Below are 138,383 nucleotides of genomic sequence, written 5' to 3'. Positions count from 1 at the left end.
TGCCCCCAATCCCTCCCAGCATCACAGTCTTCTCCAATGAGTCAACTCTTCACATGAAGTGGCCAAAGTACTGGAGTTTCAGCTTTAGCATCATTCCTTCCAAAGAAATCCCAGGGCTGATCTCCTTCAGAATGGACTGGTTGGATCTCCTTGCAGTCCAAGGGACTCTCAAGAGTCTTCTCCAACACCACAGTTCAAAAGCATCAATTCTTCGGTGCTCAGCCTTCTTCACAGTCCAACTCTCACATCCATACATGACCACAGGAAAAACCATAGCCTTGACTAGATGAACCTTTGTTGACAAAGTAATGTCTCTGCTTTTCAATATGCTATCTAGGTTGGTCATAACTTTCCTTCCAAGGAGTAAGCGTCTTCTAATTTCATGGCTGCAGTCACCATCTGCAGTGATTATGGAACCCAGAAAAATAAAGTCTGACACTGTTTCCACTGTTTCCCCATCTATTTCCCATGAAGTGATGGGACCGGATGCCATGATCTTCATTTTCTGAATGTTGAGCTTTAAGCCAACTTTTTCACTCTCCACTTTCACTTTCATCAAGAAGCTTTTTAGTTCCTCTTCACTTTCTGCCATAAGGGTGGTGTCATCTGCATATCTGAGGTTATTGATATTTCTCCTGGCAATCTTGATTCCAGCTTGTGTTTCTTCCAGTCCATTGTTTCTCATGATATACTCTGCATATAAGTCAAATAAACAGGGTGACAATATACAGCCTTGGCGAACTCCTTTTCCTATTTGGAACCAGTCTGTTTTTCCATGTCCAGTTCTAACTGTTGCTTCCTGACCTGCATACAGATTTCTCAAGAGGCAGATCAGATGGTCTGGTATTCCCATCTCTTTCAGAATTTTCCACAGTTTATTGTGATCCACACAGTCAAATGCTTTGGCATAGTCAATAAAGCAGAAATAGATGCTTTTCTGGAACTCTCTTGCTTTTTCCATGATCCAGTGGATGTTGGCAATTTGATCTCTGGTTCCTCTGTCTTTTCTAAAACCAGCTTGAACATCAGGAAGTTCACAGTTCACATATTGCTGAAGCCTGGCTTGGAGAATTTTGAGCATTACTTAACTAGCATGTGAGATGAGTGCAATTGTGGGGTAGTTGGAGCATTCTTTGGCATTGCCTTTCTTTGGGATTGGAATGAAAACTGCCCTTTTCCAGTCCTGTGGCCACTGCTGAGTTTTCCAAATTTGCTGGCATATTGAGTGCAGCACTTTCACAGCATCATCTTTCAGGATTTGGAATAGCTCAACTGGAATTCCATCACCTCCACTAGCTTTGTTTGTAGTGATGCTTTCTAAGGCCCACTTGGCTCCACATTCCAGAATGTCTGGCTCTAGGTCAGTGATCACACCATCATGATTATATGGGTCGTGAAGATCTTTTTTGTACAGTTCTTCTGTGTATTCTTGCCATCTCTTCTTAATATCTTCTGCTTCTGTTACGTCCATACCATTTCTGTCCTTTATCGAGCCCATCTTTGCATGAAATGTTCCTTTGGTATCTCTGATTTTCTTGAAGAGATCCCTAGTCTTTCCCATTCTGTTGTTTTCCTCTATTTCTTTGCATTGATCGCTGAGGAAGGCTTTCTTATCTCTTCTTGGTATTCTTTGGAACTCTGCATTCAGATGTTTATATCTTTCCTTTTCTCCTTTGCTTTTCACTTCTCTTCTTTTCACAGCTATTTGTAAGGCCTCCCCAGACAGCCATTTTGCTTTTTTGCATTTCTTTTCCATGGGGATGGTCTTGATCCCTGTCTCCTGTATAATGTCATGAACCTCATTCCATAGTTCATCAGGCACTCTATCTATCAGGTCTAGTCCCTTAAATCTATTTCTCACTTCCACTGTATAATCATAAGGGATTTGATTTAGGTCATATCTGAATGGTCTAGTGGTTTCCCTACTTTCTTCAATTTCAGTCTGAATTTGGCAATAAGGAGTTCATGGTCTGAGCCACAGTCAGCTCCTGGTCTTGTTTTTGCTGACTGTCTAGAGCTTCTCCATCTTTGGCTGCAAAGAATATAATCAATCTGATTTTGGTGTTGACCATCTGGTGATGTCCATGTATAGAGTCTTCTCTTGTGTTGTTGGAAGAGGGTGTTTGTTATGACCAGTGCATTTTCTTGGCAAAACTCTATTAGTCTTTGCCCTGCTTCATTCCGTATTCCAAATTTGCCTGTTACTCCAGGTGTTTCTTGACTTCCTACTTTTGCATTCCAGTCCCCTGTAATGAAAAGGACATCTTTTTTGCGTGTTAGTTCTAAAAGGTCTTGTATGTCTTCATAGAACCATTCAACTTCAGCTTCCTCAGCATTACTGGTTGGGGCATAGACTTGGATTACTGTGATATTGAATGGTTTGCCTTGGAAACGAACAGAGATCATTCTGTTGTTTTTGAGATTGCATCCAAGTACTGCATTTTGGACTCTTTTGTTGGCCATGAGGGCTACTCCATTTCTTCTGAGGGATTCCTGCCCACAGTAGTAGATATAGTGGTCATCTGAGTTATAAAGGATTAGTCAGAAGATTTTCAAGAAGAAGAAACTGTCCTCAAGCAGAATACATTGTTGTTATATAATCCTTACTAAGGAATGTAGAAAAAAAAAGTTTGTCCTTCCCTCCTCCTTGAGAATTCCAGAACCCTGTCTCCTCCTTGACAGCCCCAGACCCTTTTCTCCTCCTCGGGGACCCCAGACTTCTTACCAACCTACCTAGAAATTGACTCTCTCAGTAATATGTGTTTAAAGTTTCTCCATGTCTTTTCATAGCTTGATAGCACATTTCTTTTCATTGGTGAATAACATTCCATTGACTGGATGTACCACAGCCTATTTACCCATTCATCAACAGTGGAAACAGTGGCTGACTTTATTTTTCTGGGCTCCAAAATCACTGCAGATGGTGATTGCAGCCATGAAATTAAAAGATGCTTACTCCTTGGAAGGAAAGTTATGACCAACCTAGATAGCATATTGAAAAGCAGAGACATTACTTTGTCAACAAAAGTCTGTCTAGTCAAGGCTATGGTTTTTCCAGTGGTATTGTATGGATGTGAGAGTTGGACTATAAAGAAAGCTGAGAGCCGAAGAATTGATGCTTTTGAACTGTGGTGTTGGAGAAGACTCTTGAGAGTCCCTTGGACTGCAAGGAGATCCAACCAGTCCATCTTAAAGGAAATCAGTCCTGAATATTCATTGGAAGGACTGATGTTGAAGCTGAAACTCTGATACTTTGGCCACCTGATATGAAGAGCTGACTCATTTGAAAAGACCCTTGTGCTGGGAACGATTGAGGGCAGGAGGAGAAGGGGATGACAGAGGATGAGATGGTTGGATGGCATCACTAACTCAATGGACATGGGTTTGGGTGGACTCCTGGAGTTGGTGATGCACAGGGAGGCCTGGAGTGCTGTGGTTCGTGGGGTTTCAAAGAGTCGGACACTACTGAGCAACTGAACTGAACTGAAGTGAACTAAAGGTCATCTTGGCTGCTATCAAATTTTGCTGATCATGAATAAAGCTATTTTAAATATTCATGAGCAGATTTTTGTGTGGATCTAAATAATATATTTTTAAATAAATGGATGAGAAAGGAAGGCTTTCTAGGAATGATAGAAGCCATAAAGAAAACAATTGTTAAAATTTCCAAACACAGCAAAAAAGTTAACATAGTGAGTTTAAGAGTAAACAGCAGGGGGTAGTATTGCAAGACATTTGACACCACTTGACAGTTCTATTTTACTGAGCATGTTGTGAATTTAAATATGAGACACAAACCTCAAACTTCTCTATTTTGTTTTATTGCCTGCATGCCTATGGCAGAGGAAAGGACTGTCAGTGATCTCCTGTGGATCTGTCCAAGAAACCTTTTGAGTATTAAGACCTGTTAGGAATGACTAGATTTCAGTTTACATCTCACAGTAGGGAAACATTTTATTAAATAAGACAACCATAATTCCACAGACTTAGAGAGATGAACAGTTATTTTCACAGGGCAGAACTACAGTTTTCAAGGACTGAATATGTCACAAACTTTTTTGTAGGAATAATACTTGTTGCTTTACCCTGCACCTGTAGAGGCAGGAAGGAGCAACTCCCTTCCTCCTTCATAGGTGATATTTCTTTCACCAGCAATTAGAAGCACCTGTGGTTTAAAGAGCTTCCCTGGTGGTGCAGTGGGTAAAGAATCTGCCTGCAGTGCAGGAGACCCAGGTTCAATCCCTGGGTTGGGAAGATCCCCTAGAGAAAAGAATGGCAACCCACTCCAGAATTCTTGCCTGGAGAATTCCATGGACAGAGGAGCGTGGTGGGTTACAGTCCATGGGGTCACAAAGAGCTGGACATGACGATGGAAGGACTAATACATGGTTTGAAGAGCCATCACTAGAATTCCAAGTGCTAATGCAGGAGGAAAAAGAGGAGTCCTGAATAGCCATAAAACTCTAAAGAAAGAAAAGAAAGGGGCAGAGGAGGAGTGTTAATGGTTGTTATATAGGATAGATAATCTTTTGCTTTCTTGAGTCATAAATAAAGGCTTTTCTTGAATCAATGAGAAAAACACATACAATTTAATAGAAAATATCAGCTAAGAGTATAAAGAGAGTGTCTAGAGGAAAAAGTGTACAATTGTCCCCAACAGAAGGCCATCCCATCTCACCCTTTGATGTAGTTGAGAAAATGCCTGAAGACAGAACCAAGATGATTTTTTTTCAATGATTAATTTGCATTTTCTCTAATGCACAGAAAGTAGCTAGTCAGGACCCATAGTCTCTATGGTATGGGGGCACCAGTAGCCTAAGACAGGTGAAAAGACTGGGCTACCTTAACCATTAAAACTCACAAGGCAGATGTAGATTTGATTCCTTTGAGCAATGTCCCAAGTATTTGCAAAATATGTGCTGAGACAACTGAACAAGTTGACTTCAGACATAAAAATATTCATGATAAACCAGTTAAGAGTTAGATGTGTAGCAAAAGAATTTTGTTTTAGAAGAGTTGATCTTTAACCCTCTTCTCCTCATGCCACCCCCACCCTGGGCAAAAATGAGATATCAGAGGCTTTTCTAGCTAGCAAAGAGAAAATAATGTCTTCTGTATGTTAAAAGCAAGCTTTTCTGTCCTCTACAGTAGGAGGGCATGTATCCACAATATTCAGTGTAATAGTATTATTTGGAAAGTTAAAATTACAGTATTAATATGGATGAATAGTTTGTAAGTTAAGTGTGGCTTTCACTGTAAATGTGAAATGTGGGTGTTAATCTGCATTATGGCTGAGCAAATAAAGAATCTGCCTGCAGTGCAGGAGACACAGGAGATGCAGGTTTGATCCCTGGGTCAGAAAGATCTCCTAGAGGAGAAAATGGCAACACACTCCAGTATTCTTGCTTGGAAAATTCCATGACTGGAGGAGCCTGACTGGCTACAGTCCATGGGGTCACAAAGAGTGGGACACGACTGAAATGACTTAGCACATTTCTCCAAGCTAAGCAAAAGAACCAAGAGTTACCTGTATTTCTATGTCCCATTTAGTGTTGCTTTCCCAGAGTTAATTTGAACCCAAATGGGCTAGTAATGCCCCTTCACCCTAAGAATGTCTCCAGAGAGGTGCTTCAGCCCAGCAGGGCCTTTGCCTGGAAGCAGAGGAAGCGGGAGGCTGCCAGGGCATTCTCTTAAGTACTTGTCACTTTGCCTAAATCATACTGTGAGTGGGGACAGATGTGTCCCTGGCTTCCATGGAAATGCAAGTCCACCCAGATGAAGAAATCTACCAAACTTTGTTTCCCCCTGAATCCTCCCACCAATTCAGGAGTTTCAGGAAACATGGGTTCGATCTCAGATAGTTTTCATATGCGAGTAGTAAAAAAACCTACACAGAAGATTATCGAACTCCAACTCTCATGGTAATTGGCATGAACACGTGCCTGCTTTCCAGGTGGTGCTAGTGGGAAAGAGACTGCCTGAAAATGCAGGAGACATAAAAGACATGGGTTCAGTCCCTGGGTGGGGAAGATCCCCTGGAGGAGGGCATGGCAACCCAGATCAGTAGTCTTGCCTGGAGAATCCCATGGACAGAGGAGCCTGATGGGCTACAGTCCATAGAGTCGCAAAGACTAGGATATGACTGAGACACGGAGCACACATGCAAGTCAAAACATGACTAACTTGAGGGCAGGGCATTTGACGAGAGACAAGAGGACCAGATCCACAGAAGATCTCAAGTAAGATGCCTGTTTGAGTTCAGCCTTCGCTGCCATCTGGAGTTACATATAAGAAGCTATCTATGCAGAAGAGGTAAATGGTGGATGTGAGGAGATGCCTGTTGGTCCACTTTATGCCAGTGAAAGGTGGCAAATGCTTGGTTTGGGGTGTAGCTGTGCCCCAGATGTTCATTGGCTCCCCTGGGTCTCCAGACTAACTCAGGTAGAGACCTTGTTCTGCACAAAAGCCTTATAGAGATGTGGTAGGGAGAAGGAAATGGCATGTTATTAAAAAGAAAACAAAACCAAAGCAAAAAAAAACCCTCTTCCTCTGGTGTCTCTGCCTCTGAGGTCATTTGAGTCATTCTCCAAGGATGGCTTGGTGAGGAAACCCACACGTTGTTCTTTGCCTACCCTGGGGTACTGGTCCTTCTCTGTCTCTGGCAGATAGGATTGGTGGCCAGGTTTTTTCATCATCCACTGATCTTGTGTTTTTGTGACGAGACTAGAAGCCAAAGAAAGAGGCTGCCTGGAAAGGAAGGAAGAGTGCAGCAAGATTGTCTGAGAACTTGCAAAACTTTGCAGCATCTAGCAGGTAACAGGGTTTGTTCGTCTCTCTCTCTCTCTTTTCCCCCCTCCCTCCCTCTCTACGTGATTCCCCTAGTAACAGTCTGGGTCAGCCTGCACACTTGATCTTTCAAAGCCTCAGTTTCATTATTTAAAATTATTAGGGTCAGGAATTATGTAGCCTAAATCCCCAAATTTACTGCAAGAGAAAATATTACTTTTCAGAAATGATTGTATCAATCCATCAGACTAGTGTAATAGTGGCAAGAATGCTGGAGTGGGTTGCCATTTCCTCCTCTAGGGGACCTTCCCAACCCAGGGATCAAACTTGCGTCTCCTGTATTTCTTATGTTGCAGGCAGATTCTTTACCCACTGAGCCATAGGGAAGTCCATACTTTTCAGAACCTAAAATATGGAACATAATGAGCTCAGACAGTAGCCCTCTGGTGATACTAGCTTGCTTATTTCTTGTGTTTGTGCAAAAGAATTTTCACATATGCACCTAGTGGCTGCTTCATGCACATCTGTGTTAGTTGCTCAGTCATGTCTGGCTTTTTGTGACCCCATGGACTGTAGCCCACCAGGCTCCTCTGTCCATGGGATTCTCCAGGCAAGGATACTGGAGTGGGTGGTGATTCCCTTCTCCAATCAAGACCAAGGATCGAACCTTGGTCTTCTGCACTGGAGTCAGACTCTTTACTGTCTGAGCCACCAGGACCTATAGAATTTTCTGCACATTGCTGGGAGGAGGGTCTGACCTGCTCCCTGAAGTCATAGGATGTCCTTTGAAAAATGGGCTGAAAAATTGCCTTGTAATTTTAATCTGACTTGATGGATGTCTGTTGCTTCTCTCTCTTTTTTTGGATGTAAAAATTTTTTTTATTGGAGTATAGTTGATTTACAATATTGTGCTAGTTTCTGCTGTACAGCAAAATGAATCAGTTATACATATACATATATCCACTTTTTAAGATTCTTTTCCCATATAGTTTATTACAGAGTATTGAGTTGAGTTCCCTGTGCTATATACATTAGGTCCTCATTTGCTATCTATTATATATATATATATATATATATATATATATATATATGTATGTATATGTATTAATGTATATATTTCAACCAATCTCCCAATTTGTTCCTCCCCCCACACCACCATCCATCTCCAGAGTTTTCCCACTGGTAACCACATAAATTCAGATTTTTAAAGGTGAAATCCCTTATCTTTAAAATGTTGGTGGCTAACTTTTATATATTTACTTTTTTAACTTTTTTACTTTGTATTGGGGTATAGCCAATTAACAAACAATGTGACAGTTTCAGGTGAACAGTGTAGGGACCCAGTCATACAATCACATGTATCCATTCTCCCCCAAACTCCCCTCCCATCCAGGCTACCACACAACATTGAACAGAGTTCCATGGACTCTACTGTAGATCCTTGTCAGCTATCCATTTAAAACCTAGCAGTGGGTACCTGTCCATTACAAACTCCCCAACTATCTGTTGCTTCTTTCTGTTGCATGCACTGCTTAACTGGAAGGAAAATTTCTATTTTCAAGAGGTGAGGAATTTTTAGAGACAGGATTCAAGATGATCTGCTCAGGTAAAGCATGTGGTTTGTTTCTGAGAAAGAAATACAATTTTCTGTTTAAAAAATGATTTATCTTCCTCATTAACCAGAATGGGGTCATGAGGGCGTTATTCTGGAGGATTATCGTGCTTGGCTCCCTGTGACAAGTAACAGTGTCTCACCATGCTACCTTGTCTGTGATTCCAAATCAGCGTGTCACCCTCTCCAACACTCTCCTATGGGGCCACTAGCGGGAGATTCTGAATGCTTTTGGCAAAGAGTGAAATAATCTGCCCAGGTTTTGGTCCATTTCCGGCCAGTTTCAGTATTTTCCTGAAACTGAATCAGTTTCACAGTTTTCACAAGGGTGCCTCTATCTTTGCCCCACGTGCTCCTTTCAGCTCTGCCCAGGGGAGACGTGGTGGCAAGTAGGGCTCTCCAAGTGTGGTAGAAGGAATCCCCTTCTTTCCCAGTCTCTGGAAGGAGCTGTTCTCTAAACTGGTCCAACTGTCTTCCAAGTGTAGGAAGAAAAGTGTTTGCTGCTGCTACTGCTGCTAGGTCACTTCAGTCGTGTCCGACTCTGGGCAACCCCATAGATGGCAGCCCACCAGGCTCCCCTGTCCCTGGGATTCTCCAGGCAAGAACACTGGAGTGGGTTGCCATTTCCTTCACCAATGTATGAAAGTGAAAAGTGAAAGTGAAGTCGCTCAGTTGTGTAGCACTTAAATGAATGAATGAAGGGATGATGGCTTTAAAACGAGGGAGCTGGGTTGTTGGCAGGAGGAAGCATGGTGATGGTTATGTTGGGAGGGGACTGATGGGCACAGGGGTCTTCAGGGAACAGAGCAGAGGAGAGGTGCAGCTGGGACGTGGTGGCAGCCTTCTCACCAGAGGTATGGCCATTTGCACTAAACTAGAGAGAAGAAATAAATCTTCAAAAAATAGTTGAGAAAGATGGTTTTTGTGAAGGCCCCCCCCCACACTTTTTTTTTTTAACTTCTCTTTCTGCTCAGGCTAGGCTCAAAGAGAGCAGCAATTTAAGCCTCTCATTCTTGGAAGACATGTCTGGCTACCAGTTGCTTGGTCACATATATCATGTGAGTAGCTCTGCTTGACCTGTTCCCAAGGGACTTAGGGGCAGCCCAAGGGGACCAGTCTCTTCCAGCACGCAGGGCAAGCGGCATGCTCTGGTCCTGCCTGCATTCTAAATTGGCCAGGAGACACAGTGAAGGAGTTGCCATCTCTCTCTGATATCCCTTCAACACCAGTCCTGGGTGAAGGCAGCTTCATGTCATTGCTGTATTACCTACCCCCTGAAGCCTCAGTTTCCTCATATTTAAAAGATGTGGACAGTGTCATTTGATTTCTCTATGAGTCCAGGCATATCATCTCCAGCCTCCCCCCTCCAGTTCCCCTTTCTGCAGCTCTTTCAGCATCACCTTCTCTGCCGCTCATCACTCTAGTCACTTACTTGGTACCTGCGTGGTACCCTCAGATGCTCGGGAGCCCCTCCTCAGTGGTCCTCTCTGGAGACCACCATTCAATATGACCCAAGGGCAATATGTGAGAAAATAGAACATCTTGGTTTCAAGATCATCAGCACAGAAAACAAGCTGATACCTAAAAAAAAAAAAACAAAACATAGTTTTCCCATTTGTCACCCCTATGCAATATGTTTAAAAATCCTGCTTGAAAAGATCCAGCCAAAGATTAGAATTATTTTCAGATTTGTTCCTTTTCCAAGTTTCAACAGAGAGAATTAGCTGAATTGATGTATCAGTTTTCTCTAGAAAAAAAGAACCAACAGAATATATGTATGGAGAAATTTATTTGAAGGAATTGGCTCACACGATTATGGGGGATGGTAGGTCTGAAATTTGTAGGGCAGACTGGCAAGCTGGAAACTCAGGCAGGAGGTGACAATGAAGTCTTGAAGCAGAATTGTCTTTTGGCTTGAAAAATACAATACCATTAGAATGAATTACAAAATATTATTAGGAAACTGACAGAAGCTGAATGTTGACTTTCAAATGAAAATTTATTTATTAAATTATTTTTCCTTCAAAGGTAATCATTGCAGCCAATTTCACAGATGGTTAGATAATATTCTATATGGTGTGATCCCACAGACGGTGGAGGAAATTCACTTATTCCAAAACATTTTTTTGGTTCATCTGTCCTAGATGCTGAAATTCCACAATTAGAGATTCATTCTTTAGCATTAACTTCTTGAGCTTTAGAAAATACTCTAAAAGTTTGCACACAGCAAGGTCCTGATGTAGTTTTGGAAAGGGTTGTGAAGAACTTTCCTAGTAATGAAGCTTGAGTAGTCATCCTTAGGTGGGGCCTCAGTGGACCCCCTCACTGAGCAGAAGAAGTAGGAGGTGGGAAGAAAGAGAAAGATCAAGAAAAAGGCATATGGGGGAAGGCGAAAGAAGGAGAGTGGGCAGGAGAGAGATGGCCCTGAGGTAGTTACTGGTCTAGGACTGTTTGAGCTGAGAACATAGATGTGTAGATCTTTGGAAACATAACAGCGGGCCTGAACCTAACAGATCAGGTGTTTCCTCTGTTTACCGGATGTATGGTCCACCCTCCTGCCCACCTGGACTCATGACCATCTTCTATTTCTGCCATGACCAACTCGTCCCAGTTTGCCTGGGACTCTCTCAGTTTCAACACTGAAGCTCCTTTGATCAGGGGATCCTCTCTGTCCAGGGCAAACTGGGATGATTGGTGACCCTCTACACCACCCTCACCATGGAAGAACTTAGGGAAGAGCTTCTTTTGTGAATTTACCAAAGGGAGAAACTTTGCCAGGCAATCTTGAGTTTGGAACTCAGGACAGGACTGAGACCCTCAAGGCAGAGAGCCAGGATGCCAGGAAATGACCAGCTTCCATGTTTGGTCTTCTGGGTGGGCAGCATGTTTTTCAGTGCATCTTGTCAGTAACTAAATACCGGTGGTGGGAAACCACATGTCAGTGCCCTCGTGTTGGGACTGTCTGTATACTCTTCACTAGGAGCCTCAGTCTAGTGTCAAGAGTGGTTGAGGGTCAGCAGACTTTGGTTTTAGTCTCAGCTCATCCATTAGATTATGTTGACCTTCAGTAGTTGTTTTTTTCCCCTCTTCAGTCTCCTTGTCTATAAAATGTGGTGTTCTGTGCTGGATGTCACATCCAACTTGTCTGAACAATCCTTGCCTGTTCTTTCCCTAGAACAAAATGGAAGGGCTTCGGCAGGGTGGAGGAGACAGTTGCACCACAGGTAAGGTCTGGAGGAGCCCTTCACGACACTGGGGGGCCATGAGCTCAGCACTGGGGCAGGCAACTTCCCACCTGCAGTGCAAGGTACAAGACTAGAGTCACCTGAAGACAAAGGAAACACATTTCCCCAGGAAATAGAACTTACTAGGCTATTTGCTGTCATACCCTTCTTACTGAGTATACGTTTTTTTCATAGAAAACCCAGCCATGTGATAAAATGGAGACCAGGCAGGGATGGGAGGAGTTGAAAGTATGGGACAAATATTTAATTCAGTGGCTGTAGGAAGCTCGGATCATCAAAAAGACTTCTGGGTGGGAACTGAATAGGGAGAAGGTTTTGGAAAGGTTGGAAAAGTCCAGCATCCTGGAAGGATAAATCCTAAAGACTTTGGCCATCCTGGGTGATTTATTCTACCAGCCTGTGTGAGCTCCCTTTTTCTCTATATAAGAAAATTTACTCTGAGCCCAGGCCCGTGGTGAGAATTGAGGGTGTGACAGCCAAACTGATCCAGATGTGCTAGTCCTTTGAGATCTTTTCCTTTTTTCTTTTGTTCTCTTCCTCCTCAAGAGGCATGTATTACTCTTTTTGTCAGTTAAAACTGCTAAAACAAATAGGAGAGATTGGGTGGTAATCAAGAAATATTTATTTCTGACTGTTCTGGAGCCTGGGAGGTTCAAGATCAAGGTGTGGGGGATTTGGTGTCTGGGGAGAAGCCACTTCCTGGTTGCTGTGTCCACATCTGATGGAGAGAGAGTCGTCTCTTTTTTTCTTTTTTGTTGTTGTTCAGTCGCTAAGTGGTGTCCGATTCTTTGGGACCCCAAGGACTGAAGCATGCCTGACCTGGACAGGTGTCCCTGTTCTTCACCATCTCCAGAGTTTGCTCAAACTCACATCCATTGAGTCAGTGATGCCATTCAACCATCTCATCCTCTGTCACCCTCTTCTCCTCCTGCCCTCAGTGTTTCCCAGCATCAGGGCCTTTTCCAATGAGTTGGGTCTTTTCCAAAGAGCTGGCTCTTTGCATCAAGTGGCCAAAATATTGGAGCCTCAGTGTCAGCATCAGTCCTTCTAATGAATGTAGTCCTTTTTTTCTTAGAAGGACACTAATTCCATCATGGAGTTTCATCCTCATGCCCTCATCTAGACCTCATCATCTCCCAAAGACCTGACCACCAGTGACCATCACGTTGAGGATCAGTGTTTCACATATGAATTTTTTTTTTGAGGGGGACACATTCAGTCCATAGGGATTGCACATTAACTTTTTATGTGCTCTGACAGGTGGAGGAGGAGAGAGCTTAAATCCAGAATCATCTTCATTGAGGATCATCCTGGTAGGGAAAACAGGCAGTGGGAGAAGTGCCACCGGGAACAGCATCCTCTGCCAGCCCATGTTTGAATCCAAGCTGGGGGCCCAGGCGGTGACCAGGAAGTGTCAGAGGGCAACAGGCATGTGGAATGGGAGGAGCATCGTGGTGGTGGACACGCCCCCCATCTTCGAGGCTGAGGCCCAGGATCAAGAGGTGTATGAGAATATCGGAGCCTGTTACCTGCTGTCGGTGCCAGGGCCCCACGTGCTGCTGCTGGTGACCCAGCTGGGGCGCTTCACCGAGCAGGACGTGGTGGCCGTGACCAGGGTAAAGGAGGTCTTTGGGGCAGGAGCTGAGAGATACATGGTCATCCTCTTCACCCACAAGGAAGACTTAGGGGGCGGATCCTTGGATGAGTACGTGGCAAACACAGACAACCTCAGGCTGAGGCGCCTGGTCCGGGAGTGCGGGCGGAGGTACTGTGCCTTCAACAACCGGGCCTTGGGGGATGAGCAGAGAGAGCAGCTGGCCCAGCTGATGGCTGTGATCGAGGGGCTGGAGCAGGAGCACCAGGGCGTCTTCCTTACCAACGAGCTCTTCTCTGATGCACAGATGCTCCTGCAGATGGGGGGTGATGCCCATGGAGAAGGTCAGAGGCGCTACCTGAACAAGGTACGGCTGCAGGTTGCAAAGCAAAGGCAAGGCCTGAAAGAGGCTGAGAGCAACTGTGCCTTCAAGACAGTCTTCCGACTCAGAGCCTGGATTGTTGTGAATTATGAGCTTTGTGTTTGTCTTGTTTGGTGCAGTTTACTTTTCCTTCTTATTCTACTGATCATCCTGTACCATCTTTAATTCTGTGTGACATCTGTGTGGCAGAGCCATTTCTCAAATATCACCTCATGGATTCATTGTTTAATTCAGAAATAAAGTCTCCTGGTCTGCAGAGGACATGGTTTGTCATTTCTGCAGCTCCCATGACCCTCCTTCCTTGTAGATTTCTGGCTTGGTTCATGCCTCCACTGCTTCCTTGGTGAAGTCACGTGCTTCAGAGTAAGACAACAACTGAGTTTCAGGGATGCCTGGCTGGTGTGTGCACCATCCCATTTTCTTTGCAGTGACCAACTCAGTCATGGGCCTGAGACCAAAGTCAGGCCAATGGGAACTGAGTAAAAGTCTGCAGAGGTGGGGCCAGGAGGTATCTCCTTGCCCAGGAGAGACCCCCATAGAGAGACAGTCTCTTCTTCCTCAGGACACTATAGCCTCTGAGTGCAAGGCATGGAAAGACAGCAGTCATGTGAGGTTGAAGGCAAAATGTTAGGGTTCACAAGGGGCTCATAGCATATAGTTAAAATATGGCCCATTGTGGTAACCTGACAAACAAGAGATGAAGTCACAGTGGCCACATTGCCCTGGGGGCATCCTGTTTTTCCTGAAGGCAATATCCTGTTTCTCCCTGCTGGTGCCAGTTTCTCAAGACTATGTGACCACTCAATGAGACCCCTTCAACTGTGTGACCACAAGACCCCAGCTGCGGGCTAAAGATAAACTAAGGCCCCCTCCCTTTGGGGTGTGATTACCCATTGATAAGTATAAGAAGGGTTGGCTGTAAAGGGAGGGCACTGGTTTTTCTCTAAAGCCAGTTTCTTTCTTTCTTTCTTCCTATAATGAATCTTTCTCTGCCTGAATGCCTTGCTCTATCTCTTTTTCTTTGCATTTGCCTTGCATTCCTGATGACGAAACCCGGGAGGGAAGACCCACCGTGGCTAGGTGGGCTCCTCTTCTGAGCCCACCTTCAGTGGTTCCCTCCCTTGCACCTCACCAAGAAACTGGGATGAGCCCCGGGGACGGGATTCTCCTCTTGCCTTGTTGGACTGACATCCACACCCTGGTTCAAATTCATTGGCTGCAGGGGTGGGTGAATTTGGCTCTCTTGGATCCTCTTTCTCTGGTCTGGTTTTTGAAGCCCTAGCACTAGGTGGAGGATCCCCATGGCCCTTGGACTCTGGTCTCAGTTTGAAATAGGGGACGTCCATTTCCAGGTAGACCCTGTCGCTGTCTGAGAAGGCTGTGAGAATGGGGATGGCTTTCCTCTCTGAACTTTCTTCTTGTTTTACCTCACCCTGGTTTGCCCTCCTTCCCTTTTGATTGTAACAGGAAATTCTCAGTCCCAAACTACAAAGCTATGGCTTTTCCAGTAGTCATGTATGGATGTGAGAGTTGGACTATAAAGAAAGCTGAGCGCCAAAGAATTGATGCTTTTGAACTGTGGTGTTGGAGAAGACTCCTGAGAATCCCTTGGACTGCAAGGAGATCCAACCAGTCCATCCTAAAGGAAATCAGTCCTGAATATTCATTGGAAGGACTGATGTTGAAGCTGAAACCCCAATACTTTGGCCGCCTGATTCGAAGAACTGATTCATTGGAAAAGACCCTGATGCTGGGAAAGATTGAAGGCAGGAGGAGAAGGGGACGACAGAAGATGAGATGGTTGGATGGCATCACCGACTCAGTGGACATGAGTTTGAGTAAACTCCAGGAGTTGGTGATGGACAGGGAGGCCTGGTGTGCTGCAGTCCATGGGGTCACAAAGAGTCAGACACGACTGAGCAACTGAACTGAGCTGAACTGAACCGAATCTACAAAATCTACCCCTTTAGGCTGCCTTCTCCAAAATCTAAAAACCTTGGGTTTTCAAGGAGAAACAAAGCCAAAGTGACTCACTTATTACTCTCACACTGTATGGCCACAATGTTGACTGGAAAATAGGTCCCAGTGGTCAGAAAAAGGAACTCTCAATTACAGTACTTTATGGGACCTCGGTAACTTCTGCTGCCACAATGCAAGTGGTCAGAGATCCCTTCTGTTCAGGCTTTCTTCACTTTCTGCCCTTGGCCCTCTCTCTGTACTTCCTGTTCTACTTCTCAGATACTTTTAGCCCATTCTGGGCCACATCCCCCTAATACTATATTTCCTGATCCCTGTTGGGAGTTTTCCTCCTCTTCTTTTGACCCTTCTGACCACAGTGCATCTCCTATCCCCTCTAATCCTATCGTGGCAGACCCAGTTCCATGTTGCCCTTCTCTTGCCTTCTGAACCTCCCCCATTCCTATTTCTGAAAAGTGCTCCGGGACTTCAGCTCCACCTCCACCTCCTATGACCAGAGTCTCAAGTCCCCATCCCGACCTCCCTAAATCCTCTCCTCAATCCTGGCTGCTCGGCCTTAAAGAAACAGGACTCTGAATTCCTTCCTGCTCCCTTTCTTCCCTTGCAAGAGGTGGCTGGTACAGAAGGCATTGTTTGGGTACACATCCCATTCTCCCTCTCCGATTTATCTCAAATCAAAAAACATCTTGGCTCTTTTTCCTCTGACCCTGACACTTATTTAAAACAATTTAAATACCTCACCCACTCTTATGACTTGACCTGGCATGATATTTACATTTTACTCTCCTCTATCCTCCTCCCAGAAGAAAAAGAATGAGTCTGGCAACCTTCTTGAGCTCATGCCCATGAAGTGCATCAAACTGATGATACTAATCCTGTAGGCTCAGCTGCCATTCCCAGGGATGACCCTAACTGGGACTACCAGGCAGGGCGTCTGGGGTGAACAGCCCATAATCGTATGGTGACTTGCCTTATTGCAGGCCTCCAAAAAGCAGGACATAAAGCTGTTAACTTTGATAAATTCAGAGAAATAACTCAAAGACCAGGTGAAAATCCAGCATAATTTCTAGCTAGATTAACAGAAGCCCTGCAAAAATATACAAAATTAGATCCAACTTCAACAGAAGGTACTGTTGTCCTTAATAGCCATTGATGGCATCACTAACTCGATGGATATGAATCTGAGTAAACTCCAGAATTTGGTGATGGACAGTGAGGCCTGGCGTGCTGCAGTCCATGGGGTGGCAGAGTCGGACATGACTGAGCGACTGAACTGACTGACTGAACTGACCCATTTTACTTCCTAATCATACCCAGACATTCAAAGAGAGCTAAAAAAGGCAGAGGAAGGCCCTTGAACCTCTCAATGAGATCTTTTAAATTTGGCTTTTAAAATTTTCAATAACAGAACAGGCTCAAAGAGATCAAGCTAAATATCATCTCTCAGCCACTGCCCTACATGGCTCCATACCTCAATCCTCTGACAGAGAAAAGAAATCATCTAGGCCCTGTTACAAGTGTGGTAAAGAAGGGCACTGGGCCCGCTCATGCCCCTAGCCCAGGGCCCCTCTGGGTCCAAGTCCTAATTATGGCATAAAGGGACATTGGAAGGTAGACTGCCCTAATCCCCCTCTAGGGATCCAGACATGGCCTCCCAGTCCCAAGGAGGAGTTTGGACCCAGCTCTGCCCAGACTCCTCGGACTCACCACTGAAGACCAAAGGTGCCCAGGGCCCCAGGCCCCAACTCTCATCACCTCTACGGAGCCCAGGGTGACTTTCACAGTGGCAGGTAAGCCGATCTCTTTTCTTATCAACACTGCTGCTGCTAAGTCGCTTCAGTCACGTCTGACTCTGTGCGACCCCATGGACCGCAGCCCATGAGGCTCCCCCGTCCCTGGGATTCTCCAGGCAAGAACACTGGAGTGGGTTGCCATTTCCTTCTCCAATGCATGAAAGCTCCCAGTGACCCCATGGACTGCAGCCTACCAGGCTCCTCCGTCCATGGGATTTTCCAGGCAAGAATACTTACCAACACAGGGGCCACCTATTCTGCCATGCCTGCTTATTCCAGAAAAACTGAAGTCTCTCAGATCTCTATTGTGGGGGTTGATAGTTTAGTGTCTACACCACAGATTACCAAACCTCTGCCTTGCACACTTCAAAATACCCCATTCTCTCATTTTGTCCTCATTATCCCAAAATGCCCCACTCCAATCCTTGGAAGGGATCTACTCTCCAAATTCAAGGCTTTCCTCACTATTCCAAATCTTTCTCCCAGACCTGGCCTGGCTACTGCTTCTCAAACCTACTATTTCCTCACCTCCCCCATTACCCTCCTTCTCCATAAACCCTATAGACTGGGATACTGATAACCCCTCCATTGCCTCCCACCATACTCCCATTTATATTCATCTAAAAGATTCAACAAAATTTCCCAATCAACCTCAATACCCTATTTCCCAAATACATCAACAGGGATTAAGTCCATCATCTCTAAGCTGCTGTGTCAGTCTCTTGCGCCCTACTCACTCTCCTTATAACATGCCTATCCTTCTGTTAAAAAGACAAATGGCTCCTACCACCTGGTTCAAGACTTGAGACTTATTAGTGCTGCTGTTGTCTCCATTGACCCAGTAGTCCCAAATCCCTATACTCTTCTTTCCCTTATTTCTCCTTCTACCAACTATTTCACCATCCTGGACCTTAAGGATGGATTTTTCACCATCCTTTTACACCCAGACCCTCAAGATCTTTTCGCTTTTACCTGGACTGATCCAGACAGTCATCGCTCCCAACAATTAATGTGGACTGTCCTTCCCCAAGCATTTCATGATAGTCTTCATTTCTTTGGCCAAGCTTGGCCTCACACTTAACCTCTCTCAATCTTGCCCCAAGTTCTATCCTCCAATATGTAAATGATCTTCTCCTTTGTAGCCCCTCACTCATACATTCTCAGCGACATACAACTCCTCAACTTCCTAGCTGATTGGGGCTATCGAGTATCCCCTCCACTTCCCCTCCCTGAGGTCACCTATCTTGGAGTTCTCCTGTCACCAACAAAGAGACATATAACTACTGATAGCAAGCCCCTTATATCTGCCCTACATCAAAAATGGATCACTCCCTACATCAAAAATGGAAATTCTCTCCTTTTGGGGCTTGGCTGGGTATCTACACCTCTGGATCTCCAATTTTGCCCTCTTAGCACAACCCTTATATCAAGCTACCCAGGGGGATCTTTTGGAGCCTCTTGAGCCTAAGTCAAATGCCTGTTCAGGCTTTAATGCTCTAAAACAAGCTATTCTGTCAGCCCCAGCTTTAACACTGCCTGATCTTTCTCGCCCTTTTATACTCTACACTACTGAGAGACATAAAATTGCCCTAGGAGTCTTAGGACAGATGCAGGGCCCTTCCTTTCCCCCCACTGCTCACCTGTCAAAACAACTGGATACCACCATACAGGGATGGCCAGCCTGCCTGTGTGCTCTGGCCATAGCTACACTTCTCACTCAAGAAAGCAAAAAACTTACTTTTGGGACACCCATGGTCATTTGCTCACAACATGACCTTAAGGACTTAACTCTCACACAAGACCATGGCTCTTCTATCACCTTCTCGTATCCAACTAATTCATGTCACCCTCCTAGAATCTCCCGAGTTCTCTTTTGAATGCTGCCCTACTCTCAACCCTGCCATCCTCATCCCTAATTTTTCTGAGCCTCCAATTCACACTTGCAATGAGACATTAGAAGACTTGATACCTCATTCCTCTCATATCTCTTCAGCCCCTTTCAATAACCCTGATCTTACTTGATACATCTCTATTCCTCCTAACAACCAAACCTTCTCTATCACACTAATCCACAACCAACCCAAACAAGCAATTCAATTCATTCTCTTATTGATAAGCTTAGGAAGAGCAGCGGGGATTGGAACAGGGACAGCAGGGCTCACGACCTCTGTAAACTACTATCACAGTCTCTCTAAGGATCTTACTGAGAGCCAGAAGTAGCTGCTGGCCTTATCACTCTCCAGGGCCAACTAGACTCCCTGACAGCTGTGGTCCTTCAAACCAGAAGAGGATTAGACCTTCTCACAGCAGAAAAAGGAGGCCTTTGTCTTTTCATAGATGAAACCTGTTGCTTCTACGCCAATAAGTCAGTTCAGTTGCTCAGTCATGTCTGACTCTTTGTGATCCCATGAATCGCAGCATGCCAGGCTTCCCTGTCCATCACCAACTCCTGGAGTTTTCCCAAACTCATGTCCATGGAGTCAGTGATGCCATCCAGCCATCTCATCCTCTGTTGTCTCCTTCTCCTCCTGCCCCCAATCCCTTCCAGCATCAGGGTCTTTTCCAATGAGTCAACTCTTCGAATGAGGTGGCTAAAGTATTGGAGTTTCAGCTTCAGTATCAGTCCTTCCAATGAACACCCAGGAATGATCTCCTTTATTGGATCTCCTTGCTGTCCAAGAGACTCTCAAGAGTCTTCTCCAATACCACAGTTCAATAAGTAGGGTGTTGCAAAGCAGGCAGCAAAGAATCTGACAAATAGGGCCTCAAGAATACATCAACATCTTAGTAAATCATGGGAAAACTGGTTAAGCAATTGGGATTGGATGCCATGGCTCCTACCTTTACTGGGTCCCCTTCTCATATTAACCCTTATTCTGACTTTCGGTCCCTGTCTAATGTGTCTTTTTTCAAAATGTGTCTTTTTTCTCCAGGACTGCCTATGAGTCTTCACCAGCCAGACTGTTCATGAGCTACTTCTAACTTGCTCCAATTATCACACACTTTGAGCTCACTCAGACTTCCCTTAACCCACATTCCAGCCTATTCTTATCTTACCCCATGACAACACCCCCAAACTGTTGCAGGAAGGGGGACCCCTTCCAGGGCCTGAAACTGGGCTCTTGTCTAACACTTGAAAATGAGTTGTCCGAGGAGACACATGTGCTGACAAAGCAAGAGATTTTATTGGGAAAGGGCGCCTGGGCAGAGAGCAGTAGGGTAAGGGAACCCAGGAGAACAGCTCTGCCATATGGCTTGCAGTCTCGGGTTTTATGGTGATGGGATTAGTTTCCTGGTTGTCTTTAGCCAATCATTCGGACTCAGAGTTCTTCCTGGTGGTGCACGCCTTGTTCAGCCAAGATGGATGCCAGGGAGAAGGATTCTGGGAGGAGGTCGGAAATGTGGTGTCTCCTTTTGACCTTTCCTGAACTCTTCCAGTTGGTGGAGGCTTATTAGTTCTGTGTTCCTTACCAGGACCTCCTATTGTAAAACAACTCATGAAAATGGTGCTTGGCCAGGGTGGGCAGTTTCAATCAGTGCGCTTCCCCTAACAAAACCAGTGCAAAGCAGATACAGAAGCCTGACCTTCAGCCCTTACCCTATATCAAAAAGGCTGCAACGTTAGGGTTCACAAGGGGCTCATAGCATATAGTTAAAATATGGCCCATTGTGGTGCCCTGACAAACAAGAGATGAAGTTACAGTGGCCACATTGCCCTGGGGGAATCCTGTTTTTCCTGAAGGCAATATCCTGTTTCTCCCTGCTGGTGCCAGTTTCTCAAGACTATGTGACCACCCAACTGTGAGACCCCTTCAACTACACGACCACAAGACTCCAGCTGCGGGCTAAAGATAAACTAAGGCCCCTTCCCTTTGGGGCACAATTACCCATCAATAAGGTATAAGAAGGGTTGTCTGTAAAGGGAGGGCATTGGTTTTTCTCTAAAGCCAGTTACTTACTTACTTTCTTTCTTCCTATAATGAATCTTTTTCTGCCTGAATGCCTGGCTTACTCTCTTTTTCTCCATGGTCACCTTACCCAACACTGCAAAGCTGAGCAGAGTAATTGAATCAACCCTAGCCCCTGAATCAACCAGCCCTGAAGCCCACCCCATCTCTGATTTCTGATTATGTCAGCCAATAAATTCCTTTATTACTTAAGCCATTGGAGTTTGGGGTCTCCTTTACTTGCATTTGAAAACATTTGAACTAATAAAGAATTCTTCATATCTCTTTAAAAGAAATCCTGAAATTTATCAGAACACCCGTGTTTTCATGCTTCCTGCCAAAAAAGTCAATCGAGAATAAATAAATGAATTTCTCTTTTATCAGGTGACAGGGAGGACCTCTGCCTATATCTAACGGTCCCACTTCAAGAAATGGAAGTTCACTGCATCCCAAGAATGTGAAAAACCCCTGGAATGAATTATTCTGAAAATGACAAAAGGAGGGGCAGAGGAAATGGGATGGCCCCCAGGCGGGTTTTTCTGTGCTTCCTTCATCTTTTGAGGGAGAATCAGCACTCATATTTGAACAGTTTCCAAGAGATCACTTTGGGGAACATCCATGTGTGAGTCAAGGTGGAGCACGACCCTGTCTCCTCCTCTACTGCAAAATATTCCTGGGTTCACCCTCCAGCTTTACTCCCCTAGAAAGTCAACAAAGGTGGAATGCCATCTGGCTGACTGAGAAACGCTGCTCCTGGGGTGAGAAATGCTTTCTCAGGTGGGGAGGCCTGGGAACCAACCATCTGCATTCCTGGAGGGAGGCCATCCTCCTGCAGCCCTGCTCCCGAATACTTTCTTTAGTGAGTTTCCCTGGTCCAGTGACTTCCCAGGAGGGAGGAGGAGACTGCCCAGCCCAGAGGGCTTCAAGGTCGACTCCACCGGATCTGAAGTCTCCGCCATCCTCTGCTCAGCCCAGTGTCCTCTGAGGGCCCGGGCAGTGGGGGGAGTCAGAGTCCCCAGGAGGCCGACAGAAAGCTGGCTCCCTCCTGACCTTGCTGTCAGTGCCACTCTGTGTCAATTCACCCCCTCATTGTCTGCATTCCTGTCATGTCCTCTCCATCCCCACACCTCCCATTATGGCTCAGGCCCGGATGGATGGCTGAGACAGAATTCTTTTATTCTGAGTGTGATGCCATGTTTCTAGGCTCACACTTATTTAGTCCAACCGCCACATTGCTGCAGCATGATCTTTCTGAAATTCCTAAGCTGCTTAAAAACCTTGGGGAGAAAGCCCTTGAACCCGCCCAGGGCCCCGCCCAGCCTGGTCCCTCCCTGCCTCCTCCAGTGATTCTCAATCTCCTGCCTGACCCAGCATTACCGGTTGGGGCACAGACTTGGATTACTGTGATTCTGAATGGCTTGCCTGCTCCCTCTGCCTGAAGTCAGTCCTGGAGGGAGGGGCCGGCACATTTCTAGAAGCCCCGGCCTCACCGTGGCCACGGCACCTCTGCCCCTGAGTCCACACTCTCCTTCTGGTTGACATCCCACCGCGGACAAATTTCTCTCACACCCATTTTTAGTTTAATTTATTCATTGGCCCACTGGGTTTTCGTTCCTGCCTGGGCTTTCTTTAGTCATGACCAGTGAGGGCTACTCTTGCTTCCCTGTGTAGACTCTCACTTCCGGCTCACCCTCATTTTTATATGCCTTCCTCCCTCTACCACACAGGTGCCTTTGGCCTTACTTCTCTCAGATCCCTGGCGCCCAGCAGAGACCCCGACATTGGGCAAATCAGCTATGTGTGGGTGGAGCAGAACTGGATGAAGTCAAGGAAGGGAGAGGCCAGCTTGGGTCAGACAGTGTGGGAAGACCGCACGGAGGAGGAGGTCCTTGGTCTGAGAACTCTGAGATGCTTGGTGTTTCAAGGGTTTGAGGAGCTCACACATAACACTCCTTGCACAGGTTGGAATCGGTTATGGAATAGCACTGTTGAGATAAACCACACCTTTATCACCAGCAGGGACATGGACAATGAGTTGGGCGTCACAGAGAGTTCATCATTTACCCACCCAGTCACAGGCTGCCTGTGCAACTGTGGGTCTTCCCTACAGGGTATGAAGGCATGGGCAGCTATCCCATAGAAGAAGTTGGCAAGGGGTCACCCAGACCCTTCCTCATCTGATTTCCTCTTTCCACTGATTTGGTGACCTCCGCTCAGACTTCACCCCAGTGTATGCCTGCTTCTCTTTCCTACCACTGAAATGTGCAATGCCACCTTTCCCCCAAATTTCTACAGATATCACACACGATTGTGCTGACCTTGGGATTCAAGATGTTCCACTACATCCCAGCTCAACCCATGATGGAAAATCTCCTCTAAAATGGGAGTGGGCAAACCACAGCCTGCAGAGCAAATCAAGGCTGAGGCCAGTTCTGTATATAACCTGTGAGCTGAGGAGGGCTTTTATATTTTTTAAAGGGTGAATAAATCAAAAGAAGCAGAATGTTTCATTGCCACATATGAAAAGTTCATGCAATTCAAATTTCTAAACTTGTAGGGAATGCAGCCTTGCAGATCACTTCCTTCTTGTCCAGGGTGGCTTTCATGCTCAAGAGGATGGTTGAGTGTTGAAGGAGACCAGATGGCCGGCTAAGCCTGAATTCCTACACTTATCATCTGGCTGTCATCCAGCCCTGCTCTAAGGATTTCTGGTTCTTTAATTTCCCAGTGGCTGAGTATCAGAGATCTTCCTCCTCACCCCATCTTCAGGGCCTTCTTCCTTTCTCCCCTAGCCTCTTCATACCCCAGAGATGTCCCAGAACATCCTAGTCTTTCTCTCTTGTGGAGTGTACAATTTTTTTTTTACACCCTACAAGGAAGTCAGAGTATCTTTCATATAAGATAAGCAATTTCAACTGTAAAAAGTAGGTCCCCGGTAAGATGCTTGCTCACACAGCATGTCAGTCCACTCACTTTCCTTTATGCAAACTCCTCAATATTTCTTGATGATGTGCATTTAGTTTATTATTTGCCTTCACCATTTTTAACACAACAGAAAGGGAATTTTTTCCCCCTTTGGATTTTATTTACCTAAAAAGCAACTGAAGAAAAGGGATGGCATGTCTGATGCAAGGAAGCGAAATTGTAAGTGAAATTATGTAAAAAGAAAATAAAGTTCCTGATCAACATAGATATCAGTTCAGTTCAGTCGCTCAGTCGTGTCTAACTCTTTGTTACCCCATGAACCACAGCACACCAGGCCTCCCTGTCCATCACCAACTCCCAGAGTCTACCCAAACCCATGTCCATTGAGTTAGTGATATACTGACTCTGAAAAAAATGGAAGCTGACGGCAGATGTCATCTGAAAATGCTCAGCCTTGATGGGTACACAAAATAATTACAATGGCAAGAAAAATCAAAAGGCACAGGACAAGAAGAACAAATATTTTGACATGAGAAACAATCCAGGCTTTGAGTCGGAGGAGCGCCTTGAAGGCAGAGTTTCTCTCCGCCTCTTTCAGGTCTTGCTTTTGCTTTGCAACCTGCAGCCGTACCTTGTCCAGGTAGCGCCTCTGACCTTCTCCATGGGCGCCACCCCCCATCTGCAGGAGCATCTGTGCATCAAAGAAGAGCTCGTTGGTGAGGAAGGCACTCTGGTGCTCCCGCTCCAGCCCCTCGATCACAGCCATCAGCTGGGCCAGCTGCTCTCTCTGCTCATCCCCCAAGGCCCGGTTGTTGAAGGCACAGTACCTTCGCCCGCACTCCCGGACCAGGCGCCTCAGCCTGAGGTTGTCTGTGTTTGCCACGTACTCATCCAAGGATCCGCCCTCTAAGTCTTCCTTGTGGGTGAAGAGGATGACCATGTATCTCTCAGCTCCTGCCCCAAAGACCTCCTTCACCCTGGTCACGGCCACCACGTCCTGCTCGGTGAAGCGCCCCAGCTGGGTCACCAGCAGCAGCACGTGGGGCCCTGGCACCGACAGCAGGTAACAGGCTCCGATATTCTCATACACCTCTTGATCCTGGGCCTCAGCCTCGAAGATGGGAGGCGTGTCCACCACCACGATGCTCCTCCCATTCCACATGCCTGTTGCCCTCTGACACTTCCTGGTCACCGCCTGGGCCCCCAGCTTGGATTCAAACACGGGCTGGCAGAGGATGCTGTTCCCAGTGGCACTTCTCCCGCTGCCTGTTTTCCCTACCAGGATGATCCTCAACGAGGAGGAAGGTTCAAAGCCCTGATGTTCTATTCCGCCTGTTAAAAAAAGAATTTTCTTGTTTTACCATAGTAGTGATTCTTTTTTTTTTTCTTTAATTTAAAATTTTTATTTACTCTTGAAGTAGATAACGAGCTGGCTTAAAACTCAACATTCAGAAAACTAACATCATGGCACTGGTCCCACCACTTCATGGCAAATCGATGGGGAAACAATGGAAACAGTCAGAAATTTTATTTTCTTGGGCTCCAAAATCACTGCAGATGGTGACTTCAGCCATGAAATTAAAAGATGTTTGCTCCTTGGAAGAAAAGCTATGACAAACCTAGACAGTGTGTTAAAAAGCAGAGACATCACTATGCCAACAAAGGTCTGTTTAGTCAAAACTATGATTTTCCCAGTAGTCCTGTATAGATGTGAGAGTTGGACCATAAAGAAGATTGAGCACCGAAGATTTGATGCTTTCGAACTGTGGAGAAGACTCTTGAGAGTTGCTTGGACTGCAAGGAGATCAAACCAGTCAATCCTAAAGGAGATCAACTCTGCATATTCATTGGAGGGACTGATACTGAAGCTGAAACTCCAATACTTTGGCCACCCGCTGCAAAGAAGAGCTGACTCAGTAGAAAAGACCCTGATGTTGGGAAAGACTGAAGGCAGGAGGAGAAGAGGACAACAAAGGATGAGATGGTTGGATGGCATCATGGACTCAGTGGACTTGAGTTTGAGTAAACTCCGGGAGATGGTGAAGGACAGGGAAGCTTGGTGTTCTGCAGTCCATGGGGTTTCAGAGGAGGACATGACTGAGTGACTGAGCAACAACAAGATGATGAGCATTGTTGTTTCAGTTTCAGGTGTACAGCAAAGTGATTCAGTCATTCCTATGTGTGTATCTATTTTTTTTTCAAATTCTTTTCCTATTTAGATTATTTAGAATACTGAGCAGAGTTCTCTGTGCCATACAGTAGGTCTTTGTTGGTAGATTTGTCTTTGTTAGTGATTCTTAAGATTTTTCTATCACTGACTTTTTGTGGTATCTCATGAAAGCTATGGACCTCTCTCTGCCAAACAGTGATATGAAAATCATACAGATGTTTGCATACAAATTTAGGTTGCTCTTGACTGGTAGGAAGCCCACATTGGGAGCCCAAGCTTGGACCCATACCCAAAAGCCAGAACTGCTACACTATGAAGGATGCTCCAAGGACTTCTTCAGGACCAATGAAACACAGATTTTTGGAAAGAAAAATGATCCTTTGCTTTTCCCATGATGTTACTTAGGCCAGTTTCATGCTAATCTCAGGTGAAATTACAAGGAGGTGAGGATAAATCATAAACAAGAAAATATTATCATCTGCTTTTCACCCACTAGTTCCCAGGCACACAGACTGCTCATCACAGTCATCTGAACCCTGGGAGTAAAGGAAGTCTCAGATGTTAGAGTCTCAGTGACCTCCCACTGAGGACCAGCTGAATGTCCCTGGGTTTCTGCTCTTAGAGTAGGGATTTGAATATTGGAAAGTGAGCTTGTGGTTAATGTCAGGGACAGAGTCTGACAGATGATCTTGGATGGGTGGCTGAAGAAGAGATGATAAGAACATTCAGTTCAGTTCAGTTCAGTCACTCAGTAGTGTCTGACTCTTTGCAACCCCATGAATTGCAGCACGCCAGGCCTCCCTGTCCATCACCAACTCCTGGAGTTCATCCAAACTCACGTTCATCGAGTCGGTGATGCCATCCAGCCATCTCATCCTCTGTTGTCTCCTTCTCCTCCTGTCCCCAATCCCTCCCATCATCAGAGTTTTCTCCAATTAGTCAACCCTTCACATGAGGTGGCCAAAGTACTGGAGTTTCAGCTTTAGCATCATTCCTTCCAAAGAAATCCCAGGGCTGATCTCCTTCAGAATGCACTGGTTGGATCTCCTTGAAGTCCATGGGACTCTCAAGAGTCTTCTCCAACACCACACTTCAAAAGCATCAATTCTTCGGTGCTCAGCTTTCTTCACAGTCCAACTCTCACATCCATACATGACCACAGGAAAAACCATAGCCTTGACTAGACGAACCTTTGTTGGCAAAGTAATGTCTCTGCTTTTCAATATGCTATCTAGGTTGGTCATAACTTTCTTTCCAAGGAGTAAGTGTCTTTTAATTTCATGGCTGCAATCACCATCTGCAGTGATTTTGGAGCCCCCCAAAATAAAGTCTGACAGTGTTTCCACTGTTTCCCCATCTATTTCCCATGAAGTGATGGGACTTGATCATGATCTTCGTTTTCTGAATGTTGAGCTTTAAGCCAACTTTATCACTCTCCACTTTCACTTTCATCAAGAGGCTTTTAATTCCTCTTCACTTTCTGCCATAAGGGTGGTGTCATCTGCATATCTGAGGTTATTGATATTTCTCCCGGCAATCTTGATTCCAGCTTGTGCTTTTTCTAGCCCAGCATTTCTCATGATGTACTCTGCATATAAGTTAAATAAGCAGGGTGACAATATACAGCCTTCACGTACTCCTTTTCCTATTTGGAACCAGTCTGTTGTTCCATGTCCAGTTCTAACTGTTTCTTCCCGACCTGCATACAGGTTTCTCAAGAGGCAGGTCAGGTGGTCTGGTATTCCCATCTCTTTCAGAATTTTCCACAGTTTATTGTGATCCACATAGTCAAAGGCTTTGGCATAGTCAATAAAGCAGAAATGGATGTTTTTCTGGAACTCTCTTGCTTTAACCATACATATTTTGGAAAGATCATTCATGTGGCTGATAGAATTACAGGAAATTATAACAAAAGTGGTGTTGGTGAGGGTCAGTCTGTACCAAGAGCTAAGTCTTCTAGGGATGAAGAGAGTGAGAATGCAAGGATTTCTGGAGTTCTTATAAGCCCAAATGAATTAAATTCATTTTAGGCTCCTAAAATCTGTTATTTTACTCCTTTTACTCTATGTTGGTCTTGCCTTTGCTTAAGGATTCTGGATTTTTTTCAAACATGATTACTAAATCTCTGTGGGGGAAATTTGGGCTTCCCAGGTGGCACTAGTGGTAAAGAAGCAGCCTGCCAATACAGAAGATGCAAGAGACCCAGGTTTGATTCCTGGGCCAGGAAGACCCCCTGGAGGAGGGCATAGGAACTCATTCCAGTATTGTTGCCTGGAAAATCCCATGGACAGAGGAGCCTGGTGAGCTACAGTCCCAAGGGTCACCAAGAGTCAGACACAATTGAAATGACTTAGCATGCAAACATGGGGAACCTGCCCTCTTTTCAGCTGAGCACAGGTAGGGAAAGACATTTTGGTTCCAAATCTCCTGACTTCTGACTTGAAATTTTGTTTTCACATTTCCCATACATCACCACGCAAGGCAGAGCTTCACACTTGGGTGTGTGGGCTATGCTGATGGCAGGGAAGATAAACAACAAGATGAAAGTGAAAGTCACTCGGTTGTGTCCTACTCTTTGCAACCCCATGGACTATACTGGGGCTGCCCTTGTGGCTCAGCTGGTAAAGAATCCGCCTGCAATACAGGAGACCTAGTTTGATCCCTGGGTTGGGAAGATCCCCTGGAGAAGGGAAAGGACTATACAGTCCATGGAATTCTCCAGGCCGGAATAATGGACTGGCTAGTTATTCCGTTCTCCAGTGGATCATCCCAACCCAGGGATTGAACCAAGCTCTTCCTCATTGCAGGTGGATTCTTTACCAGCTGAGCCACCAGGGAAGCCCAAAGAACATGATAGCTAACTTTTTCTTCTGCAGTTTAAAATAATTGGTTTCTCTTCTGTCTCAATATTTGAGGTCAGGGAGTGGAGGAGGGAAGACAGTGATTTTTCCCCTGGTGTCCAGAGAGCATGAGAATTTGGAGGGTTTCTTACCTTCAGCCATGGTTCCGTATCTGCTCCTCTGAAGCCCTTCCATTAGTTTCTGGAATAAAAAGAAGAAAGGAATAAAAGCAAGTGTCCTTATAGGAGTTGGTCCAACCAGTCCATTCTGAAGGAGATCAGCCCTGGGTGTTCTTTGGAAGGAATGATGCTGAAGCCAGTACTTTGGCCACCTCATGCGAAGAGTTGACTCATTGGAAGAGACTCTGATGCTGGGAGGGATTGAGGGCAGGAGAAGGGGATGACAGAGGATGAGATGGCTGGATGGCATCACTGACTCGATGGACATGAGTTTGAGTGAACTCTGGGAGATGGTGATGGACATGGAGGCCTGGCGTGCTGCGATTCATGGGGTTGCAAAAAGTCAGACAGGACTGATGGACTGAACTGAACTGAACTGAACTGAAGGCCTGAGAACACCTGCAATTTAGACAGCCAAAAATAATTATCTTTACATGAGTCATTTCCATTGCTAACTTTCTAACTTATATTTTGCTTTCAAATACCCATATATAACTTTAAGCAAGACAGGTGATGCTAGGTTATGTTAACATAGTGAGCTCTTGCTATTCTTCCTCCTTCTGCAGGAAAGCAAGAAATGTTTGAATATGCATTAGTTGATTATCTCCCTTCAAGCTGAAAAGGCATGAAATAAAGAAAGCCTTCTTCTAGGAATGAGAAGTCGGACTTTTTATTAGTTTATTATTAGAATCAAGGTAGGCAAACTTGTTAGACTAGACAATAAAATTTGCCTTACTGTAAATGAATAGTGGTTTGTTTGAAGTACTGGGCATTTCCAGTCCCAGAAACTCTTTGTATCAGACGGACATCCCAGTGGCAAAGAGGAAAGTACAATGCACCTTCCAGTGGGAGTGTGGAATTGGGGTCCAGGGCTCCTTTGAGGATGGACATGAGAGGGAGAAGGGGAAGAGGCCCGAACATAGTCACCATCCTCCCTTCCTCTGAGCAGCTGGGGGAAGAGAAACTGGTGCCCTGACTGAGGGACAGAAGCAACATTAGGGACAAATTCAGGATAAAGTCATTGCCTGCTCAGTTTTAAATCAAATGTCTTTAAATCAATAGCCACTGTAAAAAATCCTAGTCGATGTCACCAGAAATTAGCAAAACCATGGAGATAAAGGTTTCATTCAGCTGAGGCATGCTATTATGCCATTCTTCTTGGTGCTAGAAAAGATAATTGTGCATTAGAAAAGGCAAGCCTGCAATATGCAAGTATAATTAAAATGAACTCTGAGCCTGTATTTTATTTCGTCAATGTTAAAGATTATGCAGTCATGAAACAAACATTTTAAGGAGAGAAATACACAGAGGAATGAAATGAATGCCCACCATTTGCAATGAACAAATCTCAGCATTTTGGCATTGTTATTGCTGCTATTCTGTTGGACTTAAAACATTAAAAGAACATCACACATATAGCTCCATTTCTTTATTTTCTGGCTACTCCACTTCCCAGTCTCATTCTCACTCTTCCTTTCAGAGGTAATCAGTATTCTGAGATGTTTATGTCTCTTTCTCAATTGTGTATTTACACTTGTACATACACATCGGTCTATAGTTAAGATATAGTACTATTTGGTATTTTCATCTTTTATGGAAGTGACATTATTTATGTAATATTTTATCTAATTCTTTCTTAACAAACATTTGGTGTTCCAAATACATCCTTGCTACTACCAAGAGTGCTGCAGAAGAGTCCTGCACACATCTTGTACACGTGACAATCTCTGGGATGGACTGCTTCCACCTGACTAGATGTTGCCAAGTCCGACTCCAGTAGACTTGTGCTATCAGGCTGGCAGCAGCCACATGTAAGCATCCCTCAAGTCTTCACTTACACTTGGTAATACTAGATTTTTAATTTTTTGGTTACCCTTTTGGGCATACATTAGAATGTCTAATGTCTTAATTGGTTTAAACTTGCATTTTATTGATTAACATTGAATTCAGAATGGTTTTCATAACTGATTTGCTTATTTAGGTTGATTCTGGTATTACTACCTTTTTTACATTTTTATATTCACACAGTCGGGATGCATAGAAATGGTCCCCATTAGGGAAACCATCCCTTGTCACACTGTCAGAATATATTAAGATAACTTCCTTCCTTTCCTTTTTCTCCCATACCCGTCTCCCTTCCTTCAGCCCCAGAAGAGCATTTTCCTCACCACTTTTTCCCACATGCTGTCCTTGTCTCTGATAAATTATACTCAGTTCAGTTCAGTTCAGTCGCTCAGTCATGTCTGACTCTTTGCGACCCCATGAATCGCAGCATGCCAGGCCTCCCTGTCCATCACCAACTCCCGGAGTTCACTCAAACTTCAGTCCATCAAGTCGGTGATGCCATCCAGCCATCTTATCCTCTGTCGTCCCCTTCTCCTCCTGCCCCCAATCCCTCCCAGCATCAGAGTCTTTTCCAATGAGTCAACTCTTCGCATGAGGTGGCCAAAGTACTGGAGTTTCAGCTTCAGCATCATTCCTTCCAAAGAACACCCAGGGCTGATCTCCTTCAGAATGGACTGGTTGGATCTCCTTGCAGTCCAAGAGACTCTCAAGAGTCTTCTCCAACACCACAGTTCAAAAGCATCAATTCTTCGGTGCTCAGCTTTCTTCACAGTCCAACTCTCACATCCATACATGACCACAGGAAAAACCATAGCCTTAACTAGATGGACCTTTGTTGGCAAAGTAATGTCTCTGCTTTTGAATATGCTATCTAGATTGGTCATAACTTTCTGTCCAAGGAGCGAGCATCTTTTAATTTCATGGCTGCAGTCACCATCTGCAGTGATTTTGGAACCCCCAAAAATAAAGTCTGACACTGTTTCCACTGTTTCCCTGTCTATTTGCCATGAAGTGATGGGTCCAGATGCCATGATCTTCGTTTTCTGAATGTTGAGCTTTAAGCCAACTTTTTCACTCTCCACTTTCACTTTCATCAAGAGGCTTTTTAGTTCCTCTTCACTTTCTGCCATAAGGGTGGTGTCATCTGCATATCTGAGGTTATTGGTATTTCTCCCGGCAATCTGATTCCAGAATGTGCTTCTTCCAGCCCAGCATTTCTCATGATGTATTCTGCATATAAGTTAAATAAGCAGGGTGACAATATACAGGCTTGACGTACTCCTTTTCCTATTTGGAACCAGTCTGTTGTTCCATGTCCAGTTCTAACTGTTTCTTCCTGACCTGCATACAGGTTACTCAAGAGGCAGGTCAGGTGGCTTTTGCTAAAACTGAACAAATTCTCTGACATCGTTTCTACCTCAGATGAGATTTTCTATATAATGGAATGAGTATATCAATGTGGTAAAAATGATGAAGATAGTGGTGACAATGTTGATGAACTTTACCATCATAATAAATCTCTGTGCATTTATTTTAATTTTAAAGTTTCTTTTATGTCCATTATTTTAATTGTTCTTCAAAATTCCCTATGATGTGACCAAGATAGGTATTAACTTTTTATTAAAATATTGGGAAACTGAACCTTAACTGCTCTGCCCATGATCACACAACTGCCATGGGGCTAAGAGCAAAAAATGACACATTTTGCCTGCATATTCTCTTAGATTTATCAGGGCAGAAAAGTGATTATAAAGTCAACCAGCCTCTTGAAACATCACATACCATGTTGCCATCCCTGGTCAGGACAAAACTGAAGCCAACAGGCTGGAAGCTTGCCCTAAAGCCAACAAAGAGAAGTGTATTGCAAAATTTGGGGTGCATTTTTTAAAAAATTCAAACATAAAATTGCAGGGGACAGAAGTTGCTCAGAAAGGAAGGATTTCAGTTTTAAATGATCTTGTGTTTTTCTGTGGCTTGATGATCAGTGTGACCCAGATGGAGCTCTGTGGCTGCCACAAAATGCCATCAAATTTCCGGTTGGTGAGCAGAGGTGCAACACCGTCCTCCTGAACCATCTTCTTAGTGGGTCAGGCTGCCGAGGAGACACATCCCACTGAAGAATGGATTTTTTTTTTTTTTTGGGTGGATATTAATAAATACCAAAGTGTCCAGAGACTGGTCAGAAAGGATATTAATGGAGATGCTGAAATGACAGGATATTAAAAGGACTGAATCAAGCCTAGGAAGACATCTGGAAGTAGTGTAAACCTGAAGCAATGTGACACGTGTCAATTGCAGAGTAGACAAAAGCGGAAAAATGAAGAATGGAGGCAGATTTCTTCTCCACAAAGAAAATCTTAATCCTCCCCAAACGGGATCAGGAATCATGATAGAGACGATGTGCAAGCAGAGATTATAAGGGTATCTGACAGGAACAGCAGGAGGAGCTAACTTAGGGAGGAGGCTGAAGCAAATGAACATCATATACCTTCTGATCTTTAAATTGGACTAAACTGATATAATCTTGACAATACATTATTCTATCAAACCATAGGAAAGCGGGCTGTCTCATGTATGCTGTTTCTGGAAAGGTAAAAATATTTTTCATTTTTCCTCATTCATGAGTCTCTCCTTCCCGGTGTGCCCCAGTCCCTCTGTTTCCTGGCATCGCTGGTTTCACAGTTTAGCATCATAATTTCATAACACAGCTCTCACAGGGGGTTGACAGCAGACCAAGGATGGTTCCTGTACACTCTGGAGTCTCTCTGCCATAGAATCGAGTTCTACATCGTGTCGCAGGAAACGTGTGGTGTCTCTGGGGGAGAATGGGGTGGCTTTCAGAAGATCAAGGTCTTGGAACAATGTCCACTGAGAGGTTTCATTGGGAACACGTGACTCAGCGAGAGTACTCTTCCTGTGGAGCCCTAGGAATGGATTCCTGCACCCTGCCATCTCTGGGAGGTGGTGCTTGTTACGGATGGGCCGGGGGTGGTATTGGAGAAGTTAAGAAGGTAAAACTTCAGATGTTCGCTCTACCTACTTAGGGCACCTTGTGAATTTGAGTTTTTCTCATCTGTCAAATGAAAGAGACTATTAGTGAAGCTCTGTGAAACCCTGTGAAGCTTGTGAAAATCAAAGGAGCTAAGAAGTAGGCCACGACACAGAAAAGATCGCAGCCCTGTGGAAAGCGATAGGCTATGAACGCGGAGTGAGCCGTTCCCAAACCCGCTTCAGTCGCTCTGGGAACCCGCTGTTGTACATAACGCTCTCTATGGGCGCCGGGTTTCACTGACAGGGGAGCCCAGAGGCATGGATCCGGTGTGAGGTCGCACCAGAAGTCAGTAGCCCTGATTGAACTGCTGGCTCCAGACGCCCTCCCCAGCCCCAGCTCCCCTCCTGCTTTGCTCCTCGCCGCTCACCCCCCGGTCTCCCCAGAACCCCGGGACCCCCGCCAGTGTCCCCTTACCAGGCGCGGTGCAGCGGGCTGGGTGCGGGCGGGTCGGCGAGAGCGCGCGGCAGAAGGTTGCAGGGCACGACTGTAGGATAAGAAAGAAAGTGGGGCTAACGGAGGGCGCCCCCTGTCCCCTCTGGGCGGGGAGAAACTGCTGCCCGCCGAAACTCGAGAGCACTGGGTTCAGAGCGTGCGCCACCCCCCGCCCCTCAGCCTCTACTCCCCAACCCCGACTGCACTCAGGGATGCTTCCTGTCAGAGACCGCGAGCGCCTCGCCCCCTCTCATTTCCTCTTTAAGACGTGAGAGAAGGAAAGAACTGATGTTTGGATTGTGAGAGAACAAAATATGGACCCCCGCCAACTCCCCGTCCCTCACCCCCTCGTTGCTAAAGCCCACTGGTTGCCTCCGTAGGAGTGTTTGGTTATGCGGAGAACTTCTTTACCCTCAGTGCAAAGCTGGAGCAAGGTGCAGAACAGGATAGAATGGAACCCTCTTCCTTTCCAGAAACTCCGCAGAACTGGGGGTCAGAGAGCCACTGTCCTTGTCTTTTGTTTTTGGGGTAGAAGTTTCTGTTCTTAGGGAGTGTGTGTGTGTGTGTGTGTGTGATTTTTGAGGAGTGGTAGGCAGTTCTTTTTGACTGTGTGGGTCACAACAAACTCTGAAAAATTCTTCAAGAGATGAGAATACCAGACCATCTATTTGTCTCCTGAAAACTGATGTTTTTGAATTGTGGTGCTGGTATGTGGGTCAAGAAGCAACAGTTAAAACTGGACATGAAACAACTGACTGGTTCAAAATTGGGAAAGGAATATGTCAAGGCTGTATATTGTCACCCTGCTTATTTAACTTATGTGCAGAATGTGCTGTGCTTTGCTTAGTTGCTCTGTCCTGTCTGACTTTTTGCAACCCCATGAACTGAAGCCCACCAGGCTCCTCTGTCCATGGGGATTTCCAGGCAGGAATACTGGAGTGCGTTGCCATGCCCTCCTCCAGGAGATCTTCCCAATCCAGGGACTGAGCCCAGCTCTCCCTCATTGTAGGTGGATTCTTTACCATCTGAGTCACCAGGGAAGCCCAAGGATACTGGCGTAGGTAACCTATCCCTTCTCCAGGGGAACTTCCTCAGCCAGGAATTGAACTGGTGTCTCCTATGTTGCCACGGTAGAGTCTGCCTGCAATGTGGGAGACCCGTGTGTGATCCTTGGGTTGGGAAGATCCCCTGGAGAAGGGAATAGCAACACACTCCAGTATTCTTGCCTGGAAAATCTCATGGATAGAGGAGCCTGGCGGACTACAGTCCACAGCATCGCAAAAAGTCAGACATGACTGAACAACTTCACTTTCACTTTCTCCTGCATTGCTGGCAGATTCTTTACTAGCTGAGATACCTGGGAAGCCCTATAAGCAGAATACATCATGTGAAATGCTGGGTTGGATGAATCACAAGCTGGAATCCAGATTGCCAAGAGGAATATCAACAGCCTTAGATATGCAGATGATACCACTCTAATGGCACAAAGCCAAGAGGAACTAAAGAGCCTCTTGATGAGGGTGAAAGAGGAGAGTGAAAAAGTTGGCTTAAAACTCAGCATTCAAAAAACTAAGATCATGGCATCCAGTCCCATCACTTCATGGCAAATAGAAGGGAAAAAAGTAGAAGCAGTGACAGATATTATTTTCTTGGGCTCCAAAATCACTGCAGCCACAAAATTAAAGGATGTTTGCTCCTTGGAAGGAGAGCTATGACAAACCCAGACAGCATATTAAAAAACAGAGACATCACTTTGTCATTAAAGGTTCATATAGTCAAAGCAATGGTTTTTCCAGTAGTCATATACAGATGTGAGAGTTGGACCATAAAGAAGGCTGAGCACTGAAGAACTGATGCTTTTAAATTGTGGTGCTGCAGAAGACTCTTGAGAGTCTCCTGGACACCAAGGAGATCAAACCAGTTAACCCTAAAGGAAATCAGCCCTGAATATTCATTGGAAGGACTGATGCTAAAGCTGAAGCTCCTATATTTTGGCCATTTGATGTTAAGAGCTGCTGCTGCTAAGTCGCTTCAGTCGTGTCCGACTCTGTGTGACCCCATAGACAGCAGCCCACCAGGCTTCCATGTCCCTGGGATTCTCCAGGCAAGAACACTGGAGTGGGTTGACATTTCCTTCTCCGATGCATGAAAGTGAAAAGTTAAAGTGAAGTCGCTCAGTTGTGTCCAACTCTTTGTGACCCCATGGACTGCAGCCTACCAGGCTCCTCTGCCCATGGGATTTTCCAGGTAAGAGTACTGGAGTGGGGTGCCATTGCCTTCTCCAGTTAAGAGCTGGGTCATTGGAAAAGACCCTGATGCTGGGAAAGATTGAAGGTGGGAGGAGAAGGGGACAACAGAGGATGAGATGGTTGGATGGGCATCACCGACTCAATGGACATGAGTCTAAGCAAGCTCGGGGAGTTGGTGATGGACAGGGAGGCCTGGCATGCTGCAGTCCATGGGGTCACAAAGAATCGGACACGACTGAGTGACTGAACTGAATTGAACTGAAACTTAATGGGAGTAAAGAGTGAAAGGAAATACAAAATAAGAATTGGGCCAAGATGAGGTTGAATATAAGATATTCCCTCATAGCTCAGTTGGTAAAGAATCCGCCTGCAATGCAGGAGACCCCTGGTTTGATTCTTGGGTTGGGAAGATCTGCTGGAGAAGGGATAAGTTACCCACTTGAATGGGTACCACATGGACTATATTGGGGTTTCTCTTGTGGCTCAGCTGGTAAAGAATCCGCCTGCAATGTGGGAGACCTAGGTTTGATCTGTTAGGTAGTTGGAATAGGAAAAAGGAGTCCAGAATCAGATCAGATCAGATCAGTTGCTCAGTCATGTCCGACTCTTTGTGACCCCATGAATCACAGCACGCCAGGCCTCCCTGTCCATCACCAACTCCCGGAGTTCACTCAGACACACGTCCATTGAGTCAGTGATGCCATCCTGCCATCTCATCCTCTGTCGTCCCCTTCTCCTCCTGCCCCCAATCCTTCCCAGCATCAGAGTCTTTTCCAATGAGTCAACTCTTCGCATGAAGTGGCCAAAGTACTGGAGTTTCAGCTTTAGCATCATTCCTTCCAAAGAACACCCAGGGCTGATCTCCTTCAGAATGGACTGGTTGGATCTCCTTGCAGTCCAAGGGACTCTCAAGAGTCTTCTCCAACACCATAGTTCAAAACCATCAATTCTTCGGTGCTCAGCTTTCTTCACAGTCCAACTCTTGCATCCATACATGACCACAGGAAAAACCATAGCCTTGACTAGATGAACCTTTGTTGGCAAAGTAATGTCTCTGCTTTTGAATATGCTGTCTAGGTTGGTCATAACTTTCCTTCCAAGGAGTAAGCATCTTTTAATTTCATGGCTGCAGTCACCATCTGCAGTGATTTTGGAGCCCAGAAAAATAAAGTCTGACACTGTTTCCACTGTTTCCCCATCTATTTCCCATGAAGTGGTGGGACCGGATGCCATGATCTTCGTTTTCTGAATGTTGAGCTTTAAGCCAACTTTTTCACTCTCCACTTTCACTTTCATCAAGAGGCTTTTGCGTTCCTCTTCACTTTCTGCCATAAGGGTGGTGTCATCTGCATATTTGAGGTTATTGATATTTCTCCTGGCAATCTTGATTCCAGCTTGTGTTTCTTCCAGTCCAGCGTTTCTCATGATGTACTCTGCATAGAAGTTAAATAAGCAGGGTGACAATATACAGCCTTGACGGACTCCTTTTCCTATTTGGAACCAGTCTGTTGTTCCATGTCCAGTTCTAACTGTTGCTTCCTGACCTGCATACAAATTTCTCAAGAGGCAGATCAGGTGGTCTGGTATTCCCATCTCTTTCAGAATTTCCCACAGTTTATTGTGATCCACACAGTCAAAGGCTTTGGCATAGTCAATAAAGCAGAAATAGATGCTTTTCTGGAACTCTCTTGCTTTTTCCATGATCCAGCGGATGTTGGCAATTTGATCTCTGGTTCCTCTGCCTTTTCTAAAACCAGCTTGAACATCTGGAAGTTCATGGTTCACATATTGCTGAAGCCTGGCTTGGAGAATTTTGAGCATTACTTTACTGGCATGTGAGATGAGTGCAATTGTGCAGTAGTTTGAGCATTCTTTGGCATTGCCTTTCTTTGGGATTGAAATGAAAACTGACCTTTTCCAGTCCTGTGGCCACTGCTGAGTTTTCCAAATTTGCTGGCATATTGAGTGCAGCACTTTCACAGCATCATCTTTTAGGATTTAGAATAGCTCAACTGGAATTCCATCACCTCCACTAGCTTTGTTTGTAATGATGCTTTCTAAGGCCCACTTGACTTCACATTCCAGGATGTCTGGCTCTATGTCAGTGATCACACCATCGTGATTATCTGGGTCGTGAAGATCTTTTTTGTACAGTTCTTCTGTGTATTCTTGCCATCTCTTCTTAATATCTTCTGCTTCTGTTAGGTCCATACCATTTCTGTCCTTTATCGAGCCCATCTTTGCATGAAATGTTCCCTTGGTATCTCTGATTTTCTTGAAGAGATCCCTAGTCTTTCCCATTCTGTTGTTTTCCTCTGTTTCTTTGCATTGATCGCTGAAGAAGGCTTTCTTATGTCTTCTTGGTATTCTTTGGAACTCTGCATTCAGATGTTTATATCTTTCCTTTTCTCCTTTGCTTTTTTCTTCTCTTCTTTTCACAGCTATTTGTAAGGCCTCCCCAGACAGCCATTTTGCTTTTTTGCATTTCTTTTCTATGGGGATGGTCTTGATCCCTGTCTCCTGTACAATGTCAGGAACTTCATTCCATAGTTCATCTGGCACTCTATCTATCAGATCTAGGCCCTTAAATCTATTTTTCACTTCCACTGTATAATCATAAGGGATTTGATTTAGGTCATACCTGAATGGTCTCTTGGTTTTCCCTACTTTCTTCAATTTAAGTCTGAATTTGGCAATAAGGAGTTCATGGTCTGAGCCACAGTCAGCTCCTGGTCTTGTTTTTGCTGACTGTCTAGAGCTTCTCCATCTTTGGCTGCAAAGAATATAATCAGTCTGATTTTGGTGTTGACCATCTGGGTGATGTCCATGTGTAGAGTCTTCTCTTGTGTTGTTGGAAGAGGGTGTTTGTTATGACCAGTGCATTTTCTTGGCAAAACTCTATTAGTCTTTGCCCTGCTTCATTCCATATTCCAAGGCCAAATTTGCCTGTTACTCCAGGTGTTTCTTGACTTCCTACTTTTGCATTCCAGTCACCTATAATGAAAAGACATCTTTTTGAGGTGTTTCAGTGCAATCTCAAAATCGACAGAATGATCTCTGTTTGTTTCCAAGGCAAACCATTCAATATCATAGTAATCCAAGTCTATGCCCCAACCAGTAACGCTGAAGAAGCTGAGGTTGAACAGTTCTATGAAGACCTACAAGACCTTTTAGAACTAACACCCAAAAAAGATGTCCTTTTCATTATAGGGGACTGGAATGCAAAAATATAGGGGACTGGAGCCCAGAATGGTGGTGGCTAAAAGACTAGGAAGGGAAAAGCCTGATAAAAAAGAACAAAGGAAGGTCTGAGGACTGGAGTGAGGACCTCAGGTAGAACAAACAGCACTCCTGGCTAGCCCAATTTACATAGGTCAGGCCCAGGGGAGGGAAAAAACATAAAAAGAGGAGCCAAAGGGCGGGGTGGCGGGGGGAGGTCTCTCCCTTCCTCTCTCTCTCTTTCTCTCCCTCCCTCTTTCTCTCTCTCCCCTTTCTCTCTATCTCTGTCTCACACTTTCTCCCTCCTTCCATCCCTCCCTTGCTCTCTCTCTCTCCCCTCTTTGAAGTCTTTTGGGTGAACATGCCCTCACGCCTGGAGGATGTATTTTCCTTTATTTTCTAAATAAAACTGAGCTGTAACACAGAGCTGTGACACTGATCTGTCCGAGAGCTGTAACACAGTCTCTCTGAGAGCTGAGACATGGTCTGTCAAAGGGCTTTAATGTCTGTTGCCTTAAATTTTTGTTGCGACGAGACAGAACGGAGGAAATTATACACTCCCTTGACAGATCCCTGGGTTGGGAAGATCCCCTGGAAAGAGGAAAAGCTACCCACTCTAGTATTCTGGCCTGGAGGATTCCATGGACTGTATAGTCCATGGGATCACAAAGAGTAGGACACGACCGAGCGACTTTCACTTTCATAAGATATAAAATAAAACAAAATACTACATTATTTTGGAAGATAACTACTTTAAAAGAAAAAGTAAAAGACAAATTTAGAAAAAAAAACCTTAAAATATTTATTGCTGAAATAAGCAAGCACAAATCCAGTTCTATAAGAAAAGGCATATATTACCACTATTAGATGAAGGCTCCAGGGCAGGAAAAAAAAAGTCCTGGGTCATAGTCTAGCTCTGGCTTCCTCAAGGACTTATAGGAATTCCTCTTCTAGGGCATTCAGTCCACATGGTATTCTTTGGAAGGAGTAGTGGCATCTGTCCAGCCAGGCTGATGAATACTGAATATTGTGCATAATTATTGAATCTTGTACAACACTGAAAATGGTACAAGACTAGGTAAGAGGGTATGCAGTGTTTGAAATCTGCTTGAAAACCTCATCATGGCCAAAAACAACTCTCAGAAGTAAGCCAAAGATGAACCTCTCTGTGTAAAATGAAGCTGATTCAGGCAGTAGGGCATGGAAATATGAAAGAAGCTTACCAACACATTAACAAGGAATAAAAGGTGAGAGGAGACCTATGTAAATGATATGAATATATATTCACTTAGAGCATTTTTGAGAAGTTATAGTGTTTTGATCCTGTGTCTGGTTAAGGAAGCTCTTTTTATATGACAGGAAAAATAGTTTCAGGTTCTGATTTGCCACTTTTTGCCTTTAGAAAATCACTTGATTCTCAGTAGATTACTTTCCTCTGCAAATAAAAGGTTCTTAATGATAATTATCCTTCATACTTCATGAGGTAGTTTTTATCATAAAATATTAATCAATAAATTATTATAGTATTCTCTCTAAAATTATGTTTTCTATTTTATGATCAATCTTGCATTATTTTCCTTTATTATCTATTTTGTATTCAATTCAGTTCAGTTCAGTTGCTCAGTCATGTCTGACTCTTTGTGACTTCATGAATCACAGCACGCCAGGCTTCCCTGTCCATCACCAACTCCCGGAGTTCACTCAGACTCACGTCCATCGAGTCAGTGATGCCATCCAGCCATCTCATCCTCTGTCGTCCCCTTCTCCTCCTGCCCCCAATCCCTCTCAGCATCAGAGTCTTTTCCAGTGAGTCAACTCTTCGCATGAGGTGGCCAAAGTACTGGAGTTTCAGCTTCAGCATCATTCCTTCCAAAGAACACCCAGGGCTGATCTCCTTCAGAATGGACTGGTTGGATCTCCTTGCAGTCCAAGGGACTCTCAAGAGTCTTCTCAAACACCACAGTTCAAAAGCATCAATTCTTCAGTGCTCAGCTTTCTTCACAGTCCAACTCTTGCATCCATACATGACCACTGTATTACATGTGTATTATTAAATTATATATATTTAAACTTTTTTTGGCTGTGCTGTGTAGCATGTGGGATCTTAGTTCCCAGACAAGGGATTGAACCCATGCCCCCTGCAGTGGAAACATGCAGGTTCCAGGGAAGTTCTGACATCATTACACTTAAAAAACTAAAAATTGTGTCTTCCGTTTACTTATGAGTCTGTGCTATGCTGTGCTTAGTCACTCAGTCGTGTCTGACTCTGCAACCCCATGGAATATAGCCTGTCAGGCTCCTCTGTCCATGAGGATTCTCCAGGCAAGAATACTGGAGTGGGTTGCCAAGCCCTGCTCCAGGGGATCTTCCCAACCCAAGGATCGAACCCAGGTCTCCTGCATTGCAGGTGGATTTTTTACTGTCTGAGCCACCAGGGAAGTCCTACTTATGAGTCTATATAGCTCTAAATCTAAGAATTAGAAACTAGCAATATTTTAGAGAATAAGTACAACTTTGATTGTACTTTGTAAATATATTTGATGACTAATCATACGGACTTTTTATTACCACTAGCACCCGACTCTGTGGAATAGAATAATATGGAATAGTTATTATTATAAATACTAAGTGTGGAGTATTCACGAGTATGAAATTTATGTATTTCTGAGTATGAGTATGAAATTTATTTATGAAGATTATTATTATGATGTTTCCTCTACACTTTTCATTTCTGTGTCATATTCTTATGGAATTTAACCTACAAAGTGCTTTCTTTTGCATTAGTTCATCATACATATTAAGATTAATTTTAATATACACATCTCAAGAAAAGATGAAGCCCCATGGCCACAAAGTCTCTGAGCAAGTTCATAGGGGTGGGTTTTAGAACACAAGCCCTCTGCACATCTTCTGCTCTTTCTACTGTACCCCACAGCGGTCCCACTGATACCCAAACAGGGCATTTTACCCACAATGTCAAGCCTTCTTCTGATCCTATACATTTCTAGATGCTACAGTTTGCACGAGAATTTGACAATCCTAACACTCATATTTGGGGCTTCCCTGGTAGCTTAGATGGTAAAATATCTGCCTGCAATGCAGGATACTTGGGTTCAATCCCTGGGTCAGGAAGATCCCCTAGAGAAGGGAATACAACCTACTCCAGTATTCTCGCCAGGAGAATTCCGTGGACAGAGGAGGCTGGCAGGTTGTAGTCCGTCAGGTCACAAAGAATCGCACACAACTGAGCAACTAACACTCATATTTGTCTTAAAAATCGTATTTACATTTACAAACAAGACAATAAGTAATGATAGAAATTGGAGGGTATAGATGTACATTTGGATGTGAGAAAATGAAAAAATGAAAGAACAGCAGGTTAAATTCAGTCCTGTGGTAAGCAGTCTTGGCCCACAGCGCGTGCTCGTGCACACGTGGTCCTGGAAGGGCAAGCTGCAGACCTGGCGGTCCCCGCCACAACGGCCCTTTCCTGGGCGCCTCAGTTTGTAGAAAGATTTTCTCTCTGGCTGAGAGTCCCTGCATGGGCCCAGCAGGCAGCTAAAGAAGGAATTGATAATAAATTTTTTTCCAGCTAAACTTCACTGAGTCTAAATCACTGCCCTCAGGCCCCCCTCCAACTGCAGGCAGCCTTAAGGCCAGAGTCCATCCCAAGTCTCCCTAGAACTTTACTCTGAGGTGGCATTGAAGCGCATGCGCATAGATTCCTGCTCCACGGAAACTGGGATGGCCTTAGGGTGCCTGCGCACAACCTCACTCCCCCCGCCCTCCATTATCCCTCTGGCCTGCTCCATGCCCCCCGCACATCACCCTCCCCCTTAGCACACTTGAGCCCTGATAGTCTTGGGGTATCTGCATCCTTCTGCATCCACACCACCTAACTAGGGTGTGGCTGATAGAAAGGCTTCCCTTTAAAGTGTTGTTTCAGAAATAAGGAAACGATAACGATAACGACTGTTTACACAACGTAAGGATGTGGTTCAAGGACTTAGGTGGGTTGACCCACCCTCTGTAAAAACCCATAACGGTGCAGCCACACCTAACCTCGAGTTCTCTGTGGCTCTCTGCTGATGCACCTGCGGCTTCCTGTCTTCTCTGAAACAGGAACTTTATTATTATTTGCATAAAAATCCAGATAGATAACTACATTGAAGACATTGCATGTTATTTTCCCCAAATCTTACTTCATTTGGGACAGACATGAACCATAACACATGCTAGAAAATTTGAAATTGTGTTATTTTCAGTACAGTCACATTTAACTTCTTGGTTCTAAGTCATTGTACTGGTAAATAAACTGATGTATGTGTGTGTGCGCTCAGTCGTGTCCAACTCTTTGCAACCCCATGGACTGTAGCCCACCAGGCTCCTCTGTCCATGGGATTTTCCAGGCAACAATACTGGAGTGGGTTGCCATTCCCTGCTCCAGGGTATCTTCCTGACCCAGGGATCAAATACGCAGCTCATGGGTCTCCTGCATTGCTAGGTGGATTATTTTGGTGGCTCAGCTGGTAAAGAAAGAGACCTGGGTTTGATCTTTGGGTTGGGAAGATCCCCTAGAGAAGGGAAAGGCTGCCCACTCCAATAATCTGGCCTGGAGAATTCCATGGACTGTCTAGTCTCTGGGGTTGCAAAGAATTGGACAGGACTTGCAATGTCACCTGGAATTAAACATTAACATGTTTGACTGTGATTTCTCTTTCCTTGATGATAATAAAAATCTGCAAGGTCACTGAAGGGAGATCACTACCTATAAGAACTACAAAATAGCAAGAAGAGTCTGTATAGGCTATGGTCTGAATGCTTGTGTCCGCCCCCTCCCCCCTCAACATTCACAGGTTGAAAACCTAGTCTGGAGAGGAGGGTATTAGGAGGTGGTGTCATTGGGAAGGTCTTAGGTCAGGAGGGTAGATTCCTCATGATTGGAATTAGTGCCTTGTTCTAATTGAGTGTGAGGGCACAGTCAGAAGTTGGCATTCGCAATCTCAGGACTCTCCCCCAAACCCGATCATGATCATGGACTTCCAGCCTCCAGAACTGTGAGGAATAAATGTCTGTAGTTTTTAAGCCACCCAGACTGTGTGTGTGTGTGTGTGTGTGTGTGTGTGTGTGTGTGTGTGTGTTTAAAATAGCGGTCCAAAGAGAGGAAGGCAATGTCTAAACAAACAAACCAGCAAACAGACACACACAACCTCAAAATAAAGAGTGGGATTCCTTTGCTAGGAATCCATTTTCTACCAAAAACTGCCATTTTACAATTTCTCACAGATGATCAATACCTCAAAATAACTAAACACATTTTTAAGGATGTTTTAAAGTGGTAAACTTTATTTTAAAACTATGTGCTGGAGTAAGCATGAAATTTCTGAAAACTGATTCCTTTGAAATCCCCCTTCAGATCCAAGTGTCCAGGTCCTTTCTTGCCAGGTGACCTGCAAGACTGAGGTCACACCGTCACCGCCTCGGGCCGACGCCTGCAGAGCAGGTACAGCAGGAACAGGGCGCCCAGCAGGGCGGCTAGGCCCAGCTTACACCGGGTCCCCAGCCCCGCCTTGGGCCACCGCCACAGCCCGGCCAGCGGCCACGTCCGCGCGCGGGCGGCCAGTCGCTCCGCCACCCTGCGCAGCCTCTCCTCGGGACTCAGCCCGCCCAGGGTCTGCGCCAGGCGGTACACGTCGTTGGTGTAGGGGGCGCCGCCGTGGTCCCTCACCAGCTCCTCCACCAGCCCCATCAGCTCCCCGACCTGCGCCTCCCGCTCCCCGTCAGCCGCTCGGTTGTCGAAGGCGCAGCAGCGGCCCCCGCACTCGGCCACCAGCTCCCGGAGCGCGCGGTTGTCGGTGTCGCGCACGTACTGCTGCAGCGAGCCCCCGTCCAGGTCCTCCCTGCGGGTGAAGACCACGACGGCGTGCGCCGCGATGCCCGCCCCGAAGAGCGCCTTCACCCCGCGCCAGGCCTGCAGGTCCTGGGCGGTGAAGCGGCCGAGCTGGGTCACCAGGAGCACGGCGTGGGGCCCCGGGGCCGACAGCAGGTAGCAGCGGCCTCTCTCCTTGAAACCCGGGTCTGCCTGGGCGACCTCGGGGCTGAAGAGGTCCGGGGTGTCGAGGACTTCCACGTCCCACGAGGCCCAGCAGCAGCTCCCCGTGGCGCAGGCCCTGGTCACCGCTGTGGTCGCGAGCCTGGAGAGGAAGTGCTTCCGCTGGAGGATGCTGTTGCCCGTGGCGCTCTTCCCGGTCCCCGACCTCCCGGCCAGGAGGAGGCGCAGCCGGCGCTCCTGCAGGGCGGACCTGAACTCCTGGAAACCTGTGGGCAACGGTGGTCTGTAAGTTTCGGAACCTGAGAGCAACATGTCCCGGTTCCCGGGTCACCTGGACGCCTTGCGAGCAAAGGAGAACAGAACGCTTCCACGGTTGTGTTTGGGGCCAGACCTTTACTGAGTGACCTGGTGTGAGATTTGGGCACTCCAAGGGGGTCTCTACCCGTCTATTTCTCCCGTCTTTGGCGTCACACGTGCAGCTGTAGGTGCTCCAGCAGCTGCTGAATGTCTCTCTAGAGGATGCGCCTTTGTAATACAGGCCATTACTTCGTCTGATATGATCTGTCATCCAGGCTGTGCAGAGCTGGTCCCCAGTGACAATTTCTGTCTTATTTTCCCTGATACTGTCCCACTGGAGAAAGGGGTGGGGCAGTGGGCCCAGCCGGGAGGGCTATCTGGAGTCCCAAAGCCGGAGATTGAATCATAGACCTGTCCTCTACCAGCCTGGTAACCCTGGAGAGCTGCTTAATCTAAGTGTTAAACCTCTTCTGCACAAACGGAATCAATATTGTAGCGCTGTACTCAAAGGCTGTTGGGAGGATAAGACCAGGCCATCTCTCTTCCCTCCCTCCTCCTCCTCTCTTCTTCTCTCTCTTTAAACTGCTGTCTAATAACCTCCATCCATGTTCACTAACACCTTCTACCTGGTGAATCATGTTCTCTCTAATACACGATCTGATGCCCTCTATGTCCCCTTCTGTTCATTCATTTTACTTTGGGAACAGAGCTGCAGGTTAGTCAAAGAACTTAGTATCTCACAGCAGGGTGGGGGTACAGATCCAGGTGAAGTGCCAGCTCCAGGCCTCTTGCTGCTTCACCCCAGCATTGAGATGCCTCTCGGCTTCTCTCTGTTCAGTCTTGAATTAGCCCATTCCCCTACTACCTAGAGCTCACTCCTGGGGACAAACACTCATTGTGAGACGTGTTCTTACCATAGGCATTTTCTTCATCTCTTGGCATCTTCCGTCCTCCCATGATTACCTGAAAGAATCCCAGACACAATTTGTTCATTCACTCATTCATCAAATAGGTGTAACTGCCTACAATGTCAGGTCAAGTCCAAAATGCTGGTGACCCCACTGTGAGAAGGTCATAGTTCCTGCCCTCCTCTGAGCATCGGAGTTTAGGGAAGGAGGAGCCTGGTCTGGGTTGGGATGATGCTCTGAGAACACCTGGTGAGCTTGGCTTTGTCTTCTCAGGGCCCCCAAATGCAAAGAGCAAAGGGGAGATAACACTTAATCCCATCCATGCCAATGAGTAAACTTAAGATGTTAATTTCTCCAGGTGATTCCATGTCAGGTGGTGCTAATGGTAAAGAATCCGCCTGCCAATGCAGGAGATGCAAGAGATGCGGGTTCGATTCCTAGGTCAAGAAGATCCCCTGGAGAAGGAAATGGCAACCCACTACAGTATTCTTGCCTGTAAAATTCCTGGACAGAGGAGGCTGTTAGTTTGCAGTCCAAAGGGTCAGCAAAAGTTGGACACGACTAAGAGACTGAGCACCTATGTCAGTGACGTAAGCTGTTGGAAACAAGATTTCCCAGGAGTTTCAGCAGCGAGGGTGGTGATGGAGGGTGGGCTTGAGAAAACCCCGAGAACAAGAGTTTGCTCACTGACTGAGGATCTACCTTAGGGTCGCTGGCCTGTGAAACAAGCAAGAAGAAAATTGGAAAACAGACGTATTTCCCAAACTCATCTGGAGAGTTTCTACTCTTAGATAACAACATAGTTTGACTTCTCCTTATGTATCTAAATATGGGGAGACTGGGATGCTCTCCTCCAGCTCTTTATGTTCTGGCCCTTGAGTCTGAGGCTTCTCAAAGTACAATGATTACACCCACTCAAACATCATTTAATACAATTAAACATTTTGTGGTCGTTTGCCTGATCATGCAAGCTTCTGAACATGAGCCCACAGTCTCTGCTCAGTCTACTTCTCTAGCCTCATTTCCAATGAATCCCACCTCGCCTGCCCCCTCTTCACCCCTGCCCTCAGTCTGCCACTCCAGACACAGATTTCAGCACCCTTTCCCAACCCACCTCGGGCTTTCCCTCCCAGGACTCTTCATCCCACCCTACATTTCTGCCTGAGTCCTGTCTGTACTTCAACATCCATTTCAAATTCTACCTCCTCATGTCACCCACCTGTTTCCTGCAGGTAACTGTATTCAATCCCATTTGGCACCAACAGGGAAGGAAAAGCAAAGGGAGAGGCTGGGTGAATAACCTCTCTCTGGCCAGAGGACTCAGAGGGCAAATTTGTCCAGAACTCAAGCCGAAGCTGTTTGTGTTTCTGCAGTCACTCTCCTGCTGCCCCATGCAAAGCTTTCAGTAAAGTTTACCCCGGGGCAAATCACATGATATGATTAGTTATTTTGTGTCTAGGCATCAACAAAGTCCCATAATTGACATCAGAGCAGAAATGAAGAAAGAGCCATAAGATTCAAACCCTAGAAGAAGAGTAGCTAAAGCAAGAGGTCCTCACCAAAGGTGGAAATGAGGAAGTGTGCTACAGGGAATCCACAAAACTCTCGAGTAGGTCATTGGGATTTCCAGATAGTTTGAAATGTGGGTTAAAATCATTTAAAATAAATTTTAAGAAGGTGATAAGCTCTTCCTGAAATTTGGGGTGATAAATAGCTCTTTTTTATTGTAAAGCATTTGAATTCCTGTATTTTGAATACTCTGAAAATTCAAAGTTCATGTATCTCAGTGCCTCTCAAATATGTTGTTTTTCAGAACTACTTGAATGTTCTTTAAAAATGTCAATTCTGGGGGGACCATGCTCAGAAATTCTGATTTATGAATCCAGTGTATCTGATATCATCAGTCCACACATCAGAATTAAGAAATGAGCCGTTTATTCAGACCCCTTCATTGTACAGATGAGGAAACTGAGGTGTTCCTACAGCAGGGGTGGGAGAGACTTGAATTAGGGAGCCAACGTGTCAGGGCTCATGAGGACGAGGGGTTGAAGACCTGGTTCCTAACCTCTTTAGTCTCTTGAGGGTCCCTTTCTGTGGACAGAGGGGAGAGGGGGCATCTGGGGCGGGGTTGAATTCTGATGGTTTCCTGACTCAACACACTGTAACTTGCTCTAAGTTAGATTGCTTTGGGGCCACAGGAAAGATCTTTTGCCTGTGCTGAACGTGCAGTTTGAGCAACGTTGAATGCCTTTTAAAATGCATTTTACTCCTGGACATGGTTCCAGTACAGACTTTTTTTACTGTATGGGGGAGGTGTGGAAGGAGACAGACATGTGTGCCCTCCAGACTGGGGACCATGCTCATAAACCTTTTTTGAACTTCCTGTATTGGAAACTTTGAACATCTTTACAAATCCAGATGCCCCATCTTAATGAGTCCAGCTGTTACTCACCCGAAAGGTGCCTGGTGGAGCCTGGGTGCTCAGACAGTAAATGCTCTCAGAACCATGTTCCTTCTGGTTAGTTGTAGCTCTTGCTCCCTGCGGGGCTCACCTTTCCTGGTGACAGGCTCTCACCAGTGATCCAAGAAGGCCCTGATCTCTGCTTTCCCTTCAGTTTTGAGTGTGGCAGGCTGTTTCCTTCCACTCTGCATAAAGGAAGTCTTTGAGACTCACAGCTCCTGTAAGCCTCGAGGGAGGGTTAGGTGGTGATGATTTAAAGAGACAGGAACATTGATTGTAGGCTTAAAGCATTTATCTTACAAAACCTCTCTCCTGTTGCGACTAATCTTCTGTGTTCTCTAGCAGGGCCCTCCCCTCCCCCCATACCAAATATCTTGTTGTAGGACCCCCAAGGCCTGAGTCTCCTTCTAGAACTGCTTAGTGATCTAATCTTCAATTACTTTTTACTGTGTAAGCGTTTCCCCCATATGAAAAAAGTCCAGAGCGCTTCCTGCTCCAGAACAAAGAACATGATAGCTTTTCTCAACAGCCGTCCATTGACTGGACAGCCCTATGGCCAGTGCCCCTCTAGGGTCCAGCCTGTCAGAAAAGTCCAGAAGCAGAGTTTTATCTGAGAAAGGATGTCTTCTCAGCTGTGGGAGGACTTGAAGCTAGCTGATGTACTGAGGATGAGGGTGAATTGCTGTTGCTGTTTAGTCACTCAGTCATGTCAGACTCTTTGTGACCCCATGGACTTAGCCCGCCTGGCTCTTCTGTCCATGGGATTCTCTAGGAAAGAATATTGGAGTGGGATGCCATTTCCTCCTCCAGGGGATCTTCCCAACCCAGGGATGGAGCCTGTGTCTTCTGCATTGGCAGGGAGAGTCTTTACTGCTGAGCCACCATGCGTTTACACCATTCCTAAGTTAGCATTATGTAGAGGCTTACTCTGGTCATCTGTGTTATCACTGATTCTAGTTATTCTGCCTCCTCTCATGAGGGTCATGAGAGTGAGGTCAGTAAAAGACCCAGTGGTGTGGTGAACAGGTACCAAAGGACTGGCTCTAGAACTGGTCAGGTCACCAATCCAACTCAAGCTTTTTAGAGTTGACTATTGCTGGATGTGGGAAGGATGACTGTCCTGAGCCCTAATCTACTGGCTGGGACCTGCTATTTCATCTTTCTTTCCAGCCCATTTTTTCAGGTAGGAAAGAGACCCAAGGTCAACTGTTTTCCGTTCTTTTTTTTCCAGGTACAATGTCTCTTGAATGACTGACACCCCCATTTTTTTCCCATTCAGCATTATTATTATTATTTTTTTTCCAGCATTATTGAAGACTGGAGTCTCTCATTCTCCCACTAGAGTAGTGGGGCCAGGACAAGTGTGAGGAAAGTTTGGTGTCCAGGGCACAGAGTTGAAGGAGACACACTGCCAAGGTTTCTCAAGTGCCAGTCCTACAGGTGAATGACCCCGGGAGTGAGTATTTCCTTAAGACTGAGGTGAATATGGCTCCTCACTGGCTTTACCCAAGTCCGAACCACATAGACCAGTCTTGACTAAGTCTTTGCTACCCAACGTATACCTTTCATGAAGATGCTTCCAGTGTTTCTTTGATAACTCCTTGCCTTTCAGTGTTCTCATGCACGCATGTGGAATCTTCCTTCACCACCTGTGACTTTGCCTGAGGGTTTACCCGCTTACAACAGGGTGCTTTTAGCTCTAATCCTTCTTACATTTTCCCACCTCTTTTATGTGTATTGTTTGCTGCATCCTTGGAGTTTTCCTAATTATCTAGTGAGCTCATCAGTCATAAAGACTGTGTTTATTTTAATAAATTCTAGTTTGCATTTAACAGGAAGATGTTAAATGTAAAATATTGCAAGTGCAAAATGCAAAATACTAGGTCCACTCTTGTCTGAAACATAAGCCTCTAGTATGTTTCAATCCTGACTGGGATTGGACACAAGGGGTAAAATCTAGCTGAGCCCCTTTTGATGCACATAAAACAGACTATTGATGTGTGTGTCTGTGTATGATTGTTGAGCGTGAGTTGGTTGCATCAGAGAAATAAGCCGTATGTCCATTTACCATCTTCAGAAGATAAAACCATAGCATGGAGTTAAAGACATGTGATCTCAGGAACTTTACAGCTCACTTGTTAATTTACTATACCTTGTAGAAATTTTATTGCCATTTTTGTTATATTCAGAAGAAATAGTGATAGTATAAAGAAGAAAAGGCGTTTTCAGGAGCATAAAACTGACTTTAGATAGAGACTTGCAAATGAGAAGAATTTTATGTTTATAACTTTCAGAAGGTTTTGGTATTATATTTCAAAACAAACAGGAAATTTTAAAATCATTTGATTCATTAACAAATAGGATGAGGTTGAGATCTAAACAGTTCACAGAATCTCAAACATTTAGCGGACACTGACTGTCCGGGGCAGGCTGCTGCTGCTAAGTCACTTCAGTCGTGTCCGACTCTGTGTGACCCCATAGATGGCAGCCCACCAGGCTCCCCCGTCCCTGGGATTCTCCAAGCAAGAACACTGGAGTGGGTTGCCATTTCCTTCTCCAATGCATGAAAGTGAAAAGTGAAAGTGAAGTCACTCAGTCATGTCCAACTCGTAGAGACCCCATGGACTGCAGCCTACCAAGCTCCTCCGTCCATGGGATTTTCCAGGCAAGAGTACTGGAGTGGGGTGCCATTGCCTTGTAACTTACTCAGGATATGACAATGAATGAAGAGGCAGTGGTCAGTAACTATGACACAGGAGTCTTGCATTCCAGTCTACCGGTCTTTCTAAAAATCATCAATAGTTTTTTGGGTATGACTAATAGTAAACTACAGAATAAACGGCACATACTAAAGGGTAAGCAGCAAAAGAAATCGCATGTCTTGTGGAATACACAAAATAACTGACTGAGCAATGCGGCAGACACCTGAGCACACAGTGCTGTTTGGATTAGGGCTTTCTCAGGCAATTCGCTTTGGCCACGATTGTACCACGTCTCTGAATTTCCATGTATTTTATAAAGGTCCCTTTGAAATCCTGCAATCTTTCCTCTGACTGTACAGGCCCACATTCTGACTGTTAGAAGGCTGTACAACCTGTTAGTGTAGCGGTCACCCCTTTCCACTGTCCCCAGGCCCTCAATCAAGTCCATGAGCTCCTTCACGTGGTCATCCCAGGTGCTCCCTGTAGCATAGTTGTCAAAGGCACACACTCGCCCCCCACACGCTGCCACCAGCTCGCTTAGGGCTCTGTTGCCTGCGCCTTGGATAAAATCCCTCAGGAAGCCTCCCTTGAGGTCTTCCTTGCGGGTGAAGACGACAACTGTGTGCTTCGTGGCACCCTCTCCAAAGATCTCCTTCACCCCCTGAACAGCCTGCTGGTCCTCCGTGGTGAATTGGCCCAGTTGCATCACCAGGAGCAGCACGTGGGGTCCTGGGGCAGAGAGCAGGGAGCACCTCTGCATCTCTTGGAACAGGGAGTCAGAGGGGTCCTTCCTGCAAAACATATCTGGTGTGTCAATAACCACCACCTCTCTGTCTCCCCAGCTGCCCCGACTCTTACTGCAAGTCTGCGTCAAGGACCAGGCACTCAGTCTGGACTCAAATGCTGGCTTCTAGAGGATGCTGTTCTCTGTCGCACTTTTGCCAGTTCTCGTTTTGCCTACCAGAATGATTCTCAGCTCTGATCCTCTGGCACAGTGAGCTGGGTGACTCTTTGTAGAAGGTCCTGCTAAGAGCAAGTTTACTTAGAAGAGAAAGACAAATACCACATGATATCTCTTATATGTGGAATCCAAAAAAAAAAAAAAGGATACAGATGAACTCACTTACAAAACAGATATAGGGGCTTCCCTGATGACCCAATGTAGAGGACACAGGTTCAGTCCCTGGTCGGGGAACTAAGATCCCACATGCTGCAGGGCAACTAAGCCCACGTGCTGCAAGAAGAGAAGACTGTGTGCTGTACCCAGCGAAGCCCGCACAATGCATCCAAGAGCCCCGTGTGCTGCAACGAACCCAATGCAGCACGAATGAATCATGAAAACCAGACATGGAGTCACAGACGTGGAAACAAGCTTCTGGCTACTGAAAGGGAAAGGGGCATGGGAAGGGGTAAATTATGAGTTTGGGATTAAAATATGCACAATACTGTATATAAAATAACAAACAAAGACTACTGTAGAGCACAGGGAGCTGTACTCAATATCTTGTAATAACCTGTAATGTAAAAGAATCTAAAGAGAATATATTTGTGTTTGTATGTATACCTAAATCACTTCGTTGCATACCTGAAACTGACAAAGGATTGTAAATCAACTGTATTTCAATTAAAAAAAAAAAGGTGAAAAAAGAGCAAGCTTACTTTGTTATCACCATACTGTCATGCCAATGGAATATTTTTAATGATAAGGAAATATCTGGGAGAAGATACTCTCATAATATATTGTATTTATAAAGTAGAAGCTGACTCTATTATCAAATAAGATAATGATTTTAAAGCATCTAGCTTCTCTAGGTCTGCAGGGCATTGTCATATTGGATCCAAGAAAATTGGGGGATGAGATAGAATTAGAAATGTATCTTGTCATTCAAAGTTTGTCTATATCACTCTGTTCTGGCCCCCTAAAAGGCAAATTTTCTGAAGATCAGAAATGTGTAGCCAAGATGGTGGTTCCATCTCCAGGTGGGTAAGTAACCTGCCTGTTCCAGAGCCAGAGATGGTTCCTCTGACCTTGGCTGGGCAGAGGTGTAGTCATGATCACCAGTGAAATGATTGGACCAGGGAAATTGAAATGAACAGTGCAAAGTTATTCTCTCTGATGAAGAAACAGTTGCTGGCTCATATTGTGATTCTAGAGGATAGCATGATTTTTATACAAACTAGGCACAGAATAGGGCTTCCTTGAGACCTCAGTTGATAAAGAATCCGCCTGCAATGCAGGAGACCTGGGTTCTATCCCTGGGTTGGGAAGATCCCCTGGAGAAGGGAAAGGCTACCCACTCCAGTGTTCTGGCCTGGAGAATTCTATGGACTGTGCAGTCCATGAGTGACTTCCCCTTTCACTTCAGGCACAGAGTAGGACAGAAATGGCACACGCAGGAGGTCACTTACCAGAGGGACTGCCTTCATTTTGGCCCATGGCTACTCCTGAGGGATGGAGAGACCAGAGGTCAATTAAAAAAACGATCATTTTTGAGTTACAACGCATGAAAGAACCTTACATTTCTTGAGCATGTTCACAACCATGCCTCAGTTGTCTGCACAAAGCTGAGGAGGTGGGTGGGAAGAATTACGATCGCTGGTTTACAGAGAAATATAGTCACTTGCTCAGAGTTCACTCAGTGAGTCAGAAGATTGGGTTTGTTTGTGGCCCCACTTGCTGCTTCTCACCCCCACGCCCACCTCTCCCCTAGGGTCCCTTCTCCGTGGGGGACCACCCACCCCACCCCCTCTCTTGCTTTCCGTGGCCTTCCTTTGTTTCCTTTCTAGGTCTGCCGTGGTTGTCCGAGGCTGAGTCCTCTTTCCTTCCCTCCTCCCCATCTGCTCCCTTCCTTAGTTCTCCACCTTGCTGCCAAACGCCTGCCCTCACACGAGTCCTTGCTGAGAGACTCGGTGAATTAAAAACCCAACTCGGCAAAGTGCACTCTTCTTCAAACCAGAAACGTGCTTCATTTGATCTGTTACTTACTTGAATTTTCCTCTTTCCACAAGAAGCCTTGCCATTTAGTTCCCTTTCCTATGCAGAGGGAAGTATCTTAAAAACTGGCAACCTGTACTAAGTGACATGGCACTGAAAACTCTTGTGTTAATGAGAAAGTTCTTCCCAGTTAGCCCTTTTGTGTAATGTTCTCTTTGCCACTATTGGGTAAACTAAATTCCAAGATTACAGGTCCTGTAAACTGGCCTCACTTAAGCCAAATGCCATCACTCTGTTTCCCTGAAAACAGGGCAAATTTGTTTAAATTTTTTTTTTTTCTTTTTCAACCATAGCCTGAAAACTAGGAATGAACAGCACAGAACTTTCACGAGTGTGGGCTTACCTGAGTTATTGTTGAAAGAAATAGATGCCTCCTTGTTCAGATCTGTGACTTGACAGTTCAGCTTCAAGAGAGAGAGAGGGAAAAAAAAAAGCTGAAAATCTAGTCTGCTTCTTCCTCTCTTGAATCTCCAGTGAGCTTCCATGCTGCAACAGAGCCCCTACACCATGACTATCTGAAATTCTCTTTTCAAAAATAAACAGTTAAAATGGCAAAATTTAATGAGTCATTTGTTGTCTTGTGGACTTGCCTCAATTGAAAAAACAAACAACGTTTGAATCGTTTAAGCTGGAATAAAGGGGAGGCTGATGATGCTGGTAGATTTGATTCCTTCCCCCATCCTGAGGCTGTGTCCCTACATTTACAAGTTTGCCTGAATGCAACCCTCCAAGGCCTCCCAGGAGGAATAACCTTATCCACACTTAGCGGTGACTGTTCTAAAGGCAAATGCCACTGCAGGGGGAGAAAGTATGGGTGTGGGGGCACAAGACAGGGCACTGTGCAGGGGGAGAGTACAGAAAGGCGAACTGAAAGAGGGAGATGTCTGTCTGAATGCATTTGGAAACGACTCATTCATGGTTTCTTTGCTTTCCCTTTGCTCAGCTATGCAGTTCAGGGCAGCCTCCCTGGGGGACCAGTGACCCGGGCAGTGTCTACAATGATCTAGGCAATGTCTACAGTAATGATCTGAGTGTCTACAGTCAGGGGGAACGACCCAAAGCATTAAATTTGAAATCACTCAAATGTTTTTATCTTTATTTCTGTGATATTCAGCACAGTAAGGACAGAGGAAATGTGGGACTTCTTAGACAGCCTTTAAATATCCTAGATCAGTAGTGATGCACTTCGCTTTCCCTACCAACTGTTGATGAGAAACGATTCCCAGGCCTGGACCTCATCATATGAGAGGCTGGAAAACACAGTGCATCCCTGGGACCCAGGGGGACACCACTGTCTTTGTCACACACTATTATCACTGTTTTGAATTCTTCCACATCCTTTACTTTGTAGTCTTCTACTTAATAACAGTAATCTCTTCCTAAAAAAAACATTCTGTGTCAAAACGCTAACAGGGACCTATTTCCAATTGTTTTATATGAAAGCAAATATAATGCAACATCGAATTCAAAGCCCACTGATTTTCTAAATTGTATGTAAAATTCAGTAAAGCACCTCTATAAAAACTTTCCATAGAATAAAAAAGCTTAAAATATTGCTGTTTTGAATACCTCAAATGTTTTTGGTTTATGAAAGAAAGGTATTGGATAATGTAAGTACCCTGACAAATAACTCAATTAAAAATGGGCAAAGGACCTGAATAGATATTGTTTCAAAGAAGACATACAAATGGCCAACAGGTACTTGAACACGTGCTTAGCATCATTTATCAGGGGAATGTAAATCAAAACCATCATGAGATTGCATCTCACACCCATTAGGATGGCTATTATTACAAAGACAGGAGAGAAGTGTTGGTCAGGATGTGGCAAATTCATGTGTTGGTAACATGTATCACTCAATATGCATGTGGTCAAATTATTTTTCCACTGTTAAAGAACTATGTCTTTTTAATTAATATCTTCTCATATATTTGTTTTTTGTGCTGTGCATGCTTGGTAGCTCAGTCATGTCCCGCTCTTTGTGACTCCATGGACTGTAGCCCACCAGGCTTCTCTGTCCATGGGATTTTCCAGGCAAGGATACTGGAGTGGGTTGCCATTTCCTCCTCCAGGGGTTCTTCCTGACCCAGGGATCACACCCTCATCTCCTACATCTCCTGCATTGGCACGTGAATTCTTTATGACTGAGCCACATGAGAAGCTCAGAATATATTTGTTGCTCATGGTTAAATTTTGTTAATTCTTTTGATATTGATTTGGAGAAGTTCTTTATGCAGTCAAAATGATCATTTTTACCTCCTCTTCTTGGATTAAAAAAAAATCTAATTTCATTCACTGTTAGTTTATTGTAGCTAGTATCTAGAAGAACCCACAGTTTGTTGTGATCCACAGAGATGACAGAGGATGAGGTGGTTGAATGGCATCACTGACTCAATGGACATGACTTTGAGCAAACTCAGGGAGATGGTGAAGGACAGGGAAGTCTGGTGTGCTGCAGTTCATGGGGTGGCAAATAGTCAGACACAACTTAGTGACTGAACAACAACAACAAAATCTAGAAGAATGTTCAATAATCACCATATAGTAGGCCTCCTTAACTTGTTTCTGACTTTTGTGGCAATAGCTCAATGCTTCCAGTTAAATAAAGTACAAGCTTTGAGGTTGAGATGGAAATTATTATTGTAAAAATGTAACCAATTATTTAGTTCAGTCTCTCAGTCATGACTGAGTCTTTGCAACCCCATGGACTGCAGCACGCCAGGCTTTCCTGTCCATCACCACCTCCCGGAGCTTACTTAAGCTCATGTCCATTGAGTTGGTGATGCCATCAAACCATCTTATCCTCTATTGTCCCCTTCTTCTCCTGCACTCAATCTTTCCCAGCATCAGGGTCTTTTCCAATGAGTCAGTTCTTCTCATCAGGTGGCCAAAGCTTTGGAGCATCAGCTTCAGCATCAGTCCTTCCAATGAATATTCAGGACTGATTTCCTTTAGGATGGACTGGTTGGATCTCCTTGCAGTCCAAGGGACTCTCAAAAGTCTTCTCCAACACCACAGTTCAAAAGCATCAATTCTTGGGTGCTCAGCTTTCTTTATAGTCCAACTCTCACATCCATTGAAGAAGGCAATAGCAACCTACTCCAGTACTCTTGCCTGGAAAATCCCATGGACGGAGGAGCCTGGTAGGCTGCAGTCCATGGGGTCCTGAAGAGTCGAACACGACTGAGCAACTTTGCTTTCACTTTTCACCTTCATGCATTGGAGAAGGAAATGGAAACCCATTCCAGCATTCTTGCCTGGAGAATCCCAGGGACGGGGGAGCCTGGTGGGCTGCCGTCTATGGATTCACACAGGGTCGGACATGACTGAAGCAATTTAGCAGCAGCAGCAGCTCACATCCATATAGGACTACTGGAAAAACCAGAGCTTTGACTAGACAGGCCTTTGTTGGCAATTATTAGGACCTTTGTTGGCCAATTATTAGATGCTAAATTTTTACCAAATTACTTTCCAACAGCTAAGGCCATGATTGAATTATGTTGCTCCATAGCTTCATAATACATTAAATTATATGACAATATTTCCTCATATTGAAACTTCTTTGCACACCTAGGACAAATCTTTATCATCTAAGTTATTGCTGGATTCTATTTGATAATAGCCAATTTTGAGGTTCTGCATTCCTTTGTGAGTAATTTTATTCTTTTCTAAAACAAAGAGATTCTTTTCCTTTGATTACCCTGGTTTTGGGGTCTCCTTTTCCTTCTGAACTATCAACTATGGTGTTTTCCTTGAATAGATACTTGCACTGCAGAAGAATCCTGGTTCTGTCTTTTAAGAAAATAAGATTTTTTACCATCACCACCTTTCTCCATCATCTCTTCTTTTCTTAGGCAAGTTTGACATTGAATGAAGATTATATAGCATACTGAATGTTTTTAAGGAAAATGTCAGTGTGCATCAGGAATGTATAACAGATGAATTTAACTGATTGGAGAGGGGTTGTTGGAAAGACTTCTGAGAAAAAGTAATATTGCTTGAAAGTGAAAGTCAGTCAGTTGCATCTGACTCTTTGTGACCCCATGGACTATACCAGTCTGTGGAATTTTCCAGGCAAGAATACTGGAGTGGGTAGCTTATCCCTTCTCCAGCAGATTTTCCCAGATGAGGAATTGAACCAGATCTCCTGCATTGCAGGCGGATTCTTTACCAACTGAGCTGTTATGGAAGCCCAACATTGCTTGAGCTGAACTTGAAAAGTGAGGGAGGTGGGGATTGGAGGTATTTCCAGGAATAAGTAACACCACATTCCAAGGCAAGTGACCACATGGAGTCCTCAGGTATTTAAAGGAAGCCAAGGATGGCTAGAACCCAGAGGCAGAAAGTCAGATTATGTAGAAATGAGGCTGGAGATCAAGGCAGGGATTTGTCAAGTTTTGGTCCTAAATGTTTTCTTGCAAAACAATGGAAACTCCCTCTGGGACTGACTTGGGGCTGTAGTGTCCTGGCCCTGAATATGAGTTGTGTGAAGAATGGATAGGAAAGTCCTGTCCCTTGTCCTTCTTTATATGATCTGTATTTGGGGATCTTTCCTGGGGTCCTCCTCGATATTCTCTTTCACTTCCTCTGCTTCCCCACCCACTCCACTCCTTCAGGGCGTGGAAACAGACCTCTATGTGGCTCAGGTGAGATGGAGAAGTACAGTGGGTGTGACTTCTGAGGTGAGCCCTCTACCGCAACTATTTCCTGATACCCTTCCCCATGCTCAGGACCCTGTCAACACTTCAGTTTTTTCCAACCACTTCCTGCATAAAACGCTTTCGTGTTTCACCTCTTGTTCTAAGTTCATCTATGTCTTGAGAAGAGCTTGGTTTGGGGGCATTTCTTTTGAACCAAGAGAGAAAAATAACTGTTTGTGATTCTGTCTGCAAAAGGAAACCACGAGACCCAGAGCTCTTCCTGAGGCAAGCTCCTTCCTCTGAGAGGAAAACCGATTTATCAGGTGTGATCCAAAGGGGCTGAAACCCCCTCTACCAAACACCACCTGCCTCTCCTCTCTTTCAAGTAAAGCTCTTCCAGGAGGTGCTTAGGCAAAGAAAACAGCGTACAGGGAGAGAGACTGAGAAGGAATTCAAATGGGGCCGAATACAGATTGAAGGAGTTCAAGCAAAGAGTTAAAGCTTCAAGTCCTCTAAACACCATTATATAGTCTGAAAGTTTCGGCTGTTGTAGCCTATGGCCCTTTACTCTCAGATGTACAGGGTATTTTAAAAGAGGTGAATATCTCAGATCTAACTTGCTGCCAGATCCTGGGTTTGAATATTGAAACTATATTGAAGCATTCAACTCCATTGAAACTGTATTCAACTCCATTCAACTGTATTTAACTCCATTGAAACTGTAGGGATGGCTCTATTTGCTCTAGTTCTAACTTGCCGTCCTCACCTGCCCACCCCTACCTTCTGTCGGTTTTAGTTCCCCAGGGCCCATCAGTGACCACGGATGGCCAAAACATATCCTCCGTATACTCAGTGGGGTTTTGGAAATGGGCCATTTTAATCCCTGTTTGGTCGCTGACCTGCTACGTGACCTTAAGGCAAATCTGACCTTAATTTGTTTAATCTTCAATGATAAAAAACTTCAACTATTGACAGAATTATCAGAATTAAGTGGAAAAATGTATGGAAAGCACGTTGCCCCAGTGCCTACCACTGTGATTTCAAAGCCTTAACTTGCACCAGAGTGCCTGAAGAACTTGTGAAAACACAGAGGGCTAGGCAACATTCCTAGTTTCTGAATGAGCAGGATTTGGTGAAGCCTGAAATGTGGGAGTTCTAACAAATTCCCAGGTGATATGAGTACTGCTGGTCCCAGGGCCTCACTTTGAGGACGACTGCCCTAGGTCATTGGCATCATTTGCATTGAAGCTGGGTTACCATCATGTGCCCGGAACCAACTATAAACAGAAGTAGGAGTTGTGTCTTTGAGACACTTTTAGTTTCTGGTTTCTCCGTACATGGGACATCTAGGACATTTCCTGGTTGTCCAAAGCACTCCTACATTTTCTTTCTTTGAGGTTCATTCTAGATGAGAGGGTCCAGGTCTGACTTTCTCACCCAAAGCTTTTACATTTCACATGTGCTTTGTCTATCCCCTTTAAGATCTCCTGGTAGCTGATTTAATCTGAAGTGAAAGACCTTTTACAGAAAATGCCTTAGCCCCGTGGTGCTCAGATTTTTACCTTGCATCAGACACACTTGGAGGGTTTGTAAAAACACAGATGACTACACTCTAATCCCAGAGATTCTGGTTCAGTAAGTTTGGGATGGAGCTCAAGACTTTGCATTTCTAACAAGTCTCCAGTTCAAGCTGATGCTGCAGGTCCATGGCCCACATTTCGAGAAGCCCTGGTCTATTATGCAGTAAGTCTGCAAAGTAGTTGATAGTAGCATTTTGCATGACTTGGGAGATGGTCAGAGTAAGTGGCCATTTAGATAAACTATAGGTAGATTCAGATGTCTCTGATATGCCTGTCGTGTGTCAGAAGATAAGGTCAGGGAAAAAAGAAGAAACCTATATGACTTCCTTTCTACACATGTCTTCATATATCGATAGGAGACAAGAACTGACAGTGGTGGAATAGTGGCGTCCAGGAGGCAGTGTCTGATTGATGGGAGGAGGGCTGATCAGTGATCTAAAGTTGTCACGTAGGAGGTCATGGAGGAGATTTTCTCTAAAGGATGGGAGGATGGGATACATGGAGTGCTTTGGGGATAAGCAGACAGGTGGGAGGAAGTGGCATGAATGATGGCTTGGAGGTAGAAGCATATGGGTGGGAAGAAGAGCACAAGTGAACTATGAAACAGACACCACTACCATTTAATTACTTTGGACTAAACACTGTGCACACGAGTTTGGGTGAACTCTGGGAGTTGGTGATGGACAGGGAGGCCTGGCGTGCTGCGATTCATGGGGTTGCAAAGAGTCAGACATGACTGAGCAACTGAACTGAACTGAACTGAACTGAAACACTATGTTTTATATCTTCTTCTTACTTAATACTTACAGCCACATTGGGAAGTACAGATTATTATATCCATAGCTACATAAGTAAAAACAAGGTTCAGAAAAGTGAATAACTTGAACAACTCAGAGAATAAGTGTGGGGTTAGAGCCAGGAAGGGGACTTGGAGGACCCCAGGCCTATTGCTGTGTCCCCAGGGCTACCATGTGTAGCAAAATGTAAGGAGATGGGGCCATGAAGAAAAGTTTGCAGCCTGAGGTAAATCTGTCAATTCCAGGCCAAGAAGTATGACCTGAGATCTACAATGGTGGTCTCTTGAGCAACAGACACAGGATAAAGCTGAGTTGCATAATCTTGATTTGGTAAGAGGAGATTAAAGAAGAGAAACTAAGACAAGAGTAAGTTACCATCTATCCACTGAAATTCCTATTTTTCTTTCTCTTCTCCCTTTTTTTCTGACTCCACCAATCTTGTGTTACCCAGTATCAGTCTAGGTATCTCTTCCACTTCCTCTCCTATCTTTCTTGCACAAGGTCTTTTTTAAACAAACAAAACTGAAGTATAGTCGATTTACAATGTTGTCTTAGTTTTGTGGGGCTTCTCAGGTGGCTCAGTGAATCTGCCTGCTGATGAATCTCTTGCAGAAGACACGGGTTCAATCGATCCTTGGGTCAGGAACATCCCCTGGAGGAGGAATGGCACCCCACTCCAGTATTCTTGATGGCAGAATCCCACGAACAGAGAAGCCTGGCAGGCTACAGTCCATGGGGTTGCAAAGAGTTGGACAGGACTGAGTGACTGAGCATGTACATGCTTAGTTTCAGATGAACAGCAAAGTGATTCAGTTATACATACATACGTATTCTTTTTCAGATTCTTTTCCATTATAGATTATCACAAGATATGGAATATAGTTTCCTGTGCTACAAGATTTTTGTTGTAGCACAAAAAACTACAAGTAGGCCCTTGTTAGTTATCTATTCTATATATAGCAGTGTATATCTGTTTATCCCAAACTCCCAGTTTATCTTTCCCCTCTTTCCCCTTTGATAACCATGTTTGTTTTCAATGTCTGTGAATCCATTTCTGTTTTATAAATGAGCTCACTTGTTTTTTTTTTTTAGATTTGACATATAAGTGATATCATGTGTCTTTGTCTGACTTACTTCACTTAGTTTGATAATCTCTAGGTTCATCCATGTTGCTGCAAATGGCAAGATTTCATTCTTGTTTATGGGTGAGTAGTATTCCAGTGTATGTATGTGCCCCATCTTCTTTATCCATTCGTCTGTCGATGGACTTTTAGGTTCACACACGTCTTTTTAACTTTTGACCCCAGTTCTTGATCCCACCACACCAGGGAGTCTGAGATATCCAACCTCATGAGAACACCCTTCCCTTCAGTCCTGGTTTGGGGTCCTGGCAGATTTGAGAACTGATGAGTCTGAGGGTCACAAAGAGTACAGAGGCACTAGATTTTCTGGAAAGGCTGCTCCAGACTCTGCCCAAGCTGCTCCTCAGAGACTGCTCCAACCAAAGTACACACATACACATACACACACACACATACACACAACACACCACACAAACTCTGGTGCTCAGCCCCCAGCCTGTTCCCAGCCTGTCCTGCTTTCAGGTCTTATTCTTTCTGAGGCAATGGCACCCCACTCCAGTACTCTTGCCTGGAAAATCCCATGGATGGAGGAGCCTGGTGGGCTGCAGTCCATGGGGTGGCTAAGAGTCGGACATGACTGAATGACTACACTTTCACTTTTCACTTTCATGCATTGGAGAAGGGAATGGCAACCCACTCCAGTGTTCTTGCCTGGAGAATCCCAGGGACGGGGGAGCCTGGTGGGCTGCCGTCCATGGGGTCACACAGAGTCGGACACGACTGAAGCGACTTAGCAATTAGCATCCTTATGGAAGAATGTTTTTCAAAGGTTAATTTAATCTGGATACTGGCAAAGATTTTCTTTTTTAAGAGACGAAGGACATTTCAGGGAGCAGGCTGACTGTTAGGCTAGGGTGGTCAGAGATGGTTGCAAAATCCCCTTTCTTAGAAGCATGGCCTACTGGCAGTGAGACACATTGACACAATGGCAGGAACTTGAATTCCTACCTAGAAAAAACTGTATTGTGGTTACCAAAGGGGGCTGTATTAACTCAAAAAGCCCTTGTTCTGCTGCATTAAAATATATAGGGGCTTTCCCCCAGTCTTCCCCTAAAATCATCTCTGCCTCTTCCTATTAATACATTAGATCTTCCCTCTCTGAGTGTCCTTCAGTATTCACTATGCCTGTGGGTGACTTTAAGACTTTTGCGTCAGCTCAGAGTTGCTGGTTTGCTCCTGTGAGCTCCCTCAGCATTGGACTTTCCCACTGTCGTCTCAGCACTTGTGCCTCTTGTTAACACACAAATAGAGTGAAAAAAATATGTGTTGAGATCAAAAGATGAAAGTTGTGGGCATCAGGCTGCCACTGTATTTTATGGGCAAGGCTCATAAAGTTTCTGAGCAGCATTTGTTTATGGTTAAAATGAAGGTTGTGGCCAATGGTCTGAGGTCTCTTCCTATGGTGACATTTAAGTTCCCCAATATTTCTTAGCATACCCAGTGAGCATGAGAGTCCAGCTCACCCAAGAGCATGATCTCTTCCTCACAAACCCAATAAGTCCGAAGAAAGCTGGTCAGAATGCACTTTTCTTTTTGCAGGGCTGGCTCAGAGGATCAGTGCTCCCTGATGAGAGATCCTAGATGGTGACCAGTCCAGGGGAGGGACAGTGACAAATCTGGGAAACTTACAATAAAGAGTCCTACCAGGGCAATTGCAATAAAAGCCAGCCTTCTGGGTCCTGGGGTTTTGATTCCTAGATTCATCTCAGAAATGTTGAGTTGGAGACATTCAAGGGTAAATTAAGTCATTTATACCCACCTTTTGGTGCAAGCCTCCCTGATAGATCAGATGGTAAAGAATCTGCCTGCGATGCAGGAGATCCCTGGGTTTGATCCCTGGGTCAGGAAGATCCCTGAGAGAAGGGAATGGCACCCCAATCCAGTATTCTTGCCTGGAGAATTCCATGGACAGAGGAGCCTGTTGGACCACAGTCCATGGGGTCGTGAGAGTTGGCTAAGACCGAACAACTAACACTTTCACTTTTTCAAACAAGGAGGCAAGGGTGTATGTGCCCCCTTCCAGGTAGCCCCAAGTTTCTCACTTCCCCAAAAAGCACACTATTCACTTTAATAGCCCCTGAATTCTTACCAATTCCTTAATGTCGGTGGTGGGAGCAGACTCCATCCAGGAGATCCTGGACAGGCATGGAAGAATCAACAGCCTAGTGATGTGCCACCAGTAAGGTTCCACACTAGGTCTGGACAATGTCTTCTACTGTCTGCAGTTCTCCCCTCTGCAAATTACTATCTTTGCTTGATGCAGATTCTCTATCACTCACCGAAGTTTGTACCTCTTTACTACTATGGATACTGTCGAAAGTTCAGAAACTACAGAAGTAAAACCAATGAATCGCTGAAACAGTCATTGTAGAGGTTTATTTTGCCCATACCAAAAAGACAATTTGAAAGCTGGGAGCACTCAAAGGAGAACATGCAAGGGGCTCAGGGGTACGTTGTTACAAGACAGCTTAGGATAGTGACAAAGCAATGACTATTTTTCAAAGTGATGGTAACAATATTAGGATTTTCTTAAATGATGGGGAATTGGTGAGTGATTGCCTCATATCAGTTTTGGGGCACAGTTTAAGGTTTGCTTGTGAGTTCCAGAGACATAAGCAAGAAATGACCCAGTCCAAGTTAGTCTTTCAAGATAAGATAAATTAAACTTTGTATGACAACACTGGTTTTGTCTGCCAGGGAATTTCTAAGGCTGGTCTATATTTGTTTTTGACTTTAACAGTATGCTGAGGGGTTTGTTTGTGCATCTCAGCATGTCCCCAGGAAGTCTGTGTGTACAAGTGAGGTTAGGCCATTTCCCAGAACTGTCTCACATGGTAGCAACCAGACTTGTCACTCTATCTGTGTGCAGCTACATTACCTCCTGTCTTTGCCACAGCTGTTTTCTACCTCAACTCCTCCACCATTTTCCTTCCCTATCACAAAATGTTATGGCCACTTCACAGGAGAGAGTTAAAGTATTGGGCCATGTGCCTTTTACTCTTTATGTGAGATGGTACTTAGAATGAGAGAGAGTGGGAAAGCTGGGGGGAGAGGAGAGATCTTACCACGGAGAGGACAACTGATCTCACCACAGAGATCTCACTGAGCTGTTCCCCCCCCCCGCCCCACCCCAAATCAAGAATGACACCTAAGGAGAGGGATCAAGATGGTGGAGTAAGAGGACATGGAGCTCACCTCCCTCCTGCAACAAACACATTAAAAATACATCTACATGTGGAACAATTAGCTACCTTTTGATCCTGCAACCTCACTTCTGGGCAGGTATGCAGAAAAGATGAAAACTAATTTGAAAAAATACACACACCACAGTGTTCATAGCAGCACTATTTACAATAGTCAAGGCACTGAAACAATCTAAAAGCACATCAACAGACAATTGGTTTAAATAGAATATAAATATTCTCGGTGAAATATTTGTTGTTACTGTTCAGTTGCTAAGTCATGTCCAACTCTGTGACTGCATGAACTGCAGCAGAGGCTTCTCTGTCCATCACTATTTGTTTAAACTCATGTCCACTGAGGCAGTGATGCCATCCAACTATCTCATCTCTGTCACCCCCTTCTCTTCTTGCCCTCAGTTTTTCCCAGCATCAGGGTCTTTTCCAACGAGTCAGCTCTTCTCAACAGGTGGCCAAAGTATTGGAGCTTCAGCTTCAGCATCAGTCCTTCCAATGAATATTAGGGTTGATTTCCTTTAGGATTGACTGGTTTGATCTCCTTGTTGTCCAAGGGATGTCAAGAGTCTTCTCCAGCACCACAGTTTGAAAGTGTCAGTTCTTTGGTGCTCAGTCTTATTTATGATCCGACTTCTCACAGCCATACATGATGACTAGAAAAACCATAGCTTTGACTACATGGACCTTTGTTGGCAAAGTGGTGTCTCTGGTTTTTAAAATACTGTCTATGTTTGACATACTTGTTTTCCAAGGAGCAAATTTCTTTTAATTTTGTGGCAGCAGAAATATTACTCAGCCATAGAAATGAATGTAGTATTGCCATTTGCAACAACATGGATAAAGCTAGAAATTATGATACTAAGTGAAGTAAGTCAGACAGAGAAAGATAAAATTATAGGACATCACTTATATGTGGAATCTCAAAAATAATACAAATGAATCTATATGCAAAACAGAAACAGACCCACAGACATAGAAAACAAACTTATGATTACCACAGAGGAAATGTAGGGAATGTGCTATATTAGGAGTATGGAAGGTAACAGATGCAAACCACTCTAGGTAAAACAGATAACAAGGGTTTATTGTATAGCACAGGAAACTATATTCAATATCTTGTAATAACCTATAATGTAAGAGAATCTGAAAAAATTATGTATGTATTTAAATCACTTTGCTGTAGACATGAAACTAAAAATATTATAAATCAACTAGACTTCAAAACTATACTTTAGAAAAGAAGAATAAGTAAAGAAATAAGGCGAAGAGAAACAAAAACAACAAAAAAAGACTGAAACCCAAGATCTCAAAGTGACTAAGACTGTCACTGATTAGGAGCAGCATAGAGCTACTGATTAATTTCAATTCTCAATAATTTATATATTTAAAATTTAAGAGTAGATTTTAAAAGAATAAAATTATAATCTATAATTTACAGCATAAAGGAGAGTTAAATAAGTTAAGTAATCTGTAAGGCAGAAAGCAGAAAACAAGAAAGAAATCAAAGTCCATATTTATTTATAATTAAATGCTGAAACACCTGTAGTTTTCCCTTTAAAGTTAGCAACAAGGCGAGGATGTCCTCTACCACTTCCTTTATCCATTACTACATTGGAAGTCTTAGCCAATGCAATAAGACAGGAAAAATGAGTCACAACAATTGGAAAAGAAAAAAACAAATCTGCTACTACTTGCAGGTGGTATAACTATCTGGAGACTCCCTCAGGTTGGTGGTAGCCCAATGGTGAAACAGGATTGTTTTCTTCTGAGTTCAAATACCACCAGGGCTTCATTCAGAGCAGGCACAACAATGGACATTTTAGACTCTTGTGGGCAAGCAGATGGCCACTTAGTTGGAATGAGTTCTTCTGCCTTCATTCTGCCTATTAGCCTGAGCCAAAGTTGTCACTAGAAGGACCTGAGCTTAGCCTGTGGGCAAACATGTAGAACAGGTGGGCACAGTTTGCTGCTGCTGCTAAGTCACTTCAGTCGTGTCTGACTCTGTGTGACCACACAGACAGCAGCCCACCAGGCTCCCCCGTCACTGGGATTCTCCAGGCAAGAACACTGGAGTGGGTTGCCATTTCCTTCTCCAATGCATGAAAGTGAAAAGTGAAAGTGAAGTCGCTCAGTCGTGTCCGACCCTCAGCGACCCCATGGACTGCAGCCCACCAGGCTCCTCCATCCATGGGATTTTCCAGGCAAGAGTACTGGAGTGGGGTGCCATTGCCTTCTCTGGGGCACAGTTTAGTAAATGTATACCATCAACTGTTCATGTCAGGAGTTAGTGATGGAATCTGTCAGCCAAGTTTCTGGGTAATTATTACTTACTGGTAGTTTGGAATATAACTGTTCCCTTGGTATGTGTTTGTTCATGAAATAACACTGCAAAAATGGGCAAATACTGAGAATATGGACAAAACTGGGCAAAAATCACTGAAAGAACAGAAAACAGGATCTCTAATAGTAAAGTGGGGCTATAGGGTGCAAATTTCCACTGTATACTCCAAATTGTCAATACCATCCAAGATCTAGTCCTTGGAATTGGCTTTGTGTTTCTATGTGTTGCTTGGTCAACTCAGAGAGTTGGAAGTACTATGTCCTATTAGATTTGGACTACTGTTAATAAAGTCTGGGTTAGGGAGGAGAAGGAAGTTCTTTCAGTGACTGTGACACCCATTTGAGGGGATAATTGGAGATGGTTGCAGTCCAGTGTCCCTCCCCAGTACCCCACAAGAAAAAGAATACAAGGAGGGTAGAAGCTGTCCAAACTCCCCAGTCATAGCTGTGGAACCTGCACCAAGGAGAGAGGAGATACTGACACAAATTATTTAAAAGAAAAAAAGCAACATCATTGCCATAGTTGACATTCCTGTGTTTGAATTCAAGCCCTGAGCCTTTGGAGTGGGAGAACAAACATTCAAATTATAGGGGTCCCAGAAGAAGAGAAAAAGAAAGGGTATGAGAAATTTTTGAAGAGATTATAATTGAAAATTTCCCCAAGATGGAAAAGGAAATAGTCAATCAAGTTCAAGAGGTGCAAAGAGTCCCATACAGGATAAACCCAAGAAGAAGCATGCCAAGACATACACTAACCAAACTAACAAATACTAAGCACAAATAAAGAATATTAAAAGTAGCAAGGGAAAAACAACAAGTAATATACAAGGGAAACCCCATATGTTTAACAGCTGATCTTTCAGCAGAAACTCTGCAGGCCAGAAGGGAATGGCAGGATATATTTAAAGTACTGAAAGGGGAAAAAAAATCTACAACCAAGATTACTGTACCCAGAAAGGATCTCAAAATTGATGGAGAAATAAAAGTTTTTCAGACAACAAAAGTTAAGAGAATTCAGTACCACCAAACCAACTTGACAACAAATGTTAAAGGGACTTATATAGTCAATAAATACAAAAGAAGAAAAAGATATACAAAATCAATCCCAAACAATTAAGAAAATGGAAATAGGAACATATTTATCTATAATTACTTTAAACATAAATGGATTAAATGCTCCAACCAAAAGACTGACTGGCTGAATGGATACAAAAACAAGACTCATATATACGCTGTCTACAAGAAACCCACTTCAGACCTAAAGACACATATAGACTGAGAGGATGGAAAAATATATTCCATGCAAATGGGAAACAAAAGAAGTTGGAGTAGCAATCCTCATATCAGACAAAATAGACCTTAAAATAAAGAGTACAAAAAAGATCTTCATGACCAAGATAATCACAATGGTGTGATCACTCACCTAGAGCCAGACATCCTGGAATATGAAGTCAAGTGGGCCTTAGAAAGCATCACTATGAACAAAGCTAGTGGAGGTGATGGAATTCCAGTTGAACTATTCCAAATCCTGAAAGATGATGCTGTGTAAGTGCTGCATTCAATATGCCAGCGAATTTGGAAAACTCAGCAGTGGCCACAGGACTGGAAAAGTTCAGTTTTCATTCCAATCCCAAAGAAAGGCAGTGCCAAAGAACGCTCAAACTACCACACAATTGCACTCATCTCACACGCTAGTAAAATAATGCTTAAAATTCTCCAAGCCAGACTTCAGCAATACGTGAACCGTGAACTTCCAGATGTTCAAGCTGGTTTTAGAAAAGGCAGAGGAACCAGAGATCAAATTGCCAACATCCGCTGGATCATGGAAAAAGCAAGAGAGTTCTAGGAAAACATCTATTTCTGTTTTATTGACTATGCCAAAGCCTTTGACTGTGTGGATCACAATAAACTGTGGAAAATTCTTCAAGAGATGGGGATACCAGACCACCTGACCTGCCTCTTGAGAAACCTGCATGCAGGTCAGGAAGCAACAGTTAGAACTAGACATGGAACAACAGACTGGTTGCAAATAGGAAAAGGAGTATGTCAAGGCTGTGTATTGTCACCCTGCTTATTCAACTTCTATGCAGAGTACATCATGAGAAACGCTGGGCTGGAAGAAGCACAGGCTGGAATCAAGATTGCCGGGAGAAATATCAATAACCTCAGATATGCAGATGATACCACCCTTATGGCAGAAAATGAAGAGGAACTAAAAAGCCTCTTAATGAAAGTGAAAGTGGAGAGTGAAAAGATTGGCTTAAAGCTCAACATTCAGAAAACGAAGATCATGGCATCTGGTCCCATCACTTCATGGCAAATAGATGGGGAAACAGTGGAAACAGTGTCAGACTTTGTTTTTTGGGGCTCCAAAATCACTGCAGATGGTGACTGCAGCCATGAAATTAGAAGACGCTTACTCCTTGGAAGGAAAGTTATGACCAACCTAGATAGCATATTCAAAAGCAGAGATATTACTTTGCCAACAAAGGTCCGTCTCATCTATGGCTTTTCCAGTGGTCATGTATGGATGTGAGAGTTGGACTGTAAAGAAAGCTGAGGTCTGACGAATTGATGCTTTTGAACTGTGGTGTTGGAGAAGACTCTTGAGAGTCCCTTGGAATGTAAGGAGATCAAACCAGTCCAACCTAAAGGAAATCAGTGCTAAATATACATTGGAAGGACTGATGTTTAAGCTGAAACTCCAATACTTTGGCCACCTGATGTGAAGAACTTACTCCTTAGAAAAGACCCTGATGCTGCGAAAGATTGAAGGCAGGAGAAGGGGAGACAGAGGATGAGATGGTGGGATGGCATCACCGACTCGATGGACATGAGTTTGATCAAGCTCCAGGAGTTGGTGATGGACAGGGAAGCCTGGTGTGCTGCAGTCCATGGAGTAGTAAAGAATCGGTCATGAGCGACTGAACTGACTGATTGAAGGAGAATATATGGAAAATAGAAGCCTGGATTAGATGTCATCTCCATAACTAACTGTGTTACCTTAATACATCATTTGAATTCATGTTCCTAATATGTTAGCAGGAATTGTAATATCTAATTGGACCATATCACAGGGATTGTAGAAGTAAACTTAAAATAGTGAAAATAAGACCATTTTCAAAAATATAAACTGCTTCATGGAGAAGGATAAGTAAGAAAGTGATAAAGATGATAATAGTCATTGCCATTATGATCATCTTCTGCAACACGGTGCTTTGTGGATCCCTAAGTCCAGAGAAAGTAATCCAAGTTTGATGAAATTTTAGGAAACAGAATACCATTGACCATGGAACAGGACACTGTAAAATGCATTGTATGGCTCTACGATGAGAACTCCCATATCTTGGCCTGTGACCAGAAAGCTCCATAGGAGAACTCTCTAGAACATCTGGCTTATCTTCTCATCCTCCTGTGTGAGATTCTATTCTGGAGGGCAATGCCTCATCTCCCAGTCTTCATCCCTGGAAACCCAGAGCTCACAAGCTCCCTTTTGGTGTCTTGGTTCCTAAAGAGAGAAGGTGTGGAAACCACTGTTGGTGTCTTCTTGGCACACCTCGTGTAGCCCTTCTAGATGATCTGGCTCTGGAAGACAGAGGGAGCCTGGTCAGGAGGTCCTGAGGCTTTGGTCAGAAAAACCTGGATGCTGAGGACAAGAAGGGACCTTAATGCATCACTCAAACCTCAGCTCAGGAAGCCCTGGGGACCTGAAGGGGTGAGAGGAGAGGAGGCCTGGGGGATGTCTGTCAGGGAAGGGGTCCTTATTAGACTGTAAGGAGGGATGGGATGGGGTTTGGGTGCAGTGGGGGCAGCCCAGAGAACAGGATCCATGCTCAAGACCCATATTTCTCACGGTTTTTTTTTTGCCCATGACTACTCTTTGTCAGCAAGTTTATATCTCATAAGGTACATGGAGGGCATGGTGTCAACCCCAGAGTCCTCATGAGCAAGGGGCTCCCTGCAAGAGTCGGTGGAAAGTCCCGCCTCTGCTCATGGACTGGACAGACTCTGTCCATCCCACCCTTTCCTCCTCTTTCCATTTTGTTCCATTTTACCTCATTCCTTCACACCAGTATTCACTGCACACCTTCTATGTGTTCAGCTCTGGGCAGTGGTGTTTATAAGAGGAGATCTCAGCCTGGTCAGGGGGAGAGTCTCAGCACAGGACATAGAGGGTAAAATAAAACAGTGATTTGTGTGGGACCCAAAATGCATGAAACAGAAGTCAGGGGCTAGGGGAAAAGAGCAGCAGGAAGCCGGGCTGTGTTACGGGGACCTGCGAGGTGAAAAGGCAGCTGATAGTCCTTTAGGGAGTAGGGCCCTGCTACTAGGGGTTCTGAGAATCTCAGACTTGAATCCCACCCCACCCCCCTTTTCTGCTTCTCTGCACATCATCCTGTCCTGGCCCTGTAGGGAAGGCTGAAGGAAGACCACCCAGTTAGAACAGGTGTGCAGTTCAAGTCAGTGCCATGTGTGGATAAACCAGGGCTCCCACCCCATTCTGTGCCTGCCCCCCTTCATCCCCTGTGTATGTCCTTAAACTACCTTTATATCTTCTGCTCACTGATACACTTCTCACTGAAATTTCAAAGATATAAGTGAAAATGGAGTAGAGGGAATTCATGTTTTATTAGAAATCAGAGCAGTTTGTAATTCCCTTAATGAATGAAACTACATGGAGAACTGAATAACAACTAAATAAAACTTTTGGACTAAGCTACAGTGTGTTAAAAAGCAAAGCTATCTCTTTGCTGACAAGGATCTGTATAGTTAAGGCTATGGTCTTTCCAGTAGTCACATACAGCTGTGAGAGTTGGACCATAAAGAAGGCAGAGTGCCGAATAATTGATACATTCGAACTGTGGTGTTGGAGAAGACTCTCGAGTGTCTTTTGTAAAGCAAGAAAATCAAACCAGTCAATCCTAAAGGAAATCAATTATGAATACTCGTTGGAAGGACTGATGCTGAAGCTGAAGCTCAATACTTTGTCCACCTGGTGTGAAGAGCCAACTCATTGGAAAAGACCCTGATGCTAGGAAAGACTGAGGCAGAAGCAGAAGAGGGCAACAGAGGATGAGATGGTTGGACGGCATCCCTGACACCACGGATGTGAACTTGGGCAAACTCTGAGTGATGGTGAGCGACAGGGAAGCTGAGGTGCTGCTATCCATGGGTCTTGAAGAGTTGGACGTGAGCTGGTGACGGAACAACAACAGCAGTATTTAGATGATAATTCATAATCTTCAATATGTATACTCAAATATAAGAAAGCAATAAAAAAGAAGAGCAGAGTAAAACCAATGAGCTCAGAGAAAGGATATATAATAAAGGAACAGCAATTAATGAAATATAAGACAGCACAAATAAGCATATCAAAATTTGAAAACTAAACTTAATTCTTTGGAATGACTGACAAAGTTCTGCTAATACTGATTGAAATAAAAAAGACAGTGAACATAATAAAAATACTAAGCATTATAAAAAGGATTGCAACTATATATTCAAGGAGATTAAAACATTTTTTTAGAGAATTCTCTGCCATAAATTTTTATGGCAATAAATTTGCAAATATAAATGAATAGATGATAAATCAAAAAGATAAATAAACAAGCTATAGAATTTCAGGTAGCAAAGAAAGCAATGGCATTATTAATTGCCTGGGAAGAAATACTTTCTTGATATTTGCCAAATTGTATCCTTTAAATATCTGATTCTTTAAAATTTTTTTAGAAATCTAGACAAACTAGTGGTAAACAAGACCAATGTGTTAAGAAACATACTAGAGATTATGCATGCATTTGCAAGAATTACTTTTTTAAAACAAAGCTTTCTTTTGTTTTTGTCAAATTATTACCATCCTTCAAACTTGTCCCCTTTGAGCTATAGCCTGTGTTCTAATCCTCTTTCCACTTCCCACAACACATTTGAAACTGTTCCAGAAACATTGACTTTGGAGTTAGGGATATTAAAAGAGGATTAGTCTTTTTATTTTATGGCGACCACTTACAGCTTTACCATTTACCTTAATCACCAGATTGGGCATTTTTGAAAATTAAAATTCATTCTCAGGTCAAGCTGTGATCCCTGGAAACAGGAGTTTTGCTGCAGACACACCACAGGTGTGGCAGGACAGGACTCCTACACAGGTGTATTTTACTGGTCAGATCTGAGAGTCCCCAATGCCTGTGGCTGGACCTTTGGTTGGAGGTGACAGCTGGTCAGATAGGACTGGGCAGAGAGGGATCCAGGAGACAAACATCCTCATCTAATTCTCGGGCTCGCATGGATCCTCTGTTGGCCTCCTCACTGGTGGTGTCTGAGAGACAGTCAGAGAACATTGCACCCCAGGATGTGGTCCCTGGCAGGGCCAAAGGACATAAAAGGGAAGAGAGTGGATCTGCAGGGGGAAATGGAACATTCTGGCACAGAGCGATCTAAATTTATAGGCAGAAGAACTTTAAGCCAACACCTAGAAAAGGAAAGCAGAGACAAATAAGACAACTGTTTTTGAAATGGGCCTTTGGAATTATTGTTTATTTGAGGCTATTACAAATGTTATTGTCTCTTTGTTCATTTGTTGGATAAAAACTATACTGAAATAGATTAAAGGATCTACAGTACAAAATAGGTTTCCTCCCACCCCTGATTCCCAGAATCTGAAATTCCTTTCCCCAGTGGCAAGCAGAGTGGCCAATATTTAAAGAAATATTTTGTATATATGCATAAACATACATTACACCTTGTACTAGTTATCTACTGCTGTGTAACAAATTACCCCAAAGTTTAGTGGCTTAAAACAACAAAAATTTATTATCTCATCTCTCACAAACCAGAGAAAATGCTGCTGGGGGGACTGGAAGCTTTGCTGATATTTACTCAATATTCACAAGGGGCCTGTGTAATGTGTTTCACAGGTAGTGCTAATGCTCAATGCAAGATGCATTTCAGCCTTGTAATTCCTTTCATTTGAGTCTTTGAACCATGTCCAATGAACCAGAGCTCAAACTAATCAATTTTGTAGTTGGTATTTGTTGGAGGGGAGGCAGGCATGGACAGCAATAGGGAGTGAGCTGGAGAGATGCTTTGCTAACCATAGTAAACTGTGAAAAAATAGTTACTTCCTGAAAAAAGGAAATATTCTTGAGAGCACCTTCATAATGTCATCAAATACATGGCTAAATACATTGTCTTGAGCCTCCTTCCTAATGTTTCTTAGTTTTTTTTCATATTCCATCTTTAGTAATTCAATTTCCCCCTCTTTTTCCTGCATAATCTTCTCGCATGCTTGAGCACACTCCTTTTCCACTTTTTGGATTTCCATTTCTAATTGATCAATATATCTTTTACTCAAGACTTCCTCCAGCTTTCTCAGCCTTTCCAATGTGTCTTTGTAAATGGGGTCAGAAAAGTAAGTCCCTTGGTTGTTCTGCACCATCTTGTCTATCAGCTCCACCAGCTCCTGCACCTGAGCTTCCTTCTCAGCCTGCTCTGTGTTTCCGCTGTTACTGATGGCACAACAGCGCTCTCCACACTCCTTGACGAGGCTTCGTAGGTTTACATCTTGATTCTTCAAAAAGTCGCTCAGGCTCTGGTCCTCCAGCTCGTCCTTGTGAGTGAATAAGATGATCATATACTTCATGGCTGCTTCCCCAAACAGATTCTTGACCAACGCCACGGTTTGCTGCTCTTCCTGTGTGTAACGGCGCAACCTCAGGACCAAGATGATGGCGTGAGGCCCGGGAGAGGAGGCGAGGACACATCGGCTGATTTCCCTGCAGGTGGTGTTCAGGCTGTCCTTGGTGTCAAAGAGCCCTGGGGTGTCAACAACAAGAAGCTCTCTCCCCTTCCATTTCCGGGATGCTTTCTGACAAGTTTTGGTAACAGCTTCCGCAGCAATCTTAGACTCGAATACTTTTCCCCGAGGATGGTGTTTGCAGTCGCACTTTTCCCATTTCCGGTCTTCCCGACCAGCACGATCCTCAGACTAATGTCCTGAGTGACAGCCATGTCCACATCAGAGGCTGTGGAGTGTAGGCAAGTCAGTTATAGTTTACAAAGAAAAGAAAAAAAGTGTTTAGATTAATTTGAAACCACTCTCAACCCTGATTTCTTACTCTACTGAATATATAAATCATTCCAAGTCTTCTAAGCCAGGTGAAGTATTTTCACGGAGGATTCGTTCTTTGATATCTTCTATTTATTATTTGAATTCCCACTAAATGCCTCTCTTGTGTTGCTGTAATGAAAGTAGCATTTGCATGTTAAAAAATTTTTTTTAACTATAATTTTTTTTCCATTTAACAAAATAATATATACATTTTGTTTTCGAAAAATTCCAGATTTAAAAATTGAATTTGAGGAATCCTGGGGGCAGTAGTTAGCATCCTATCCTATGAAAGAGTGCCCATTGAAAAGCACTAACAATCTAGACTCAAACAGAAAGAAAACATGGATGGAGGAGACAGCACAATAGTCCCACATGGAGACTCTCAATATGGAAGGAAAACAACCACATGGTGAGACGTGTGAAACCTGTCCTGAAATTTGCACGTGCCACATAGAACTAACCTAGTCTTATTTTTCAAGTTGCACGAAGGAAGATAAATTTGATGTTCTTATTGTAAAAGTACTCTAATATTTACAAGCAATAATGGGTGCCGTATGATTTATCATAACATAAAATGTTTGAAGTGGGTTTGATGGTCATTGGGCTACATAGTTGAGACAATAATCCTGCAGTGACTGAGAAAACAGATCTGCTAATGTTGAAATTTTAAATTACATACATCTATTGTGGGCAAATAGAGCTTATCAATATTGATCCCCACCAGATGGTCAATACTGAAATCAGATTGATTATATTCTTTACAGCTGAAGATGGAGAAGCTCTATACAGTCAGGAAAAATAAGACCTGAAGCTCTCTGTGGCTCAGATCATGAGCTCCTTATTGCAAAATTCAGGCTTAAATTGAAAAAAGTAGGGAAAACCACTAGACCATTCAGGTTTGACATAAATTAAATCCCTTATGAGTATACAGTGGAGGTGATGAATAGATTAAAGGGATTAGATTTCTTACACAGAGTGCCTGAAGAACTATGACAGACATTTGTAACACTGTACATGAGGTGTAACCAAAACCATCCCCAGGAAAAAGAAATGTAAGAAGGCAAAGTGGTTGTCTGAGGAGGCCTTACAAATAGATAAGAAAAGTAGAGAGCCAAAAGGCAAAGGAGAAAGGGAAATATATACCCAACTGAATGCAGAGTTCCAGAGAATAACAAGGAGTGAGAAGAAAGCCTTCTTAAGTGAACAATGCAAAGAAATAGAGGAAAACAATAGAATGGGAAAGACTAGAGGTATCTTCAAGATAACTGGGCTATCCTGGTGGCTCAAACAGTAAAGAACCTGCCTGCAATTCAGGAGACCAGGATTTGATCCCTGAATCAGGAAGATTCTCTGGAAAAGGAAATGGCTACCCACTCCAGTATTCTTGCCTGGAGAATTCTATAAGCAGAGGAGCCTGGTGGGCTACAGTGGACTACAGTCCTGGGGTTGCAAAGAGTTGGACATGACTGAATGACTCACAAGGGAATTTTTCATGCAAAGAAGGGAAAAATAAAGGGAAGAAATGGCAAGGATCTAACAGAACAGAAGAGATTAAGAAAAGGTGACAAGAATACACAAAAGAACTATACAAAAAAGGTCTTAATGACCCAGATAATCACATGGGGTCAGTCACCTAGAGCCAGACATCCTGGAGTGTGAACTCAAGTGGGCCTTAGGAAGAATTACTGTGAACAAAACTAGTGGAGGTGATGGGATTTCAGCTGAGCTATTTAAAATTCTAAAAGATGATGCTGTTAAAGTCCTGCTCTCAATATGCCAGCAAATTTTGGAAACTCAGCAGTAGCCACAGGAGTGGAAAAAGTTTTCATCCCAGTCCCAAAGAAAGGCAACACCAAAGAATGTTCAAACTACTGTACGATTGTGCTCATTTCACATGTTAGCAAGATAATGCTCAAAATCCTTCAAGCTAGGCTTCAACAGTACATGAAACAAGAACTTCCAGATATACAAGCTGGATTTAGAAAAGGCAGAGAAACCAGGGATCAAATTGCCAACAATGCTGGATCATAGAAAAAGCAAGAGAATTCCAGAAAAACATCTACTGCTGCTCCATTGACTAGAGTAAAGCCTTTGAATGTGGATCACAACAAACTGGAAAACTCTTAAAGAGATAGGAATACAAGGCCACTTTACATGTCTCTGGTTTTAACTGGTCAAGAGGCAACAATTAGGATCAGACATGGAAAAATGGACTGGTTCAAAACTGGGAAATGAGTATCTCAAGGCTGTATATTGCCACTCTATTTATTTGACTTCTGTGTAGAGTACATTATGTGAAATGCTGGGGTGAATGAATCACAAGCTGGAATCAAGATTGCTGAGAGAAACATCAACAATCTCAGATATGCAGATGATGCCACTTTAGTGGCAGAAAGTAAAGATAAACTAAAGAGCCTCTTGATGAGGGTGAAAGAGGAGAGTGGGAAAACTGGTTTAAAACTCAGTATTCTAAAAACAAAGATCATGGCATCGAAGTCCCACCACTTCATGGCAAATAGATGGGGAAAAAGTGGAAACAGTGCCAGATTTTATTTTGGTGGGCTCCAAAATCACTGTGGATATTGACTGAAGCCACAAAATTAAAAGACACTTGCTCCTTGAAAGAAAAGCTATGACACACCTAGACAGCATATTAAAAAGCAGAGACATCACCTTGCCGACAAAAGTCTATATAGTCAAAGCTATGGTTTTTTCAGTAGTCATGTATGGATGTGAGAGTTGGACCATAAATAAGGCTGAGCACTGAAGAATTGACACTTTCAAACTGTGGTGATGGAGAAGACTCTTGAGAGTCCCTTGGCCAGCACGGATATCTAACCAGTCAATCCTAAAAGAAATCAACTCTGAATATTCACTGGAAGGACTAATACTGAAGCTGAAGCTCCAATACTTTGACCACTGATGCTGAAGCTGAAGCTCTAGTACTTTGGACATCCTGATGTGAAGTGCCAACTCATTGGAAAAGACCATGATGCTGGGAAAGATTGAGGGCAAGAAGGTGGTGACAGAGGATGAGATGGTTGGAGGCATCACCAGCTCAGTGGACATGAGTTTGAACAAACTCTGGGAGATAGTGAAGGACAAGGAAGACTGGAAGGCTGCAGTTGGACACAACTTAGCAACTGAAAAATGCAACAGAGATATAACACTGAAGTAGAACGGGATTCATGGAAGGAAGAATAGAGAAAGTAGTGGAAAAGCTCCTCGGAAGATAGCATCAGCTCTCACATGGTTTCACAGGATAATTCCATGAAACCCTCAAGAATCATGGGGACTTTATTCCTGAGAATCCCAATTTTACTTACATTACTCCAGAATATAGGAAAATAAGGTAAACCTTAAAATTCTAAGAAGTAAATGTAACTTTGAGCCACAAAGTTGACAAAGATTTTATCAAACAGAAAGCTACAGGTGAATCTCATGTATGAATATCAATACAAAATCCTAATCAAGTATTAATGAAAACAGCATCTGACATTTTAAAAAATTATTTTAAATATTTATTTACCTATTTGGCCACACCAGCACATGGATCTTCAATCTTCATTGTGACATATTTTTTAAATGTAGCATGTAGGATCTTTAGTTATTGCAGTTGAACTCTTAATTGTGATATGTGAGATGTATTTCCCTCACCAAAATGAATCTGGGGTCCGTACATTGGGAGGGTGAACCACCAGGGACATCCTCAGAATCTGACTACATTTTAAAAATGTTATATCATAACTATGTGGGATTTACTCTGGGACACTAGCATGAGGGGGGAGGTTTGATAAGAGGAAAATTACTATATTAGTATAGCCTTTCATAGTAAAAACATTTCATAAAATATGAATTGACACATACTTTCTTATCTGTTTCTCTACTCATCCTGAAAGCCAGCAACTTACTTAATGAAGAAATACTTTCTCACTAAAACTATAATCATCCCACCTCACTTTTCAATGGTTTCTGTGATATCCATCAATGCAAATAGAAGAGAAAGTGACTATAGGAATGAGAATTAGAAAAAGAAAAAAGGAGAGGCCAGATAGTAAATAACATCATTGAGCCTCTTAGGGTATTGGTGCACAAATAGGCCAGTGTAGGTGGGTGGTGCAGAACAACAGAAAATCTCTACAAATGTTCATTTGCATAGGGAAATTCAGTATATAATAAAGGCAACATTTCATATCAGTGGAGAGAAGATGGACATTGTAATAAGAAGTACTGAAATAACTGATTAACCATTTGAAAAAGCATAAAATTGGATTCATTCCTCATACCAATGCAAGAAGTATCCCAAATTCATCAAGTATTTGTTAAAAACTATATTCTATTGGAAGAAAGCAAACACATTTTTTCAAAACATGAGAGTGAGGAAAACATTTCTAAACTGAGCCCAAAATACAGATACAATATGGAATCCAATTGATAAATTGGACTTTCAGTTTCTGGTTACATGTCAGAAGCTTGGAAGTCACTACTCCATCCTAAGAATAAGTGAAAGTTGAATGAACTGAAAAATCAACTTTTCTCGAATACTTCAGAGGTTGCTTTGAGGAGACTGGGCAAGGTGCTGCCCCCAAGACTGGAGAACAGACAGGGAAATACAGGGAGCCATGGCTCAGGAGAGCAGAGACTCACCGTGGGCACCAGTGCTGGGGCAGCAAAACTGGGATTGACCAGTTGCTCGATGGTCAGCATGGAGTTAAAGTTCCAAGAGGGTCCTGTCGTAGAGCGACCCCACACTTTTGTGAGTTTTACTTCTGGGAGCCCCACTAGGTTCTGATAGTAAATATCCAAAAAAATCCCCTAGTGCTTCCTGCAGGGGAGGGGAAAAGAAATCATTTTGAAACAGGGCAAAGCATCTTGTTCTTTTCAACAAGGCCTGCCCTCAGAGGAAAGCAGTTAACCAGAGCCTGACCTGCTTGGGTTTTATCAGAGCCTAACTCACTTAGAGAAAGAAAAATATACTAGTACAGTCAGTTCTAAGCCGTTCACATAGGAAAAGGGAAATACCCACCTCCAGTCCACTCAAACGCTCGAACCCATGGTGGGGAAGAAAAACACTTGTGAGGCTCACAGTCCAGAGGCAAAGGCTCATTAGAACTGAGATGTGCTCATAGACAATAGACTATGTTCCCTCCCCTACCCCAGCACTGCAGTACTAAAGGCTTCTTTACAGCAGCAGTTCTGTTTACCCAGGATGTGTCCAGCTGATGAGAAAGATTACCAGACATACTAAAGAGAAAAAAACATAATTTGAAAAGACAGAGCAAGCACCAGTACTAGACACGGCAGGTGTCAACCGAACTAAAATGCACAACCTAAAGGTTGAGAATGATGTTGTATTTGAGGAAGTACTGAAGACTATAGCTTGGGAGACACTCTCTCAGTTGGCTCTGAGGAACTGTTCCAAAGAGGTAGTGGAGGAGACAGGATATATAGGAACCTTCATTGAAAACAAAACAAAAGAAAACAAAATGTAAGGTCAAGCATCAAAAGATTACTTCTAATCACAAAAAGCCAGACACTCAAATTAATGATTATAGTGCTTTTCTACATATGGGAAGATGCAAGAGTCTGGGCTCATTGAAACCATTCCTTGGATATGCATCTTAGCTGTTTAGGGCCAGTATCCTGTTTTTCTCCAATCTGAATTCCCCTCAGGGCACACTGTCTGGGGCTGCAACGCTGATGACTTGATAGTGGGCAATATTCATTACTTATTGAAAGGGCAGGCAAGATTTATTTGTCCACCCAGGGATCTTGGAATGATTAGACCAGGAATTCAAAACAACTAAGATGAATATTCTAGGGCTCTAATGTAAGAACAGATGGGCCATGTAAGCACAGACATGAAACCTTAAGAACCAAAAATAAATGTTTGCAATCAAAAATAGTGTAACAGAAAAGAAGAATGCCTTGGATGAGCTAATTAGACCAGCCCAGATTATAGTCTTCAGGATCAATTTCTGCTCAAATAAACCAGGATCTCTTGGAGAAATGACTGATTTAAAATCTGAGGCAGGAAATGCATAAAATGACCTTGGATCATTTTATTGGACTTTTTTTTTTTTTTGCATCCTGCTGCAAACAAAGTAAACTATAAATAAATTATGAGATAATCCATGAAATCTAATGAAAGGATATTTGATAAAATTAAAAATGTATACTACCTTTGATATTGTGGTTATATTTTTTAGAAAATAATCTTTCTATTTCTATGCATCCTAAAATATTTGCAGCCACCTTCTAGTGAAGTGTTGTGGGAATCTAGATGATAAGTCAGTGGGCAAGGTTCTCATCTTCTCTTGTCAACCTCTTTGAGCCTTGCAGAGTCACCAGTTCTCTGGTATTTGGTTCTTTTTTCAGTGAATAAAGAGAATTAGAGTAGGTTTAATGGAATGCTGTCCAAATGGCTTTCCAGTTCTGAAAGTCTGCCTTGGGGTCACTAACCTGTATTGAAGGAAAACAACAGGTTTCCAGGTAACATTATTGCAACATACACTGGCTAAAAAGTACACTATGAAGACAAGCTCAGCCCCACCTGACGAAAGAGTAAGTGCACAATACATTACCTATGTTCCAGCCTCTGGCAGCCACTTTCCACTCACCGATTCTATGACTTTGACTATTTTGTACATAAATGGAATCACACAGTATCTGTCTTTCTGTGACTGGCTCATTTCAGTTAGCATACTGTTCTCACATTTCATTTGTATTGTCTCATATGGCATGATTTTCCTTTTTTAAGGTCGAATAATATTCCACTGTATGCATTTTTTAATCCACTCATCTGTTGATGGATATTCAGGCTGTTTCCACTTCTTGAATGTTGGGAATAGTGCTCTAATAAATGTGGAAATGCTAGTGTTTCTTCAAGATTCTGATTTCAATTCTTTGAATCAATGCCCAGAAGTGAAATTGCAGGATCATTTAATAACTCTATTTTTAATTTTTTGAGACTCCTCCAGACTGTTTTATGGTTAGAGCTCATCTTAAGTGTTCTTACCATAATAAAATAAAGTTTAAAAAATTAAAACTATGAATAATGTGGTAGTTATAGCAATGACTATAGGACCATAGGACTGAGAGGGGGAACAGATCACAACACTATATAATTAGAAAACAGAAAGTTATCAAAATAAATAAAAAAAACCCCAATGCATCAGCTGGGCAAACATCAAAAAATGAGAAAGGAAGAAGTTAAACAAAAATGTTTGCACACTATTTCTCTACACATAAATGAATATGATACATAAAAATGGAATCAAATCACAGGAGAACATAACCCAATGTAAAGAATATTCCCTTATGTGCTTTAAACTATGAAACACTATAATTAGAATACAAACTCAAAAACAAAGTTCCTATGAGGAGATGTTAGAATGAAGAATGAGAAGAAAATGCAGACTCAAAGAAACAAAGTGAAGATCAAAAGTGTAATCATTTTAGGACCCATAAATGACTTAGAAGCAAAGAGATCAGAAAAGATATAACTCAAAAGTAAATGTCTTATTAATAGGAAAGCCTTAGTAAGAAACACAGCAAATGAAAATCTGAAATACCAGAAGGTTCAACAGTTAGAGAACAACTAAAATGTGAGTAGGAGCAACAACAAATCCTACTTTAAAAGGATTGATGTTGCTGAAGTTAAAAATCAATAAATAAAACCCAGGAAGCATAATCCAGTAGTTTCCTTGAAATGGGAGAAATAACCCCCTCAAAAATCTAACTCTTTAGGAAAAAGAAGACTACATTTCATTCCCTGGAAACTTGATGTAGGATATTTAACACTGAATTCTCATTTGATGTGACATACCACATTCCAAGCACAAAGAAGGAATTCTTAAGTTACTCAAGGAAAAAAGTAAATAATAGGGGGGTTGAGTTGGCATCACAATTTTTTACAAGCAACACAGTAGAAACAGTGGTTTCATAACAGAATGTTAAGATTCCTGGAAAATGTAAAAATAATACATAATACATAATAATAATACTTAACAAATAGCAGGAGGTTGGAGAAAGGAGATTTAAAAATGTTTGCAGTTTTTTAACTGTCTAATGTCTAAAAGGAAACTACTAGGTATTTTGCATAAGTTTTTAGTCTTGAAAGATCTTTCTGGAATAAATAAATCATCAGTTTATCAAGGACCAAGGTCAGGGTCTGAATATGAAGGCATGCATGTTACAAACTGAGGATGACCTCTATCTTGTCCTGTTGCCTTTGAGTTGCATTTGCTCCCGGAATACACATGTGAAATTGGACATATTTTCAAGAGAAAGAAAATGACATCACGGTATAAATTCATTTATTAGGATTGCATTTATTACTCTTCTACAGGGGTTGGCAAATTTGAAGAGGACCAGCAGTAAATACAATATTTTAGACTTTGTAGTTACAGCCAGTCAACTCTAGTTGGAACACAAAAGTGGCCCCAGATCACAGTAAACTAGTAAATGGATTAGGTAGCTCTGTTACACTGTAACTTTATTTACAAAGAGGTGGCAGGCCGTATATGGCCTATGGAGGGTAGTTTGTGTACTCTTGCTCCAGAGTCAGAAATTTGTGTACATCATGCAGGAAAAAAAAAAGTTTTAAGTGTTAAATGTTCTAAAAACACTAACCTTTTGTGTGCATTTTGTGATAAATGTTCATCACTAAACTATGGGCACATTTTTGAAAACTCAGTGAAATAGAGAGCAGTTTGCAAAGAGAATAAATAAAAATTATATATAGTTCTACTCCCAAATTAGAGGCTATTTCATATAAACATCTTTCCTTCTTTTTGTATGTCTTGTTTTCCAACGCTAACATATTAATGATTTTATATCATGATACTTATACCTAACATTATATCATAAAGACTTTTGAGAACAACTAAAACTTTTGTAAGCAAAAAAACAAAAAAACAAACACCTGTCTGGTTAAATATGAGATGTGTGGACATCATATGAATAAACCCCTCAGCTTCCCCTCCTATTCCACTCCCATGTGGGCCCCCATCTATTTCTCTTCCCTCTGCCCCCTCCTGTAGCCCCCTCCCATAGCCCTCTCACAATCTCCATTGCCCTCATCTTGGCCAGTCTCACCTTCTCTTGCAGAACTGGTGAGATCTCAGCTCCTCTCCAGGAAAGCTACCCGAACTGGTTTTTGCTTTCATTTGAAGAAAAGTGTGTTCATTCCCTCTGCAGTCTCTGACCACAGGAAGCTGAGGTTGGGTGGGGTGATGAAGATGTAGTCAAATAGAAAGAGAAAGCATTTCCTGGTAATGGGATTGGTGCTTCAGTGTTGCCATGCAGGGACCTTTCCGTCCATGTACCTGCGGAACTACCAAGATTCCAAAATCTGAATCATTGCTTTGGATTATAGTGTTGGCTTCAGAAAACCCATTGAAGTTCGCCTGATTTTCAAAAAGACAACTAAACTTGCTTTATAATGTTTTGTTTCAGGTGTACAATAAATCGATATATATAGGGCTTCCCTGGTGGCTCAGACAGTAAAGAGTCTGCCTGCAATGCAGGATACCCAGGTTTGATCCCTGGATCAGGAAGATCCCCTGGAGCAAGGCATGGCAACCCACTCCAGTATTTTTGCCTGGAAAATCCCATGAACAGCGGAGACTGGTGGGCTACAGTCCATGGAGTTGCAAAGAGTCAGTCACGACTGAGTCACGAACACTTTCACTTTATATATATATGGTTATATATAGGCTAAGATTATATATAATAACCATTATAGGTTGAGTATTATATACAGTTCCCTGTGCAATACAGTAGGTCCTTGTTTATCTATTTTATATACAGTAGTTTGTATCTGCTAATCTCAAACCCCTAATTTATCCCTCCCCACCATCCCCTCTGGTAACTCTGTTTTCTATGTCTGTGAGTCTATTTCTGTTTTGCAAATAAGTTCATTTGTATTTTAGAGTCCACATGTAAGTGATATTATAAAATATTTTTCTTTCTATGACTTACTTCACTTACTATGATAACCTCTAGCTCCATCCACGTTCCTGCAAATGACATTATGTTATTCTTTTCTATGGCCAGCAGTCCATGTATATAATGAACATTTAGGTTGCTTACATGTCTTTGCTATTGTAGCTAGTGCTGCAACAAACACTGGATGCATGAATGTTTTCAAATTTGGGTTTTTGTCTTTTCCAGTTATATGTCCAGGAGTGGGATTACAGGATTATATGGCAACCCCATTTCTAGTTTTTTAAAGAACCTCCATAGTGTTTCCCATTGTGGCTGTACCAATTTACATTCCCACCAACAGTGTAGAAGGGGTTCCTTTGTTCCACACCCTCTCTGGTATTTGCATTTTTGGAGATGGTGAAATGGCCTAAATTTTGCTCAGTATAGTATCTGCTATGATCTGCCACTGAGATCCACCTCCACCACAGTTTCAGGACTGAAGCCCCCAGTCTCCCTGCTGACAGGAGTGTTCAATTCAGTCGCTCTTTGCCTTTTCATACTGTTCATGGGATTCTCAAGGCAAGAATACTGAAGTGGTTTGCCATTCTCTTCTCCAGTGGACCATGTTTTGTTACAACTCTCCACCATGACCAGTCCTTCATGGGTGGCCCTGCATGGTGTGGCTCATAGTTTCATTGAGTTAGACAAGGCTGTGATTCATGTGATGAGTTTGGTTAGTTTTCTGTGATTGTGCTTTTCATTCTGTCTGTCCTCTCATGGATGAGGATAGGAGGCTTGTGGAAGCTCCCTGATGGGGGAGACTGACTGTGGGACAATCTGGGTCTTTTTCTTATGGGCCGGGGTGACGCCCTCCCACAGCCTTATGGCATTCCCTCAGGGTTATTCTCAGCTGAAGAGATTCCTCTCTTCCGAGATGGTCCCCCCCTACTCCCAGGGCACTCACATTTTAGGACTGGTCCCTGCAGAGGCACAAGCACCCCAGTTTGGGACAAGTCTGCCCCCCCGCCCTCCGAGCTCCAGTGCCAGGTGATGTGGCTGCGGCCTCGTTGTGACTCATCACAGCCCAGCGTCTCCTTCCGCTCCATGCTACATCCTTCAGGGTCGCACAGGTTTCCATCCCAAGAGCTCTCCTAAAGAAAGTTCACGCCTGCAGCATTTTAATCTCAGAATTTGCTCCTGGTGAACTCAGCCAGTGACACCCGTCCAAGCACACGGTGTGATCTTCCTCCCCGAGTTGAGCAGGAAGCGGGGAATAATTGGGGAGGTGGGGCCTGGCTTAGCATCCTGTGGACCCTGTTGTGGACTCTGGTGGAACGTAGGGCTTGGGGCATTTTCTGGTGACTGCATCCTTTGAGATTATTTTAGTCCTTCTGGAAGCTGGCTATCCTTACAAGTGTACTTTCATACTTCAGAACCAATGTCCCTATCTAGTATACAAAACCAAAGTTACAGAGGCCTTAAAAAAATCAGCATTAAATTAAATGCATTAGTACACTTAGGAAGGTGTATGGGGAATTTCATGATTTTTTTTTTTTTTTTCAGGCATGTTGCATTTTTTGGTCCATGCACTTGTGTGTGTGTGTGTGTGTGTGTGTGTGTGTGTGTGTGTGTTCATTAGTCACTTTCTTTTTTTTTTTGTTTTCAGTTTTGATTGTGTGTATGTGTGTGTGTGTGTGAGAAGTATGGTGTTAAAAGAGGAAAGGGTTCATATAAGTTTACAGCTCACTGAATTTTCAGTTGTCATAAATGGAACACACCCAAGTAACAAGCACACAGTTCAAGACACGGAATGTTGTTGGCAAATTAAAGGCCCCAGTTATACATTCTAGGGGTGACCTCTCACTGAACTTGTGATAGCATAGACTAGCTTTATCTGTTCTTGTACCTTTTATCAATGAAATCATGCAGTAGGTATTCTGTTGTATCTGCCTTTTCTTTTTTCTTACCATTATGTTTTGAGATGCATCCACCTTGTTATATGTAGCAATAAATCATGCAGTTTCATTGCTATGTACTATTCCATTGTATGAATAAAACCCACTATATATAATTTATAATGTATGTGTTCTCAGTCATATCTGACTCTTTGTGACCCCATGGACTGTAGCCTGCCAGGCTCCTCTGTCCATGGGATTCTCCAGGCAAGAATACTGGAGTGGATTGCCATTTCCTTTTCCAGGGGATCTTCCCAACCCAGGTATTGAGCCTGCATTTCTTGTGTTTCTTCCCCTGGCAGGGGGATTCTTTACTGCTGAGCCCCTGGGGAAGCCCCATAATTTATAATATAAAGATATAATTTAGATAACCCCATTAATTTGGATCAGCTACTTTATTCTCCTGGCTTTGTTGTTCAGTCACCCAGTCGTGTACAACACTTTACAACCCCATGGACTGCACCACACTAGGCCTCCCCATCCCTCACCATCTCCTGAGTTTGCCCAAATTCATGTCCGTTGCATCAGTGATGCCATCCAACCATCTCATCCTCTGACACTCTCTTCTCCTCCTGCCCTCAATCTTTCCCAGTATCAGGGAATTTTTCAATGAGTCTGATGTTTGCATCAGATGACCAAAATACTGGAGCTTCAGCTTCAGTGTCAGTCGTTTAAATGAGTATTCAGGGTTGATTGATTTGTTTGATCTTGCTGTCTAAGGGACTTTCAGGAGTCTTCTCCAGCACCACAGTTTAAAGGCATCAATTCTTTGGCACTCTGCCTTCTTTATGGTCCAGCTTTCATAACCGTACATAACCACTGGGGAGAGCATAGCCCTGACTATATGGACTTTTGTTGGCAGAGTAATGTCTCTACTTTTCAACACACTCTCTGGGTTTGTCATAGCTTTCCTGCCAAGAAGTAATGGTCTTCTGATTTCATGGCTGCAGTCACCATCGGCAGTGATTTTAGAGCCCAAGAAGAGGAAATCTGTCATTACTTCCACCTTTTCCCCTTCTATTTGCCATGAAGTAATGCAGCTGGAAATAGAGGAAAACAACAGAATGGGAAAGACTAGAGATCTCTTCAAGAACATTAGAGATACCAAGGGAACATTTCATGCAAAGATGGGCTCGATAAAGGACAGAAATGGTATGGACCTAACAGAAGCAGAAGATATTAAGAAGAGGTGGCAGGAATACATGAAAGAACTGTACAAAAAAGATCTTCATGACCCAGATAATTACAATGCTGTGATCACTCACCTAGAGCCAGACATCCTGGAATGTGAAGTCGAGTGGGCCTTAGAAAGCATCACTATGAACAAAGCTAGTGGAGGTGACGGAATTCCAGTTGAGCTATTTCAAATCCTGAAAGATAATGCTGTGAAAGTGCTGCACTCAATATGCCAGCAAATTTGGAAAACTCAGCAGTGGCCACAGGACTGGAAAAGGGCAGTTTTCATTCCAATCCCAAAGAAAGGCAATGCCAAAGAATGCTCAAACTACCGCACAATTGCACTCATATCACATGCTAGTAAAGTAATGCTCAAAATTCTCCAAGTCAGGTTTCAATAATACGTGAACTGTGAACTTCCAGATGTTCAAGCTGGTTTTAGAAAAGGCAGAGGAACCAGAGATCAAATTGCCAACATATGCTGGATCTTCGAAAAAGCAAGAGAGTTCCAGAAAAACATCTATTTCTGCTTTATTGACATGCCAAAGCCTTTGACTGTGTGGATCACAATCAACTGTGGAAAATTCTGAAAGAGATGGGAATACCAGACCACCTGACCTGCCTCTTGAGAAACCTATATGTGGGTCAGGAAGCAACAGTTAGAACTGGACATGGAACAACAGAATGGTTCCAAATAGGAAAAGGAGTACGTCAAAGCTGTATACTGTCACCCTGCTAATTTAACTTAAATGCAGAGTACATCATGAGAAACGTTGGGCTGGAAGAAGCACAAGGTGGAATCAAGATTGCTGGGAGAAATATCAATAACCTCAGATATGCAGATGATACCACCCTGATGGCAGAAAGTGAAGAGGAACTCAACAGCCTCTTGAAAGTGAAAGAGGAGAGTGAAAAAGTTGGCTTAAAGCTCAACATTCAGGAAACGAAGATCATGGCATCTGGTCCCATCACTTCATGGGAAATAGATGGGGAAACAGTGGAAACAGTGTCAGACTATTTTGGGGGGCTCCAAAATCACTGCAGATGGTGACTGGAGCCATGAAATTAAAGGCACTTACTCCTTGGAAGAAAAGTTATGACCAACCTAGATAGCATATTGAAAGGCAGAGACATCATTACTTTGCCAACAAAGGTCCGTCTAGTCAAGGCTATGGTTTTTCCAGTGGTCATGTATGGATGTGAGAGTTGGACTGTGAAGAAGGCTGAGTGCCGAAGAATTGATGCTTTTGAACTGTGGTGTTGGAGAAGACTCTTGAGAGTTCCTTGGACTGCAAGGAGATCCAACCAGTCCATTCCGAAGGAGATCAGCCCTGGGATTTCTTTGGAGGGAATGATGCTAAAGCTGAAACTCCAGTACTTTGGCCACCACATGCGAAGAGTTGACTAATTGGAAAAGACTCTGATGCTGGGAGGGATTGGGGACAGGAGGAGAAGGAGACAACAGAGGATGAGATGGCTGGATGGCATCACCAACTCGATGAACGTGAGTTTGGATGAACTCCGGGAGTTGGTGATGGACAGGGAGGACTTGCGTGCTGGGATTCATGGGGTCACAAAGAGTCAGACATGACTGAGCGACTGAACTGAACTGAAGGCAGGTGGATGCCATGGTATTAGTTTTTAAAATTTTTTTATTTTATTTTTTAGCTTTAAGTCGGCTTAATTATATATGTTTAAGGTACATACATAATTATATAATTATAATTTGTCATTTATACCCCCAATAAAGCTGGCTTAAAGCTAAAAAATAAAATAAAAAAATTTAAAAAACTAATATCATGGCATTCAGCTGCCTTCAGTACAGTTCAGTCACTCAGTCATGTCTGATTCTTTGTGACCCCATGAATCCCAGAACGCCAGGCCTCCCTGTCCATCACCAACTCCTGGAGTTTACTGAGACTCACGTCCATCGAGTCAGTGATGCCATCCAGCCATCTCATCCTCTGTTGTCCCCTTCTCCTCCTGCCCCCATCCCTCCCAGCATCAGAGTCTTTTCCAATTTAAGGTACATACATGGAGAAGGAAATGGCAGCCCGCTCCAGTGTTCTTGCCTGGAGAATCCCAGGGACAGGGGAGCCTGGTGGGCTGCCGTCTATGGGGTCGCACAGAGTCGGACATGACTGAAGCGACTTAGCAGCAGCAAGGTACATATAACTTGATGATCTGATACATAGTTTGTGAAATAGTCACCACAATCAAGCCAATGAACGTATCTATCACCTCACATAGTTACCATTTTTCTTTCTTTCTGTTTTTTGTGGTGAGAGGATTGACACTATGTCCAGTGGTTTGCTATTCTGGATATCCTGCTATAAATTTTGTGTATACTACCTTGTTGGCAAGCACACATTTCTGTTGCTTTGCACCTTGGGGTAGAATGGGGAAGGTTGACTATGTGTAATATTCAGGTTTCTGAGGTACTACAGAGCATTTTCCAAAGTGGTTCTACTAATACACATTTTCACTAAGCATAGGAGAGTTCTGTTTGCTTCACATCCTTGGAAGTTTCACAGAGTTTTCTTCATTAGATTTTTATGCAATTTAAAAGTTCATTCTCAGACTTTTTATTTTCTGTATTTTTATTGTTGTTGTTGTTTTAAAAATCACAAGTCAGACCTAATTGACAGTTGTTTGTATGGTAGACGATTTTTATGATTTTTATTTATTTTTGCATCCATCAGTTTACTAAATTCTCCTATTGTTCATAATAGTTTATAAGCTTACTTTGTTAATTTTTCCCAGACTTACAAACAAAGCATCTACAAATAATGATAATTTCACATCCACCTTTACATTTTATACATGCAGTTTTTTGTCTAGAAGAAATATTGTCTACAGTTTATATTTCCTTTGGAAAAAAAAATTAAAATAGTGTTAATAGTGAACATTTGAATCTTCCATACATCCTTAAACCTCCAAAATATTTATTGAAATATTTTTATTAATAGAATACACCCCCTGAGAAATATTTTGGTTTCAGCTCTTTAAAGCAGTTCCAGAGAATAAAGATGGGAATGTGGAATTCAAGTAACTGAAAAGTTCTTCAAGGTCCAAGCATCAAATAAAAGAAAGATCCTCTTAGAAAACAAAGAGGAAAAAAGTCGAAAGTGACTAATACTTGGCCAGTATCACCTAAAGGGGGAGAAGAGGAGGAAAAGCAAAAAAAAAAAAAAAGAAAAATTGTGATGCCCACAGCCTAGGAACACAGACCCACTGAGAGAGTGAGATTCAATCCCTAAGTAATGCTTCCCTCCTCACTCCTCCCTACAACACAGGACACAGGATGAAAACAGTGAATAAAGAGGAGTGAACAGCAAGATACAAGTTCTGTTTAAGAAGGGGTTTTAGGGAAACCCACAGACAACTGGGGAGACAAACAAGGGCACCAGAGGAGAATGAAGCTCCAGCAAACGTTAAACACAGCCCAGCTCCCAGCCAGGTCAACATAAACTCTCACACCACAGGCCTATTCACCTTAATTCCTCATATCTGATATTATCATGTCCGACTTTCAGCAACATTACAGGATGTGCTAAAGGCAGGAGAAAACACAGAAAGCAAACCTTAGACCCAGACTCTGATGTGACACAGATCTTGGAATGTTCAGGCACAGAATGTGTGTGGATATACACAAGTATAGAGAGACACTTATTGTAAAGAATTGGCCGGTGAGGCTCATGGGATGATGGAGGTGATGAATCTCAAGATCTAGGGTCAGCAAACTGGCAACCCTGGAGCCAATGGAGCAGCTGAAGGAGGAGCTGGGGGAGGAAGAGAGTCAGGGAGTATGTGTCATGATGGAGAAGACAGAGGATGTCTGCAGGAAGGGGAATTCTCAAAAAGGGAGGAAATCAGTAAAAAATCCTTCTGCTGGCAGCACGTTTTCTGAAAGATCTGCTGCTTTGGTTTAAGCCTCTGAGCCAGTTGTCCTAACGCAGGATAAGAGTAATAACAACACTCGTGTTCCTGTTTCCCCTGTTGATGTTACCAGTGAAGTCACTCAGTCGTGTCCCACTCTCTGTGACCCCATGGACTGCAGCCTGCCAGGTTCCTCTGTCCATGGGGTTTTCCAGGTGAGAATACTTGAGAGGGGTGCCACCAGGGCTGCAGACAAGTGCAGCCTGCAGAGCTTTCTGTCTGGGTGGCCTTGCTGGGGGGCTCCGCCCACTTCCTCTTCCCTCTTCTCAGGGCTGAAGGCTGCGCTCTCAAACGCAGCTCTTGAGCTGAGCGTCCGGATCACGTATACTGAAAAAATACCCGCCATGTCCTCTGTGTGTGTGTACGTCTGGGGCACTGTCACTGATCTCCTCCATTCGGCCTGCAGTGTGTTAGCTCTCAGTGGAGACACAGAGAGTTCAGGAGAGCACACTGCCCCAGGAGAAGCAAGACACGGGCATTCCTCCTGCTGCACGGACAGCAGGGCGGTAAGTCCAAGGCCGTGGTGACTGTGCCTGTGTGTGTGAGTCTGTGTGTGTGTATTGTGCTTGAGAGTGTGTTGTGGGGGTGCTGTGCATAGTGTGTTTGTGTGTATATGTGTGTGTGTTATGTTGGTGTGTATCTGTGTGTTGAGTGTGTCTATTTGTGTATAGATGAGTATATGTGTGTTTTCCATGTGTGTTATGTTTGTATGTATGTTGATATGTGTGTTTGTATGTTTGTGAGCATATGCGTGAATGGTGTGTGTTGTGTTTCTATCTATTGGTTGTTGTGAATATATGTGTGTGAGTGGTCTCTGCGTCTTATGTTTGTGTTTGTGTGCTGTGTTTGTACTTTTGTACGTGTATGTGTGTAAGTAGTGTATGTGTTGTGTTTGTGTGTATCTTTTGTTTGTATGTTTGTGAGTGTGTGTTTGTGAGAGTGTCTGTGTCTGTGTGCCTGTTTCAGGAGCAATGGGAGGAGCCAGGGGAATCAGGAGGACCTTGCAGCCTTTGGGCTCTGCCTGGTGCTCCCTGCTTACCCTTGGGCAGGACGCTCTGTGAGTCTCACTTTTCTCCTGAGAAACCTCACAAGGTGACAGATCTTCTCCATGTTGGAGACAAACAATGGCGCGTGGTGCACGTGTGGTGATGCCCTGTTGGGCAGGGTCTGGGGTGAGGGGGCCGGGGGCTGGGCAGACAGCTCTCTGGGCTTGAGAGTGGATGACAGGAATTCCTGGTGGGTGACAATGCCCTCCTTGGCAAAGAGGACTGGGAATTGCTCTAGAAAACATCGTAAAATGTCCTGGAATCTTCCAGGGGCCAAGAACTCAGGAATGTGTAGTTTGGACTCAGCATCCACATCTCTGGGGACACGGAGGCCCCGACCGCGTGACCACCCGAGTTGGTGCCCTGGAGCTGAGTGCTGAGGACCCAGGGCTCCCAGCAGGACTGGACACCACGTGGAGAGGGAGCCTGTGCGTGTCTGCTGCCTTCCTCACCACCCAGCACTTGGCCTCTGCGGCCCTCACTGACAGGCTCCTCCCACAGATCGTTCTGGCCCCATGAGCCCCTCACTAGCCCCTCCAGCAACGTCCTGCTCACGTCCACCCAGCACTCTGGCCACTGCTCCCAGGACAGTGTCTGTTAGGACGCATCTCTAGTCATTTCTCCCCATCACAGAATCCCCCCCACTCCCCAAGTGGAGAACAAGTGCAGGGGAAGGAAGGGGGAAACAGGGTCCCTAAAGGAGGTAGCGAGTGTCTCAGACACCCTCTCACCCATCCCATGCCAACAAACCGATGCAAACAGCTTCCATGGGCAAGAGAAAGACAAAAGTCAGGAGCCCCTGAAAGCTCGGAGGAAACATCAGTAAGACACATTACGGTTTTTTCTAGATTGAGGAAGAAGAATTTGAAATCCTTCTCTCAGATGAACCTGAAGAAGGTGCATCCCAGGATCCTTCTCCAGACCGGTCAGGAGGTAAAACAACTTTCTAGCAGATATGAACTTGAGAGAGGCGGGGCTGGGGCCTGAGGGGCAGGTGGTGTGCTGGGTGGGGCAGCAGGAGTTCCCACTGTCAGAGATTCGCCCACCGGGGTGGCCATCACTGGGCATTTGGGTTGGGCCTCCCGTCACCCCAGCCAGACAGAGGGAAGGGCCTCTGATGGTGCCGTGGGTCACAGGGGACAACAGACCACAGCCACTGCCCCTTCACTGAGTGTCAGGAAGGATGTGTTCGTGGATGTGACAGACGGCTCGCCCCAGGCTCCTGGTGGGTGTCGCGCTGGCTCTACTGTGAGACTCTCAGGACCACGGAGGCTGCAAAGCACTAGTGAACACATAGGACGCAATCAAGGGCCCACAGGTCTGGGCTCTGTCTTCCCAAGGGGCTCCCTCCCCGCAAAAGCTGTTTCATCAGGGTAAGGGGCTTCGCTTTCATGGACTCAACTTTCCATCTAACCTGGAGAGACAGAACTTAGGAATTTAGGAATGCTGGAAATCCATCACTTTCCTGGATAAAGGAATTGATTGGCAATTTATTATGCAGTTCCATGCACCTATGTTTTTATTAGACAAACTTCAGTGGCCTGGGCCATTGGGAGAAACCCATAATATTAAGCTGCATAGGAAAGTGACAATCCCAGTGTTCACACCCGATTTACCCTTTTTGCGGCAATTGGGGTTAATATTACTTTAAAATTCCCTTCTGCGCTCAATGTATTTCGCTTTTAAGTCCAAAGGTATGGCATGAATGTCTCCAGACTTGCCCAGATGGGAGACCACTGTCTTCCTCCAGCTTTGCATTTGAGTACAGACGGACATTGCCCTTCCCTGCTTCTGTGGAACTCCCAGTCATTCACTCAGGTCACCTGCAGAAGATGGAGGGAGGCAATGTCTTACAGTTGGAGTTGGTGGGTGGGTCAGCCCACCAAGGCAGAAAGGCAGGAGAAACACACCCCTGCTGGGGAGAGCTGGAAGAAGACGGTCCCAGTCCTGGCCTCAAGAGGCTGAGGGCTCTGCACTGAGACACAGCAGTGTCTTCCCTGGGAACAGGTTGGAAATCAGCTAGGGTTTGGTGCTTCTCTATGTACTGTGGGTCCTGGTACCTGCAAGGCCAGAAGAAGGGAATTCCCTTCGTGCCCTCCAGCCACGGTTATTTCTAAAATCTGGACGTGGGGTCCTCAGTATTAGATGGGCATGAAACATCTATTCACAGCTGATGGTTCTGATATTCTCCTGGGTGAGGGTGTCCAGCCCAAATTTCAAGGGTGCAGCTTAGGACTGTGACCCCAGTGTGAGCTGTGCTGTGGAGCTGGGGGTCTGGCTGAAAGGACCCCACCCTCACAACACTCCTTGATGGGAAAAGTGAAGGTGATGTGGTGTGTTCCATCACGGCAGGGAGAGGACAGACACAGAGACTGTGTGCTTCCAACTTCACTCTCTTCCTGGAAATGGTCTCCAGCCAGAGGTCCTCAAGGAAACTCAGGCTCCCAGTTCATGAGGGGATGATCCCACCTGGTGGGAATAGGTGGCTCGAGAAGAAGTTTCAAAACAGAAGCATAAAATGTGGCATTCTACCATATGATCCCACAATTCCACTTCTGGGGAATATACCCCATAGAGTTGAAACAGATATTGAATATATGTGCACTGAGGTGCATAGCTGCATTATTCACAATAGCAAAAAGTGGAACAACCCCTGAACTCCATATATATCTGAATATGGATTCATATATACACCTACACCTACAGTGGAATATTATTTAGTCCTAAAAAGGAAGGCAATTCTGACACTTGTTCCAACATGAATGAACCTTGCACACATTCTGCAAAGTGAATAAGCCAGATACAGTAGGGCAAAAATTGCCTGATCCCAGTAATGTGAGGTCCTTAGAACAGTCAAACACATGGAGACAGAAAAAGCAGTGGACGTCAGGTGGTGGGGAGGAAGGATGGGGAGTGAGTGTTTAATGGGGACAGGGTGTCATTCGGGAAGATGGAAAGTTCTTGAGATGCTCAAGTGATGACTGCCCAGCAATGTGAATGTACCCAGGGCTACACCTAAACGTGGTTCAAACAGTACATTTTATATTATGTATTTTCTACCTTATTTTCCCCTAACAAAATTCAGAAAAAAGAAAAGGAAGGAAAGCATGTGAACCTAGGGCACATCTCGGATGCAGACGCTGGTCTTCCTTTGTCCAGCCCCCACTAGGACCGTCTGCCCCCGGGGAGGCTGAAGCAGGGGACGCACTCTAACCGCGGTCCCCCACCTTCTCTCGATGCTTCCAGGGCTGTGGGGTGATGAAGGGACCCCGCAGACGCTGAGGCTCATCCTGGTGGGAAAATCCGGGAGCGGGAAAAGCGCCACGGGAAACAGCATCCTCGGGAGGAGAGTGTTCGAGTCCAAGCTCAGCGCTCGCCCGGTGACCCAGGCCTTCCAGCAGGGGCGCCGCGCGTGGGAGGGGAGGGAGCTGCAGGTCATCGACACCCCCGACATCCTGTCCCCCTGGGCTGCGGGGCTGCCGGCGACCGCTCAGGGCGTCGGCCTCGAGGCCGGCGCCGGCTCCCCGCCGGAGCCGTACGCGGTGCTCCTGGTGACACAGCTCGGCCGCTTCACCGAGGAGGACCAGCAGGTGGCCAGGCGCCTCGAGGAGGTGTTCGGGAAGGGCATCCTGGCCCGCACCGTCCTGGTGTTCACGCGGAAAGAAGACCTGGAGGGCGGCTCGCTGGAGACATACCTGGAGAAGACCGACAACCAGGCGCTGGCCAAGCTGCATAAGGACTGCTCAAGGCGACACTGCGGCTTCAACAACAAGGGGGACGGAGCCGAGCAGGAGGCCCAGCTGAGGGAGCTCATGCGGCACGTCGAAAGGGTCCCCGCCTTCAGCTCCCCGGCCGCCCCTCAGTCCCGCGCTGCACCCCGTGAGAGCTGGGGCCTCTGGTGGCTGGGCGCCAAGGAGGGGCGCCGGGACCAGGCCTGGCTGTGGGGCCTGCACCGCATCCTGAAGGACCCCGAGCAAGCTGGATGCCAGCTCCCGCTCAGCGCACTCATCTGAAGCGCAGGCCTCCGTGGCTTCCTGCCTGCCTCCCTTGGCCCGGAGTCCGGCTCCCAGGCCCCTCACTTGCCCTGTCCATCCCAGGGGTCCCTGGCCCCTCCTGTCTCCAGGGCAGCCTCTGGTCAGGCGAGAGGAGGTGAGTGGGCTCCTGAGTTCTCAGGTCCTTCATCATACCTTCCAGAACACAGGGGCCCTCCTGCTCTGCACCCCCAGCCATTCCTCATGTGTCTCTGGCATTCCCTCTCTGCAACAGAACTCTGAGATAAGCCAAGCCTCCTGAGGCAGGCCTGTGCTCCCTTCTGCCATGGAACCCCAGCAGCATTCGGGCCACTGGAGTCTTGGCTTAAAACTCGATGCAGCAGATCAGCGTGGAACGTGGACTGGGCAACTCTGCATCTCTTGGGCTATATTGCCTGTTAAGAGGGCAGGCACGATGGCTTTTAAAGGCCTGTGCCAGTGGGGCAGGACAGGCTCTGGGCTGGGGAGGAGAAGGCAACTAGAAATGGGGGAGGGCCACAAGGAGCTACTCTTGATTCGCTCTTGAAAGAGGCCACCACCTGCAGCAAAGGGACCCCATGGGAAGGAGCAAAGCAGGGCAGGGGTATCCAGGGGCCAGGTCTGCTCAGGGAATGGGGCCTAGACCTGGCTGCAGAACACGCATCCCCCTGGAGGTCCAAGTGGACTTGGGCAGTGGAGGAGCTCTTCCCAGGGAGGCTTGGACAAGGGAGGTCATATACCTGATACTGCCCCTCTGATGCCCACCCTCCCACATGGAGAGCAGAGGAGACTTCCAGCCCAGCCTCTGCCTGACCTGCAACCCCTTCCCTTCTCCACTGAGAGAGGGGAGAAAGCAAGGTTCATCTGGGCTTGTAGGCGGGTTCCCCAGCCAGGTGTTTGGGGGTGTAGAATGGAGGGAGGAAGGAAGAAAGGGAAGCTGCAAAGAAAGAAGCAGGAGACCATGTGAATGTCCTCGGGAGCAGCCTATGGGCCTCGGAGAGTACTGCAACTCGGGGTGTCATCTCGTCCTCACCCAGAGGACCCATGAGAAAGCTGGAGCAGGTCTTTAGCTAAAAGGGTCTGGAGTCAGAACAGAGACACATCGGAGTATGCTTAAGATAGCCTTTGTGCCAGACCATTTACTAAGTCGGTGATCATCTCCTGCTGAACTGAAACAGCAGTTATCATATGGTAAATTTTCATATTCCCTATGATTTCTGTGAAAATTTTTGCCTCTCTTCTTGTCTTCCATCTTCTCAACTCCTATGTGAATAAAATATCGACTTGATTCCTGTGGCTTTGATTGTAATGTGAACTCTCCCCCTCCACTTCCGATTTCCTCCCCAGTCACCATTTTTGTATTTCTTTTGTTATTTTCAGGCATTTCTTCTTCTGTGTGAAAATTAAACTTACTTGTTGAATTTTCTAAAAAGTACATTGTTGGTATTCCAGTTGGAGTTGTCTTATGTTTATGTATTGAATTTGGGAGAATTGGAAGGAAGATAAGTTAGAGAAGGACAAGTACTGTGTAATATGTGGAATCTAAAAAGTCAAACCTGTTTAAAAAAGGAAGAGAATGTTGGTTACCAAGATGTGGGGGCACAGGGGATAAGATTGATGGTGTTCCAGGCACAAACTTGTCACAAGCACTAAAAAGCCATAGAGGTCTATAGTACAGTAGATTGAATGTAGACAATAATATCGTAGTATAAGTATGTGATGTGCTAAATATTGTTAAAATGAAAACCAACTATGATACACCAGTCTACCATAGTAAGACTCAGCACACCTTAAATTTACACAATGAGAAAAGAAAAAATTTAAAGTCACATTAAAAATCTGAAACATTAAAAAAAAACAAACTGGGAGAATCTGTTAATTCTTCAAGGATAAGTGAAATAAAGTCATTTTGTTTCTAAGTGAATAGACCCATTACTTCATAGCCACTAAACTAACAGCTAAAGTCATTCGCATTTCCTTTAAGATAAGAAGATAAATATCTTTAACTTAGGTACTTTCGTTTTAACCCTGTTGGCTTAATTGATCTCATCCTAGAAAATACAAGTATTGACCAAATGACAGGCACCATCACTCACAAAACATCAAGTCACTAAATGGCAAATGGCAAGTCACTCAAAACACGTCATTCATTAAAAATTCTAAAGGAATTGCTTAAAATTTTTCGGAATATGGGGTTTTCTCTCCTTTACTACTAAAAATCAAGGAAAATCCCTCCCATGACATTTCAGAAGGAAGGGGAGCTGTTGCTTCACACTGTCACTCCCTGAGCATCAGAGAACAGGGAAAGCATGGAAATCCCATGGTCTGGGAACCAGAAAGAAAGAGGTGCTGAGGATGAGGTCATGGGTAGGGGGAGGTGAGGGGGTTGTCTTGGCCAAAGCTGTGAAAATAGTGACCTTTGGAATTCATTATTCTCAAAAAAACCCCTACACTGGAGCAAAGCACGAAAGAGAGAGATCTGGAGAGTCCGAAGTGACCAGTGAGTCCACAGGCTGCTTCCTCCTTGGTGGTCAAAGCAGTGGCTAAAAATCTCAGGGAAGCTTTCCAGCTTTGAATTATCCTGTAATAACTTTCATACACTCTGTAGAAAATTCAAAATAATGAGAGTTTTTAAACAATTGTTGGAAGACCCTGAGAGGTGACCAAGTACAGGGAGAGGCTATAGGGAACTTGACACAGAGGCATCGACCAGTAATTTAAGTGCCTGCTGGAGCAAACCCAGGATCCTTCAGAAGAGCATAATAATATCCCGAGTCTCTACAACATGCTATGGACAGTATCCTGTAAACTATTAAAAGTTATTATTTTCTAACACGAAGGTAGAAAGTTATAAAACTTCCCTCTACACATGCTTATCTGCATCTCATTATGTTTTGTGTGTTCTCTTTTCACTATCACTCAGTTTATGATATTTTGCATATTTTTTGTGATATCTTTTATCACTCATGGATATCAAGGAGAATGTATTTAATTTCCAAATATTTGAGTATTTTCTAGAAATTGCAGTATCCAGTGGTAGACACTAGCCACATGTGGTTATTGGGCCTTTGAAATATAGCTATACCTGGGAAACTGAACTTTTATTTCATGATAATTTGCTTGAATTTAAATTTACACTGTAAAATATTTTACTATTCAATCCAGTTCTGTTGTTTGGGTAGAAATACACTTCACTCTAACTGTTGTATCACATATTATTGTTGTATTGCAATGTAAACCTTGGGCACATTTACTGTTTCTAGTGTCAGAACATAATAAGCACATCATCACCGATTTAGCCGATGTCTGAAGACTGCTTCCCTTTGAACAATCTTCCTAATGAGTGCTGTGGTACTTTTATGAACACTTTGTGTAGACAACATGGGTTACAGTGACACAGAGCTACATTTATTGGTTATTAAATTTAAATCTTGATGATTATTTACTTATAATAGATTCAGATTAAGTTTTAGTTAAAAGTAAGCATGGAGAAAATTTAAGCTCCAAAATGAAGGCATGATATTGGTGCAGAATGAATGGAGATGACAAAGCAGGTACTAAACTGGAACAGGAGAGAGAAAAAGAGCCGGGAAGATGTTTCACAACATTCACGATGAGTGGTAATTGCAGTGTGCTACAGTGCAGTGAATCCAAGAAAAAAGAAACCAAAAAAAGGTGTTAGAGATCTTTTCAGTAAATACATACAGGGTTTGATAAAAGCTTTCCTCTTAGCCATCAAAAACAGACTTGACAAAACTAGTAACGGAAGCCAGAATTGAATGGCCAACAAAAAACACTCTGGACGGCTTTTAATAGACTCAGCACTTGGAACTTGGGCCAGCTATAAAATAACTTGGATTATTGGGTGAAAAAAAATTTTTTTCAATTGGAGAGATGATGAAAAATATTATTTGGTTATGGAAAGTTTTCTTGCAAATGTTTAAAGAAAAAACTAAAAATGCTAACGTATACAAAACATGAAAGACCTTCTACCAAATAATTGCCCAGAGAAGAAAAGACTTTTAAAATAATATCAAAGATTAATGGACTTAAAGTTTTAAAAATTGCAAGTCTTTTCCTTTAGAGCTACATGAGAAGTGTGACTTTAGACACAATCGACATAACACTTTGAGTATGTCTTATTTTTTTCTCTATGCGGTATTTGACTTGCTCAGTTCTTGCCTGATCACGTCAACGAGCTCTTCATTTAGCTGTGCTTAGTCGCCCAGCAGTTCGCATGATGTACTCTGCATATAAGTTAAATAAGCAAGGTGACAATATACAGCCTTGACGTACTCCTTTCCCAATTTGGAACCAGTCTGTTGTTCCATATCCAGTTCTAACTGTTGCTTCAAGATTGCTGGGAGAAATATCAATAACCTCAGATATGCAGATGACACCACCCTTATAGCAGAAAGTGAAGAGGAACTAAATAGCCTCTTGATGAAAGTGAAAGAGGAGAGTGAAAAAACTGGTTTAAAATTCAACGTTCAAAAAATGAAGATCATGGCATCCAGTCCCATCACTTCATGGCAAATAGATGGTGAAACAATGAGAACAGTGACAGACTTTATTTTGGGGGCTCCAAAATCACTGAAGATGGTGACTGGAGCCATGAAATTAAAAGATGCTTGCTCCTTGGAAGAAAACCTATAACCAACCCAATTCAATTCAGTTCAGTTCAGTCGCTCAGTCATGTCCGACTCTTTGTGACCCCATGAATCGCAGCATGCCAGGCCTCCCTGTCCATCACCAACTCCCGGAGTTCACTCAAACTCACGTCCATCGAGTTGGTGATGCCATCCAGACAGCATATTAAAAAGCAGGGACATTACTTTGCTGACAAAGGTCTGTCTAGTCAAAGCTATGGTTTTTCCAGTAGTCATGTATGGGTGTGAGAGCTGGACTATAAAGAAAGTTGAGTGCCGAAGAATTGATGCTTTTGAACTGGGGTGTTGGAGAAGACTCTTGAGAGTCCCTTGGACTGCAAGGAGATCCAACCAGTTCATCTTAAAGGAGATCAATCCTGAATATTCGTCGGAAGGACTGATGCTGAAGCAGACACTCCAATACTTTGGCCATCTGATGAGAAGGACTGACTCATTGGAAAAGACCCTGATGCTGGGAAAGATTGAAGGCAAGAGGAGGAGGGCATGCATCACTGACTCAATGGACATGATTTTGAGCAAGTTCTGGGTGTTGGTGATGGACAGGGATGCCTGGTGTGCTGCAGTCCATGCAGTTGCAAAGAGTCAGACACGACTGAGTGACTGAACAGAACTGGACTGGGCTCTCTTCCATTTCCAGGAGAAGGAGGACTCCTAACTGTGGTTTCTGGTCCCTGTTTCATCTCCACTTCATCTTTACTAGGAAGTCCTAGGATATGGGTAACAATATGGTGTTTTGCTTTATTAGATTCAATTCTTCGTGTGTATACTTTTCCTTCAGAATCCTGGAGGGGAGAAGGGTCTTTGGCACCCTTGATCTAGCTGGTAATACTTGGAGCAGAGGAAATGCCTTGAAAAAATTTGAAGCTACTATATCCCTTTCTTTGTCAAAAACAGGGTATTTGCTCCAGTGCTGCTGCTGCTGCTAAGTCACTTGTGACCAACTCTGTGCGACCCCATAGACATGCAATCACTCTCAAATCACTGTCGAGAACCAGCCATATTGGCAATGCCAGGGAACTGTTAGGAGTGCAAATTCTCAGGTCTACTCATTCAGTAACTTTGTATGTTAACAAGTCTTCCAGGTGACTCTGATGCACGCTCAGTTTAGTTCAGTTCAGTGGCTCAGTCATGTCCGACTCTCTGCGACGCCATGAACCGCAGCACGCCAGGCCTCCCTGTCCATCACCAACTCCCGGAGTCCATCCAAACCCATGTCCATTGAATCGGTGATGCCATCCAACCATCTCATCCTCTGTCATCCCCTTCTCCTCCTGCCCTCAATCTTTCTCAGCATTAGGGTCTTTTCAAATGAGTCAGCTCTCTGCATCAGGTGGCCAAAGTGTTGGAGCGACCTTTCTGCCTTCATATCTGAGGTTATTGATATTTCTCCCGGCAATCTTGATTCCAGCTTGTGCTTCCTCCAGCCCAGCGTTTTTCATGATGCTTTTTGCATATAAGTTAAATAAGCAGGGTGACAATATACAGCCTTGACATACTCCTTTTCCTATTTGGAACCAGTCTGTTGTTCTATGTCCAGTTCTAACTGTTGCTTCTTGACCTGCATACAGGTTTCTCAAGAGGCAGGTCAGGTCTGGTATTCCCATCTCTTTCAGAATTTTCCACAGTTTATTGTTATCCACATAGTCAAAGGCTTTGGCATAGTCAATAAAGCAGAAATAGGTGTTTTTCTGGGACTCTTTTGCTGTTTCGATGATGCATGCTAATGCTTCACAAAATATGGAAAAATCTGAATAATCAGTTTCCACTATTTTAAAAAATATTAATAGATTTTTTCAAAAGATGACAGCCTTGTCAACCAATGGATTGTCCTATCCATTCACTTTTTTTTTTGTCCTATCCTATCATTTCTCCAAGGTTTAGTCACTAGACAATAACATTTTACACAATAGAAGTCCAGCTAATTAGATTTGAGAAGAGTCTCTCCTCTTCTAGGGGAAAGGAAGCAGGAAGGGAGAGGAATAAGGCAATCAGATGTGGTCCTAAGCTTTTCTCTCCAGGTTCAGGAAACAAGATATATATTAGATAGTGAAGTTCTGGTCACTTCTTGCATTGTGGTCTGGGGAGTGCCCTCTGGAAAAAACTTTCAAACATGGATGTCACTGTATGTGCTTCTTGTTTCAAGGATGGAAATACTTTCCATTTCTATCTGCTTTGGTGGCTCCCCAGTATTTCTAGTATTTGTTCTTTGTAGTTTATTCCAAAGTTTATCTGTAGGATATTTAGTATGTTACAAGACTGGTTTTTTTTTGGAACCAGACTTGGGCACTGAGGTTCTATTTTCTTGACCTTTCCTTGGTTCATGTGTAGAATGAGGAAGAGTTTAGGACTGTAGGAAAGTTTGGTTGGGAATCGTCAAAAGAATTTGCCATACCATTGAGAATGAGGTCTCTCTAGAGTGAGATGTGTATGGCAAATTCACCCCAGTTCATATGGCAGTTGTTGCTAGTCATCAGCTCACTAGCATTTGTCCCCTCCTCATTACTAACAAAACTACAATTTTTCTTGTCACAGCAATGTACCCACATGAAATGCTGAGGTGTACTGTGTTTCTCATAGCTGGGGTAAGCATATGACCAAGAGGTAGTAGAAGAAGCCCTGTGGGTTGGCTTTGCTTTTGCAGTAGAAGTGCCATCCTGTCTTCCTTCTTGTGTCTGTGTTCTTTCTGCCTGCAGTTCTGACATGAGGCTGAAGCTGAAGCAGCCATCTTGCCACTCTGAGGACAAAAGATACCAGAATGGGTGGAAGAAAAAAATAAAGTTCTTTGGATAGTTACATCAGCTCTGGAGTACTAGTCGTAAACTCCTTGTATCAAAATTGAACCCTTTGTTAAGCTACTTTGGTGAAGTTGTATTTCCTGCAACCACATGAAATATCACCCTCTAGCTGATATTCCAGGGCTGAATGAGAGCCACTGCCTGACCAGCCACAGAGAACATAGACCATCTGGAGCTGTGGTCAAGTCAGTTGAGGAGCCCCTGAAAGGGCACTGCCTGGAGTGGGAAATCAACTCACTTGGTGCATTTACACCAGTCTGTGGACTTTCTTGTTGGGGATAGCAGGCCTTCAGAGGCTTGACAGACATGAGACATCATCCAGCAAGTAGGGGAGACAGAGGCTGAGGCTGGAGACCCCATATGTACGTGCATGTGTGTGTGTGTTCAGTTGTGTCCGACTCTTTGTGACTCTATGGACTGTAGCCCTCTGTCCATGGGATTTTCCAGGTAAGAATACTGAAGTGGGTTTCCATTTCCTTCTCCAGGGAATCTTCCCAAACCGGGGATCGAATCTGTATCTCCTGCATTGACAGGCAGATTCTTTACCACTGGCACCACCTGGGGAGCCTGGAGAACTCCATCTTTCTCCACAAACCAGTGTCACGTAAGGCATTGAAAGTCCATTGGAGGAAATAAATACAATGGTTGCAGAAAGTGTCTGAGTCACCTACATGGAGAGTGAACACTATCTAAAGGGGCCATTTCTTTTTTTTTTTCCCCCTAAGTCTTTACTGAATTTGTTACAGTATTGCTTTTCTTTTATGTTTTGGTTTTTTGGCTGTAAGGCATGTGGGATCTTTAGCTCCCCGGCCAGGGATCAAACCCCCACCACCTGCATTGGAAGGCAAAGTCTTAACCACTGGACCACCAGGGAAGTCCCTGAAGGGGCTCTTTAACACATCAGATTGGACAGGTTTTTACACGAGAGCAAAGATGTAATTTTGTGTTTTCTCTGGAAATAATGGATAAGACCTAGGAAAGATTATGAAATTTGAGACAATGCAAACATATACTTTTTCTTTCTATTTCCTAAATATAGTATATGTATAATTTTGCCACAGAGGCCATTACCAGTGGATTCAAAATTGTTCCACAGGGAGTGACTGACTTATAGTCTCAAAGGACTCAAAATACACTTGTTCAAAACTTTAGGTCTGTAAAGGCAACTATTACTTCAAGAAGAATTAAACCTAAACAACATTTTCCCATCTCATTATCTTTTATTACAAATCCTACATCAACAATATGAAGTTTAAGAAAAGTTCATTTCAGTTCAGTTGCTCAGTCGTGTCCAACTCTTTGCAATCCCATGGACTGCAGCACACCAGGCTTCCCTGTCCATCACCAACTCCTGAAGTTTGCTCAAACTTATGTCCATCAAGTCGATGATGCTGTCGAACCATCTCATCCTCTGTGGTCCCCTTCTCCTCCTGCCTTCAATCTTTCCCAGCATCAGGGTCTTTTCAAAAGAGTCAATTGTTTGCATCAGGTGGCCAAAGTATTGGAGTTTCAGCTTCAGCATCAGGCCTTCCAATGAATATTCAGGACTGATTTCCTTTAGGATTGACTGGTTTGATCTTCTTGTAATCCAAGTGACTCTCAATAGTCTTCTCCAATGCCAAGTACAAAAGCATCAGTTCTTCGGCACTCAGCTTTCTTTATAGTCCAACTCTCACATCCATACACGACTACTGGAAAAACCAGAGCTTTGACTAGATGGACCTTTGTTGGCAAAGTAATGTCTCTGCTTTTTAATATGCTGTCTATGTTGGTCATAACTTTTCTTCCAAGGAGCAAGCATCTCTTAATTACATGGCTGCAGTCACCATCTGCAGTGATTTTGAAGTCCCCCCCCCTCCCCCCCCCGCCAACCAAAATAATGTCTGTCACTGTTTCCCCACCTATTTGCCATGAAGTGATGGGACTAGTTGCCATGATCTTAATTTTTTGAAGGTTAAGTTTTAAGCCAACTTTTTCACTCGCCTCTTTCACTTTTCATCAAGAGGCTCTTTAGTTCTTCTTCATTTTCTGATCATAATGAGACAAAACCATAAATTACTTCTGGGAAAATGTGCTTCCATCTGGAAACTAAAATGGCACATTGGATTAAACAACTCTGGTTGAAAACAAAAATACAAACTGACTCTTCAGAATCTCTTAAAGATCATAATAATGAAAACACTAAATATCAGAAGCTGTAGGCTTCAATGAAAGAAGTGACCAGAGTAAAATGCATTGCACCAAAAACTTTTTCAATAAAAGTAAAAAAAACAAAGGGCTTCCCTGGTGGCTCAGCTGGTAAAGAATCTGCCTGCAATGTTGGGAGACCTGGGTTCAATCCCTGGGTTGGAAAGATGCCCTGGAGAAGGGAAAGGCTACCCACTTCAGCATTCTGGCCTGGAGAATTCCATGGACTATACAGTCCATGGGGTTGCAAAGAATTGGATACTTTCACTTTCACTTTCAAAAGAAAGAAAATACATTCTCACTAAAAACACAAAAACTGGAAAAAGTGAAGTAAGGTAAATTAAAAGCAAGTACAAGTACAAAAGACAAAACTTTATGTATTAGCAAATAGGTGCCAACACCACCATTAAGAATGTGATACTTCATGACCAAGAGGGATAGAAAACAAAGAGGTTGGTTGAATATTGGGAAATCTGTTAATGTCATTCACTCAATTATTTTCATGGATGATTTTTTAAAAGTCTTTAATAAAATTCAATAGCCATTCATGATAAAACCCCCAAGAAAATAGTGATTGGGGGATACTTGCTTAATATGATTACACACCACACAGAAACACAAATACTTGTAATACCCTGCTGTAGTTCAGCTGCTATCTTACTTGCCTAGTTGGGAAACACTCAGGGTGGGTGTGATATCTGGGTCGTGAATATCCTTTGGAGTAGGAAATGACAGCCCATAAAAGTGTGCTTGCCTGGAAAATTCCATGGACAGAGGAGCCTGGTGGGCTGCAGTCCATAGGGTATCAAAGAGTCTGACACAACTGAGCGGACACACACGCATGCACAAATGAAGACATTTCCAGGAAGAAAGCAAGTGTTCCCACCCACTACTATTCAACAGCATAATGGAGGTTTTAGCAAACAAAGAGCAATCAATTAGGGGCAGAAGAATACATGGAGGCATGCATGGCCCTGTGGGGCTCCTGGGCCCAAGGCCTTTGTGTCACCTCTTTCTCTGATCATAGGAAAGAGCCTTCACTCAGCCTCCATGACCTTCCCTGAGCTCCAGTGGGCAGATTCAAGCAGTTGTCAACTAGGGAAGGAAGGAATTGGGAAACCAGAGAAATAGTCAAGAGGAGCATTGGGGTAAGGTCTTGCTTCCCCATCAAAGGATACACACAATAAGCCTTTGCACTTGTTTACAGATACTGAAACCCCTCCTGGTGGCAGAAGTTAATAATTAACCATGGTATGCTCCCCACAGCGTGTAGACCCTAGACCAGTTGGACCTGAAGGACGATGATGCTGACTTGCTTACCTCACCACCAACCCATCAGAAGATTGTCCAAGAGATGATCATGCCCTCTTTGGACAATAAAACTTCTCACTGTCTTCCCCAAGTGGGGACAGAGGACTTTGAGGGCATGAGCCCGCTGTGTCCCCTTTTGCCTGGCAAAGCAATGAAACTCTCCTTTTCTACCCAAAACTCTGTCTCCAAGATTTGACTCAGCATTGGTGGACAGAGAAGCTGAGCCTTCTGTGGTGACCCAAGGACAACAGAACAGGTAAAACCAAGGTGGGTCTTGGAATGCAGGAACAGAAAAACCAGACCCTTATCATCCTTCCTTCTCCCATGTTGCAACTATTAATAGATTTCAGGTGATCCTGAGCAGTATAACCTGTCAACCCTCCTACCCCATAGGGAGAAGGCATTTGCCTTACTCTTCCCCCCCACCCAGTATACATGACTCATCCAGTCAGCAAATGACCCGCAAGACCCCTATCCCGCCCCTTGCACTCTGGGTATAAAAGCAGACTAAGGACCCCTGTTTAACATCAGTTCTCCCTTGAGCTGGCCCACTGTTCTAACAGCGTCTCCCACTCTAATAAACTTTATTTCCCTCTCATTCTGTCTCATGTCTGGAAATTCTTTTCCAACCCGTGCCCGGACCACGGCACCTTCTGCATCATAAGTGAAGGAGAAGTGAGAAGCTGGGATACATCCGTAAGATGGAACACTATGCAGCGATAAAGGAGAACAAGCTCTTGGCACATACAACTTGAATGATTCCCCAAATCATTATGCTAAGTGAATGAAGTCAAACTCAAAATGGACTTTGTTTTCCTTATCTCTAGATTCTCAGTGTCTAGTATAAAACCTACCAGCCAGTGCAAACAACCAATCAATGTCAATAAATAGATGAGCAGGCACAAATTTCTAAAACTCTTGAGAGAAGGAAATAAGCTTCATTCTTCTATTGTACTAATCACAATGCATAGTATTAATCTGTCTGCCTTCTACCCTGGGAGGCAATGGGCAATACTGCTCTCAGGATATGTCACATGGGCTCCTCTTCCCCATGATGCTCAAGAGCAGAACCGGTTTTCTTAGAAGAAATCTAAGAATTGGAATTTGAGGATTTGGGAGGCAGTTCTTCCTGGGTTACTAGATTAGCTTTGCAAAATTTTCTAATTGTCTTATCTCGGGCAAATTATTTAAGCTTTCTGTGTTTTGATATTTCCCTCTGTAATAGAAGGTAATCAATCATAAATAATTTCTGGAAAGTTGGGAGAATTAGAAAATGTGCTTAAAGTACTCAGGACAGTGTTGGGCACACAGGAAGCACCTGGAAGTTGTTAGCTGTGATGATCACCAGTTCATTTTACAGAGGAGGGAGCAGAAATCCAGACGTGGTTAAGGACTTGCCAGAAGTTACAGTAAGAGTGGCAGAACCAACTGTGCTTGTGCAAGTCATGACTGCTTTAAGCTTGTGTCACTTGAACTGCAAAATAGGGGGTTGGACAACATCTTCTCTAGAGAGCTTCCAGTTCTACAGTTCTTGTTCTACTAACTCACACACTAGGACTTAAAGAACTAATTTACCTGCCTGAATGGTCTAGTGGTTCCCCCTACTTTCTTCAATTTAAGCCTGAATTTGGCAATAAGAAGTTCAGGATCTGAGCCACAGTCAGCTGTCTGTCTTGCTTCTCCATTGTTGGCTGCAAAGAATATAATAAATCCGATTTCAGTATTGACCATTTGGTGATGTCCATGTGTAGAATCTTCTCTTGTGTTGTTGGAAGAGGGTGTTTGCTATGACCAGTGTGTACTCTTGGAAAAACTCTGTTAGGCTTTGACCTGCTTCATTCTGTACTCCAATGCCAAATTTGCCTGTTACTCCAGGTATCTTTTGACTTCCTGCTTTTGCATTCTAGTCCCCTATAATGAAAAAGACACCTTTTTTGGGTGTTAATTCTAGAAGGTCTTGTAGGTCTTCATAGAACCATTCAACTTCAGCTTCTTCAGCATTACTGGTTGGGGCATAGACTTGGATTACTGTGATATTGAATGGTTTGCTAAGGAAACAAACAGAGATCATGCTGTCATTTTTGAGACTGCATCCAAGTACTGCGTTTTGGACTCTTTTTTTGACTATGATGTGCCGGGGTCCAGCCCTGGTGGCTCCAGGGAAATTTGAAGGGGAGACGGCTTCGGTGATCAGGATACGATAGCTTTAATTAAATATTAATTAGAGATATAAAGAGTAATAGAATAAGGATAGGTCAGCAGCAAAATTCAGTGGAGAAAAGAGGCTGAATAACTTGGTTTACATGGAAAGCTAGTAAAATTCCAAGGCAAGGAATTTACATCACCTACGTAGGCTGCAGGCATCCTCCCATTCTCCCAAAGGAGAGGAGACACTAAGGCCTCCCTGGTCAGATCTTAGAAGCCCAGGCAAAATTAGTAAGCTTGGTGGGCCTCCATGCTCCAGATGGAAACCCAGCCAGAGATTGAGAGAAAGAATGACATGAGGAGACCAGCCTTTCGAGGAACTGATCCCATTTTTTATTTTTCCAGGGTCTGTTTTTATACACTGAGATGTTATACAAAAGTCATGCGGGGTCAGCAGTCCTGACTTTTATTAAAGTCAGGTGCTTCATACAAATGTATACAGAGGTCTTAGGGGTGTTACATCATCTTCTGGCCAGGGAGCCTGCTGACAATTTATGACCCTCTCCTTGTGACAGCGGTCAGTCAACCAGAACACTTATTTCTCCAGGGGTGATTATTCTTAAAACAGACGCCACCTTCCGAAGGTACCAGATAAAGTTACATTCCTATAGGGTGAGGGTGTAGTGGGTTTTAATTAAGGAAAGAATTTGCTTAGCCTAAGGTCTAAAGTGATTAATATCAAAGGTTAATACTTATTTCTTCTATATATTCATTAATGTGTATAAGGGCAGGGGATGTGGAGACTTAGCAGTAAACTTTGGCTCAACAAATGAAAAACCCTTCACCAGTACAATTTCTAATCAGCCCACTATACTTATACTAAGAGTTTTCTAACTTCTCTAAAGAACCTGGTTTTAGAAGGTTTAAAGCATCTCATGCCTCTCATGGTTGGGAGGCTGTGAGCAATCACATGTGGCTGGATAACCCTGTCAGGCAGGCTAGAGAACCTTCAGAGGAGTTTGTAGGTTAAAACACTCCTGTCACACCCCGGAATTATTATTAACTAGAGCTCTAAGTTAACTCCTTCTCCAAAAGAGGTGGTGGGGGACACCCCCCCGTAAAGTCAGAGGTGTAGGTGAGAGCACACAGTAGTAAAGTAGGCAGACTCTGGTTATGGGGGTAGATGCTCGAGAATTTCCAGGGGGACTCCTGAGGCTCGATCCCGCCTTTGCGTATGTTGAGCCTCCTTCCTCATGACCTTTGCCATGGGCAGAGGTCCTCACGCTTTCTCCCGGCAATGATGGCTATTCCATTTCTTCTAAGGAATTCTTGCCCACGGTAGTAGATATAATGGTCCCATGAGTTAAATTCATCAATTCTAGTCCATTTTAGTTTACCGATTTCTAAAATGTCAATGTTCACTCTTGCCATCTCCTGTTTGACCACTTCTAATTTGCCTTGATTCATGGACTTAACATTCCAGGTTCCTATGCAATATTGCTCTTTACAGCATTGGACTTTACTTCCATCACCAGTCACATCCACAGTTGGGTGTTTTTGCTTTGGAAGTGATGGGATTCCAGTTGAGCTATTTCAAATCCTAAAAGATGATGCTTTGAAAGTGCTGCACTCAATATGCCAGCAAATTTGGAAAACTCAGCATTGGCCACAGGACTGGAAAAGGTCAATTTTCATCCCAATCCCAAAGAGAGGCAATGCCAAAGAATGTTCAAACTACTGCATAATTGCACTCATCTCACACGCTAGTAAAGTAATGCTCAAAATCCTCCAAGCAAGGCTTCAAAGGTATGTGAACTGTGAACTTCCAGATGTTCAAGCTGGTTTTAGAAAAGGCAGAGGAAGAAGACATCAAATTGCCAACATCCATCGGACCATCAAAAAAGCAAGAGGGTTCCAGAAAAACATGTACTTCTATCCTATTGACTACACCAAAGCCTTGGATTGTGTGGATCACAACAAACTGTGGGAAATACTTCAAGAAATCGCAATACCAGACCACCTGACCTGCCTCTTTAGAAACCTGTATGCCGGTCAGGAAGCAACAGTTAGAACTGGACATGGAACAACAGACTGGTTCCAAATAGGAAAAGGAGTACCTCAAGGCTGTATCTTATTACCCTGCTTATTTAACTTCTATACAATGTACATCATGAGAAATCCTGGGCTGTATGAAGCACAGCTGGAGTCAAGATTGCTGGGAGAAATATCAACAACCTCAGATAGCAGATGACACCACCCTTATGGCAGAAAGTGAAGAAGAACTAAAGAGCCTCTTGATGAAAGTGAAAGAGGAGAGTGAAAAAGTTGGCCTAAAACTTAACATTCAGATAACTAAGATCATGGTATCCAGTCCTATCACTTCATGGCAAATAGATGGGGAAACAATGGAAACAGTGACAGACTTTATTTTGGGGCTCCAAAATCACTGCAGATGGTGACTGCAGCCATGAAATTAAAAGATGCTTGCTCCTTGGAAGAAAAGCTATGACCACCCTGGACAGCATATTAGAAAGCAGAGACATTACTTTGCCGACAAAGGTTCATCTAGTGAAAGCTTTGGTTTTTCCAGTAGTCATATATGGATGTGAGATTTGGACTGTAAAGAAAGCTGAGTGCTGAAGAATTGATGTTTTTGAACTACGGTGTTGGAGAAGACTATCGAGAGTCTCCTTGACTGCAAGGAGATCCAACCAGTCCATCCTATAGGAAATCAGTCCTGAATATTCATTGGAAGGCCTGAAGCTGAAGCTGAAACTCCAGTGCTTTGGCTACCTGATGTGAAGAACTGACTCATTGGAAAAGACCCTGTTGCAGGGAAAGATTGAAGGCAGGAGGAGAAGATGACAACAGAGGATGAGATGGTTGGATGGCATCACTGACTTGATGGACATGAGTTTGAGCAAAGTTCAGAGGTTGGTGATGGACAGGGAAGCCTGATATGCTGCAGTCCATGTGATAGCAAAGAGTTGGACACAAGTGAGCAACTGAACTGAACTGACCAGGCTGAATGCCTTTTTTATTGTCTGGAAATGACTTACTACACAGCATCAGTAAATTGGTAAAAAAAAAAAAAAAAGCCTAAATTGGTGAAAAAAAAAAAAAAGCCAGACACCAGATAGGGAGACTCTTCTGCAGCATTAATAATATACATATACATATCTATATATATATAGATACAGATATATGTGTATTTGTGTATATTGGAGAGGGGTATGGTCACCCACATCAGTGTTCTTGCCTGGATAATCCTCATGGACAGAGGAGCGTGGTGGGCTACAGTCCATGGGGTCCCAAAGAGTTGGACATGACTGAGCTACTAAGCACATATGTGTATATGTGCGTGTGTGTGTCTGTGTGTGTGTATAGTTGTTCAGTCATGTCTGACACTTTGCCACCCCATGGACTGCAACATGCCAGGCTTCCCTGTCCTTCACCTTCTCCTGGAGCTTGCTCAAACTCATGTCCATTGAGTTAGTGATGCCATGCAACCATCTCATCCTTTGTTGTTCCCTTCTCCTCCCACCTTCAATCTTTCCCAGCATCAGGGTCTTTTCTAATGAGTCAGTTCTTCGCAACAGGTAGCCAAAGTATTGGACCTTCAGCTTCAGCATCAGCCCCTTCCAAAGAATATTCAGGCTGTTTTCCTTTAGGTTTGACTGACGTGATCTCTGTAGTCCAAGGGTCTCTCAAGAGTCTTCTCCAACACCACAGCTCAAAAGCATCAATTCTTCGGTGATCAGCCTTCTTTATAGTCCAACTGTCACATCCATACATGACTACTGGAAAACTCATAGGTTTCTCTATATAGACCTTTGTTGGCAAAGTGATATCTTTGCTGTTTAATACACTGTCTAGATTTGTCATACTTTTCCTTCCATGGAGCAAGCATCTTCTAATTTCATGGCTGCAGTCATCATCCACAGTAATTTTGGAGCCCAAGGAAAAAAAATCTGTCACTGTTTCTACTTTTTCCCTTTCTGCTTGTGATGAAGTGATGGAACCAGATGCCATGATCTTTGTTTTTTGAATGTTGAGTTTCAAGCCAGCTTTTTCACTCTCCTCTTTTAACCTCATCAAGAGGTTCTTTAGTTCCTCTTTGATTTCTGGCATAAGGGTGGCATCATCTGCATATCTGAGGTGATTGATATTTTCTTGGCAGTCTTGATTCCAGCTTGTGCTTCATCCAGCCCAGAACTTCTCATGATGTTCTCTGCATATAAGTTAAGTAAACAGGGTGACAATATACAGCCTTGTCATACTCGTTTCCCAGTTTTGAGCCAGTCTGTTATTACATGCAAGGTTCTAACTGCTGCTTTTTGACCTGCAAACAGATTTCTCAGGAGACAGGTGAGGATGTCTGGTATTCCCATCTCTTGAAGATCACAGTTTGTTGTGATCCACACAGTCAAAGGCTTTACCATAGACAACGAAGCACAATTAGATGTTTTTCCTGAATTCTCTTGCTTTCTCTGTGATCCAACGGATGTTGGCAATTTGATATCTGATTCCTCTGCTTTTTGTAAACCTAGCATGGAAAATTGTAAATATTATTATGTATTTATAATATATATGTATAACAAAAGAGTCCCAAATGCAGTACTTGGATGCAATCTCAAACACGACAGAATAATCTCTGTTCGTTTCCAAGGCAAACCATTCAATATCACAGTATTCCAAGTCTATGGCCTAACCAGTAATGCTGAATAAGCTGAAGTTGAATGGTTCTATGAAGACCTTCAAGACCTTTTAGAACTAACACCCAAAAAAGATGTCCTTTTCATTATAGGGGACTGGAATGCAAAAGTAGGAAGTCAAGAAACACCTGGAGTAACAGGCAAATTTGACCTTGGAATATGGAATGAAGCAGGGCAAAGACTAATCGAGTTTTGCCAAGAAAATGCACTGGTCATAACAAACACCCTCTTCCAACAACACAAGAGAAGACTCTATACATGGACATCACCAGATGGTCAACACAGAAATCAGATTGATTATATTCTTTGCAGCCAAAGATGGAGAAGCTCTATACAGTCAGCAAAAACAAGACCAGGAGCTGACTGTGGCTCAGATCATGAACTCCTTATTGCCAAATTCAGACTTAAATTGAAGAAAGTATGGAAAACCACTAGACCATTCAGGTATGACCTAAATCAAATCCCTTATGATTATACAGTGGAAGTGAGAAATAGATTTAAGGGCCTAGACCTGATAGATAGAGTGCCTGATGAACTACGGAATGAAGTTTGTGACATTGTACAGGAGACAGGGATCAAGACCATTCCCATGGAAAAGAAATGCAAAAAAGCAAAATGGCTGTCTGGGGAGGCCTTACAATTAGCTGTGAAAAGAAGAGAAGCAAAAAGCAAAGGAGAAAAGGAAAGATATAAGCATCTGAATGCAGAGTTCCAAAGAATAGCAGGAAGAGATAAGAAAGCCTTCCTCAGCAATCAATGCAAAGAAATAGAGGAAAACAACAGAATGGGAAAGACTAGGGATCTCTTCAAGAAAATCAGAGATACCAAGGGAATATTTCATGTAAAGATGGGCTCGATAAAGGACAGAAATAGTATGGACCTAACAGAAGCAGAAGATATTAAGAAGAGATGGCAAGCATACACAGAAGAATTGTACAAAAAAGATCTTCACAACCCAGATAATCACAATAGTGTGATCACTGACCTAGAGCCAGACATCCTGGAATGTGAAGTCAAGTGGGCCTTAGAAAGCATCACTACGAACAAAGCTAGTGGAGGTGATGGAATTCCAGTTGAACTATTCCAAATCCTGAAAGATGATGCTGTGAAAGTGCTGCACTCAATATGCCAGCAAATTTGGAAAACTCAGCAGTGGCCACAGGACTGGAAAAGGGCAGTTTTCATTCCAATCCCAAAGAAAGGCAATTCCAAAGAATGCTCAAACTACTGCACAATTGCACTCATCTCACACGCTAGTAAAGTAATGCTCAAAATTCTCCAAGTCAGGCTACAGCAATATGTGAACCGTGAACTTCCTGATGTTCAAGCTGGTTTTAGAAAAGGCAGAGGAACCAGAGATCAAACTGCCAACATCTGCTGGATCATAGAAAAAGCAAGAAAGTTCCAGAAAAACATCTATTTCTGCTTTATTGACTATGCCAAAGCCTTTGACTGTGTGGATCACAATAAACTGTGGAAAATTCTGAAAGAGATGAGAATACCAGACCACCTGATCTGCCTCTTGAGAAATTTGTATGCAGGTCAGGAAGCAACAGTTAGAACTGGACATGGAACAACAGACTGGTTCCAATAGGAAAAGGAGTATGTCAAGGCTGTATATTGTCACCCTGTTTATTGAACTTATACGCAGAGTACATCATGAGAAATGCTGGACTGGAAGAAACACAAGCTGGAATCAAGATTGCTGGGAGAAATATCAATAACCTCAGATATGCAGATGATACCACCCTTATGGCAGAAAGTGAAGAGGAACTCAACAGCTTCTTGATGAAAGTGAAAGTGGAGAGTGAAAAAGTTGGCTTAAAGCTCAACATTCAGAAAATGAAGATCATGGCATCTGGTCACATCACTTCATGGGAAATAGATGGGGAAACAGTGTCAGACTTTATTTTTCTGGGCTCCAAAATCACTACAGATGGTGACTGCAGCCATGAAATTAAAAGATGCTTACTCCTTGGAAGGAAAGTTGTGACCAACCTAGATAGCATATTCAAAAGCAGAGACATTACTTTGCCAACAAAGTTTCGTCTAGTCAAGGCTATGGTTTTTCCTGTGGTCATGTATGGATGTGAGAGTTGGACTGTGAAGAAGGCTGAGTGCCGAAGAATTGATGCTTTTGAACTGTGGTGTTGGAGAAGACTCTTGAGAGTCCCTTGGACTGCAAGGAGATCCAGCCAGTCCATTCTGAAGGAGATCAGCCCTGGGATTTCTTTGGAAGGAATGATGCTAAAGCTGAAACTCCAGTACTTTGGCCACCTCATGCGAAGAGTTGACTCATTGGAAAAGACTCTGATGCTGGGAGGGATTGGGGGCAAGAGGAGAAGAGGATGACAGAGGATGAGATGGCATCACCGACTCGATGGACGTGAGTCTCAGTGAACTCTGGGAGTTGGTGATGGACAGGGAGGCCTGGCGTGCTGCGATTCATGAGGTCGCAAAGAGTCGGACACGACAGAGGGACTGATCTGATATGATATCATGCATATTTTTTTTTTTAAAGTCACATTCCTTAAGTATCAGGGAAGTGAGCCAAGTCTTTGTTAATTAGTAAAGCTGGTGGAGGTGAGAGAATTCTAGCCGAATTCTTTAAAATTCTGAAAAATGATACTGTTAACGTGCTGCACTCAGTGTGCCAGCAAATCTGGAAAACTCAGCAATCGCCACAGGATTGGGAAAGGTCAGTTTTCATTCCAATCTCAAAGAAAGTGAGTGCCAAAGTATGGCGAATAATTACATTGAATAGATTTCAATCGATTCTTGGATGTGTCTCAGGGACATTTAAACTGCACATTCTTATAACAGAACAAGTATTCATGTACCCATGTTCACGTTATTTTGATGAAATTATTAAAGTAATAAGATGGGAAATAAATAGCAGAACAATTTTCTTTGTCTCATCTACAGCATTAACCTGGGATGCAAGAATAATTGAAATGTATTTATACTGAAAATTACCACTGCAGCTAGCTTGTTTTTTTTTTTTTTTTCATCTTAAGCCTGAATTTAATTTTCTTTGAGGGGTATATGTGGTTCTTTGGTTAAATATTTGCTTGTGTTATAATACAATACAAGTTTTAATATGATAAATACAATATTATCTTATTAATTAACAATTTCTTATAATTTACATTATATTACATTACTAATAATACAATATTGTATTTATTGTAATACAATAAAGTTGTAATACAATAGCATGTTAAATTCGCACCTAACAACTTTTTTTTTTTTTTCTTCTTACAGTTTTGCCTTTTATTTAGTGAAATAAGAGTTTCCTCCTCTACCCCTGTCCCCACAAATGCTTTGAAACTGTCAGGAAAATAAGGTAATTAGTTTTCAGGAAGCATTTAACAGGAGGCTTCCTGTGTGCTGTTTTGGATCTGTCAGAAATTCTCTGTTCCTTATTAATTCCTAAATACTCAAGCGTCTCCTCGGGGCTGAGGAATCCAGGCATTTCCTTCATTAGATTTTCTATACGGAGATAAGTACCCTCTTCCTTCTTGTGAACCATACGGTAAAAGTGATTGTTTACAATGCTCTCTCTCTTTAATATGGATCGCCTATGTTTTGTAAGTCTGGAATTTTAATCTTTATCTTTTTTTTTTTCTTTTTTTTCTAAATTTTATTTTATTTTTAAACTTTACAATATTGTATTAGTTTTGCCAAATATCGAAATGAATCCGCCACAGGTATACCCGCGTTCCCCATCCTGAACCCACCTCCCTCCTCCCTCCCCTACCTTCCCTCTGGGTCGTCCCAGTGCACCAGCCCCAAGCATCCAGTACCGTGCATCGAACCTGGACTGGTGACTTGTTTCATACATATTATACATGTTTCAATGCTATTCTCCCAAATCTCCCCACCCTCTCCCTCTCCCACAGAGTCTATAAGACTGATCTATACATCAGTGTCTCTTTTGCTGTCTCGTACACAGGGTTATTGTTACCATCTTTCTAAATTCCATATATATGTGTTAGTATACTGTATTGGTGTTTTTCTTTCTGGCTTACTTCACTCTGTATAATAGGTTCCAGTTTTATCCATCTCATTAGAACTGATTCAAATGTATTCTTTTTAATGGCTGAGTAATACTCCATTGTGTATATGTACCACAGCTTTCTTATCCATTCATCTGCTGATGGGCATCTAGGTTGCTTCCATGTCCTGGCTATTATAAACAGTGCTGCGATGAACATTGGGGTACACGTGTCTCTTTCCCTTCTGGTTTCCTCAGTGTCACACCTAACAACTTTGATTGAGATGCCGATGATGAAAACCATAGAGACCAAGTCCTCCCACATTCTGCAGAGTGAAACGGAATATGTCCACTCAGAGTGATTGCCTCTGCTGGAGTCCTGTGCTTCTTTGCCAGGTGCTTCTCATATCCTTGAGCCTTTGCTAAGTTCCCTGGTGGCTCAGATGGTAAAGTGTCTGCCTACAATGGGGGAGACCTGGGTTCAATCCCTGGGTCAAGAACATCCTCTGGAGAAGGAAATGGCAACCTACTCCAGTACTCTTGCCTGGAAAATCCCATGGACAGATGAGCATGGTAGGCTACAGTCCATGGGGTCACAAAGAGTCGGACATGACTGAGCGACTTAACTTCACTTTAGTGACTGAACAACAACAGCAATAGTTTCTTTCCAATAGTATGTTAGTTTCTACTGTACAGCAAAGTGAGTCAGCTATAGATAGATAGCAGCTGTGTTAAGGGTACAGTCCTGTGTGTTTGGGGGAAGTCAGGGCAAGGCATATGTCCTCTTTCAGACAGAATGGGTTAGGGCATGGAGAAGATGATTTTAAGATGACCAAGCAAGGGGAGTTGGCATAGGTCACATGTGACCTCCAGACCATGTTGGAAGAACATGGAAATGTGCTTAGGGAAAGCCTACACATTACTAGGTGAAGAGGACCCAGTGGAAGAGGAGAAAAGGGACAGATTTATCCATAGATTTTAAAGAATTTTTGCAGCAGGAAAGCCACAAAGGTCTCAGAAACCTCGGTTACACATAATTTCTACCAACATAATGGATGAATCCAAGGAGAATGTAGACTTTGACTGACAGAGGGGTTGAGAATGTGGCTCAAACCTTCCAGGGGAAAACGGTGAGGGGAGATGTCTGGAGGGTGGACCAAGTCTACACCAAAATCATCTTGAACTTTAAAAAAAAAAACTGAAATTCATCCCTGTGTTCTTAGAAAGAGTAGTGGTGCTTTTCAAGAAAAAAAAAAATCCAATTTGCACAAATATGGGAGAACAGAAAAGTTTTATTAAAATAACAGTAAGCAAACAATTCATCTGCATGGGGCAGCTGTTAGTTTCACAGGAAAAGGAGAGAACTGGTTACTCTGCAAACTGGTTGCTGTTGGTCAAAGATTTCCTACAGATATATCTGAATACACCAAGCATTATTCTCTTATCTGTTGAATATCTTTTGGGACTTTTGGCATTTCAAGTAGTTGAGTTCTGAAAAATCTATATGCTGGAGAACTCTTTGTTCATAATGGTTAGTTGATAAGGAACAATTTGAGGCCTTCAGTAAAATTATAAGTGAACAAATTTTCATTCATCTAGAAGGATTTCCATCAGTATCTCCTTCTGTAAGTTTAACTAATGGAAAGAATTGATCTTTCTAATAAACTATAAGGGTAAGATGATCAGCGCCATCTAAAGACAAAATAAGTGAGAAAAAGCTGTAGGGGAAGATCACCCACCAATCTAGAAAGAATCTAGAGGACAAATCTTTTCTAGGGATAAAGAAAGAAAGATCGGGGTCATCTTCTTTGGTCTCCTGCATTCCCTGTTTTGGTGTCTCTGAGAAAGAATTCACAAATTAGGGAGCATCAATACTTTCTGCTTTGGAGTTTCACAAGTTGAGAATTTATCCCTTTCCTGTTAAATCAATCAAACATATACCAATTATCAATAGTGAATTTACTCTCCTTAGCCCTGAGAGTCTCAGAGAAAAAGGACAATGCTCTGAGTTACATGGGGCAGACCACCCCAAAATATGCAGGAAATATGACAGGTTTTCATGAGGTTTAATCCTTAAACAGAGAGTAAATAGCCCGGAACACATTAAGGATGATTTCAAGTATCGTATTCTGATTCAAAACATCATCTCTGGCTGTTTGCTGCTTTGAAACCCAGTGAGCCTCCGTTTCTGCCAATTGCCTTTCCATTTCCACCTTCTGCTTTTGCTGTTCTAGTTCATCCTTCAGCTTTCTGATTTCCTCTTTGAACTCCTGTTTTATCTGAGCTTTCGCTCTCTCGAGCTCTCTTCTGTAATATTCTTGTAACACTTGGATTTGTTTCTGAATCTCCTCCTCGGTCTTCTGATACAGGCTATTCGTGTAGTATCGACCATTGCACTTGTCCACCACATCCTGGACCAGGGCCAGCAGCTGCTCCCTCTGGTTTTCCTGCTCAGCTCCTGTGGCCTTGTTGTTGAAAACACAGTAGCGATCTCTGAACTTGCGAATCAGCTCTTGGATGGCTGTAGGAGCTTGCTTTAAGTAATCATGGAAATCCATGCCTTCTAAGTCATCTTTCCGGGTGAATAAGAGAATCATGTGTTCCCTAGCTCTCTCTCCAAACATTGTCAGGATCTTCTCTGTGGCTTTCTGGTCTTCCAGCGTGTAACGGCCCACTGGGATGACCAGGAGCAGAGCGTGAGGCCCCGGGGAAGTCAGCACCATGCAGCGGGTAATCTCCTTGAGAGTCTCAGAGTCTGGGACCTCCGTGTCAAAGAGGCCAGGTGTGTCCACGATGACAACTTCTCTCCCCTTCCAGGTGGTGCTTCCTTTCTTGCAGTGCTTGGTGATGGATACAGCCGAAAAGCTAGACGGAAACACTTTCTCTCTGAGGATGCTGTTTCCTGTTGCGCTTTTTCCTGCCCCAGTCTTACCCACTAAGACAAGTCTCAGCTGGGAATCTCCAGAGTTTGCAAGCCCTGGAACATTAGGAAACAGAAGACCCAGTGTTAGAATGAACTTCAAATGTCTCCCCTGCAAGGCTCCCGCCCACTGAATAAATATTCAACCCTGAATATCCATTGGAAGGACTGATGCTGAAGCTGAAGTTCCAAAACTTTGGCCACCTGATGCAAAGAGCAGACTCGCTGGAAAAGATTCTGATGCCGGGAAAGTTTGAAGGCAAAAGGAGAAGCGGGTGGCAGAGGATAAAATGGCTAGACAGCATCACCAAATCAATGGACATGAATTTGAGCAAACTCCAGGAGAGAGTGGAGGAAGGAGCAACCTGGCAAGCTGCAGTCCATGGGCATGACTTAGCAACTGAACAGCAGTAACAGATATTTTTCAGGATCCCTTTCAGCTTCTTACTCTGACCTTATGGAAACAAACAGCTCATAGAGGAGGAAACAATGTGATTAAGAAGAGGACTCTGAGTTGCTACCAGTAGCTGTTCTTCATAAGATAGGAGATAACACAAAATTGATTATGCATATTTGACTTCCTAGGAAAGTTGAAAGTTAATATCAGAGCAGTAGAGCACAGCAATTGAAATCTGAATTTAAACACCAAATCATCTACCAGCTCTTTCTGTGTTTGTATTTAGCAAGTCTCTGCATATCTCTGCAATGTGTCTATAAAGTCAAAGTCCCCTGGATTTGTCAGGCATAGACCCAGGACCAGAGGGAAGGCAATTGACAGTCACATGTGAAAGCCTGTTTTTCCGAGAAGGCAGACCTTGCCAGGCGGCCCTTGAACTTAAGGGTCTGATTCCTGCATGAGGAATCCTATGTTATATTTACCCATTTCTGCTTTGAGACAATGCCTACATTATCCCACATACAACATCATAGACACTGTTACCAACTCCAGGTTATTTTCAGAGGCATCACCATTCACCCAGGCCCTCAGACTAGAAACCTAGGAGTCACCCTTGACTCCCCTCTTTCCCCTACATTCCAGACCCAACCCATCAGCATGTTCTCTTGGCTCCTGTTCACCTGTTCACCTGTCTCTGCTTTGAAGATCATCATTCCAGTCCAGATTCCATCACCACCCCTGCCTCAGCAGTCTCCTAACAGGTGTCTCCACTTCCACATTGTCCCTTTCAGTCTATTCTGTGAGATGGGCTAATCTTTAAAAAATATCAATCAAACAGAACCAGAAATTTGCAGAAACCCCTCCTGTGATGTCCACAAAATCTGTAGTTAATCTCCATCTCCCACACACTTTCTGAAGAAGTGTTTGCTGCTCCCTGAATCCCTAAGGCAGACTTTTCCCCATTTCAGAACCAGAATCCCAGGATAAAAGAAGTAAATTTCCCAATGCTGCAAACACTAGATAGGGGATGGCTAAGATTTATCTAAGAAAAAATGTACATAAGAATTTTGGCAAAACTAATATAATTTGTAAAGTTTAAAAATAAAATAAAACTTAAAAAAAAAAAAGAATTCAGAGTATTCTTAATACTTAGCCTCACAATAGAAACTCCAACCTAAGGAGATCCCAGGGCATTGGTTGGCCTTAGAGAGAGGGTGTAGGAAATTCATGGCCTGGCAGTGAAAAGGCACCAAGGCCAGTGCCAACACTACAACCATTGGCCAATGCTGATAATGAATGGATGGCAACCTCTGAAGTTGGCAGCCATAGCCACGAAGGAGTCCATCTCTGCACTCATGCCTCTTGAGTGGATGAGAGGATTCTCAGCTCCTCTCATCAGGATGCTGAGTCTGTTTCTCCAACCCTTCAGTCTGACTAGGCCTTGTGACTTGCTTTGGATCATAGGATCATGAAAACATGGTTAAGCAGAGAATCCAAAAGTGCTGACACATTGTGCTTTGCCTTCTCTTTCTGATTTTTGGAACCCTACACCTGCCCTGGACTAGCCTACTTGGTGAGGGCACAAGGCCCTGTTATCCCTGTCTGCCTGGCCGACCCAGAGCTTGCTGACCACCAGACATATCTGTGAGGCTATCCAAGATTATTGTGTTGCATCTTGAACCACCAGCCGAGCACCCCACATGAGTCAGTCTGGCTGAGATTAGCCAGGTTGGTCCAGACCCAAGCACAGCCCAAGTGACCCCCAAAATTAAAAGCCAACTAAATGGTTGCTGTTTCAGGTTCCTAAATTGCAGGGTGATTTGCTGAACCAGCATAAGCTCAAATGATAGAATCTATTCCTAGGATAAATGGGTAGAGGGAGGGTTATATGAGAAATGGAGTGATCAGTCTGTTGAGTTTGTTGCTTAGAGTGAGGCCACTGGGAGCAGGGAAATTTGGGGCCTGAAAGAGGCATTGATCACCCCCATGTTCCTCCTTCCCAGTCCTCTCGGGCTGAAGAGAGGGGCAGAGAAACCACCTGGGAGGCCACAGCCCCTGATCCATGTGCCCACATGGCAGGAAGTAGCAAGTAAGAAACCTCATCAAGCCTGGGAACAGTCAGGGCATTGGAACTTTCCTGCTCGCTGTTAAGCTACATCACAAGGAGGATGCATAGAAGGTGTAGAGAATGAGAGAGCAGAGCAAATGAGGGGAAAATGAGAAATGTGGTTGAAGATGTTTCACTCTTGTACAGGTTGGCTGGATGACAGGGCAGGAGAGTCCCAGCCCTCCCCACCAAGCCTGGCTGCCCTCCCCAAGTAGCCTCTCACCGTGGCTGGTCCTGGGTTCTCTGAGGTACTGGGCTGCCATTGTGGTTTGGATTCCTGGGAATAGAGAGACAGAACTATGTTATGTCAGGGAAACACAGAACAAACCAGAAACATTGACCTCCTGTAAACAATACTTTCTTCATAAACTTGCTACTCGATCTCTCCTCTATTTCTCAACACTTCTTAATTCTGCTTTCAGTGTCATTTTCAGAAGTCATTTTTCTTTACACAGATGTTAGTGCTTCAGGTGCTTCTTGGCACTGGTTCTGAGTGCCCTTCCCGCCTCTATTCAATTATTGCTCTGAGTGCCATTTATATGTAGTCTGCAGCCTGGACCCTTCCCAGTGTTACAACCTTTTCTATCCCAGACAAATTCTCCATTTGGCAATTTTGTGGGCATCTCCAACCGATTTGGACAAAATGAAACCCTGACTTCCATCCCTAGCCTGGTTCAAATTTTAGTAAGTGGCATCACAAAATGGCTCATGCAGAATCTTGGGGTCATCTCTAAAATACTTCTTTCCTCACTTACTCACAGTCCATCACCAAATACTATAGATTTTTGTTCCCCAAATGAAAAAGTATCCATTTCTCCCCATCTCCATGTGAATCCAACCCTATCATTTGATTGCAATGTAGTAGGCTCCCAAATAATACTGTATCTTCAATCCCTCCTCTACTCAATAGTCAGATGCCTTTATAAAATTTATAATCAAAGGATAATTGCTTTACAGCATTGTGTTGGTTTCTACCAAACATCAACATGAATCAGTCATAGGTTTACCATGTTCGCTCCCACTTGAACATCCCTCCCACATCCCTCCACATCCTGCCCCTCTAGGTTGTTACTGATCCCCGGTTTGAAGTCCCTGAGTCATACAGCAAATTCCCACTGGCTACCTATTTTATATATGGTAATGTATATTTCCATGTTACTCTCTCTATACATTGTCAGATGCCTTTTTGATATTTGGTTTTTTTCTCGTTTAGATTTTCTAATGGATTGCTTTTGTTTTTTATTTTTCAAATAGTTGAAAGCCCTTGGAATGATCCCAAAGGCCTTGCACGATCAATTTCTCTCTCTCTCTCTCTCAAAAAGCTTTAATCATACTGGCCTCCTCAGTGTCCCCTATATCCCCTAAGCTCCCCCCAGCTCCTAGATCTTTGAGGAGCACCTCCCCCTCCCTGGAGTACTCCCACCCCCACCCAATGGCCAACTGGTTTCTGCTCAGCCCTGAAGCCTCAGTGTTTTGTTATTTTTCCAGAGGGGCCTCTCCACCCACATCATCAACCAACAAGACAGGTTTGGTCTGAAGTTTGTTCTAACTACACCCCAGAGTTTCTGTAGAATACATACTATGATAGGAAGTGGTTTGACTTTTTTTTACTGTCTCCTTGTAGACTGCTAGCTTTGTGATGGTGAACTGTCTGTGTCTTGCATACCCCCTTATTCCCGAGGAAAAAAGCACAGTATTGGGATAAAGCATGGATCTCAAAAACTATTTGTTTAATGAATTACTTGATTAAAAAATACCCCACTGTTTCTTGCCTCCTCTGTGATTGAGCTTTATATCTCGCTTGCATCTGGCTGTGAAAAAACTCCTTGTTAAAACCACATTGCTCTTGAAACATTACATTACATTTTAGATGCTTTCTTTTATCACTACCTACTAAGGTTGGGCAATGGAGAAAGCCATTTGAAGAATTCTTAGCAGGGCAGATTTTAACTAGAACAGGCTGAAAATGCTATTTGCTAAAGATAGAGTCATCTGGTAGGAATGCATCCAAATACAAATTTGAAACACTTTCTTTTGAAAGTCGATTAGGAATAAGAGTAGGAAACAGCTTCTGTTAAACTGGGAACTGAAATCACCAAATTTTAAAGAATAAGCTTTGTTCATAAAGTTGATATTGGTTGTGGGCGTTAGGAGAAGGAGTAAGATACCAGAAATAGGAACACACAAGGTTTGGGTTATTTCTTAAAGTCTGCTGTCCAGTCTGTGGACTCTGCTTCAGCATTCTTTAATGCTGGTCTGTTTATCCTAGTTCAGATATTAAACCAGAGGACTGACCTTGTCTACACACTGACACTGGATGGCTGAATTCTCCTCCTACTGTTTAAGGAACAAGCATCAGTGGGTCCCCTGCTTCTCCTGAATGGTAGACAGTAACATGGGTTGGCATCTCCCTCCTCCTGTCTTCTAAAAGCTTCTCTTCCCCAACTAGGGGTGAGGCCCAGGAAGAGACTGTCCCTGAGGAGGCAGGTCCAAAGGGGCAGCTCTGAGCAGAGAGTTAACTGGGTAACAGACTCACTGGTCCTGCTCCGCGTGCTGGTTTTGCAACAGGGGAAGTGCTGAGCTGTGCCTCTTACATCTCCTCGAGCTCTTCTCAACACCAGCTTCCCACAGAATGAATTCTGTCTGCTTGATCAATGCTAATCCTGAAAACTTCAAGTTTTCTTATAAATTCTATGAATGGTGAGAGGAATCATTTGTTTGTACAAGTATCCTCTGAGCCATCACCATGGAAAGAGGCATCAATTTGTAGGGCTCAGCCTTCAAAACAGATTGCAGCCTAAAATCATCAAAAACAGCAAACAGAAACCCAATGAGAAATATATTCTGAGAGCAAGTTTGCAAGGAGGTTTAAGATACAGATCCAGGGGAGGAGTCCCTGTCCATCAAATCACACATTTCCCTCCTTCCCTCTCACCCCCACAAACACACCTCTTCCCTTACCTAGAAAATCTGGGGCCTGCTCCTTCTCTTACTTTGAAGACAAGGCTGAACCAGGAGGTGATGCAAAGCTATTAAAAGGAGGAGGCAGGAGGAGACAGGAAGTGAGGGAGGAGCCATCCAAACTCACCCAAAAGACCTGCTGCCCCCGTGATCATCTAGGAGAGTTAGAACTCTTTGCAAAGATGAAACTGTTTTATGTGGTTCCGTATGGTTGCCCTGAGCCACATGGGTTATTGAGCTCATGAAATGTAAGAAGTGTAATTGAAGAACTGAATTTTAAATTTTATTCCAAATTGTCTAATTGAAAGTTACATTTGAATGGCCACACCTGCCTAGTCACTACCATACTAGGCCATGCAGAGATTACAGAAGGGAGGGAAACAAGATGGGTCATGCTGTGAAAGTCGAGAAAAAACTACTGGGTCAAAACCAGAGTGCTGACGCTCAGAGTGTGGCCAAGATGGCAGGGTAGGAAGACTCTGAGCGTAACTCCTCCTATGGGCACACTAGAATTATAAGCATCAATGGCACCCCACTCCAGTACTTTTGCCTAAAAAATCCCATGGACGGAGGAGCCTGGTAGGCTGCAGTCCATGGGGTCGCTAGAGTCGGACACGACTGAGCGACTTCACTTTCACTTTTCACTTTCAGGCATTGGAGAAGGAAATGGCAACCCACTGCAGTGTTCTTGCCTGGAGAAACCCAGGGATGGGGAAGCCTCATGGGCTGCCGTCTGTGGGGTCGCACAGAGTTGGACACGACTAAAGTGATGCAGCAGCAGCAGCAGAAAATAACTGTCATCTAAGAACTAGTAGAAGATTTTCCACGGCTAAAGGTAAAAAGAAGGAACCACAACAAGACAGACAGGAGGGAGTAAGGTCAAGATCCGCATCCCTAGGTAGGTGACTTGCAAATGGGAAGATAATCACAACAACAGAGGTTTTCCGCAAGGATCAAGGGATTGGGCTCCACTTCAGGCTCCCTGGAGGGGGGGTGTCCTGCACTAAAAAGGTGAGCCCCCCAAATATCTGACTTTGTTGTGTCATTGCTAAGTTGTGGCTGGCTCTTTGTGACCCCATAGACTGTAGCCCCTCAGGGTCCTCTGTCCATGGGATTCTCCAGGCAAGAATCCTTGAGTGGGTAGCTATTCCCTTCTCCGGGGCATCTTCCTGACCCAGGGATCGAATGCACATGTTCTGCATTGCAGGCAGATTCTTTATGACTGAGCCACCTGCTGCTGCTGCTGCTAAGTCGCTTCAGTCATGTCCGACTCTGTGCGACCCCATAGACGGCAGCCCACCAGGCTCCCCCATCCCTGGGATTCTCCAGGCAAGAACACTGGAGTGGGTTGCCATTTCCTTCTCCAATGCATGAAAGTGAAAAGTGAAAGTGAAGTCGCTCAGTCGTGTCCGACTCCTAGCGACCCCATGGACTGCAGCCACCCCTCTGTCCATGGGATTTTCCAGGCAAGTGTACTGGAGTGGGTTGCCATTGCCTTCTCTGGAGCCACCTGAGTAGCCCCAAAACATGCAACTTTGAAGGCCACGGGACTTACGCATGGGAGAGCGAGAAGGCATGGAAAGCAGAGACCCCATTCTCAAAGGGCATGGACAAAATCTCTCATGCTCTGAGACCCAGTGCAGAAGCAGTGATATGACAGAAGCCTAAGGGAGACCCATTTGCTGATCTTGGAGAGCCGCCCAGGGAGGCAGGAGGCAACTGTATATATATATATGTTCATGGATTGGAAGAATCAATATTGTGAAAATGTCTGTCATGATAGTGTTCTATACTATCCAAAGTAATCTACAGACTCAGTGCAATTTCTATCAAATAACCAATGGCATTTCTCACAGAATTAGAGCACAAAATTTTACTATTTGTATGGGAACACAAATGACCCTGGATAGCTAAAACAATCTTGCCAATAAAATGAACAACATGGAAGAAGTGGACAAATTCTTAGAAAGGTACAATCTCCCAACAGTGAACCAGGAAAAAAATCAAATATATGAATAGACCAATAACCAGTTCTATAGTCTCCCTATTGGAAAATCTAACCAGGTCTCCCACTTGACAGGTGGGGATACTGGTAAAGAATCTACCCGCAATGCAGGAGACCAGGGTCGAGAAGATCCCCTGGAGAAGGAAATGGCTACCCACTACAGTATTCTGGCCTGGAGAATTCCTTGGACTGTACAGTCCATGGGTTCACAAAGACGTGGACACATCCGAGCAACTTTCACTTTCACAATAACTAATTATGAAACTGAATGTGTTATTCAGACCAAGAAACAAAGTCCAGGACCAGATGGCTTCACAAGTGAATTCTACCAAACATTTAGGAAAATGTTAAAAAAGAAAAGAAAATGTTAACAGCTATCCTCCTCAAATGATTTTTAAAAATTGCTGAGGAAGAAATACTTCTGAACTCATTGTATGAGGCCAGCATCACTCTGATATCAAAATCAGAAAAGATAACACACAAAAAGAAAAGTATAGGCCAATATCGCTGATGAACATATATGCAAATGTCCTCAACAAAATATCAACAAACCATGCTGGGCTTTCACTCTAGAGTCACCTTCTGCACCTCCTAGATGGTGCCTGCATGCCACTCCCCTGCCCTGCCTGGCTGGGCCCTCCTCTTCCAGGGACCAGGCAATGGGTGGGCAAGGGGTCGATGGGTTAAAGGGACGCTGGCCTGGAGGTGGGCTGCCTCTGCCCACACCACCTTATCCCCTCAGTCCCGCCATGGTGGAAGACACTCCTTGAAGGCAGGTTGTGTGTGGGTGGCCCAGAATCAAGCAGTTTGGAAAAGTCTCTTGACTCAGAAATCACAGAGAGCTATTCCAAAGTAGAAGGAATGCACTCAAACTAGCTTGGCCTGAAGGTAGAAAGTGAGAAGAGAGTCCTGCACCAGTTGCATTGAGAAATAAAGAGCTCCTGTGTGAATTCACCAATCTGATTTCTTGCTGAGCGAGGCTGGAACATCTATCTCCAGAAATGTCTTTGAAAAATAAAAAGCAAGATAACCTTTCATCTGAGGACTCAGTTAAAGGAAATAACCAATACAGGTCTCATGTAGGATCCCCCCTGGAGCACGAAGAGGAATCACGTAACAACTTTCAGCAATTTGAGACCAATGATAAACGCAGACCTTATCCTAGGGTCCACTTGGAGCCTTAAGAGAAACCAGATACCAACTTCAGGCAATTTGCCACAAAAACCTACAATTTCCAGTGCAATCCAACCAAACCCCAAAATATCATTTTTGGTTTCCTTCCTGTTTTGCAGTTGCCCCCAAAATGTAATCTGGAGGAAAACATTTTAGGAGATGTGATGTCTGGCTTGATTGGGGGCATCTTGTTGGTGCCCCAGCCCACTGCTTATTCTCTCTTGGCTGGCCAGGAAAATACTGATGGTCTACACACATCTTTTTTTGTTGGCTCAGTTTACTTCCTACTGGGGACCTCCATCACATCTCTGTGGGCATCTTTGGAGTGTTGTGCCTTATGACCAGTCAGCTGTAGTTGACTGAGAATTGTACAGAGCTGGCAGTGACACTGCCCATGTTGCTCCTTCTTTGGGAATGGTTTCAGGTGGGAGCACACTATTAAGCCAGACATCAGGCAAGATATGTAACACAAGTAGCTATGACATTATAGTTGACAGTATGGTCACCTTTAAGGTTGGAGTTTTTCAGGCAGCAATGCGCTCTATCAAGTGGGCTTTGTTTCAGTCTCTCTCTCAGATGCCTTGCTGAGTGGATTTGTCACCTGTGCCTCCTTCACAGCTGTTACATCTCAGGCCAAGTATCTCCCTGGACTCAGACTCCATTGGAGTAATGGTGGGGATTATTCATTAGTGAAAGTGAAAGTGTTAGAAGCTCAGTCATATCCGACTCTTTGTGACCCCATGGACTGTAGCCCACCAGGCTCCTCTGTCCATGGGACTTCTCCAGGCAACAATACCGGAGTGGGTTGCCATGCCCTCCTCCAGGGGATCTTCCTGACTCAGGATTACACCCTGCATCTCTTAAGTCTCCTGCATTGGCAGGTGCATTCTTTATCACTAGTGCCACCTTGAAAGCCAAATCCCTGGAGAGCCCTAAGTAAATTTAAGAATCTGCCCAAGATGTGGTGCTTTCCTGGAAGCTCAGCTGGTAAAGGATCCGCCTGTGATGCAGGAGACTCCTGTTCAATCCCTGGGTTTGGAAGATCCCCTGGAGAAGGGAACGGCTACCCACTCTAGTATCCTGGCCTAGAGAATTCCATGGACGATGTGGAGGATTAACCGAATAGATACAGTTATATTATTTGGTACTGTGCTGTCCTCTGAACCAAGTACTGAAATAGGCCTGCTTATTGGAGTTGGTTTTTCTTGTTTTCGCTCATCCTCTACACTCAGAAGTCAAAGACTTCATTGCTTGGCCCAACAAAAGAGCCTGAAATCTTTGAATCCATGTCTGCCTACAAGACCTGTCAGGCTAAGTCAGCCATCAAGGTTGTCCACTTTGAATCCGCTCTCTATTACATGAACAGAGAATATTTTAAATCTTCTTTATAAACTACCCACCCCCCCCCCCAATCCAGTCTTAGTAACTTCAGTTAAGTTCAGTCGCTCAGTTGCGTCCGACTCTTTGCGACCCCATGGACTGCAGCCCGCCAGGCCTCCATGTCCATCACCAAATCCCAGAGCTTGCTGAAACTCATGTCCATTGAACCGGTGATGCCATCCAATCATTTCATAGGCAGCTCAGAAGAAGGTAGCAAAGAAAAAGATCAAAAGGGAAATAGCCGCTCTCAGTGGAATCCAGGATGAAGTTTCAGTGCGACTTTCCCATTCCTTAGAGTTCCACACCATTGTGACTGACTGCAGTGCAATACAGCTTTTAGATCCAGCAGGGATCCACATGATGAAAGAAGTTCTCAGGGTTTATGAAACCATTCGCATCCAGGTTCTGCTGGCTAAGTGCAATCCCTCTGTGAGGGACTCCCTGGCCCAGGGAGAGTACTGGAGAAATGAAGAGGAAAATCTCTTTTACAGTGTATGTGAAGAATGACTTTTGCGGAAGACTCTCAAAATTTGAAAGATATCTATGTTCCAGTGGTCTGAGCTTTTCCAGTGATTGAGAAAGTAGATGGAAGGAAGGAATACTGTCTAGCCAGTTGTTTAAAATTTCAGATGTGCAGCATTTTGTGCCGTGGACCTGGAAATTGCCCCCCATGGAGATTTTGGCCTTTTGGCTGGACAGAACTCTTCCTTTGAAGCTGATGGCCGTCGTTGATACATAAATGCAGCAGAGCTTTTAGTTAGGCAGAATCAAAAAGAAGAAACTACCGAGGTTTTCAGCTTTCTTGCACATATGGAATTAAATGAGTATCTGTTGAATTGAACTGTAGTTCAGTGGCTCAGTCATGTCCGACTCTTTGTGACCCCATGAATCGCAGCACGCCAGGCCTCCCTGTCCATCACCAACTCCTGGAGTTCACTCAAACTCACGTCCATCGAGTTGGTGATGCCATCCAGCCATCTCATCCTCTGTCATCCTCTTCTCCTCCTGCCCCCAATCCCTCCCAGCATCAGAGTCTTTTCCAATGAGTCAACTCTTCACATGAGGTGGCCAAAGTACTGGAGTTTCAGCTTTAGCATCATTCCTTCCAAAGAACACCCAGGACTGATCTCCTTTAGGATGGACTGGTTGGATCTCCTTGCAGTCCAAGGGATTCTCAAGAGTCTTCTCCAATTGGGGAGTAGCACCCAGATTTAATGACCATCTTGTTTTAGGAGATAAGTATCTGGACTCTTCCTTCCTCAGGAGGTGAAGGGGTAAAGATGGCATTTACATGAGAAGTCCTGGAGCCTGTTTGGCAGGGTTCCCTAGAGAGGGAGTAGAACGGATGTAGGGAAAGAATACTGTGTCTGGTCCTGCAAGAGCAGGTCAAGAGGCTTCCTGAGTGCAGGTTAGTAATTAGACAAGTTTGTGCTCACTTTGGGCTTCCCTAGTCCTTGTCTTCCCTGACCACTGTGCCCCGCCACCCCCAGATGGCAGTCAGGTCTCTGACAATTCATCTCAGGCAAAGTCTTACCAAGAGTCTAATGGCTAAGCAGGTTTGCAAAATCCTACCAGCCAGCCCAACTTTATACAGAACACTCTTGATGATACATTTGATGCTTTTAGTCAGCCTTTTCGTTAGGGTAAGTAGGTAAGAAAACTCCTCAAAATCAGCTGGCACAATGAGAATCCTCCCTGTCTCTTCTGTGATCCCTACCTGTCCCTGTTTCTGAGGACTTCTTCCCATTAAGCGCTGTGTGCTTCCCATGGAATCTGTCCTAAACTGCTGTATCTGATGAGCAGTGAGTAACGAGTTGGCCAGGCAAAAGGTAAAATGCTGGCTGGGTAATTTTGTGTAGCCTTTACTTTTTTTTATTTGGCTGCACTCGGTCTTTGCTGCTGCACCTGGGCTTTTCTCTAGTTGCAGAGAGTAGAGCTAATCTCCAGTTGCAGGGAGTGTGGGTTTGTCTTGCTGGGAAGCATGGGCTCTAGGGCACGTGGGCTTCATTAGTTGTGGCACAGGAGCTCTAGAGCACAAGTTCAGTACTTGTGGCACACAGGCTTAGTTGCTCTGCAGTATGTGAGATCCTCCCAGACTAGGGATGGAACCTGTGTCTCTTGTATTGGCAGGAGGATTCTTTACCACTGAGCCACCAGGGAAGCCCATATGTAGCCTTTTAAATGAGCCTGAAGCAAATTGTTCAGGATAGATTGCAAAAAGGCATGATTGACAGCTTCCCTTAAGAATTTATTTATTTAGCAGTGAGTTGTTTTTTCCTTCCCATGATATTTTAGCAAGGGTCAACTGGGAATTGACAGTCTTTTGCATATTGAGAAGCTGCTGGTCGTCTTTATTTACTCAGCAAGAAAAATTTATTGTAACCAATGGAAAAGAATGAACATAAGTGTAGTCTGCTTCATAAAGAACATCAATAATTAATCTGCAGATGTTTTTAGTGAAAACAGAGTGAAAGCTTACTGCCATGCACCCTATTGATATACAAAGAATACTGATGACAGTGACAGCTTTCAACTCTATGAAACAAGGTGAAAATGAAAGTCACTCAATCATGTCCAACTTTTTGCGACCCCATGGACTGTAGCCTTCCAGGCTCCTCTGTCCATGGAATTCTCCAGGCAAGAATACTGGAGTGGGTTGCCATGTCCTTCTCTAGGATGTCTTCCCAACCCAGGGATTGAACTCGGGTCTCCTGCATTGCAGGCTCTTTGGATCCTCTAAAACTATTATGTAAGAGGATTTAGAAGCATCACATTCATACAACCCAGATTCTGTGGGTGAATTATTTATGATAGCTGATCACAGGTTGTGGCATAGCAAGATTTCCTTTTCAAAAGCAAGTACGCCCAACATTGAAAGCTTAAAGTTCTGTATCTGGGCTTTTATGGGTGAAGAAAATAAACAGATTTTCCAAAGCTAGGACTAGGAGACTAGTTTATGTGAAAATGAATAGCATACTATTTTAAACAAATGAGATAAAAATAGCAAAAATGCAACATTAATTTTAACCCGCTCCTACATTCTAAAATGACTACTGGTTTTTCCAGTAGTCATGTATGGATGTGAGAGTTGGATCATAAAGAAGGCTGAGTGCCAAAGAACTGATGTTTTTGAACTGTGGTGTTAGAGAAGACTCTTAAGAGTTCCTTGGACTGCAAGGAGATCAAACAAGTCAATCCTAAAGGAAATCAATTCTAAATAGTTATGAGAGGGATTGATACTGAGGCTGAAGTTCCAATACTTTGGCCACCTGATGCAAAGAGCTAACTCATTGAGAAAGACCCTGATGCTGGGAAAGATTGAAAGCAGGAGGGGAAGGAGAAGAGGATGAGATGGTTGGATGGCATTACCAACTCATTGGACATGAGTTTGAGCAAGCTCCGGGAGTTGGTGATGGACAGGGAAGCCTGGCATGCTGCAGTCCATAGGGTTGGAAAGGGTCAGACACCACTTAGTGACTGAACAACAACAACATTCTAAAATGTTAAAGTATTCATGAAAAGCAAAACTTATGAGTAGAGAACCTATTAAAAGGGGAGACTTAAAAACATTTGTTTTATATTTTGTATTGGAGTATAGCTGATTAAGGAGTGGGACACTTTTAAAATATCTTTTTTGTTGGCTCCATAAATTGCAAGTGTTGCTTCTCTTTGGGGAGAGCTCTGCCCATCATGAAAAATGCCTTTCTGTTATTAAAGCAAAGCAGTTTCTCATGAGCTAGATTTCTGTTTTGAGGTGATTGACATCATGATTCCATGTCATAGTGTCCTGAGTGTTGACATCCTTTTAGAACTTAAGTCTAGAAATTCGGAAATGTTAGCTGCTGTTTGCATTTGTCTTTTGTTCATTGTTTGTAGCCAATATTTGCTCTTTCTCTTCAGTCTTATGAATAGTAAAATTAAAAAAATTAGCAAACCAAATCAAATAATACGTTAAAAGGGCCTTATACTGGGATCAAGTGGGATTCATCCTAGGGATATGAGGATTTTTCAATTTCTGCAAACCAATCAGTGTGATATACCATGTTAGCAAATTGAAAAATAAAAAAACATCCAATTATCTCAATAGATGTAGAAAAAG

General features: G+C 43.8%; 7 protein-coding genes and 2 pseudogenes across 11 annotated transcripts; 4 read left to right on the top strand and 5 right to left on the bottom strand.

The window, feature by feature from the left end:
• Nucleotides 1-6,723: 6,723 nt before the first annotated feature.
• LOC530077 (GTPase IMAP family member 5) lies at nucleotides 6,724-13,880 on the top strand. 2 transcript variants are annotated; one of them, XM_002687043.6, is made up of 4 exons: nucleotides 6,724-6,813; nucleotides 9,373-9,456; nucleotides 11,574-11,622; nucleotides 12,904-13,880. In XM_002687043.6, the coding sequence occupies exons 2-4, from the start codon at nucleotides 9,421-9,423 to the stop codon at nucleotides 13,782-13,784; spliced, it is 966 nt and encodes a 321-aa protein (XP_002687089.2). In that variant the 5' UTR covers nucleotides 6,724-6,813; nucleotides 9,373-9,420; the 3' UTR covers nucleotides 13,785-13,880. The 2 variants fall into 2 exon arrangements, with proteins under 2 accessions (XP_002687089.2, XP_002687088.2); XM_002687042.6 differs by lacking the exon at nucleotides 9,373-9,456.
• A 10,465-nt stretch (nucleotides 13,881-24,345) lies between these two features.
• On the bottom strand, nucleotides 24,346-34,888 carry GIMAP5 (GTPase, IMAP family member 5). Its single transcript, NM_001079769.1, is given in 4 exon segments — nucleotides 24,346-24,952; nucleotides 25,089-25,593; nucleotides 29,424-29,472; nucleotides 34,762-34,888. Coding segments are annotated over 3 exon segments (645 nt in total). The 5' UTR covers nucleotides 29,467-29,472; nucleotides 34,762-34,888; the 3' UTR covers nucleotides 24,346-24,855.
• A 10,685-nt stretch (nucleotides 34,889-45,573) lies between these two features.
• GIMAP1 (GTPase, IMAP family member 1) lies at nucleotides 45,574-86,611 on the bottom strand. 3 transcript variants are annotated; one of them, XM_059885989.1, is made up of 7 exons: nucleotides 86,565-86,611; nucleotides 56,006-56,066; nucleotides 55,077-55,112; nucleotides 49,957-50,150; nucleotides 47,998-48,221; nucleotides 47,511-47,559; nucleotides 45,574-46,565 (listed from the first exon to the last, which is right to left on the bottom strand). In XM_059885989.1, the coding sequence occupies exons 6-7, from the start codon at nucleotides 47,551-47,553 to the stop codon at nucleotides 45,712-45,714; spliced, it is 897 nt and encodes a 298-aa protein (XP_059741972.1). In that variant the 5' UTR covers nucleotides 47,554-47,559; nucleotides 47,998-48,221; nucleotides 49,957-50,150; nucleotides 55,077-55,112; nucleotides 56,006-56,066; nucleotides 86,565-86,611; the 3' UTR covers nucleotides 45,574-45,711. The 3 variants fall into 3 exon arrangements, with proteins under 3 accessions (XP_059741972.1, XP_059741973.1, XP_059741971.1); XM_059885990.1 differs by lacking the exon at nucleotides 47,998-48,221; XM_059885988.1 differs by lacking the exons at nucleotides 47,998-48,221; nucleotides 49,957-50,150; nucleotides 55,077-55,112; nucleotides 56,006-56,066; nucleotides 86,565-86,611 and adding an exon at nucleotides 48,724-48,890.
• GIMAP2 (GTPase, IMAP family member 2) lies at nucleotides 50,157-86,611 on the bottom strand. Its single transcript, XM_059885991.1, is given in 6 exon segments — nucleotides 50,157-52,922; nucleotides 52,925-53,043; nucleotides 53,045-53,693; nucleotides 55,077-55,112; nucleotides 56,006-56,066; nucleotides 86,565-86,611. Coding segments are annotated over 4 exon segments (1,008 nt in total). The 5' UTR covers nucleotides 55,105-55,112; nucleotides 56,006-56,066; nucleotides 86,565-86,611; the 3' UTR covers nucleotides 50,157-52,710.
• Nucleotides 75,870-86,698, bottom strand: LOC100125415 (GTPase, IMAP family member 7). Its single transcript, NM_001105034.3, is given in 3 exon segments — nucleotides 75,870-77,274; nucleotides 77,277-77,594; nucleotides 86,565-86,698. Coding segments are annotated over 2 exon segments (891 nt in total). The 5' UTR covers nucleotides 77,366-77,594; nucleotides 86,565-86,698; the 3' UTR covers nucleotides 75,870-76,472.
• Nucleotides 86,699-94,679: 7,981 nt separating this feature from the next.
• Nucleotides 94,680-101,498, top strand: GIMAP6 (GTPase, IMAP family member 6). The gene is made up of 3 exons (NM_001099712.2): nucleotides 94,680-94,971; nucleotides 96,360-96,444; nucleotides 98,758-101,498. The coding sequence occupies exons 1-3, from the start codon at nucleotides 94,810-94,812 to the stop codon at nucleotides 99,522-99,524; spliced, it is 1,014 nt and encodes a 337-aa protein (NP_001093182.2). The 5' UTR covers nucleotides 94,680-94,809; the 3' UTR covers nucleotides 99,525-101,498.
• Nucleotides 101,499-122,613: 21,115 nt separating this feature from the next.
• LOC768255 (GTPase, IMAP family member 4) lies at nucleotides 122,614-129,773 on the bottom strand. Of its 2 annotated transcripts, none has more exons than XM_024991244.2 (3): nucleotides 129,061-129,773; nucleotides 126,989-127,042; nucleotides 122,614-124,318 (listed from the first exon to the last, which is right to left on the bottom strand). In XM_024991244.2, the coding sequence occupies exons 2-3, from the start codon at nucleotides 127,026-127,028 to the stop codon at nucleotides 123,408-123,410; spliced, it is 951 nt and encodes a 316-aa protein (XP_024847012.1). In that variant the 5' UTR covers nucleotides 127,029-127,042; nucleotides 129,061-129,773; the 3' UTR covers nucleotides 122,614-123,407. The 2 variants fall into 2 exon arrangements, with proteins under 2 accessions (XP_024847012.1, NP_001414832.1); NM_001427903.1 differs by having other exon boundaries at nucleotides 129,727-129,773.
• Nucleotides 129,774-132,732: 2,959 nt separating this feature from the next.
• LOC789225 (sulfate transporter-like) lies at nucleotides 132,733-133,870 on the top strand (annotated as a pseudogene).
• A 138-nt stretch (nucleotides 133,871-134,008) lies between these two features.
• Nucleotides 134,009-134,844, top strand: LOC132345193 (sulfate transporter-like; annotated as a pseudogene).
• The last annotated feature ends 3,539 nt before the right edge of the window (nucleotides 134,845-138,383 follow it).

This window comes from Bos taurus, chromosome 4 (genome assembly GCF_002263795.3).
Source record: "Bos taurus isolate L1 Dominette 01449 registration number 42190680 breed Hereford chromosome 4, ARS-UCD2.0, whole genome shotgun sequence".
NCBI lineage: Eukaryota > Metazoa > Chordata > Mammalia > Artiodactyla > Bovidae > Bos > Bos taurus.
This window is presented reverse-complemented; position numbering and strand designations above follow the sequence as displayed.

What these genes read in the sequence shown, in the direction of transcription:
- LOC530077 (XM_002687043.6), top strand. Translation starts at nt 9,421, where the DNA reads ATGTCTGGCTACCAGTTGCTTGGTCACATATATCAT. An exon ending in TGCTTGGTCACATATATCAT is followed by an intron (nt 9,457 to 11,573) that starts GTGAGTAGCTCT and finishes TTCTTTCCCTAG; the next exon opens with AACAAAATGGAAGGGCTTCG. An exon ending in AGGAGACAGTTGCACCACAG is followed by an intron (nt 11,623 to 12,903) that starts GTAAGGTCTGGA and finishes GTGCTCTGACAG; the next exon opens with GTGGAGGAGGAGAGAGCTTA.
- GIMAP1 (XM_059885988.1), bottom strand. Translation starts at nt 48,756, where the DNA reads ATGGGATTGAATACAGTTACCTGCAGGAAACAG. An exon ending in CAGTTACCTGCAGGAAACAG is followed by an intron (nt 47,560 to 48,723) that starts GTGGGTGACATG and finishes GGATTCTTTCAG; the next exon opens with GTAATCATGGGAGGACGGAA. An exon ending in AGATGAAGAAAATGCCTATG is followed by an intron (nt 46,566 to 47,510) that starts GTAAGAACACGT and finishes CGTTGCCCACAG; the next exon opens with GTTTCCAGGAGTTCAGGTCC.
- GIMAP6 (NM_001099712.2), top strand. Translation starts at nt 94,810, where the DNA reads ATGTCCTCTGTGTGTGTGTACGTCTGGGGCACTGTCACTGATCTCCTC. An exon ending in GCTGCACGGACAGCAGGGCG is followed by an intron (nt 94,972 to 96,359) that starts GTAAGTCCAAGG and finishes GGTTTTTTCTAG; the next exon opens with ATTGAGGAAGAAGAATTTGA. An exon ending in TTCTCCAGACCGGTCAGGAG is followed by an intron (nt 96,445 to 98,757) that starts GTAAAACAACTT and finishes CGATGCTTCCAG; the next exon opens with GGCTGTGGGGTGATGAAGGG.
- LOC768255 (XM_024991244.2), bottom strand. Translation starts at nt 127,028, where the DNA reads ATGGCAGCCCAGTACCTCAGAGAACCCAGGACCAGCCACG. An exon ending in AGAACCCAGGACCAGCCACG is followed by an intron (nt 124,319 to 126,988) that starts GTGAGAGGCTAC and finishes CTAATGTTCCAG; the next exon opens with GGCTTGCAAACTCTGGAGAT.